We start from the raw sequence: 141,555 nt of genomic DNA, 5'->3' as shown, positions 1-141,555 counted from the left end.
GTGTTGACACTGTCTGCAGTGGTTATTCTTCCTTCGAGGGGGGGGGCCCACACCCAACAGTGCTCAGGGCTTACTTCTGTCTCTGAGTTCAGGGGTTACTCCTGGCTGTGCTCAGGGGACCATGTCAGGTTCCAGAGACCCAACCTAACTTGGACACGTGCAACGCAAACACCCTGTCCACTGTCCTATCTCTCCAGCCCCCAAAGTGATGATTCTTGCGTGGTGGAATAATGGTTAGTTTTTCTTGTCTTTGTACTTCTTTGGATACTTTTTTTTACATTTCTTTGTTTTGAATATATATTTCTTTAATATGTCTTTGTTTAATATGTCCACTTAGGATTCAGAAATGTAGCTGATTTAGTAGCAGATAGGGAGTCTGCCTTGCACGCAGCCAACATGGCCGACCCGAGTTCGATTCCTCCGCCCCTCTCGGAGAGCCCGGCAAGCTACTGAGAGTATTCGATATGCCAGACACAGTAACAACAAAGTCTCCAATGGAGAGCTTTTTAAAAATCTTGGACTGGATTGATAGTAACAAAGGTAGGGCTCTTGCCTTGCATGCAGTTGACCTGGGTTTAATCCCCAGCATTCTATATGGTCCCCTGTGCACCACCAGGAGTGAGTCCTAAGTGAAGATTCAGGAATAAACCCTGAGCATCACAAGATAGGGTCCAAAAACAAACAAGAAACCTTATCAACTGGAGCCAGAGACGAATGTACGGTGGTAAGGTGCTTGCCCTCCATATGGCTAACCCAGTTTTGATCCCTGGCACCCCATATGGTACCCCAACCACTGCCAGGAGTGATTTCTGCGTAACCCCTGGGCACTGTCAGGTGTAGCCCAAAAACAAATAATGAAAATTCTACCAACAGTATTGGTAAGCGAAGAGAAGGAGTAGAGTATCTCAGAGCTACAGTCGGAGTCCCACATACAGTGCAGAACTTTAAAGGACTAAGTGCAGGGCTGGAGTGATAGCACAGTGGGTAGGGCATTATTTGCCTTGCACACAGCTGACCCGGGTTCAATCCCCAGCATACCGTATGTTTCCCCCACCACCATCCCGAGCACCACCAGGAGTAATTTCTGAGTGCAGAGCCATGTGTGGCATGCCAAAGCTCAAATGCCTCCTGTCCAAAACAGCAGCACTGACAACATGTGGGTGGAGACACACACTCCAGGTCTCACACCCATAAGACTGTCATTCCACCACTAAACTCTCCCTCTTCAATTTTTTTTTATTAGTGAAACATCATGAGGTACAATTATAGACTTAAAAATTTTTGTGCTTGGGTTTTAGTTATACAATGATCAAGTACCCATCCCTCCACCAGTGCCCATCCTCCACCACCATGGGTCCCAGCATCCCTCCCCCCACCCCTCCACCCCACCCTGCCTCTGTGGCAGGGCATTCCCTTTTGTTCTCTCTCTCCTTTTGGGTGCTGTGGTTTGCAAAAGAGGAATTGAGTGGCAATCATGTTTGGTCTATAGTCTACTTTCAGCATGCTTCTGCCATCCTGGGAGGATCCTCCCAACACCCTTTATTTGGTGCTCCCTTCTCTATCTGAGCCTCCTTTTCCCCTACCACATGTGGCTGGCCTCCAAGTCATGGAGCAAAATTCCTGGTACTAATCTCGGCCACTCCTGGATATTAGTCTCTGATTTTGTTACTTTATGTTTCCCAGATGAATGCAATCTTTCTGTGTCCATCCTATTCTTTCTGACTCATTTCGCTTAACATGATACTTTCCATGTAGTACCACTTGTGTGTAAATTTCATGACTTCATCTTTTCTAACAGCTACATAGTACTCCACTATATAAATGTACCAGAGTTTCTTTAACCAGTCATCTGTTCTTGGGCACTCAGGTGTTTTCCAGATTCTGGTAAAGAGTGCTGCAATGAACAAACATGTGTAGATGTCACTTCGACTATACTTTTTTGCCTCTCTGGGATATATTCCCAGGAGTTCTCCCTCTTTAATTTAAGAATGATTTGTGGGGTCAGAGAGACAGTTCAGGGGTAAGGCGTGCCTTGCATACAGCTGACCTGGATTCAGTGTCCAGAGCCAAGCCCCCACCAGGAGAGAGACCTGAGCACCGAACCAAGAGTAATCCCTAAACTCAACTCAACCAGATGTGGCCTAATAACCAAAAACCAAATTAACAATAACAAAAAGAATTGTTTGCAATGTCTAATTTTACACTCTTTCTACAATAGGGAAACCTGAGTCATCCCAAGCCCTTTGAATTTCTTAGAAATACAAATACATGAAAGGTTCTCTAAATTTCCAGAATACTTGCAAGCCAGAAATAGCATTATCAACTTAAATTCTGTAAGACTCAGTAGGTTCACAATACATTTCGTGTGACTCAGATGCAACCTAGATTAATTCCTGAGTTTGAATCTACTACCCAGGAACATAATAGGTAGTATTCAGCATTCTTTAGAACAGCATTAAAACAACTGTGGTTACAGTTAACATTTAAGGATAGAAAAAAAAAAAGATGAAGAGGCGTGGCAGAATCTTGTGGCCCAAAATATGCCATGGTGGCATCGGAACTATTTTGAGCTAAAGACATTTAAGAAATAGCAGATGCAAGAAGGTCATTCTGACTCCCTCATTCCACTAAACACAGGAGTTAATTCTGCCACATGCTTTCTCCCTCCCATACCAGGAGAAGAGAAACCTCATCACCAGGACCAGGAGGTTGGAGGCCCAGAGAGATCTGTGTAAACAGGCCTTGCTACCACAATTTATCTCCTTTTATCCTCACAGACAGTTTGGTTGCTTGTTCACAATTGCGACTCTGTTCAACACAACCCATCAGCATGGCAGTTAGAATGACCCAGCCCAGTGCCCCGGGTGGTTTGCAATGCCAGGGGTCCATCCCCAGCCCTGTGCATGCTAGGATTGCACTTCAGCCCTTCGGAACAATCTCCCCAGTCTCACTACCAGCATGTTTAGATAGATGAAGAGGTTCATGAAGGCAAAAATGCCAAGAGCATGCAGAAGTCATAATATTATCCTCGCAGAGATGACCATTTTTATTTATTTATTTTTAAAAATATTTTTTATTAGTGAGTCACTGTGGGGTACAGGTACAGGCTTACGAACTTTCATGCTTGTGTTTTAGTCATATACAATTGAATACCCAACCCTCCACCAGTGCCCAGTTTCCACCACCAATGGTCCCAGCATCCCTCCCACCACCTCCACCCCATTCCTTCCACCCTACCCCATCTCTGTGGCAGGGCATTCCCTTTTTCTCTCTCTCTCTTTTTGGGTGTTGTGGCTTGCAATAGAGGTATTAAGTGGCCATCGTGTTTGGTCTATAGCCTACTTTCAGCCCGCATCTCCCATCCCGAGCAGGTCTTCCTAGCACCCTTTACTTAGTGGTCCCTTCTCTATCTGAGTCGCCTTTTCCCCCAGCATGTGAGGCCGGCTTCTAAGCTGTGGAGTGAGAGATGATCATTTTTAATCTTTCCTTCTATTTCTTCCTGGTTTTCACATAACCTATCTACCCAACATGTTATATGTAAATGTAATATGTAAAATAGATTTACACATCACAATATGTAAATATGTTTTAATATTTATATAAATACATTTATGTGTATATTGTAAAATGTATTATCATCTTTATATTAAAATGTGATCATCTTAGCCCGTATATACAGGTACACTTATATATGTATCTGTATATATGTGTATATATATATCTCTCTCTATATATACAGATACATATAGAGGTATGTATATAGATATGCATATATATGTGTATCTATATATATGAATTAATATATACATGGGCTGGAGCGATAGCACAGCGGTAGGGCATTTGCCTTACAAGCAGCCAACATGGCCAACCCGAGTTTGATTCCTCCGCCCCTCTCAGAGAGCCCGGCAAGCTACCAAGAGTATCTCGCCCGCATGGCAGAGCCTGGCAAGCTCCCCGTGACATATTTGATATGCCAAACACAGTAACAACAAGTGTCATGATGGAGACGTTACTGGGCCCACACGAGAAAATCGATGAACAATGGGAGGACCGTGAATATATACATATGTGAATATATACATATTTGTGAACTTATATATACCTATATAAGAATGTACATACATATAAATGATCCAACCCAGGGCCTCACACACTCATGGCTAGAGCTCTACTGCTGAACTACAGCCCTGGTCCTTCTCAGGGTTCTATAGTTTGATGGAAGGGTGATTGGGCCACACCCAAAGTGCTCAGGGCTTTCTCCTGGCTCTCAGGGCAGGGATCACTCCTGGTGGAGCTCAGGGGACCATGTGTGGGATTAAACTGAGATCAGTTGTATGCGAGGTAAGTATCCTAACCTCAGAGTATCTCTTAGCTCCTATAATTTTTAGCAGTACATATTTACAACCTTGCCGTGTTATCAAATACTCTTCTAAAATATTTTGAAATATATAAAAATATATTTAAATATATATAAAAATATATATATCGGGACTGGAGTGATAGCACAGCGGGTAGGGCGTTTGCCTTGCACGCGGCTGACCCGGGTTCAATTCCCAGCATCCCACATTGTCCCCCGGGCACCGTCAGGAGTCATTCCTGAGTCCAGAGCCAGGAGTAACCCCTGAGCATCGCCGGGTGTGACCCCCCCCCCCAAAAAAGCAATATATATATATATATATATAATATACATATATATCATTCTCCTTTTATTTAAATTTTTTCTCACTTTATTTAAATGCCATAGTTTACAAAGTTGTTCATGGTGATTTGTTACAACCTTCACTGTTCCAGCACCAACCCCACCACCACTGCTACCTTCCCTCCACCGTTGTCTCTATTTTCCCAACCACACCTCAAGCCTGGCACCCATAGCAGACCCACAGTAGTTTATTTTCTATGGCTTGTTACCACTAAATGGCTAATGAAAAGATAAAAGAATACTTCTGTAAAAGAAAATTTGGGGTCAGAGCAAGAGTATAGTGGGTAGGGTATTTGCCTTGCACATGGCTGACCAGGATTCAAGTTCAATCTTGGGCATCCCATGAGTGCCTCCAGGAGTAATTCCTGTGGGCAAAGCTAGGAATAACCCCTGAGCATCACCGACTGTGACCCAAAAAGTAAAAAGGTAAAAAAAGAAGAAGAGAGAGAAAAAAAGTAAAAGAAAAAAAATTTGTGAAAATTGTTTATCTCATCATGGGGACATTAAGTCTGCGTCTGAGAATTTACTAAACTTTTGTTGCTAATTAAGCCTCTTTGTTAATGTTTCTGTTCGTAGAGATTAGTTAGCATCTAAGTTACACTCCCATTCAATCTGGTGTGTTGTTACTATTGCAGAATTTGGAAATATCGCTCCAGAATATTTAACTGGGCAGAGAGCTTACATAGCAGTGCAATGGGACATTATTCTTAACACCTGTATAACATTTCAGTGTCCAACTTACATTTTTGCTGTTTCGGGCTTTGTTGTTATCAGTGACAAGAAGATGAACATTTTTCCAGTTCAGAAAGTTCTTTACTACTCCAACAACTCCTCCCTAAATTCCCTTAGCACTGTCCCTGCTCCCCAGCCAAAAGCAAAGGAAGCCTTGCTCTGAAGGTCTTTTGCTTTGGTTTCCACAAAGTCAGAAGGTGAACAATTGCAAACTACCTGGCTACACGCTCAAAATCAGAGAAAGGACGAATGAAAACTGAAAGCAACCGTTCAACATTAGGTATTTCTCCATGATGATTTAATGGAATAAACTGCTAAATAAATTATTTCGAAACTGGATCCATTATGCATTAACAATGCAGCTGAGCAAAAGCCCTTTGTCATGCATTTATTTATTTATACTTTTTTATTGAATCACTGTGAGGTAGACCCTTACAAAGCTGTTTATGATTAGATTTCAGTCATCCAGTGTTCCAACACCCAACCCTCCACCAGTGTACATTTCCCAGCACCAGTGTCCCCAGGTTCCGTCCCATTACCCCCATCCCCACCCCTGCCTGCCTCTATACCAAGCGGATTTTCTTCTCTCTCTCTCTCTCTCTCTCTCTCTCTCCCTTTCCCTCTCTCTTCCTCTCTCCTTCTCTCTCTCCCTCTCTCCCCTTCTCTCTCTCTTCCTCTCCCTCTCTCCCTCTTTCTCTTCCTCTCTCCCTTTCTCTCTCTCTTTCTCTCTCTCCCTCTCTCTCCCTCTCTCCCTCCCTTCCTCCCTCCCTCCCTTTGTCATGTACCACACCGGCCTCCCAACTTCTCTAAGAACAAGCAGAGACCACTGCAACCTTAACAATGCTCAATTCTGTAAGTATTGATACAGGTAAGTATTGATACAAGTACAATTGTATGCAACTTGATGCAACTCTCTGGTTTATTTTTTTAATAAACAGAAGGTGGATTTTCAGATAAACAAGTTGGTTTCTTGGGAAATGATATATTTCCTACCCCCCCCCCCAAAAAAAAACACCATCCCTGGTAACTGGTCTTAGATGCCTCTGGTCCTTTCAAAGTTCAAAGGCAAGCAGGTTCTGGGCAGATTCTGAGGGAGTTTCTGTTTGTTGTTCCTTCCTGCTGTGCTGCTTCTGCAAAGCAGTTCCTGTCAAAGGAAAGAGTATGAAAGAGTAATTACTTTTGTCTAACCCATTTATTCGTGTCAAGTAGTCTTGTCCCTTTAGGGCCACCGTCTCCGTTTGACAGTGGCAAGTGTGAGAGTCCCATGGGTCGCTGAGAATGACCTTTTTACACTGTCCTGGGGCTCTGGCACCCCTGCAGTGGCCTCTTGGGAACAGACATTTCTCAGTATATGGTCACAGGGGACAGGGAAACAGCCAGTCCTCACCGCACACAGGGGAAGCTCAGAAACTATTTGTCAAATGAACCAACGGATGAATGGGCTGTGGGCGGGAATGTTTTCCCACAATCTCAGATGTTCAAGAATTTTTCCTTTCTTTTTATCCTTCCAAATTGTTTTATCTAAACCTCCAGTTGGGTTGATGGAACGTTACATTTCAGGGATGACTGGGACATCCACAGCACCTCCACTTGCTCTCTTGTTCTAGAAAGATCTCAAAGCCTCAGGTGGTTGAGTACCCCCACCAGTGCCTCTGACCACACTAAGCCTATCACGTGCTTGTTCCCTTCAGACAGCTGCTTTTGTGTGTCTGTGCCACAGCAGGGGCAGGACTCTCCTGAGAAGACTAGGCGTGGGAGTGTCTGGGGTTCAGTACCCTCAGGATCCCCGCAGCAGACCAGGGGACCCGCTCCTCTGCCTTTCCCTACTCAGACTCTTCCATCTCTCCCCTAGATTTCTCTGTATTTTCCCAACGCAAAACAAAGGAAGCATTCATTCACTTGTAGATCTCTTGCTCTCTGCTCCGCAAAATCCAGAGTCAGCAGTTTTGAGTGATTTTTGCTAGAGCTAGAATCATGTTATGTCAGGGGTAACACTTTCACAAAGAAAATCCTCCTAGTAATTGGGCTGCTTTCGGGACTTATGCAAAAGCGTTTTGTGACACCTGGAGAAGGGAGAAGTGGAAATCTGTGGCCACCTAAGTAACCTCTATGTTTTGCTAATGAGTACAGCTACCAAAGATGCAGAGTTTAGCAGAGAGAGAGAGAGAGAGAGAGAGTAGGTGGGGTGAGTTTTTTTTCCTTGTTTATTATTTATTTTCTTGTTATTTCTCTCCCCCTTGGGATTGACTCTCTCCAAGGCAGAGAGGATCCATGTGCTCTCATTCTTGCAGCTTGCATTTGGCTTTGAGGACCTGGTGCATCCTCAGAGGCCTTTGTTGGAGGTGGGGGTTTGGGCTGTGCACCTGCATTTTTTGCAGTTTCTGACAAAGGAACTTCCTTTTGGAGTCAAAATGTTTTAACTGAAGTTATTTTCCACCGGAGGGAAATGTTTGGAAGCTCAGCCTTTGTTAGCCCAAAGTACATTGTTTTCATTGACAGGGATTGAAAGAGTAATTTCCTTTGGGAAATCTATGCCATTGAAACAAACTTTGATTTTGGAAGCAAATGTTTGGGCTTTAAAGATGGCATCCAACTTTCACAACTTCTCACAGCCCCAGTGTCTACTGTGGTGCTGGAAGTTTCTTCAGGCTTGAACAAGAGAACCTGCTTGGGCTGGTTGGACTCACATTAGAGGCAGTGTGGATGATGGTGAGGGCAAGCCCCTCACACCTGGGCCGCCCAGGGGGCTTCAATCTTTACCCAGTGTGTGAGGCTTCGGTCTTCAGTTAATTCTGTAACTGCTTCAAATCCCAGTTCCTACACATATAAAATGGTGGTGATGATAGTATTTACATATGATATATGAACATGAAAATTCATGTAATGAAATGCATTGAAAGGATCCAATAAGGGCCATGGTTTAATCCCTAGTATTGGACACATTTAAATTTCTTGGTGTTGATCTTTGTACTGAGACCATGTCGGATGTTAATAATTGGAGGAACCGGGGAAAGATACACAGGGATTTTGTACTCTTTCTCCAGGTACGTCTATGTGAGTCTAAAACTGTTACAGAGCCAGGAATGTGTCTCATGGAACAGGGCACTGGTATGTGTGAGACCCGGGTTTATTTCCAGCCCTGAGAACTACCAGCACCTAAACTTTCCAAAGCGGAAGTTAATAAAGAGGAAGCACGTTCGCCTGAGTCTTTGAGTAAGGGTGACCTGACAGGAGAATGCAGTTCTCCAAAGACAGGGAGGAGGACCCCAGTAAATATTTGTGGACTGAGTAAAAAAATGTTGAAATGGCTGAGGGGATGGGCTGGCAGGTGCCGAAGCAAAAACTGGCTATCCAGGGGGGCATTTGGAGGTAGAAAGATGATGAGAGGAGGTCTGGGCCCCAATTTTTCATAGAGCCTTCAATACACATACAAACACATACACACAAAAACACACACACAAACACACACACATGCACATACACACTTCACACCTACCCCTGTGCAGCATGGCCAAAAGGTTTGATTCCACTCCCTGGATTGATGGTATGTGGGACAATGCTTATGTGAGCGAACCAGGAAGATCATTCCTAATGGTATCAAAAGCAGCAAAGTTGGAGGTAACCACAAGAATGTGGGGCTGAACTAATGGCATGCAGGTCTGGGGTGGTTCGCTAAGTCAGGCCCGTCAGCAATTATGGCGAATAAAAACAGACCATTGCCAGGGTGTACGTCTTTACCTTGACCCTCTAAAGAGCCCCCGAGAGCTGGGCTGCAGTTAGCTAGAAGGCCAGGAGAAAAGCATGTGAATTTCCACATGCACATATGAACCCCATGGGAAAATGAAGACCTAAAAAGAAAATAGTTCCCTAATTACCCCCCACACCCACCCACAAAACAAACAAGGGCAATGGAAAAATGATGAAAATACAAGCAGGCTAGTTTTATTACGTGTTCATTACTATACTATTCATTTTCCTTCAGTTCCATGAATAATTAAGATATGAACAGTTCATGGGTCCGAGGCTCTGGGCTTCCTGTTTCTGTTGGAAAAGTTGACTCTGATTTTAGAGCAACAGAATTGTTTGACTTCTATTTCCTTCTTTTGGCCTATTTGAATTTTCTGAAACGTTTCCATCCTGAAGATTTATTCTTGTACTAAAATGGAAAACAATTTGAACACAGAAATTGATCCACATAAATAAACATCTCGTTTTGTGCAACGTCAACACATCAAGCACCGCCTCTCAGATAGTGTCCCCACTGGACACAATCCATCATCTGTGGTCCTGACCCACCAGAGGGAAACCAGCAAGACATTACTATGTTTTTAGAGCAGAGTAGCTCCTTGGCCTTACAAGTACCTGGGTCTACACTCCATCTCCTTTGCACATGAATGACATCACCAACCCATGTTGCTTTTATTTCTCCAGCAGTGGAAATGGGTTGCCATGTTCCCTCCACCCGACACTTGACATTTATTCTGACAAGCAGGGCTAGGTTTGGGAACAATGCACTCACCAGTCGACCCATTTCAGTTTCACTCACAGAACCCAGGAGGACCTTCCACGGGCGATCTTTGTCAACCTGTGAAATGTGTCAAGACTGAATCTTACAAAGTCGGTCACTCAAGCTGGATTTTCCATCTACATATTCACTTCGTAGTGTGTGTGTGTGTGTGTGTGTGTGTGTGTGTGTGTGTGTGTGTGTGTGTGTGTAATAAATGCTGAGTAAGCATCATTTCTCTGCAGGCACTGCTCTGGGAACAGCAGATGCTCTGTGGTCAATAACACAGATACCATCCCCATCTCAGCAGGAAAGGGGGATTCTGAATAAAAGTACTGAGAGCTTTGAAAGGACAAAAGCCATTGGATGCATTGAGGCGGGAGGAGCGCAAGGAGCTTGAATCCAATCTAAGGAGTCAAGGATCCAGCCTCCTAAAGGACTAAACATTTCAAACCAGACATCCAAGGTATTAAGCAAGAGATGGCTGAGTGGAGAAGGAAGAGGATCGGGAGGAAGGAGAGTGGACCAGGTAGATGGGCCTAGGATCCAAGGCTAAACTCTATGAGTCTCTGAGGAATGGAGGATGTCTCAACGGGGGGTGAGCCTGGCAGAAGATAAGGAGGAAAGAAGAAAGATATGAAGGATTATTTAAGTTCAGTTAACGTGCTGAACCTCCTGGTCCCTGCTCCTCTGGTGAGCCAGCAGTTTTAAGCAGAGGATGCTTTGCTGCTCTCTAGAAGCTGGGTTGCTTGAAACCCCAGTAGTGAGATACCAGCAATCTCTGGTGATGGGTGTCATGTAACCTAAAGCTTGATAAGATTTGAGCCTGCTTGGGTTAGGCAACCGAGAAAAAAATATATAGCTAAGCCCTAGGGTCTATGCTATATCTCTGCCCGTCCCAATCTTCAGCACGCTCCAACAAGTAAAACTTAAAATCAGGCAGAACTGGGTAGGGAAATAGGTAAGGAGGTAAGGTAAGACATACTCTTTGCATGTGGCAGACCCAGGTCAATCACTAATACCATACACGGTCCCCTGAGTACTGCCAGGAATCATTTTAAGTACAGAGACAGGAATAGCCCCTGAGCACCTGGGTGTGGCTGTTAAACAAAATTTAATTTAACTTAATTTAAAAATCAGGTGGTTTAGGAGAACCTAGATGCAGATATATATATGCAAATACCTATATTTGCTTTTGGGGTCATACCAGGCGATGCTCAGGGGTTACTCCTAGCTCTGCATTCAGGAATTATTCCTGGCAGTGCTCAGGGGAACATACGGGATGCCAGGGATCAAACCCGTGCCAAGATCAGCCATGTGCAAGGCAAATGCCCTACCCACTGTACAATCACTCCAGCCCCTTTAGATGCTATCTTAACTCCACAGATTGACCATCATGTTTCTTTTGAGGTATCTCCAGTACCTCTATTTTTTCCCCAAGATCATTTTCACTCTTCTTGGCTGTTAGATTTTTCTATACAAACTTTAGAGTCAGCTTGTCAATTTCCAGAAACTAAAATCTGCTGGTACTTGGACTGCGACTAATTCTAAAATCTCTGCTCTCTCTTCATCTACTAATGTGGCATAGCCCTGCATTTCCTGAGGTTTTCTTTAATTTCTTTAAATGATTTTTTTCAGTGTTTTGTTTGATGTATACCTAGTTATGTGACTTTTTTTTTTTGCTTTTTTTTTTTTGGCGTTGCACAGGGGTTACTTCTGGCTCATGCACTCAGGAATTACTCCTGGTGGTGCTCAGGGGACCATATGGGATGCTGGGAATCGAACCCGGGTCAGCCACGTGCAAGACAAACGCCCTACCTGCTGTGCTATCAATCTAGCCCCTATGTGGCGTTTTTAGGAACACTTATGTGATGCTATTGCATATGTGGTGCAACCAATGAGAAGACATAGAAAATTAATTAAGAGGCAAAACTATCTGGGGAAAGTATGCAAAATGGAAAACTTTCTACAGATCTGAACTATTCTTTCTCACAAACACCGTTCAGCACATGGATTTGCAAGCCGAGTCTGTGTGCCCGTAAGGCATATTTCCAGTTGCTCTTAATTAACCAGGATGCTGAGACTATACAACCACAACAGCCAAAAAGTGACATCAGAGGCCAAGAAGGGAAGGACTGTCCTGGAATAAACTCTCGAAGGGAAAATGAGTTTTCAGCTGGTGTCTGAATTTTATCCAAGAGCCACCAGATGGTCACAGGGGAAAGGAATCTCCAAAGACACATCATCCAACATATCTCAGGGACACCAGACTCTACCCCTCCACCGCCCCCATTGACGTATTATAGGTTTACAATATTATGAATTTTTAGGGTTCAACTTTCCGCCTCTTCATATATATAATAACCCTCCTACCACAAAAATTCCGGTGCCATCCCACCACCAAAAGAGTTCTTTCTTCATTTTTTCCACCCACCTCCCCTTCTGACCTCTGGTAACTGGTATAGTTTTTACCAAGTCTGGGAGTTTGTTATTGTTGCTCTTGTTTACCAGGATTGGGTTTCTTTTGTTTTAAATATTCATAATCCACAGATGAGTGAACCATCCAGTAATTATCTCTCACTTCCTTATTTGTTTCACTTAGCATTTGCTTTTTTATTTCACTTAGAATTAATTTCACCTTATTTATTTCACCCTCAAGACTCATCATTTTTGCCCCAAACAATACCATTTCATGTCTTTCAAAGGCAGAGTAAGCATTCTATTGTGTTTACACACGCCACACAAACTTTGCCCAAGGATCCGTGGATGAGCATTTAGGTTGATTCCTTTGTTGCTGTTGTGACTAACGCTGCAATGAACACAGAGGAGCAACTATCCTTTCAAATGATTGTTTCACGTCCTTATGCCCTGGGAATGGAATCACTATCATTGCTATTTCTACGGCTTTTTTATGTTTTTTAAGAATCTCCATCCTGCTTTCCACAGACGCTGCCTCAATTTACATTCCTGCCAACATCAGGTGGTGCTACCCCTGGTCCATGAGTTCAGTCCTTGAGCTCCTAAAAGAGATGTTGAAGATGAACTGGTAGCATCTCTCCATGGGAACCGAGCTACTTCAGCATCCCTTCTTCCCTCTCATCATCACAAGAATTCTCAACTGCAGACACAGGCCAGACCAGGCCTCCTCCCAAGAATAGTCCCTAGGAAGGCAGATGCCCTGGCTGTCAGCTGCCTGAGTCTGACTGAGAGGCTCACCCCCTCTTCAGGACCCAATTTCATCAGCACCCTTCTCACCTCCAAGTCCCGCCTGCCACAGGCACAGTCCTAGTTCTCATCTCCTTGACCAAGAAGGAAGGCTGTGGAATCTCAAGAGGTCTTCCGAAACACAAAACGAGAGGAAACCCTCATTGTTGTTCAGTCCCTCATCATTCCATCCCAGCATCTCACATTCTCCGATTTCCCCATCCAAGACGCCATACCTCTAGCCACTCAATAACATTGTGTGTGTATGTGTGGGGGGAGGGGGGGTGCACACCCAACATTACTCAGCGGTTACTCCTGGCTCTGCACTTAGGAATTATTCCTAACAGTGCTCGAAAGACCATATGAGATTTTGGATTTGAACCTGGGCCAACTAAGTGCAAGGCAAGCACCCTACCCACTGTACTATCTCTCCGGCCACCAGTTAGCATTTTAAGCATCCAGAAATGAACTGTATGTCAAAAGTTCCCTTTTGTAACTGACATAGAGGATGAGAGATGACTGTACCCTGAAGGGGGGCATATAGGGGCCCTCATTTCAGTCTATTAATCCACAGAGGATTGATCAGTTTTACAGCCACTGGCAAATTTATGTTAACCTTCATAATTATGGGTCTGCTCAACTTTTCCCGTTAGCACAGTGGGTAGGGCGTTTGCTTTGCATGTGGTCAACTCAGGTTCGATTCCTCCATCCCTCTCGGAGAGACTGGCAAGCTACCGAGAGTATCTCGCCCACATGGCAGAGCCTGGCAAGCTCCCTGTGGCGTATTCGATATGCCAAACACAGTAACAACAAGTCTCACAATGGAGATGTTACTGTTGTCCGCTTGAACAAATCAACGAACAACGGGAGGACAGTGGTACAGTGCGACTGCTATTTTTGACAACTTCCTGGTTTCCTCGTTAATTAAGAAACTGAGTAAATAAAATATTTAACTCAAACAAATGTGCATGAGAGCTGTACTTTGATGGCGATTCTCACAATAAAGTCCCCAACTAGCCACCGAATTTCCACGCCCTTGCTAGAGATACAAACTCGCAGACATCACCCAGAGCTGAGAGTCTAGGAGAGAGCGCAACACCTGGTGGTAGGAAACACCCCCATAGAACCCAGGACATGGCTTAAGGACATGGAGCACATGTAATTTATGCAGGAGCCCTAGGTTTGACCCCTGGTGTCATTCAGTCCCCCGAGCACTTCCAAGAGTGGCAGCAATCCCCAAACAAAGAAGCTCTCTCATTTGGCTGAGGCCTCTCCAGGTTGGAGAAGCCCCAGGATATTTGGGGCCAGTTTCTGAGCCAGCTTTGTTGCAAGAATTGCTGCAGTTTTTTTTACTTGGTTCCATTTTGATTTTGGTTTTGGGGGGACAGGGATCACTCCTGATGGTGTTCAGGGGACCACACGGGATGCTGGGAATGGAACCCACATCGGGCGTGTGCAAGGCAAGTGCTCTACCTGCTGTGCCATCTCCCCAGTTCTTTTCATTATTGTCATAATTTTTCAAAAAAGTAAAATGACAGCTCTCATTCCAATATAATATGAATCTGAGTTAAATATGATCTTTATTTACTTCTTAATTTATGAGACAACCGGAAAGCTGGGACAACCATAAGGACTGTGAGAGGGCGGGCCTCCCTCTCCTCCTCTGGGACTTCCATGTCCCACTCACTCGCAGTCCCTCCCTGCATCAGGGTCCCGGGCGGGCATGCACACAACATGGGCATCTGTTTCCTCGGGGGTCCTCGAGGGCCTGCCTGCACCTGCTGCCCCATGTCTGTGGGCGCTCACTCCCCAATGCTTCTGCAGGAAGGTGCCAGGCACTGTGCTCCCAGCAAGAAGGGAGGAGGACAGAGAAAGCCAGCTCAGAAGCCAGCCCCAAATAGCGTTTATTTAGTCTCTGCCTTCTGCAGTAATGGAGTGTTGTTTCGTGGCTGGCAGAGGCAAAACAGCTGACCATTATGTGCTGGGCAGGCTGCCCTGCTCACAGGAAGCCCTCCCTGATGGGCAAGCCCAGCTCTGCCTCACCATGGGGAGGAGCTGCCGGAAACGTCACCCCAGACCCTTACCCCAGATTCTTCTAACTCCCCCTACCCCTTTCCGCCCCTCCCCACACACACAGAGCTATCGCTGTCCCATAGCTCTCCCAGGGACACAAAGCCTGGGGTATGACCTGAGTGGACAGACACTGTGGGAGGCAGTGAGGTGGAGGGAGGACGGGCAAGGCCACTGTGTGGTTGCAGACCCTGACTCCTCCCACCTTCTAAAAAAGTCAGAATTGGTGGGGATGGGAGATGAGTGCTGAAAGTAGATAAAGGACCAAACATGGTACCCTCTCAGTATCTGTATTGCAAACCATAATGCCCAAAAGTAGAGAGAGATTATGGGGAATACTGTCTGCTATGGAGGCAGGGGGAGGGTGGAAAAAGGGGGGTATACTGGAAATATTGGTGGTGGGGAATGTGCAGTAGTAGAGGGATGGGTGTTTGATCATTGTGTGACTGTAACGCAAACATGAAAGCTTTGTAACTATATCTTATGGTGATGCAGTAAAATTTTTTAAAAAAGAAAACAAAACAAACAATAATTACAAATATTTTTTTTTAAAAAACCCAAAAAATAAATAAATAAGTCAGTACGATAAAGTACGATAAAGTTTAGCATTACTCTAACTACCTAAGAAGAAGAGAGAAAGAGAGACAGACAGACAAAGAGGGAGAGAGAAAGAAAGAAAGAAAGAAAGAAAGAAAGAAAGAAAGAAAGAAAGGAGGAAGAAAGAAAGAAAGAGAGAAAGAAAGAAAGAAAGAAAGAAAGAGAGAGAGAGAGAGGAAGGAAGGAAGGAAGGAAGGAAGGAAGGAAGGAAGGAAGGAAGGAAGGGAGGGAGGGAGGGAGGAAGGGAGGGAGAGAAAGAAAGAGAAAGAAGGAAAGAAGAGAGAAAGAAAGAAAGAAAGAAAGAAAGAAAGAAAGAAAGGGACAGAGAAAGAAAGAGAGAAAGAAAGAAAGAAAGAAAGAAAGAAAGAAAGAAAGAAAGAAAGAAAGAAAGAAAGGAAGGAAGAAAGAAAGAAAGGAAGGAAGGGAGAGAGAGAAAGAAAGGAAGGGAGAGAGAGAGAGAAAGAAAGAAAGAAAGAAAGAAAGAAAGAAAGAAAGAAAGAAAGAAAGAAGGAAGGAAGAAGGGAGGAAGGGAGGGAGGGAGGGAGGGAGGGAGGGAAAGAAAGAGAAAGAAGGAAAGAAGAGAGAAAGAAGAGAGAAAGAAAGAAAGAAAGAGGGAGAGAGAAAGAAAGAAAGAAAGAAAGAGAGAGAAAGAAAGAAAGAAAGAAAGAAAGAAAGAAAGAGGGAGGGAGGGAGGGAGGGAGGGAGGAAGGGAGGGAGGGAGGGAGGGAGGGAGGGAGGGAGGAGGAGAAGGAAAAGGAAAGGGAGGGAAGGAAAAGGAAGGAAAGGGGAGGGGAGGAAAGGGAAGGGGAAGGGAGGGGAGGAGAGAAAGAAAGGAAGATGCCTTTGAGTATAGTTCTTCCCCTCTCCCTGTCCCCAGGAGAATGGGGTGACAAGAACCCCTCTCTGGAGGGAAGCACTGTCTGGTCAGTGGTAGTTGAGGAAACAGGGTCTCCCACAAGCTGGAAAAAGAACAGGGACTGGAGCCCAAACACAGTCTGAGCTAAGAGGCCAGAAGAGCTGGTTTCAAAGGCCCCTCACGCCTAAGGGAGCCCAGCCTGCTCTGCACTCTACGGACCCCCATATCTCTGTGTGCCCCCTGCCACCATTTGCCTGTGCTACCGGCATATCACAGGACCAAAGAAGGGGTCTAACTGGAAAATCTAAGTAGACTCTCTGTCAGAAACCCCACACAGCCGACTTCCCCTCTTTCTTCAGCGCGACAATTCCTGTCTCGTCCACAGCTCCTCTTGGGCCCATGCTGCAGGCCACCTGAAAGCAACCCTCCTGGGGGTGCCTGTCTGGGGTCTGGCTCCTGGCACCTGGACTCTGCTAAGCTCCCTCCCATGTCGGGGCAGCCTCCCGCTCCCCCATATGTCACAGTGCATCTCTCTTCCTCCTCTGGCTCTTCCTAGTTTGAGCCTGTGTTGGGGCGCGGGGCTGACTCTGCCCGGAGCAGCGTACTGGTGGTCTCTTGGCTCAGCAGAGAGGGCACAAGTTCAGCTGCTCATTAGGGAGGACCAGGGACACCCTCGTTGAAAATTAGAATCCTGACCTGCCAAATTATGTGCAGAACGGCCTCAAATGCTCCACAGAGCACCTGCCCTGGGGGATGCTGGGGGCTTTACAGGGGCCTGTCGCCAGATACTGCCCAGAAGACCACGGTAACATCCATCATATCTCTGCCTTGCCTGAGCATCTTAGACTCTGGCCGTGCACATCGCAGGGGCCCAGAAACTGCATGCCAGGAAGTCTCTCTGGAAACCGAGTCTCGAAGAAGAAACACAGCCCACCTCATGGCCCAGGAGCCGGGCAATGTGTGCAGGATACAGCATCATCTTCAGGACTAACCACCACCAGTGCAGCCTCTGCTTCTTTATGTCCAGGTCTCGGGCCTTTGTGGTAGGCAGGGGGCGCGAGGAAGGACCTGGGTGCTCTCAGCCAAAGGCCAGCCAGAGAAAAGTCCGGGGTTGTGCCCGCTTCATAGAAAGGAGAAGGATGCTTGTCTGGGAGAGCAGGTTCTCCTGGAATCTGAGAGGCGCCATCCCCCAGTCCTCCTGCTGGACAGAGTCACATGTTGGGCCTTACTCACTCCACTGGCCAGAGACCAGCGCTGCTTGTCCCCAGCCAAGCTTCCAAGCGCTCGTCTCATCGATGCTAGGACAGGCATCAGGGAAAGGCACACTGGGCGCTGACATCTGGGAGTTCAAGGGCCAGTGTGGTCCCTGCTGTGTAATTGTGGGTTTTGTGTGTTTGTTTCTGGGCTCCACCCAGTGATGCTCAGGGCTTACTCCTGGCTCCGCGCTCAGGGATCACTCCTGAAGGGTTTGGGGGACCACATGGGGTGCTGGGTAATGAACCAGGGTTGGGTGCATAAGTGCCTTACCCGCTATACTCCATTTCCAGCCCCTGGCTGTGTAATCGCAAGCAAGCCCCCTTCCCTCTCGGGGCCTCAGTTTCCCACCTGTGAAATGAAACCCGAGGATGTTTCAGCTTCTTCCGGCTAGTCTATGCTCTTTCTATGGCTGGCTGGGGCCTTGGCTCTTGGCCAGAAGTGCTCAATGCCACACTAACAAGTCCACTTCCCTCCCTGTTGTGATGCTCTCTAGGCCACTGTCTCTTATTACTGTCTGAGGGGGTCCCCAGAGAGTGGCAGAGGATGAGACAGATAGCTCCCCTACTGTTCGAGGGCTTTGCAAGAGACAAAGTCAAGCCCATCTCAGCCCCTCAGCCTGGCCTGCCTGCGCAGGAAATAGGAGTCAGGACTCAGATTACAGAGATACACGGGGATGCAGACACTGACAGCCCAAACACTTCAGGCCAAGCTAGACAATGCTCATCCCAAGCAGGCACCTTAACTGCTCGGTGTACACAGGCAATCCTGCCTTTGGCTGCAAAGTCCCTGAATGAAAGGATTCTGAGCAGAGCCATAAAGTAAGAAGAAAAGTTCACGGCCCTCCCGTTGTTCATCGATTTGCTCGAGCGGGCCCAGTAACATCTCCATCATGAGACTTGTTGTTACTGTGTTTGGCATATCGAATACGTCACAGGTAGCTTGCCAGGCTCTGCCGTGTGGGCAAGATACTCTCGGTAGCTTGCCGGGCTCTCCGAGAGGGGCGGAAGAATCGAACTCGGGTCCGCCATGGTGGCCGCTTGTAAGGCAAATGCCCTACCGCTGTGCTATCGCTCCAGCCCAAGAAGGAAAGTTAGCCAGTCTTATAGTCCCTATCTCCCTTTTCCTCCAAGGAGAGGGAAGAGGGATGTCTGGGTCCCTTTGTCAAGGCCCCCAGCACCACTCATGAGCACAGCCCACAGCTGTGGGGTCATATCTGTTCTGGGACATCCATGAATGCACAAAGGACATCACTACTCTCTTTCAGCTACCCCATGCCCTAGCCTGGGAGGGACTTCAGGGCAGAAAGTGGACAGAACACGTACACGGGTAGGGATAGGATTACTGCTCTGTCAATCTGAGCAAAGTATGACCCTTCACCCCTTGGCATCTGTTTGCTCACCTGGTGTCAGCAAGGTGTCCATGAAGTGCCTGACCTCTGGGTGGTACTCGAAAAAGGAGGCAGGTTTTGCTTGTTTCTTTTCTTTTATCTTTTTGTGTGTTTGTTTGTTTGTTTGTATTTTTGGGATCACACCCAGCGGGTGCTCCTGGCTCTGTGCTCAGGAATTACTCCTGGAGGTGCTAAGGGGACTATATGGGATGCCAGGGATCAAACCCAGGTCAACCACGTGCTAGGCAAACACCCTACCTGCTGTACTATTGCTCTGCCCCAGAGGCAGTTTATGGCTAAATAGTTCAGCTTTGTGCAAAAAAAAAAAAATCATATAGATCATCTGAGAAAGAAGCAATGTAAAAACCCAAACCATGTTCGGCTCTTCTTTCAAAGCACCATGGGCTCCCTTGGGTTCAAGAGAAGTGTTGGAGTACAAAGAGCTTAGGTTTATCAGGTTACACCCATCACAGTGCTCCCGAGTCATTCCCATTACTTTGTCTATAACTACTTCTTTGTGCTCTCTTCCCCAACGAATTTGTAAGGTCTCATCCTTCTACGACACTGAACTTGTACTGTAAGTTAATATTGCCTTTCTCCTCTCCTTATGTCTTTTGAATAGTTTACTTTAATGCAATGTCCTTTTTGTGTAGATATAGGAAGACAGTATTATGCTTTGTAGCTTAGGATTTAATTGGCTTTGAATATTATTCACTCCTGGGCATCTGCTTTCTCAACTTAAGCCTCAGTTGCCCTCACTTCCTAGCACCCCAAAGGCAGGGTCCCGACGAGGGACTGGATGGAACCAGGGCAAGCCGGTAAGTTATATGCTACCCTGGCATCAAGATGGACTGGGCCAAGGTGCCACAATTCTTTTTTTTAAATGTTTTTAATACCTTTATTGCCATCCCATATTTTCAACCAAACATTGCATCTGCCCTTATTGTCCCCTCTGTTGTGAGGGCATCGCTGTCCTAACACATGAGCCAAGTCTTCATAATCCTTCCTCTAGTAATCAAATGCTTACAAGACAGCAGTATCCTACATCTCTCTGGAACTGATTTCTTGCCATTGAGTCTCCTTTTGTAAGTCCATTTCTTCATCAGACTAACACGGAAAATTTTAAGTGCTCTGCTGCAGCTTTCTCTTCTTCAGTCAGTGGTGATAGCTCCAAGTCTGGTTGCTTTTGTAATTCTTGTATCATGGTCATAGTTTTATTCAAAGTGGCACAAATGCGGCTCTTGGTCTCTTTCTGCTCAATTGCAACCGTTGACAAGCGTGCATGCAAAGTTTGGTATCGAGACTTTATCGCTGATAATTCCTTTAAGAGTGTAACTGGATTTTTCTTTCCTGAAGAATCAGGATGATTAAATCTTGATTTCATATTTCAGCTTTTACTGAATGCAATCCAGATCAGAATCAGCTTTCTGGAACATCAGCTCCAGCTTATCGACCTCCACCTCTATGTTGAATAGTTGACATTCCTCCGGTGCTATAGGTTAAGAGTTTGATCATAGGCAAATGCTGTCATGACCCAAAAGTAACGACGAGACTAGGACCCTGCTAGGAATAGGAAAGACTATCTGGCCTGGGCACTTTAGTCTGAGATTGAGATGGCCTTAGGAGAGCAATTCTATAAGTTTAAGGTATTTCTTACTGTGTCTATACAAAATGATTTATATTATGTATGCTTATATGTTTGTTGGCATTAAAAAAATGAGAGACTGTCTGAGTTCATCATGTCGACCAAGACCATCCATGGTAACTCACAGTTCCAGAAGGCAGAATCTAAACGTTGGACATGGGAGTCTCCCGGTGGACAATTCCACAATGAAATAGACCACATCATATTCAATCGATGGTTTTGCCTGACCGATGTCGCTGTTGTCCCAAAATTTCGAACGGGATCGGACCACCGTCTCCTTCGTGCAAAGTTCTACTTCACAGAGCGGGGAGAAAGGGCTGCAAAGTTCAAAAAGAGAACTCCCAGAACGACCACCAACTGGGAACTCTTTGGCACTATTGTGGCAACATGGGAAGATGCCATTGTTGACAACATTGACAAGGAATACGATCGACTGGTTCAGCACCTCCATGAATGTGCGAGGAATGCCAAGAGAGAGATCGCCACAAAAAAACGCCTGTCTTCGAAAACTCTTGAGCTAATTCGCCAGCGTGGTTTGGCGCATGCCTCAGGCAATCGCAAACTAACCTCCGAGCTCGCAAAGCAGTGCAGAGATGTGATCAAGGAAGACCTCAAAGAGAGAAGAGCAGAAGTACTGCTAGATGTGGCAGAAGCTGGGAAAAGTATTCGTAACGCCCGCCTGTCCTTCGCCAACTACAAGACCAAGATGACTGCCCTCCGACGTCCTGATGGATCCATCACATCCTCCAGAACGGCAATGGAGAAGATTATCCATGACTTCTACTCAAATCTCTTCGATAGCCATGTCCACTTGCCAACATACCAAATTCCACAGGATGGATATGTCGTTCCCAACGTTCTCCCTTCCGAAATCCGACACGCCATTTCGTCGGTAAAGAAACAAACAGCACCCAGCCCAGACAAGGTCAGACCTGAACACCTGAAGAACCTGCCGTCAGTACTCATCAATACACTGGCTCGGCTCTTCACTCGCTACCTGTCTGAATGCAAGGTTCCGTCCCAATGGAAAACCAGCAGGACCGTACTACTGTTCAAGAAGGGAGATATCCATGACATTGGCAACTATCGCCCGATCTGCCTATTGTCTGTCATCTACAAGTTGTTCACTCGAGTCATCCTAAATAGAATTGGCAGAACACTAGATGAAGGACAACCATGCGAGCAAGCCAGGTTCCGCAAAGGATTCAGCACCATCGACCATATCCACACGATAACCAAGCTCATTGAGGTTTCTCGGGAGTTCAAGATGCCGCTCTGTTTAACGTTCATTGATTTAAAGAAGGCCTTTGATTCTGTTGAGACGGAAGCGGCCATTGAAGCCCTAGCCAATCAGGGCATTCAAGCCCAATACATCAAGATCCTCCATGAGCTGTATTGCGGATTCACTACCAGGATCTCACCATTCTACAAAGAAGTGATCGTTGATGTCAAGAGAGGGGTTCGGCAGGGTGATACCATTTCACCGAAACTCTTCAGTGCCACCCTCGAGAACATCATGCGAAGACTGGAATGGGAAGGAATGGGAGTGAAGATAGATGGTCGGCAACTACACCACCTCTGCTTTGCTGATGACATTGTTTTAATAACACCAAACATCAGCCAAGTGGCACAAATGCTGGCCGACTTTGACCGTGAGTGTGGAAAGGTAGGACTACAGCTGAATCTTACGAAGACAATGTTTATGAGAAACAGCCTCGTTCCTGATGCCCCATTTGCTCTCAACGGAACGACCATCTCCGAATGCAACAGCTATGTGTACCTAGGTCGAGAAGTCAACATGACAAATGACCTGGCACCTGAACTGCGCAGGAGGAAGAGAGGGGCTTAGAACGCCTTTAAGAACGTAGAAGAAATAGCTAAGAGGACGAAGAGCCTCCGGCTCTGGGCACATCTCTTTGATTCCACTGTTCTTCCTGCATTAACATATGCCTCAGAGACCTGGGCCCTACGCAAACAGGATGAGAATGCTATTCAGGTCTCCCAAAGAAGAATAGAAAGAGCTATGCTTGGAATATCACATTTCACTCAAATGAGAGAAAGAATCCGGAGTTCCGACATCCGTCGACGATCAAGAATCAGGGACGCTGTCTCATTTGCCAAGGTGTCAAAAATCAGATGGGCTGGTCACGTAATGAGATTTAAAGACGACCGCTGGACTAGAGCTGTTACTGACTGGATTCCACGGGATGTCAAAAGACCGCGTGGCCGCCCACCTACCAGATGGTCAGACTTCTTCGTCAAGATCATGAACGATCGGTTTGAGGCTCTTAATGTTCCCAGAGCGAACAGATGCCATTGGGCTACACTAGCACGCGACAGGGACAAATGGAGACGTTACTGGCGCCTGCTCGAGCAAATCTACGACTAACGGGAAGTTAAGTGATTAAGTGATATGTTTGTTGGACAAGGAGAAGAGAAACACACCCAGGGTATTCTGTTCTAGGGTAGATTGATCTGCTAAGTGAGAATCTGTCCTTGAAGCAGCTTTCCCGTGTGTCCTGACTAGCTTGGATGAGACTGAACATTTCTCCCCTTCAAACTGCCTTCAGTAAATAATTTCTGTATATTGTAAGAGGCAGTCTCCCTTTTCTCTCAGTAATCTCAGGTGCTGGCCAGGCATGATCTTTGGAATGTAGATTCCAGGCTCTAGGCAGGCTAGTCTTTGGGATGCAAAGCTCAGGTACATGTCTTTGGGATGTAGATTCCAAGCTCTAGCAGACTGGTCTATGCAAATCCAAGTGCTTGTTGCTTGTGAAAGTGCTCGTGAAAGGTTTCAGTCTTGGTTTTGTATCTTCTTTCTGGAGGCCAAGATTACTGGCCTGCAGATATAAAGAAACAATGTATGTTTTGCTGCCTCACTGTTCTTTCTGTAACTCCTTTTGATGACATCACTGTATTGCGCCCTTTAGAGGTACCCAGATCTATATAAGGATATTTTCGGGGCTCTCTGGGTGAGCACGTGCTTGAGAGATCCTGGGGCCTCTATGACATACACTAATTCCATGTAATAAAGTGCTGCTAAGACCAACCAGCCTGGCCCTCGTTTCCTTCCTTCGCCTGACCATCGCCCTCGACCTCCCTGAAGTGGGGAAATGGCCTGAGACTACCAAACGCGGGCGGCGGGAGAGATAGGCCGCTGCTGTCCCTTTGCCCGTCCTTTTGTGTGTTTACACAGAGAAGAGGTCATATGTTCTCTGAGAATTCTGCAGGGAGGTGAGACGCTGAGTCTGGAAGAATTTGGATTGGTAGGCAGAACCCCCAAATGGAAAGCCATCAATCACACACTGATTCCTGTTATTGGGTTATCTGAGGAAGTCGTTTTTACCGTGTTGGACCGGATTTTAGTGGGTCTCAAGCACCAAAGCACTGTGGCTTCACTTAGGGAGTGTTCTCCAAGCACAGACGTGCCAGGCCCATCCAGTCCAATCTCCCGGGTTAGGCTGGTGTCCAGACTTTCCAGGGTTCCCTGGGGGCTTCTACTGTGTCTGTTGGAACAGATTTCCATCCCCCAAGCGAGGCGTCCTGGTGCCTCCAACAAAGCAGGATTCATAGCAGACACAGTACGTCTGTTGATGAAATGAACGAAGATTCTGACTTTTTGTTTGCATTTCCATATTCTCAATGTATGGGAGCAAAGAAGTGAGAGCGTTGAATTCCCAGGATATTTCTCTCTAACTTGATTTTCCCACTTAAACAACCAGCCACTGTGTTGGTTGGTCTCTGACTCTGATATGCTTGGGGGTTTCTTGACTAAGTGAGCTTAAGAGGGGCTCCCCACTAAGCTAACTTTCCTAAATCCCGTAACCTTTTTTTTTAATGATTGCTAATTTTTTCAATTTTTTTTCAATTTTTTTTTCAAATTTTTTTCAAATTTTTTCAATTTTTTTAAAATTTTTTTATTAGTGACTCACCATGAGGTACAGTTTACAAACTTTCGTGTTTGCTTTTCAGTCATACAATGATCATTTAACCATCCCTCCACCAGTGCCCATTATCCTCCATCAATGTTTCCAGTATCCCTCCCACCACTTCCACCCCATCCCCCACCACCCCACCCCACTTATGCGGCAGGGCATTCCCTTTTGTTCTCTCTCCTTTGGGGTGTGGTGGTTTGCAATAGAGGTATTGAGTGGCCATAGGTCTATAGTCTACTTTCAGCATCTTTAGACCCCATAACCCTTTACATCACTTGTCACTCTTGGTTTCTGACCCTGAAGAACACAAGCAAAGGGTTGCACAGGACTTTGTGGGGGTTACAGAAATTGAAAGCTCAGAGACCAAGCACTTTCAGGAACCCATTTACAGAACAGCTGGAGAAACACTGAGAACCTGCAGGGTTTTCTCCCTGGCAGGGTGTTCGACCCTCAGCCCGTCAGAAACAAATGCAGCCCTCACCTAAGGCACTGAATCTGCCCGCAAGGTCTAGGAATCTAGTGACTCCCTACTCACCGAGTGGACTGGAGTCAGGTGAGTCTAAAAGGCACAGCTGTACCATTTTAACACATTTCTTGGGTGGGCTTACTGTTCATGCCTTCTGGGTGCCTGATGAGTGGAGGTGGGGGTGGGGGAGAGGGGAGAGTGGGGACATGGGATCCCTAACAGGCACCACAGTCAGAAGTACTGTCACTTTCTTGTGGGGACACCTCGGTCTCCTGCTCTTAGAGGTCTGGGTTCCCCCCAAAGCATCCTCTTGCTCTTGGGCGTTGGGGGACAGAGATGAACCCTAAGCTCCAAGATCCAAGCCAAAGGGTGGAAGTGGGGTGGGGGAGGGGGAAGTTGTTGGATTGTAACCCGCAGAGTAGACACGGGAACTCCCAGATATCCAGGAATACTCTGCGCTCACCCTGTGTTGATTACCTGAACTGAGATTGGGGAAACCGAGGCCCAGGGAGGAAAGCAGTCTGTGGGAAAGCCCATAGAAATACAGAATCCGATCTAGAGACCGAGTCTTCCACGGCACTTCTTGTTTGCATCTATGCTCGGGAATCACTCCTGGCGGTGCTGAGTCAGGGATCATCTGGGGTGCTGGGGGGAGCAGGAAACCGGGTCGGCCGCATGCAAGGCAAGCGCCTCACCCCCTGTACTATCATCACTCGGGCGGGCCCCCTCGACCCAGGCTTCCAGCCCCTGCTTTTGCATCTGCCCGTGCGAAGGTGATCCCTCGCAAAGCCTGGAGCGCTGCGGGTCTCCCAGAAGGGAACCTCGGTGGCGTCGGCGCTCCGCGGCGCGCCGGGTGAACTTAACTTCCCCGCAGCAGGGAGGCGCCTGGGGACTGGGGGGAGGGGGCGGAACCCGGGGCGCAGGACCGGGCGGGGAGGCGCTGGCCCTTTAAGGGGGGGACGGGGCGCATGCGCGGGGCGGGCCGGAGCCGTGCCTGGTGGGCGGCGGGCCGGCAGGGGACTCGGCCGACGGCGGCCGGAGCATCGCGGAGCGTCGCGGAGCTGCGGCACGGACACCCCCGCGCGCGCGCGTCCACCCCCGGCGGCCACCGCGCCGCCGAGCATCCCGCGGTCGCGCCCGCGCTCATGCCGCAGCCGGGACGGGGCGGCGCCCCCGCGGCCGGGGACCCGCGGCCCGAGAGGGCTGGGCCGGCCGGGTGCGCGCCCTGCTCGGCCCGCTGAGCCGCGCCCGGGCCGGGGGGCGCGGGCCCGACCCCCTCCCCGCGCCCCGCCAGCTGCGCGTCCCGGCCCGCGCGCCCCGCTGGCCTCTCGCCGCTCCGAGCGCGCAGCTGTGCGCCGTGCGGGCGTTTTGTTTGGGGTTCTCTCCAAACCTGGGGTCTGGGAGAGAAAGGGGGGACCCCCCAGCCGGCGTGGGCATCCGTGCCTGGGCCTCATCTGCGGCCCAAGGTCCCGGCGGTCGGACCTCAGTTTCCCTCCGACTTTTCATCCCCGCCAGCCCGGGCTTCTGCGCATCATTGTTCTCCCTGTCAAACGGGAGGGGAGGAGGGGGTGCCTTTGTGAAGGCTGCCAAGTTGGGGTGTGTTCTCCCTCTCCCCTTTTTCTAACCGAACAAAGCCTCTAAGCCGGTCCCCATCACCCACCCAGCTCTGCCCCGCACTTCACCTAGCTGCTCTGATTTGATTTGATTTTTTGTTTTGTTTTTGTTTCTTATCGAGTAGTATTTTATTGTACAGGAGCCACGCCCTGGTTTCTTAAAGGAGCCTCGCACTGTTTGGCCATGTGTTATCTCCGCAGCTGGTGTGTGGGAGGCCTCCTGTGAGCCACCTATATTTTTGGTGCCTCCTGGCACGTCCCTCCCATCTGCCCGGTCCCCCCCGGCAAGGATTTGGGGATGCCAGGAGGGAAGAAGGTGGCCGCGGGTGGCAGCAGCAGCAGCAGCAGCAGCAGCGGTGGCGGCGGCGGCGCTGCCCCTGCCTCTGCCCCTTCCGCAGCCGCGGCCCCCTCTGGGCTCAGGCGTTTGGAAAGCGGTGAAGGAGCCTTGGCCCCGCGGGACGATGAGCCAGAGGAGGAAGGGGAAGAGGACCTGCGAGATGGAGGAGTCCCCTTCTTTGTCAACCGGGGTGGGCTGCCTGTGGACGAGGCCACCTGGGAAAGGATGTGGAAGCATGTGGCCAAGATCCACCCCGACGGAGAGAAGGTGGCCCAACGGATCCGCGGGGCCTCGGACCTGCCCAAGGTGAGGGGCTTGGGGGAGGACCCTGGGGCTGGGAGAGCAAAGCCACACTTAACTTGGGGCTCTAGATGGGCCCCAGGAGGTGAGATGGGAAAATGCTGGACCTACTTGCTAGGAAGGAGGTTTTCACGCCTGCCCTTGGGGCTGTTCTGGGACCCCCCCCCCATACTTAACGCCCTCTTTGCTGGAGGTCCTTTTCCTTCTCCTTTATAATGTTCCTGCTTCCGATCATTAGAGGGGGAAAAAAGTAATAAAGTAATTGTTGAATGACCACCCCCCTGAAAATTCAATTCCATGTCTTCTTCAGAGGACAGAGCAGATTAAGTAAGAAATTCCTTCATGTGGTCTTATTTGCAAAGCCAGAGAACTGAGGGCAGAGAGAGCGTCAGAATGGCTCGGGGCACGGGGCGTCAGATGTTGAGAAATATTTCCGTGCATTAGTTATCCCACTGCATTCTCCAGCGGCCTTGTAAAGTAAGTGCAACTTGGGGCTCCTTTTACCATGAGGATCAGGCACCCACCAGGACAACTCAAGGTCCTGTGTATGGACCGTTAGTGGCAGAGCGGGGACTCAGGTCTGACCTGGAGGTTTCCAAGTCCAAGTCTGCTTCGCTGGACACTAGATTTGGGACAGGGAGAGTTCTGCAGTGTTCCTGGGCAGCTCTGGAGCTCGTCTGTGATGACCGTCCCCTGCATATGGCCCCAAGGCCCAGTTTGCAGCTCATTCATCTTTGTCTTGCCAAATGCCTCCTATAAACACAGCACAGAGCAGGCACTTGTATGTGCTGAATGAAAGGGCACCGGGGCCCCGTGCAGGGAACATGGAGGAAAGACAAGCCTGATCTCTTTACCTTATGGTTGAGACCAAAGGAGGGTTCTCCAGGTCATGGGACCTGAGAACAGGCAGGAAAGCTGTGACCGGCAGGGAGGGCCCAGTGCACAGTGGTGCCTGCTCAGGTGAGGAGGAGGAGGCCAGGGAAGCCAGCAGGTATACCTGGTTTTGTTGTTGCTGTTTTTTTAGAGTTCTTAGAGCCTCCAGAACTTGTCTGTGGGGATGAGGGTGTTCGGCTGTTGATTAGCAGAGCAGCTGCTTATGTTTCCAGGTGGGTTTGAATTGCATTACTCTTGGTCCTAACAGAGAACTTACTTTATTGTGGGGTAGAGGTTTAGGGCCACACCCTGTGATGCTCAGGGGTTACTCCTGGCTCTGTGCTCAGGGATCACTCCTGGTAGGCTCAGGGGACCAAATCATACCACAGTACTATCACTTCACCCCTCACGTAGAACTTTAAAACTCTCCTGTGGTCAGGCCTTGTTCCCATTATTTATTCTTAAAGAACACTCTGCACCTCCTTGAGTTCATCTCTGGTCCTTCACTCGGGATAAATTCCCAGAAGAAAGTGTTGCCTCAGAGGCTCTGGACGTTAGTTGATTTTGGGGGCCCATGCTGGGAGCCCAGAGTTGGAGCAGTAGAGCCAGCCAGCCACAGGGCTGACCCCTCCCAGTGGGACCCCGCTTTTAGAACTGGCACTGAGGAGGTCATGCTATGGGGAGCCCAAGAGGGGCTCCCTGGGATGTCACATTGTTTTTCAAATACCACTTGAGATGAGGGGCCCTGGTGAGGACAGCCAGGCGCCAGGTGTGGAGGCAGGAGACTGTGCTGTTCTCTTCCGGGACCTGGGTTTTATAGTCTCTGGGTCTTGGCCATTGATGGGATTACACGGCGCCAGGGGCAGTTGGTGGGTGCCTACATACTGGAAGATGGGGGATCTGGGTGGAGGAGACCCAGTCTCAGTCCGAGCAAGCTTGGAGATCTAAGCCCCGGGTCCCGCACACCTGGGTTCCTCTGCCGGTTCCTTCGTGCATGAGGCTCGTCCGAACATACGGAGAGTGGTCTTAAGCATGGCTGTGGCTGGAACCAGAGGTCTTCAGCTGCCGGGGCTCTGCTTATTATCTAATTCTTACTCTGGAGAACCTGGCAGGCTGCCGAAAGTATCCTGCCCGCACAGCAGTCTGGCAAACTCCCCGTGGCGTATTCAATATGCCAAAAACCAGTAACAATGATGGGTCTCATTCTCCTGACCCTGAAAGAGCCTCAAATGTGGCACTTCATGAAATCTCAGGGCTAGGACGAAGGAGACGTTACTGGTGCCTGCTCGAGGCAATCAATGAACAACAGGATGACAGTGATACAGTGATACTTGAGATGAAGCAGAAAGCTGGGAGCATCCACATGGGAGAGTTTGCTTGCACGTCTTTTCAGAAAGTGAGAGGTGGGGAAGAGCCTCCCAGATCCTCTGTGACAACTGTTCTTCAGCGGGGAACCTCCACCACCCCAGTATGCAACCTTGCCAGCTGTGCATGCCCTGCCTCCCCCATCCATGCCCCTTCTGGGACCCCACAGTGTCGTGTGGTAGGAAAGAGAACTCTGGGGCCCCACCTGCAAGGCTCAAGTCATGCCTCTGCCATAGCAGAGGACTGGGCATGCATGGCATTTCCTGGGTTCTCAGTCTCCTCTGCTGTACAATGGGAATAATAATGATGCCCACTTAAGGAGTACCGCTGAGATGAGCAGGTGAGGAGACCCAGCGAACCAACACAGAATGAGAGTTAGCCCAGATCACCCACTCGTACTTTGGGAAAACCTCCTTCAAACTGGTTCTGGAGCGATAGCATAGCAGGTAGGGTGTTTGCCTTGCATACAGCCGACCCAGGTTCGATTCCCAGCATCCCATATCATCCCCTGAGCACCACCAGGAGTAATTCCTGAGTTCAGAGCCAGGAGTAACCCATAGTGCATCACCTAAAAAGGTGTGACCCAAAAAGCAAAAATAAACAAATAAATAAAGCTGATTCTTAACCTCCCCCTCCCCCTCCGCAGTCCCCTCCGAGCCTTATATCCTTCCTGTGACCTCCCTGTCCTACCGGCTGCCCCCTACTTTCATGCCCTGTCCTCCCGGCCATTTACACGATTGTCCCCTTGGACTTTCCCAGGCCCACAGGAGGCCTTCTGGCCCTGGCTGAGAAGCACTTCTTTACAAACCCAGGGCTGGTATGTGACAGTACCCACGTTTCCCAGAGGATCCCTGCTCCAGGAACACTGCCTCTCCTTCCTGAAGGCTCTCTCCTTGCACCAGAGACATCATTCAGTGCTGGACCATGTGCTTCGCATGCACCAGGGCCCAAGCTCAAATCCCAGCAACCATGGTACAGCCCTGAAGGCCCCTGATCACTGCTGGGATGGTCCTGGTGGTCCCCGGCATCCTGGGGCCGAAACAGCTCCCCATCATTTTTTCACTTTGAACCACCAGTAGTGTGGACTGAGTATTCGCAGGAGGGGCCCTCGACCCCCAAGCACTGCTTGGGAGATCCCCTCCACTCCTCCCCTCAAAAAAAAAAAACTCCCCTTGATGTTTCAAGCTGTCACTACCTTGAAGAGCTCAGTGGCCCACATCGGAAGCTATGCCATAGGGCCCCGGCCCCAAGCACCAGCAGAACCAGATCAACACTTCCTCTAGAAGGCAGACTGGCCAGGCTGACCCCTGTCCCGCCCCTCTCCAGGGCGCTGGTGGCTCAGTGGCCACAGAAAGCAGGCGGGGCCCCTTGCTGGGACCTGACCCTCCTCTAGGCCCCCATTTGTGGCATCCTGCTGGCACTAGAAGTCAGTTCTGTTATGGTGCCTGCTGGACAAGCCTGCAACAGGCCAGACCAGTGGTGGGGCTGAACAGTGGACAGTGAGCGGAGGCAGGACAGAGACAGCAGCCACTTCTGGGCTGGCCTGCTTCCTGCTTCCTGTCCACACGTGCCGCAAATTCCCCAGGCGTCTTCCTGCCTCCAAGGACTCAGGGAGCAAGAAGCCCCCTTGTCCTCAGGAAGATCTGCGCCCCACCCCTCCGTGGTGAAGAAGCATTTTCTGGCTTCTGGTTGGTGGGAGGTTGGGTGGGGGGTTGTCTGTGATGATGCAGGAGACTGGTCATTTGCAGTTCTTATCTGTGAGCGTGTGTGTGTGTATGTGTATGTGTGTGTGTGTGTGTGTGTGTGTGTGTGAGAGAGAGAGAGAGAGAGAGAGAGAACAGGAGGGTGGTGTCCACCAGCTGCAGAGGGAGTCTCAGAGCCACTGCATGGACATTCCAGCTCCACGCCCTGTGGTGGCCCAGAGGCCCTGCTTAGGAGTCTCTGGTCTCTTGAGAGTCCTGGAGACCCATTTCCTGTCCCTGAGCCAGCCTGGCTGTCTCTGCCTGGTTGGCAGGTACTAAGGCCCTTGTGGGGACCAGGGTTGGCACCCGTGAACACACATGGACTTCGGGGCTCAGTTCCCTCTGCTTAGGGTGTCTGGGAACTCACTGGACACCTGACATTTGGAGTGGGACACCCCCCCCAATCCTTCCCCACCCCCTACCGATTGCTAATGAACTGTGAAGTCATTTGTAATGCTCCTCTCACCCCCAACCGGAACCTTGACCCTGAGAGGCCAGGCCAGGATGGGGTGGGGGGGGGCAGCCACCTTCCCAGGGCTTTTATTTTTATCCCCTGGTGACAGTACCACCAGTATGGGGAAGGGGGTGTTGAGAAAGAGGAAGTGGCTTCTCCAGGCTTGAGCTGTCAGCGGCTGGTTAGGGACTTCCTGGCTGGCCGGAAGCTCATTCCATGCTGTGCCTCTGGCCGACTGACCTTTCCTCCCGCATCTGTGCCCGTTGGGGTCTGGAGATGCCTATCAGAGGCTATCTGACTGGGTCTGCAGCAACCCCTCCCCCTTGTACCCCATTTAGGAATGTCAGAGGTCACTGCTGTCCCTTCCCTTTTGAAGCCTGAGCACTGCAGATGCTGTTTTGTCTAAAATAGTGGGCCTGAGGGCTCAACTTCCGCACCCCAAGATGGTGTGTCTTATACCCTATTGGTCTCTGTGCTCTTGCTTAGCCCTTCCCTCACCCACACCCAGACCCAGGCTGGCTGGCACCCTCAGTTTATCAGCCTGTGTGGGGAGTGGGTGGGCGCCTCCATGAGAGATCTGGAACCACCTCCCCAGAGGGAGCTCAGCGGTTGGGCTGGGCCCCGAATTTCCGGCTCTTGTGCACAGAGGGTCCTGGTTCATCCTGTTCTCAGGCTTCTCAGCCTCGACAACCTCTTGCAGCCAGACTGCCCGATTTGTGCTCCCTGAGTCCTGGACTCCAGGTTTCTGAGTGACAGTCTGGGCTCCTGACTGAAGGACCAGCACCCCACAGCCCATGTGCTTGCAGCCCTGTGGGGACACCCTCTGCCACCCTCTCCCACTCCTGCCCTGCCTTTCTAGGCCACATTCCCGTGTAATGGTGGTCACACCGGTCCGGGGCAGTGGGTGGTGGGAAAGGGAGATGCTAAAGAAGAGCCAAGTCTCATGCCCCCCGTGAGTCCCTACAGGGTTAGAGCCACAGCAAGGCTGTCCTCACACATCCCCTGTGCTCTGGCCCCGACTGCCAACTTATTCCTCAACAATTCCGGTTAGGGTTAGAAGGTCTAGAAGGTCTTGGTCAGTGTGCTATGAGGGTACGAGACCCCTCCTTGTGAGGGTGTGGTCACCCCTTGTGGGGATGCCACCAGCCCAGGGTGGGGTCCTTTCAATTCTGACCCAGCACTCAACCAGAGTGAACCCCGAACGCGAGTGAGCAGAGCCCCAGCACTGCCGTTCTTCAGGAGACCTTATTTAAAATTCAAGTCAGCGGTGAATCAGCCTGTGTATTTTCGAGGTTCTCAGAGAACCTTGGCAAGGAGACCCAAGGCCAGCGTCCTCGCTGTGGAGGAGGCCTCCGGGGAGAGGGGTGGGCCTGGGAGCCAGGGGCTGGGGGGTGGCCGGGGTGGGGTGGGGGGTGGCTTCTCTGGGGGCTTATCTCGGACTGGGTATCCGGGTGCGCTGCTCTCCTATGACCTGCTCTCTCTCTGTCCCCAGGTCCCCATACCGAGTGTGCCTACATTCCAGCCCACGACGCCCATCCCTGAGCGCCTGGAGGCCGTGCAGCGCTACATCAGGGAGCTGCAGTATCCTGCCGCCCCATGGGTGCTGTCCAATGAGGCCAGCCCCCTCCAGCCTTCCTGCCTCGGGCCTCCTCCCCTGCACCCCTCTCCAACCCCACCGGGGAGGCTTCCTCTCACTACTCTCCATATGGCTTCCCCCAGGAGGGGCAGGGCCCAGAGGTGGCCTGTGGACAGCTGTTGCAGCCTCCCCTGGCCACCCACTGGGGCTGAGAGGCACCAGGGACTGGGAGGAAGGGGTGGGAGGGTGAAGACCGGGCACTGCCCCCTGCTCGCCCCCGCTTCCCTTCCTGGGCTCTGTTTCCGCCACTGGCAGAGGTGGGAGCCGGGCTAGACTTCCCCACAGCCGACCTGCTCAGGACCCAACAAGGGGCTTCTTCTTTTTTTTTTTTTCTTTTTGGGTCAGACCTGGCGATGTACAGGGGTTGGTTACTCCTGGCTTTGCACTCAGGAATTACTCCTGGTGGTGCTTAGGGGACTATATGGGATGCTGGGAATATCAAGCCCGGGTCAGCTGCTGTACTACTGCTCCAGCCCCAAGGCAGGGCTTCTCTGCCTTCCTCTGCAGCCAGTGAGCGGGGAGGCAGATGGCGGGAACACGAGAAGCCCAGGACTGCCAGCTTGGAGCAGGGGCATAGCGCTGAGCGGCCCAGAACGGGGACAGTGGAGCACAGAGGGAGACCAGCTCTTTCCATACCGGCCAGAGGTCTCATGCTGGGGGTACCAAAGGCAGCAGCTGGGAGAACAGTGCCCGATGTGGCGGTTTCTCCCCCAAGCCTGGAACCGGGTGTGAGGGGGGACAGCCAAATAGGGATTATTTCAGATCTAACCAGGAAGCCCTTAACTGGCCCCCAGGTACAATCACACAGGAACCCAGTTCTTTGAAATTAAGAAGAGCAGACCTCTGACGGGGTAAGTGTGGATGTTCCCTACCCCTGCCCGGGCTAGCAGTTACTTCCCCCTGGGGAGGGCGGGGTTCAAAAGCCCTGAGAGCCTTTGGAAGTTCACATGGTATGTTGGGACACTTGCCAGGAGAATGCCCCTCCCCTCAGGAATTTTACTGGGGGCCATCAAGGGGAACTCTGACAAAGAGGAACCACCCAGGTGCTTGAGAAGGGAACTCCAGGACATTTGCTCAGCAGAGCTCAGTCCCTTCCAGCACCCTTCTGTTGGTAGAGGACTGGTGGGGGGGAGGGGTGCGAGGGGTTTTCCCAGTGAGTAGGGAGCCTTGCTGGAGTGGCTTCCCCTTCTCTCGTTTCCTGCAGTCGCCTCTGGACTGTGGGGACCTGTGTATCATCCCCCTAGTGCCAGACTGGCCGTTCCTAGTCACTGATTGGTCCAGACTGAGCCAGCTGACCTGCTCACTTCCCATTCCATCACCAATCAGCACACCCTCCTATGTCCCCCAGTGCCGCCACTGGGTCAGGGTGGCTCTACCCTGCCCTTCCATGCCCCCTCTGCTGTGCCGGCGGTTACCTTGGGGCCCCTCTTGGGGCTTCCTGGAACTGTGCTGGAGACCCCCTGGCCCAAGGGCTCAGGGGAGTCTAGACACTGGGGCACCAACGCCAGCAGCTGGGCCAGTGAGGTGGGAGGAACCCAGGGCCCCTAGTCCCCCAGGTCAGGAGCAGGCTGGAGATCCTGGGCGGCTGGCCAATGTGGGGGAGCAGCTGCGGTCAGTGGCAAGCTCTTCTGAGAAGCCATGCCTGCGCTGAGGCAGCCTGGAGGCGCCGGCAGAGGGGAGAGATTAGGAGAGATCACGCCAGTGTCTGCCAGCAGGAGCTAGGGGAGGAGGAAGCGGAAGGAGTGGGGAGTGGGGGCTGGGCTGGGCGGGGGTGGGGGTGGGGGTGGGGGGTAAGGGGGATGGATATGGGAGGGAGGGTGCCCTCTGCTAAAGCGCTGTCCCCGTGGCCCTGCCTCCCTCCTGCAGGCTGATGGACCTGGCCAAGGAAATGACCAAAGAGGCCCTACCCATCAAATGCCTGGAAGCTGTGATCCTGGGAATGTATCCTGCAGATCTGGGGGAGGTAGCGGGCGGGACGGTAGGCTCGAGTGCCCAGGATGTCACCAGCAGTGTGCAGCCTCGGAGTCCAGGCCTGACAGTTCGACGCTGTGGGGGTTCAGACTCAAAGCCGGGGGCACGCTAGCCTGTGCTCCAGCGTCCCAGCTGTTTTCCCAGCCCCCGTTCCTGGGTCCCCCCTCCCTGCTGGCCCCCAGCCTGGTTGGCTGCATTTGGCTTTGTGCACTTGGCATTCTGGCTGGCGCTGGGTGGGCGCCTAGTGTGCTGCGGGGGGAGTTCCCTGAGGGGCCAGAGCACAGCTGTGCGCCTGGGGCCACACTTGGGCCTGAGTCCTCACGGTGTTTCCCAGAGCCAGAGCTGGTTTCCTGTCACCCGACTCTTCTGTGACGGGGTGAGAGTGAGTGCTGGGCCAGGAGGACTGGGGTGGCCCATGCCAGGGACGCCCCACAGGAGCCAAGGGGGCTATGCCCTCTGCAGCTAGAGCCTTGGGCAGAACCCCCGCCCCACTGACCCTGGCGTCCACCTTATCCTGAGTTTTGGGGGTCCCTGCAGCTGCCCATTCCAGTTGTCTGGCAAAAGAGCCTTGGGCAGCCCCCTCCACCTCTCCCTGAGTTTGGGGGTCCCTGCAGCTGCCTCACCCCAGTTGTCTGGCAATAAAGCCTTGAGTAGCCCCCTCCAGCTCTCCCAGAGTTTGGGGAGGTCCCTGCAGTCGCCTCACGCCAGCTGCCTGGAACTAAAGCCTAGGGAAGCCCCCATCTCTGGGCCCTGCCCCTCCCTGAGCTGGGGGGGTCTGTGCGTTGGCCTCACCCACCGTTTCCTTAGCTGCGCGCTGGGCAGTTACCTCACCAACAGCATGCCCACCCTGGAGCGCTTCCCCATCAGCTTCAAGACCTACTTCTCAGGGAACTACTTCCGCCACATCGTGCTGGGCGTGAACTTCGGGGGCCGCTACGGGGCCCTGGGCATGAGCCGGCGCGAGGACCTGATGTACAAGGCGCCGGCCTTCCGCACGCTCAGCGAGCTGGTGCTGGACTACGAGGCCGCCTACGGCCGCTGCTGGCACGTGCTCAAGAAGGTGAAGCTGGGCCAGTGCGTGTCGCACGACCCCCACAGCGTGGAGCAGATCGAGTGGAAGCACTCGGTGCTGGACGTGGAGCGGCTGGGCCGCGAGGACTTCCGCAAGGAGCTGGAGCGCCACGCCCGCGACATGCGGCTCAAGGTGCCAGACACCCTGCCCCAACTCCCCCTGCCTGCAACGCCTGCCCCCAAAGCCCCCTGTCCCAAGTCCCCCTCCTGGGAACGCCTGCTGCCCCCAGAACCCCTGCCCAGAACGCCTGCCCAAAAACGCCTTGCCTCAGCTCACCCTACCTGGACTGCCCCCAAAACGCCCCGCCCCAACTCCCTCTGCCGGGAGCACCCCCAAAACGCCCTGCCCCAACTCCCCCTGCCTGGAACGCCCCCAAAACGCCCTGCCCCAACTCCCCCTGCCAGAAACACCCGTCCTCCAACCCCCCAGACCTCCTCCTCAGAACGCCTGTCCCCAAAATGCCTAGTCTCCCCGCTGCCTGAAATGCCCCGCCGCCAAAAACCCCTGCCCCAAGTTCCCCTGCCCTTGCCCACCCCCAAAGCATCCTGCCCCTGCTAGAACACCTGCCCCCCAAAAAAACACCCTGCCCCACTCCTTGCCTGGAACGTCTCGCCCCCCCAAACACCCTGCCCCCATGAACGTCCCACCACCCCCCCAATTACCCCAGAACGCCCTGCCTCGCTGTCCAGAAAGCCTCGCCTCTGCCCGCCCCAACCTCCCAACCCCTTGGAGGGGGTTGAGACCAGCCCCTTGGGTGGGCAGAGGGAGCACCACGGCTGGGCCGGGCAGCCAGAGGAGGCTGAGTTTAGGTGGATCCCAGAGCCACCCTCAGAGGCCGAGGCCCATGTAGCCTGCAGCCTGCCTGGTGGCTCCCTCGGTATGATCCCTGCTCTGGGTCCCCTGCACACACAATTACGGGACTGGGTAGCAGTGGGGGTCGCAGCAGGAGGGAAAGGGGGCCTTTCTACTCAAGCAGGGAGCTCCAGCCTCAGCTCAGCTTGGCAGAATCCTGGCTTCTCCCGGGGGCCCTGCCAGACCCCCTGCCGGGGTGTTGAACAACCCCCCCCCCCACCTCCTGATGGCCCCATCCCGCAGCCAGGACTCTGGCCCTCCCCTCCCGGCAGCCTGGCGCCGCAGCCGGGACTTGGCGCTGGATGTGCTCTCAAGGCCAGCGCGCAGGTCTGGGGGTGGGGGTGCAGACTGTGCAGGGCGCCCGGAGATTCGCTTAGAGACAGCCTGACACAGGCACCAGGGTGCCCCACGCACATCTACGAGCGAGGGCAGCCCTGTGCCACGCCCTGGGGCAAGCAATAGGCTGCATCCAACCCTGCTGCTCCCCCTCACCCTGGTGCATCCTCCCCTGATGCACCAGGGTGATGCACCATGGCTCCACCCTGCCCAGTGTCTCTCTGCTGCCAGAGCACCGTCCTGTCTCCCTGGGGAGTTGGTGCCCAAGGTCCCCATCTTTGGTGCTGTCCTGAAGTGTGTGGCACTAAGGACTCCCCGTGTCACAGGTTCTTTTCTGCAGCTGCCCATGGGGCACCCCCTTGATTTGAAAGCCCAGCTCTGTGCCCTAGAAAGCATGACTCCGGGCCTTTGTTTCTTTCTTACTGGCCGGACGCTTAGCTGCTGGCAGGAGCCTGCTGGCCACTGCTGGAGCCCTGCCCGGCCGCCGCTCATCTGGCTGCCCGGAGGGGCAGTGGTCCTTCTCTTGAAGGTTCTTCCACTCTTTTACTCCGCCCGGGCAGGCCGTTCCCGCAGCCAACAAGGGCGTGCCAGACAGTCTGCCTAAGGACACCCCCTGCCCCAGCAGCCTTCGTCCCAGGGAAGTGGGTGAAGAAGAGCATGGCTGGAGGCCTCCTGGGGGTGGTGGGTGAAGGGGGAGCATCAGAGCTCATAGTTCCTGTAGGGCCGGAAGGGGGGGACCAGGAATACGTCTGCCATCGGCGTGCATGTCTGTAGAACATTGGCCAAAGGGCCTCAGGCTAGAGTACAGGGCAGCCCCATTGGTCCCCAGGACTGAGCTGCACTGGGCCAAAGATGGCCAAGACTGGGCCCACAGTCCTCCCAGAGCACTGCTTGAGAGACCCGAAAACACAGGTCTTTCATTTCTTCCTCCCCACCAAGATTGGCAAGGGGACCGGCCCTCCCTCCCCCACCAAGGACCGGAAGAAGGACGTTTCCTCCCCGCAACGGGCCCAGTCCAGCCCCCATCGTAGGAACAGCCGGAGTGAAAGGCGGTGAGGAATGGGGCGCAGGGGCGGTGGGGGAGGGCCAGGGTCAGGGTCGGGGGCCAGTGCTAGAGGGAGGCTGGGCTCTCTCCTCTCCTCTCCTCTATCCCTGTTTCCTCTCTGCCCTTTCCCTTCCCGTTTTCTCATTTGCCTCACTGGAGGGATGTGATTAGGGTGGGTGGGACCTGTCTGCTTATGCCCCCACTGAGCGGGCAGCCAGGCAGCCTCCCATCCCCAGGGAAGCAATACTCCCGAGGGCAGGAAGGAAGAGTGTGGTCCTGCCAGACAGCTGGTCCCCCCACCACCACCACCAGTTCCCCAGGAACAGGGGTGTGGGAGTGGGGTAGCTGGTGCTCTAGGTGCAGTGCTTGTCCTGCCTATCTGGCTTCTGCCTCTATCTAGATGGCAGAGGTGCCCATTAGCACCATTAGCATCATTAGTACCAGGCCAGCCCTGTCTCTGCCGTGTCCCGCCACACCTGTCTGGCTCTTGCGTGAAGCATCCGCCTCTCTGGTGACTCCAGGGGCCCCTGGACTCACTCTGAGACCCAGGAGGCCGCCCTCCCCCACCCCGGGACAGTCATAACCAGGGGTGAAGAGGGTGAAAGGTTGAACCACTTGCAGGGCTCCCCAAAACTCCCCGTCTCAGCACTACTGCTGCACTCGGGGTGGATGCCCTGCAGGATTAGGGGGGCACAGTGCTCCTGAGCTTGAGGGTCTTCTCAGGATCAGTCCTTGACCCCCTCTCTCCTCCCCACAGGCCGTCGGGTGAGAAGAAACCGGCTGAGCCCAAAGCCATGCCTGACCTCAACGGGTACCAGATCCGGGTGTGAGGCTTGGCCAAGTGCCCTGGCCTCACCCTGTCTGGGGAGCCGGGACCCACCAGCCAGAACCAGCCTCACCCGTGGGTGGGGAGGGGCCTCAGAGTCCAGCTCAGCTCCCCCCAAGCTGCTGCCCCCTCTCACTGAGCCAAGACCCCTAACTTTGGGCCCAGAGGCAGTATTTTCTTTGGAGCTTCTAACTTGAAGTTTAAGGTATTTAGGGGGAACTGAAAGCAGGCGAACCTGCCCAATGGCGGAAGGGCTCTGGAAATCCCAGTGCCGCAGCTGAGAGCTGGGGGCGCAGGTCCAGCCTGTCTGTGGGAACTACCGGCCCTACACGGGCTGTGCCGTGGGGGAACTGGGGGGTGGGGGACGGAAGTGTTGGTCCACTTCTGCCAGCTCTGGCGGAACCGACCCAGGGAACGGAAAGCAGGGTAGGAATCGTGGGGGAGGCCATGTGGGAGCAAGCACAGCCGAGAGAGGGCCCAGGAGAGGCCTTGTGCCCACACAGCCCCATACAGAACGCCCAGGGATGACTGCTAGGCAATGCTGACACTGCCCACAGGGGTGGGTGGACCTGGGGCCCGAGGGGACCACCATGGGGAACACTGCCCTCCCTGCCAGCAGCGCCCTGTGGAGGATATGAGCTTTGCATCAGGTGGGCACGCCCACGGGCAGTGAGCTGGTCTGGTGGGTTCAGGAACTCAGACTAGGGGAGGGGGTGAGACCCGTGGGGGCCCCCCCTGCTTCCCGCTGGGACACCCTGCAGGGGGTATGAGGGCCAGGCCACAAAGCTTCTGTCCTGGGGAGAGGGCTCTCTGAACAGCCTGTCTGGGTTTGGGGGGGTGGGGTGGGGCTCAGGGATGATCCGGTCAGTGACCTGTGTCGGGGACGAGTCACCCGTGTGCAGTGAGGGGCTAGGGGAAGGTTCTGGAAGCTCAGGCATCTGGGAGGTGTGGAAGGTGTGAGGCAGGGATGCCTGAGGGGCAGCAGGAAGTGGGGGTGGAAGTGCAGAGGGTGGGGGGAGTTTGGAGTCTGGCCGCTTGGGGATCGGAGAGCGCCCCACATCCCCCGTTCTGGGGGTCGTCAAGCAGAAACATCTGCTTGGTGGGAAGCGCTCCGGAGTCCCAGCTATAGAGGGCAGCTGGCTGCAGGGACTGCGAAGGTTTCTTTTGACAGGCAGTTCTGATTCGTGCAGGGGAAACTGCCAGTGAGCTGCAGAGGGGCGGAGTGCAGAGGAGGAGGCCAAGGTCAGCGGGGGTCAGGCTAGAGATGCAGAAGCAATAGAAGGTTTAGGCTTTGCCGCAGAGCCCATGGGGCGGGGCAGGGTCCTGGGCACCCAGGCCCCTCCCAGAATGACCATGGCTGAGCCCTGCCCACCATGCCCTGAGCAGAGAGTCCAGGGGCTGGAGGGTTTGGCGGGCGGGAGGGGCAGGCACAGTCCTCAGCCTGCAGGGCGCAGAGGGGGGTGAAGGAGGGCTGCCTTTCTGAGGGTCCCCAGGGAGGAGTACTGCTTGCCCGCGGCAGCTCTGGGCCTAGAGTCAGAGCAGTCCAAGGGACCCGTGACCCCTGGATGACCACCCCGTCCTTCAGGGAGTGGACCCGGCCGTTCCGGGTCCATGGTGGCTGGGTGCAGATGATGGCTCGAGTGTGAGGCAGTGACCACCCAGCCCTGAGGACCCCTGGGGAGGAGCCAGGAGTGGCGCCCAGAGCTGGGCCCGCGTGGGGGCTGGGGAAACACTGATCTCCCAGCCACCCCCCCTCCACTGCAGCCCTGGGGAGGAAGCCGTCCCCCCTCTCTGCTCCTCCCTGGGGCTCCACACCCCCTTCCCAGCCGAGACTCTGGGGGTGTGTTTAACTCTGTCCGTGGCAGCCTCCTCCCCTCCTGGGCTGAGCTCTCGGGTGGGCCGTACTCTGGGTAGAGGCTGGTGCCCAGAGCTCCCAGAAGGGGGCAGAGACAGGGACTGTGGGGCCCTAGGCACTGTCCCATGTCACCCCATCTCACTTCCTGGGCGGCCCAGGACAGTGTCTGCCTCACTCAGGGGAACGCCACCCTGACAACACCCCACGAGGACCCGCCTGGCCTGGGGGTGGGGCCTGAGGAAGGGCAGGGTCTCCCCAAAGCTTGGCCCTTGACACTTGGCACCAGGGTAGGCCCCCGGGAGACCATTCAGAGCTTCTCCCTTGAAGCCTCTGCTCTCACCTGTGGTCTCCCAAAGCCCCTCACCCAGCATGAAGCCGCCCTGTCCCGCCCGCACGTGACCCAAGGGTTCAGGGAAACAGGACGCACTTGAGATGGGTCACGTGATGTTCCTGTCCTGTTGAATTTGCCTTTGACCTCCTGCTCTGGGATGTCCTCTGACTCCAGCAGCCGTGGCCACAAGGCTCCTGTGTACCCCAGCGGCCCCGGAGGTAATGTGCTGGGTGGTGCATCCCAGCTGCGTTCTCTGCCAGAGTGAGTCTGGGGAACCCAGACCCCATTTGTTCCCGAGAGATGAGTGTGGATGTGGGTGGGCTGCAGGCCCTTCAGTATTGACCCTCTCCCCCTTTTCTTTCTGATCTGAGCAGCAGCTTGGGGGTGCTGGGCCCCGCCCCCCATGCTTCCTGTCTGCTCTTCCTCCCGCGCTCACCTGTCAGTATTGCGTCCACCTTTGTCTGCTTCCTGTTTTCACCTGGCCCTCAGTGAATAAACTCTCCCAGCAGCCCCATGTGGGCTGGAGGAACCCAGCCCTTGTGTCTCCTTTCTTTGGGAGCTGGGAACTGTGCGTCCGGTCGAGGGGAGGGCAGCCCCATCACAGCCCCTGCAGTCATGATGATGCTTCTGTCACCCACCACCCGACTCACCCTCCATCCCAAGGAGCTGCGCTCTCCAGCCCACTTTCAGTGAGCCCCTCTCCACACTGGCCTGTCCATCCCTGGATGCAGTCCCCAGGCCTGGTCCCCCCCACCCACCCCAGGGTGCAGGGGCTTGAGGGCATGATGTCTGGGAAAGGGGGCTTATTTCTGGAAACCCTGGATGCCCACAGAGACCTGAAGTTCCTTCTCATCAGGCGCGATGCTTGCTAAAGCCACAGCTTCCGACACGCCGCCCTCCCTCCTCTGCACGTCCCCCCCACCCACCACTGGACTTCTTCCCGCCTCTTCTAAGGTTCTGCTGCAGCTGGACAGGCCCAGCCAGACCCTTTAGAGCGCCTGCAACACCAGCCCTTCCCCGCTCTTCCCTGCTCTTTCTTCCCAAGCTGTGCCCTGAATGAAGGCAGAGCAGAGGCCGGGACGGGGAGGCTCGCTCTTGTTTCTGCTCCCAGCCAGTCGCTGCACAGCCCGTGCTCAGGGGTGGGGCGGGGGTAGACAGCAAGTGGGAGAAGTGAGAGCGTCCACTGGAACCACAGGCCTCTCTTACGTCACCAACAGAAGCGGTTCTACGGGTGCCTCTACAGCCAGCCCCTGACGATGACACGGGTCCACCCAGATGCCCGTAGCTTGGACCTTCACACGCAGATGCGGGGGGTATCCACACGTCCCACTCACTCCAAGTGCTTTAAGTGTAGGTTTCTTGGGTGGTCCTGCACTGCAGGTCCTAGACAAATAAGGGCTCACTGAGGGCCGTGGGGACCGAGTGCAGCTTCAGGGGACCCAGGCCTGTCATGCACAAGGCGCTGGGTTCCCTCCCGCAGCAGAGAAGTATTGTCTGTGTCACTCGTTTCAGGGCAATGCTGGGGTTGACCACCAAGCACGCCCTGGGTCCTGGGGGACCCCATTTCCGCTGCTCCATCTCCTTCGCTGACTTAGGCGTATGTCTCAGTGGGGCCCTTGGATGCAGGGGGCTCATCTCAGTGTCTTGAAGATGAGGAGGGTGGAGTTGGGCCTCCCCCTGTCTGATCACCACTCTGAGGGCAGGGAGGCCAAAGACCAAAGGCCAGGCCATATGGGGCCCTACTGCTCCTCACATAAGCTTGTGAGGGACCCATGTGAAGGCCAGCAGCTGGTGGACATGGGCCATCTCTGACCGATCTTGAAAGAACATGCACTCCCCTCCACCCTGCAGCCAGAATGGACACCTTCCAGAAATAAGTAGAGCCTATACTGCTCTCCATGGGAACCCCTGACTATGGAGGTGCAAGGACTGGGATGGGACAGAAGACCGGGTCCCCCAGCTTGTGACAGGAAGTTCTCCACCTCCTGACACCTGAGGGTGTACCAGATACCACCAGGCCAACTCTTGCCTGAAACTGCCGAGCTCCTGAGGGGAGAACGGAGCGGTGTGGACCTCAGGATGAGACTGGTCTCCCCCTTGGTGGACACGAGGAGAGGTAGGCCCTCGAATCTGGGGAGCAGTAGCCCACCGAAGTCCACCCTTTGGTCAGGATTTTCATGTGGGCAAGAACTGGGGTGAAAACCGAAGAGTTCAAAGCTTACGGCTGCTCAGGGCGCCCTTTCCGGGTGCCCCTCCTTGGCCTCGGCCTTGTGTCTGCTTTCCACACGCCCCCTCCTGCTCCTGGGGAGCTCCGGTGGCCAGACTCAAAGCAGAAAGCCCCCCACCCCCCATTCCTCTATGAATCCCCATTGTCTGACAGAAAGGGGACACCTGGGGGGCCACTACAAAGCTGTGTCAACTGTGAGCTAAAGTGCTGTGCAGAAGTGCAGAAGTGACTGGAGAGAAGTGATGGGGCGGGGGGCGGGGGGGAATCCTCAGGGCCAGGAAAGGAGGCTCTAAGGAGACACCTCACAGGAGGGGTTCAAGAATCTTTCCTACCCTGGAGCCAAGTATCCAGCCTGACTGGAGGCCCCCCATCCCTCCGGGCCCCATTCCCACCAATTCTACTCTAGAATTCTAGCCTCTCTTGCTTGCCAAGGCCCAGAAAACACAATTCTCTCCATCTGAAAATTCCTACCAGGGGAGATGATTTAATTTCTGTTCAACTTGGTGTATGAACTGAAAGGCATGGAAGGGTTGGCTTATCCCCGAATCATGAACTGACCACTCCAAGATGCCAGTATTTCGAGGTCCCAAACTCTCTGGTTTCTTCCCACTGGGTCCCAGCCCACGGAGGGTCAGTGTGCGTGCGTGTGTGCGTGCGTGCGTGCGTGCGTGTGTGTGTGTGTGTGTGTGTGTGTGAGAAGGGGAAGGGATTTCCAACAAAACCCAAAAGCAGGTTCTCAGAGTCTGAGAGATGATGGGTCTGTCAGGTGAGCTTTTTCCGGGTTGAACTCTGGGGCTTGGGGGACGCGTTGCCTGAGGAGCCCACAGGAAGACGGAACGTGCCAGCACAGTGAGGCCTGGAAGGAGGCGCAACCTTGCCAGCAACAGATGGCCCTGCTCAGCCCTGGCTCCAGACTGCACCAGAGATGATCAGAAATAGACACTTGGCAGGAGGCTCGCCAGATGCATCCTGCCGCCTGCGGCCGCCATCACTTCAGCAGAGAAAACACGCGTCTCTCCCACTTCCGGCACAGACCCTCCTGCTAGGCATTGCGGACTCCAGGAGGGCCTGGGGGTGGCAGATGGAATGAGGAGGAAAGCAGCCCGCAGAGCTCTTCTCTTGGCCGGGAGGGTACAGACAGGAGCTGCGACCCCCAGGAAGTCGGAGCAGGTGTCACTCAAGCCTGTTCCTCCCAGAATTCACACTCTGCCACTGGTCTAAGGCTCCGGGCCCCTCCCGCCCCGTGTCTGAAGCTCCTCCACCCACCCCATTCTCCATCAGGGCCTCGGGCTCCTAATAAAATCATCAGCAGATGGGGGGAAAGGTAAACCTTTATTTAGAAGAGAGTATTTAAATGGCCATGTCAAAACTCCCACTTCATTTCCCAAACAGAAACAAGTAACAAGGAAAAAAGATTGGCTCTCTCGCTCCTGCCCTCTGCTGTCCTCGGCTGGTTGTAAACTGCGTTTCCGAGAGAGAGAACAGCAGTGGGCCATCGTCCTATGAACCAACAGGGCACTGTCCTGAAACTGTCTCAGGAGGTGCCCGGGGGGGTGGGGAGAACAGTGAACAGTGGGGCCGTGGACAGACAGGCCTGGGGCTCAGACAGGCGCATGCCCCGTGCCCAGGAAACAGTGTTTAAAATTGACATGCATGGATCAGTTGCCCAGAACCTAGGCAGAAAAAGCTGATAACCGTGAATGCAGCAGCAGAATTCAGGCTGGGTCTGTGGCTTTCAAAGGAGAGAATATTCACCTCACTGCAGCCTTGCAGCCGGCCCTTCAGTCCCTTGGAAGCCTATAGTGGGGCAACTGTAAGTCAGGTCTTCTGAGGGCTGGTAGCTACCCTGAGTTAGGGGGAACAGGGGGAGGAGTGGCCCAGATACACCCCAGCAATGAGAGGTCGAGGCATGCAGGCGTGACACGGTGGACCAGGGGCCCCCCTGAATGGGCTACAGCCACCCCGTGCTAGGAGAGGGGGGTGCAGAGGCCTCGCTCAGCAGAGCCCATCCTCAGGCATTCCACACCCCCCGGCTTTCTGGGACCCCCAGTTCTGTTCAAGGCCACCTTTCTGCTGAGACGGTCTGGCCTGAGCGGAACATCAGGCTTTCCTGGAGAAAACGGGAGGGGGAGGGGAAGAAGCAGCAAAAAGTCCAACGGGGGCAGGAGAAAGGCACAGCAAACTCTTGGGGGTGAGAGGAGAGAAGACGAGGCCCCCCACCACTCGCTGCCCCACCCCAGCTCTGCAGGCTGTAGGTGGCCAGCTGGAAGGTTCTGCTTCCACTCTCTGGAAGGCCTCTAAGCTTTACACTGTTCCCTTCCACCCCTGACCCCCCCACCCGCTGAGTCCCACAGAGGACGGCTAAGTGGCCTCTCTGGGAAGTCTAGGAAAGGGACAAGGCTAGGGGAAGCCTGTGGGCCTTGCGGCGGGGCTCTGGGTGCTGGGTGAGAGGCTTGGAGGTCGGGGGGGCCGCTGAGGCAGGAGGCGGGTCCCCAGATCTGCTGCTCCCAACTGCGAAGCCCCCTGGGTCCCAGAGCCCAGACAATGACGACGACGTCCCGGCCGGCATGACACGCGCCTAGGAGAGAGGTTATGGAGAGGAGGGCCGGGCCCCCGTGGCCGCCGGCCAGCTGCAGACATCTCCTGGGCCACATGAGGAGGGCGGGCATGGCCACACAGGCTGGTCCCGGCCCAAGAGGACCCAGCCGGCCCCACACACCTCTCGTGTGAGCGGGTGCCTGGCAAGAGGGCGGGACCCCCCAGGGGGTCCAGGAGGCAGGGAGAAAGTCGGGTCAGAGGGTACCAAGAAACGGCCTGAAAGCAAATAACCAATGAGATCAATAGCTCCCACAACCCTGGTCATTAAAAATCAAGGGGGAGTGCTGGATACATGGAAGGAAGGGGGAAGCCCCCCTTCTGCCTCTCCCCGGGCCACCGAGTTAGGTGGCACAGGATAAGGAAGAGGTTGGGGCGGGGCAGGGACCACAGGCAGAGAACACGGACAGGCCCGGAGCAAATCTAAACCGGAGGGGGAAGGGAACAAGAGGAGGTGTGGGGGGTAGAAGGTGGGGGGGGGGACGTAAGTTTCTCGGCTCTAAGTCTCCAGAAGCGCAGGGGATTTCCAGTCTCTTGACTCGGTGAGCTCACTTCCCCCGGGAGCCCGTCATGGTGCCGTGACCTCCATTCCGAAGCTGGCCAGCAGGCAGAGGTGGTCAGAGGAGCAGAAGGGGTTGGGTAAACCATTGGCGGCCCAGAGTATCTCTTCGGAGAGGAGGGAGAGACGGCCGAGGAGCTTGAGCGTTCCGTCCTGGTAGAGGCTGTGGTCTGGGGAGCCGGGTGGGAGGGGATGAGAGGGCAGCCCCGCCCCCAGACCACGCTCTCAGCCACCCCACCACCCACGGAGGAACGGAGCAGGGCAGCTTCGAGGCCGTGGGGGCCAAGCAGAGAGCGTGTACCCAGGCCCAGCGGGCCAGCAGCATCTTCAAATTCCCCAAGAAAAGCTGCAAATTCAGGGTGTTTAGATAAAACTTCCATCTCACACAGAAGTGATCGGGTCATACACATTTTGAAAATGATTCTTTCAGGGGCCAGAGCGATAGTACAGCAGGGAGGGTGCTTGTCTTGCAGATGGCCGACCCAGGTTCGATTCCCAGCATCCCATATGGTCCCCCAAGCACCACCAGGAGGAATTCCTGAGTGCAGAGGCAGGAGTAACCCCTGTGCATTGCCGGGTGTGACCCAAAAAGCCAAAAAACAAAACAACAAACAAGCAAACATTCTTTCAAAAGGCCGGGGGTTGGAGACTGTGATGAGCAGGACAGGTGGGGGCAGGGACCAGCACCTGCGTGCTAACCACACCATCACTGACAGGTGCCCGCAAGCAGACTCCAGCACTCCCCAGCTCTGTGTTCGTCTCTACACAAAGGCACCCTAAGGTTACAGAGATAGCCAGGCAGGCACATGGCCCAAGAGAAGAGTGACACGGGGACCATGCAGAGGGGGGATGCAGTCGGCCCTGGTCTGGGTCAGGAGCTGCCGCCTGGCCATGGCTGAAACACCCAGCCTCGCTGACAATCAGGGACCCAACACCCACCCACCAGGCTTACCAGTTCTGTTCCCAGTCTCACAAGACTCAGCGGAGAAGAAGATGTAATCCACTGTTGTTCCAAGACCCAAGGGCATTGTGGTGACCTCTGGTCGGCCATGCTGGGGCAGGAAATGGGTATACACCGAGGTCAGGTGAAGGCAGTGCTGGATGGTGCCCACAGTCCTGGGGGAAAGAGGGCAGAGGTCAGGCAACACGCAGAAATGAGCCTCGTCCAAGCTCACTTCCTCGGCAAATTTGAAGTTGGGAGTTCTCTGCCATGGTTAGCAATGGATATTGTGGGACCAATATCTGGAAGTGTTGAGAGAAGGGGTAGGACCACACCCCATGGTGGCTGGTGGGCCACCAAGACTACTCCAGCCAGTGCCTGGAGGGCCAGGCGGTGTGTGTGTGGGGGGGGGGGGCACGGGGAAGAGTGCTCCCCACCCCGTCTGAAGTATTTTTAGAGGGTGATTCCAGATAACTCCATCTCAGCAAATCCCTCCAGCAGTAATAGGAGGCTGAGATTAGGCCAGAGACAGGTGCTCTGCACCCATCTTCTCTCCCCTTGCGGCCTGGAAAAGGATCCAGGGTCAGCACGCTCTGTGGGAGGCCGCATTCCCTGAGTTTCCTTGGGGATGTGAGCACTCATCATTGGCAAAGGCAAGCGGGTCACTCTTGCCTCCCCTGACCTGGTCATCAGTTCAGCACAGATCAAGGAAAGAGAGCATGAGATAAAGCATGCCGCAAACCAACCTCGGGTGCCCAGGGGCTGTCTCTCCTGCCTAAGCCGAGGTTGTCCCTCAGGCCCTAGGGAAAGGGAGATGCGTACCTGGGGAAGACGGGCTCAGGGTTGGACATGTCCTCCTCCAGGATGGACTCGGCCCAGCCAACAGGTCGCTCTGCAAAAGGCCCCAAAGGGAAGGGTTACCAACGCATAGACAGTGGCACAGGTGCAAACCTCACACCTCCGATTCCCCTCTGGTCCTGGATGGATTGCTCCGCAAGGGGGAAGGGAAGTAAACAGGTTAGGGCAAGGAAGAAAACCATGAAACAGAGTCAAAAATCTCCAATGGCCAGAGAGACAGAACAGCAAGATAGGGTGCTTGCAGGCAGCCAATCTAGGTGCAATCCCCAGCACTGCCTGCTCCCCCAGGAGTGGTCCCTGAGTACTGAGCCAGGAGTAAGTCCTGATGGCATTGCCCCCAAATCCAAACTAAACATGACATCCAATCCAATCCAAACCACACAATGACCAAAACAGTAACAAAAACCTTCTGGAAGACAGAGAACCCTGAAGACAGCTGATACTTCGTCAGACTGCTAGGCAAGCTTTCTTAAGGTTTAAATCCTATTCTGCGGAGGCACCACCATGCCAGGGCACCAAGAGCAAAAGGTCTGTGAGTCGTGTCTGGGGCCTGCAGGCTCCCTGCCACTCGCCCCTCTCTCTAGAGCGACCGATGCTACTCCAGTCTTATAGAGATTTCTCTCACATGCGTCCACTGTGTGTGTCTACGTATGTGTGTGCATACACACACACATAATGGTACACACCTACTGCTAAGGAAAAATACACACATGACCAACATCAGGAAAGAAATAGGAGAGACTGCTAGGATCCCACTGACCGTAGTGGGTGTTAGGTGCTGAACATTTGTGTCTAATCCAAAATATGTTGAAATCCGAATGCCAGTATGACGGGATCAAGAGGCGCAACTGGGAACTCTTGGAGTGAATTTGTGATGAGGGCAGAGCCCTTGTAAATGGAACCAGTGCTCAGGCAAAGGTGTCCAGAGCTTCCCAGAGCCCTCAGCACCGCAGGATCCCCGAGAGCCAGCCTCCAGAACTGAAGGGAAGTCACCACGGGTCCTCGGCCGCCAGGCAGATGAGGGGATCAACAAAACACACAAACCCTTAGACTGTCTGGGAAAAGAAGGGTCGGGTCAGTGAGATGGGGAATGACAGTGGAAATGTCACTGCCGCTCTGACAGGAAACTGCAAGTGGAGACGAATGAACTAGACAACAGGCAAACTGACACGGCCGTACAAAGACACACACCACAGAGATGAACTCAAGAAGATAGACAGACAGACACACAATTTGAACTGTCCTATAAGAAACAGAGATGGGGATCCAGGCACTAGAATATTCCAGCATAGACAAGCTCATGCCAGAGGGCTTCACTCGGGAATCCGGCTGAGCTTTTCAGGCAGGCTTGCCAGCCACTAGGAGAGACGAACTCTTGCTGTTTTGCTATGACACGGATGGAACTGGAGGGGTTTACAGTAAATAAATTAGCAGGAGAAAGACAAGCAACAAATAATGGCACGTCTATGAGGGACATAAAAAAAAAGAGAGCAAGGGAGGGGCAGTGTCCAGGGAAAACAAACCCTTGGAATCTGACAACAGAACTGAGGTCACCAAGGCAGGAGAGTGGCGTGACAGGGTCCAGTGATATGTGGGGAAGGACTATGGGTACTTTGGTAAGTGTGGTTAGAGAGTACTGCTTAAAACAAAAACATTTATACTCTTGCAAACCAATGATATCTCAATAAAAAATAAAAATCAAAGAAATAATGGAAGAAAGGAAGGCAGTGAGGGAATATGGAGGGAGGGAAGAAAAAAGGAAGGAAGAAAAAGTTAATTAAAAAAAGCTTTATGCACATTTCCAAAAAACAAGAGCACTTTTCCAACTCGAGCCATGATATATAAGTATTGCCTTGATATCAAAGCTAGCCAAAATAGTACAAGAAAAACTATGGACCAACATTTTTCTAGGACTGTAAATATAAAATTCTTCAATACTAGCAAGCCTTTAGGGTTGGGGACATAGTTCAGTGGAGGAAGCATTTGCCTTGCATGTGTGATGTCCTAGGTTCAATCACTAGCACTGCAAAAAAAAATATTAAATTCCAGCAAAATGTAAAATAATGATTAATAACGGTAATATTTATCTAAGGAATGTAAGGTTGGATTAACATCCGAAAATCATATTAATATTGAAGGACCAAAAAAATCACATGATGACATTAAAAAAGTACAGAAAAAATATGACAAGTTCTAACAGTTCCTCACAACAACAAGGAATAGGAGAAAACCCAACAACTAGGAATAGGGGAAAACCCAGTTAGCAAGAAAAAGTGAAGGACTGAAGACTTGGACCAGGGATGTACCTGAGAGAGCACTTGCCTTGCATGTGTGAGGTACTGGGTTTAAACCCTGGCAACACATACACATGGTACACACACACACACACACACACACACACACACACACACGGCCAGGGATGTAGCTCAGTGGTAGCATACAGGCGCTGCATGCATGACAATAAAAAAGACTGAACAAAACAAGGACATCGGCTCACCACTTCTATTCAACACTGTTCTAAACATTCTAGCAAGGACAAGAAAGTTTCTTCTAACGAGGAAGAAATAAAAGGCACTCAGATAGGAAGGAAAGGTATAATTTCTATTTACAAGATGACATGATCTTATATACAGTTTATCCAAAGAACTCCGCTAAATAACTAATGAGCTCAGTAAGACTGCAAGGGGGCCAGAGTAATAGTCCTGCAGGTAGGGCACTTGTCATGCACACTGTCAACCCAGTTTTGAATCCTAGCACCCCATACACCCAAACACCACCAGGAGTGATCCTGAGTGCAGAGCCAGGAGTAAGCCCTGAGCATCGCCAGGTGTGTAATATTTATAAATATTACCAGGTTGTCTAAAACAAGACAACCCCCCCCTACACACACACACACACACACACACACACACACACACAAACAAGCAAACAAGGATTGCAAAATACCCATAGCCCACAGCCAACACCATGTTAACAGCCCAGCTTCACGACTGATCTCAGAAGAGCTATCAAGCCAAGCTGACAAAACTCACAGGGACACAGGTCTTCGGGCTGAAAACTCTAGGGCCCCCTCAGGGGACGTCAGGGTCAGGCTGAAGCTCCAGCAGCTGTACCTGTACTCTGAAGCTACCTCTGTACTAACAGCCCAACTTCCCTGCTCCACAACAAAGCTCCAAAGAGAAGCCAAGCCAATGAAACTCCCAGACTTACACAGGTACGGGGGGTTGAAAACTCTGGGGCACCCTGAGAGAGGGAGGTGAACAGAAAACTGTCCCAGTTCTACAGATCCTGGGGGTCCTGGAGCACACAGTCTTATACACAGCTGGACTGTAGCACTGTCTTCCCATTGTTCATCGATTTGCTCAAGTGGGCACCAGTAATGTCTCCATTGTGAGACTTGTTACTGTGTTTGGCATATCGAATATGCCATGGGGAGCTTGCCAGGCTCTACCGTGCGAGCGGGATACTCTTGGTAGCTTGCCAGGCTCTCTGAGAGGGCAGAAGAATCAAACCCGGGTCAGCCACATAGCAAGGCAAACGCCCTACCCACTGTGCTATCGCTCTAGCCTATTACACAGCCTCAACCCCTCCAAATCCCACAATGACCGCCCAGTAGGAGCACAGCAAATTAGATGGGTGAATAGCAGAGACGCCCCCTAAGCTCAGAAAGCAAAACAGTAACACAGAAGGCTCAACCAGCAAGGAATAGCTCAGTGAGTCCTCAATGACTTTAATAACATCACTGTGAAATATAACTATTTTCACAAAACTTTTTTACTAGACTCATTTTTAATAATTTCACTTACCATTTTTTTTGTAATAAGCAATACCAAGCAAACAATTTTGTTCCTGCCAAGAGGGCAGGATTCGGGGTTGGGTGTGAAACAGGGGGCAATGGTGGAGAGGCGACACTGGAGGTGGGATTGATACCGGAAAAGCTGAATGCCTTGAAACAACTCTAATATGAACCACTTTATAAACCACAATGTTAAAATAACATTCTCTTAAAAAATGTTGCAAGATATAAAATCAATATATAAATATGTATTTCAATACTTGGGATGAGAAATCCAAAATTAAATTAAGAATAATAATAGCACCAAAAATAATTGAAATTATGAATTAATTTTAACACAAGAAATACAAGATACTGGAAACTACCACACATAGAATTAATTAAAGAGCTAGATAAATGGAAAGAAATTTCTGTGTGTCAGTCAAAAGATACTGTTATTATAATGGCAATACTTCTCAGTTGATTTACATATTTGTAGAGCCTACCAAAAGCCTATCTGGTTTTGTTTTGTTTTGTTTTGCTTTTGCAGAAACTGATACACTGATCCCAAAATACATGTGGACCTTTAATAGACAACATTACCAGGAAAAAGTTGCAGGACTTAGAATTACCTATTTAAACTTAGACAAAGCTAAAGAAATCAAGTTAAGTGTTACTGGCTTGACAATAGACCTAGATGAGTGAAGCAGAGCTGAGAACCCAAAACCCACACATTCCCACCAACTGATTTTTCACAAGGGAAGGGGTGAGCAGAAAATGTCTGCTAACAGATATAGGGCTCCTTTGAGATGATAAAATTGCTCTAAAATTAGATTGTGTGGGCAGGAGTGACAGCACAATGGGCAGGGCACTTGCCTTGCATGTGGCCAACCCAGGTTCAATCCCTGGCGTCCATTTATCCACATCCCCAAGCACCGCCAGGAGGAATTTCCAAGTGCAGAGCCAGGAATGACCCCTGAGCATCACCAGATTTGGCCCACCCCTCAAAATAAATTAGATTGTGGTGATGGCTGTCCAGATCTGAATAAGTCACAGAAGTATACCTTTATTTATTTCTGTTTTCATCTTTTTGTTTTGTTTGGAGCATACCCAGTGGTGCTTATTCCTGGCTTTGTTATCTGGGATCTACATACCTCCTGGACTGGGGGATCATAGGTGATGCTCTGAATCAAACCCTCGTCAGCTGCATATAAGGCAAGCACCCTACCCACTGTATTATCATTCCAGTCCAGGATTCTTTTCAAAATTTAGAATAAATAAGTTTTAATAAATGTCTCAACATCTATAGATTTCATAAATATATTAGCATACTAAGTCAATGACTTTCCAACATCAAGCTTTCCTTATTTTTGTAAACTCCATTTGGTCATGATCTATGACTCTTTTGGTGAGCTACTTACTCGTTTTTTTTCCCTGATCCTCTGTGTTTAAAATACTTTGCATCATGCTGTAGAGATAGTACAGTAGGTAAGGTGCCGCCTTACAGAGGCTAACCTGGTTCAAATCTCTGGCACTACCTAAGGTCATCCCTGAGCACACAGCACACACAGCACAGTCCTCCCACTGTTCATCGATTTGCTCGAGCAGGTGCAGTAACATCTCCATTGTGAGACTTGTTGTTACTTGTTGTTTGACAGATCGAATATGACATGGGTAGCTTGCCAGGCTTTGCCGTGTGGGCGAGATGCTCTCGGTAGCTTGCTGGGCTCTCCGAGAGGGGCGGAGGAATCGAACTCTGGTCGGCCTAGTCGGCCTCTTGCAAGGCAAAAACCCTACCCGCTGTGCTATCACTCCAGCCCCAGAGGCAGGAATAGCCCCTAAGCAAACAAACCAAAAAGGGTTTTTTCTTTTGTGTTAACATAGCCTAGGAAGAGATTCTTAAGTAGAGAATATGAGTGTGTTTTCTTTTTTCTGCAGTGAGAATTTTCACTAATCCTAACCCCTGGCTCCCCACCACCAATAGCGAGAATCTCTCCCTCCTACAATCAGTTTTAGTAAATTACATTTAAAAAAATGAATGTTTCCCATTTCAATTTGCACTCAGCCAGGTACAGGCCCCTTTATAATCCTATTATTTCTTCTGCATCCAGATTATTTATGCTCACTCTCCCCACCCTTAAACTAGTTAGCTAATCTGCTTAAAACGCTTACAGAATTGACAGCTGTTCCTCTGCTCAGACAACTAAACCTTCAATTTATTACAGTTCTATTTTTTCAGTTTTTAAGTAATTTTCACTTTTTTTCTTCTCTCTCTACTTTCAGTTTTATTCCTTTTTCTAATTTAAGTTGAGTGGTTTTCTTACGTCTACCTTTTTTGATCTATTAATATTTTATTTTAAATATTCTGTAAAATCATATGAAACGCTTACTAAATACTGCTTTTGCCATATCCCACAGATATATTGCTGTTTTCCCTATTATTATTTTCTACATATTCTATAACTTCAGTCTAAATCTCCCTTAGAGCTAAGAGTGGCTTAACATTTTTTAACTATAACCCAGAGAGACAGTTCATAGGACTGGGGTACATGGTCTGCATGCAAAAAGGCAGGATTTCACATCTAGCCTCTCCAGCCAGGATCAACCCTGCACTCAGCTGGAAGTAGGCCCTGAGTAGTTCCTAGTGTGGCCCCCCCAAAAGAAATTCTTTTAATGTTCAAATGACATTTGTTTTGTTCTTCATTAGGGGAGGGTGGGGAGGAGGGGCTTGGGGTCACACCCAGTGGTGCTCAAGGCTCACTCCTAGCTCTGCCTACAAGGTTCATGCCTCACAGGGCTCAGGGGACCAGATATGGTGCCAGAAATTAAATTCAGGTTGAATGCATACAAGGTAAGTAGGTAAGTGCCTCAGTTGCTGTGCTATCTTTTCAGTCCTGACATTGTTTTCTTCTTTGTTTTGAATTTCTAGGGCTGGAGGGATAGATAGCACAGTGGTAGGGCATTGCATGCAGCCAGCCCGGCCCGAGTCGGGTTTAATTCCTCCACCCCTACCAGAGAGCCTGGCAAGCTATCGAGAGTATGCCCACATGGCGACGTATTCAATATGCCAAACACAGTAACAACAAGTCTCAAAATGGACAAAATGGAGAACAAATCGATGAACAATGGGAGGACAGCGTTTGTTTGTTTGTTTGTTATGAATTTCTACTTTTTAATGCATGCGCAATTAAAGAAAGTCAACTATTTTCTATACCTATTGTTTAAATTTTATGGAAATCTTTCTGGTAGTCTAACATGGTCAATTCTTAAGATTTTCCTATGGATGCTTAAAAAGTATGTGTCCTTCATGTTCAGAGTTTGTACATATCAGACTTACTATACTACATGTTACTTATATCTTTTCCAGTCCCAGTTATCTTGTGTTCATCTGCTTTATGGCAAACTTAGATTAAAACCTTCTACCAGGCTACGGTATCAGAGATAAAAAGGCTCTTTCTTGCCTTGCACATGGGCCTGCCCCCATGTTCGTCCCCCAAGTTGCCCCCAGAATGATTCCTGAGCACAGAGGCAGGATCCCTAAGGTCATAGTAGGTGTAGCCCCAAAACAAAAACAAAATAAAAACCACCATCAACGAAACAAAACAAAATCTTCTACCACTGGGTCATTTCTGACCATCTCTCCTTGGTATATTCTGCAGTTTCACTTTGTGATTGGTGATGTGATAGTACATGGAACAAAAATATTAATAACACAAATTTTACCCACTCCAAAATGCCATAAAAATCACCGTGGCCAGCAGGCTACTGAAACTGGTTCTCTCCACGCGGCTTCTACCCACACAGCACTGGCTACACCAAGCACCACATTGGTAGTTACACAGGAGTCAAGTTTCCACCTGTTCCATGAGGCCACCTGGGCCAAAGCTGACCCTGTCTGCGCATCTGCATATCCTGGGCCCATGGCAGCACTGCAAGGCCCATGGCAGCACATGCAAGTCAGTTCTGCAAGTACTTGGGATGAGGGAGACAAATGTGTCATACATGGGTCAATGGAAAAGCCAGATGTAGAATTTCCCTGATCAGAAAGCTTTTAAGTCAGCCTTTGCTGTGTGGCCTCCTGGTCTGTTTAAAAAAAATAATGAGGTGGGGCAGGGTGATTGAGGGACAGACCAGGCAGTGCTCAGGGCTTACTCCTGGCTCTGCACTTAGGGATCACCACTCCTGGCAGTGCTCGGGAATTGAAATGGGGGTTCGGTGGGCGGCAGAAGTGGAGTGGACTTGTGCTAGGCAAGCGCTCTACCCACTGTACCACAGCACTGGTCAGTTTCTAAATGGCCATTCCCTAAATCATGCACTGGTCCAGGCAATCCAGGGCTTTGGAGCGCCTGCCCAAAGCATGTAATTACCAGTCCTAATCCCTGTGACCCATCCCCAGCACTGCAAGCAACTGGCGGCTGCACCCCAGGCCCATGTGTGCGAGCACGGCAGCTCAAAAGATGTGCCAACCCTCACCCCCCAGCAGAAGCATGGCTCCTGGGGAGCCATGAGCAACACTGTGTGAGCAAGGCTGTGGCCCAGGGGAGCGCCCCAAATGGAACTCGTGTGGGCCTCCGTGAGAGGGCGGCCTGAGGCAGAGCACGCATGTGCAAGCAGCACAGCTGAAGGAACGCTAACCCCTGGGAGCTTGTGGCCAAGTGTGTGACCCCCAACAGCAAACACTACAGCAAGAGACGGGATGCTGAGAACCAAACCCGGGTCACCCACACACAAGGCAAGCACCTTACCCACTGTACTCTCTCTCTCTCTCCCCAGTCCCTGTTTGTTTTTTTTTTAATCATGTTACCATTTTTTTTTTTTTGTATGGCACCTGTTTGTGGAGATGGTTTGTCCCTGGTAGCTGAAAGACCTGAAGCTCCCAGCGATCAGTGTAAAACCATCACGTCACCCTTTTAAGAACTGCCTCGGGGGGCCAGAGAGATGGTTCGGAGGGTAGGGGCACTTGCCTTACACACAGCCAACCTGAGTTTGATCCCCAGTACCGCGTATGGTCCCCCGATCCTTGCCAGGTGTAAGCCCTGAGCACATCCTGGTGTGGCCACCAAACAAAAAATAGAACAACTCGATCAGAAAGAAGAGCTCAGTAAATAGTAAATATTAATTAACAAGGAAGGACTTAAAATGGAGATCCCCTCCTTATAAATTCCTCCTTTCCGGAGGGCTCTGGGAGGTGGCGGGTCATGCTGGCTGTTCAGAATTCACCGGGGAGAGAGGGGTTAAGCCCCTCCCTCCGCAGGGCCAGCTTGATGATAAGGCACCCAGTCTCCTGTGCTAACTCGGGGCTTACCCAAAACTAGAGTCCCAGGGAAGGCGGCAGGCTTTGATGTTCCCACTTGGGTCAACGGACTCTGACCCTAGACTGAGATCTTTGCTCACATCTCAGGGATTCCTCTAGGGAAGAACTCATGATATGTGCTCCCTACACAGCAGGGACGTTTCCTCCCTGTGACCCAAGACGCCTGAGAACGGCGGCAGCTTTACGAGATTCCTCAGGAGCCTGTCCGGACCGGGGAGGGGTGACTGAGCTCCGCAACAGGATGAGGCGGACGGATGTGCTATATACACTTAACCTCGATTTAGAAAATCCTGCTCTTACTTTTCACTTCTGGTGAGTTGAATACTTGCCTCTTTCACAGTGTCTGCACTTAGGCAGTCACTGTCAGAGTGTATTTAAAGGTTCTTAGCTGAATATTATTCCATCGAAATATTTATTGTGTGTTTCAAACATTATCCCTGATATTTTCATTTTATTTTGTTTTGGTTTGGGGGAGGGCACACCTGGCTGTTTACTCAGGGATCACTCCTGGACGGCTTAGGGGGGAGCCACAGAGGATGCCGAGGATCAAACCCTGGGCGGCATGCACGCAAGTCATGCAGTACTCTCGCTGCACTGTCTGCTATCATATCACTCTGGTCCCTGGTATTTTTAATAACCTATATTTAATATGAAATTTCCTGTGGGATCCTGCCATGTTTAACTTTAGGATTTTGTAATTTTAAAAAGCTGAGCCACATCTTCCTGTCTGAGCTCGACTAATACAAGTGCTTATCACACTTCCTGGCACAGGCCCGTGCAGGACGGTCATCATCGTTATTGCCACTGCCAAAAATATAACTAGACCTTTACCTTTGCGATTGAAAACAAATCTGAGCCCGGGGGAGGTCTCTCCAAGAGCTGGGGCACACGTTTTGCATGTGGGAGCCCTAGGCTCAATCCCCAGCATCACGTGGCCATCCAATGCCACTGGGAACCACCTGAGCACACCAGGAGGAGCCCCAGAGCTCAGCTGTGTGGGTCCTCAAAACAGAATGAAAACTCTGAGCCACTGAAATGCTCACAGCTCTCTGCCAGATGCTTATTCCTGGCTCTGTGCTCAGGGTTCACTCCTGGCAGGAGGGGTCGAACCTGGGTCAGCCGCATGCAAGGCAAGCACCTTACCTGCTGTGCTAAAGCTCCCACCTGCAGAAGGCCAAATTCTGATCAAATTCCTACAACAACACAAACAAATGCATTGCTTCCCACTAGTCCTTTTACTATAGTTGTTTCCAATCATTGCTCGGTCATCTGTTTTTCCTGGTGGGCTTGGGGGTCCGGAGTCACATCCAACAACCCTCAGCCTGGCCGGCTATCTTAAGTCAGGCTTAAGTAGTTTCTTCAAGACAGCTTTGGGGCCAGGGAGAAGGCTCAAAGCGTTGCGGTGCAAGCTTTGTACGGGTTCGATTCCAGCCACCGCATGCTCCACCCAGCACTGCCTGGAGGGATTCCCTGAGCACAGAGCTGGGTGTATGTTGCCCAAGTACTGCCAGGTGTGGTGCCCAAAACAAGGGGCAAGAGAGAAAGAGAGGGGAGGGGGGAGGGGAAAGAGGGGAGGGAGAGAAGGAGGGGAGGAGAGGAAGAGAAGTCTGTTGTGTTTCTTGGGCCGAGCGAAAGCACAGTGGGAAGAGCACTTGCCTTGCATGTGGCAGACCCAGGTTTAATCCCGGGCACCACCTATATCCCCCCCCCCAAACCCTGCCAGGTGCAGAGCCACAAGTAAGCCCTGAGCTCTGCTGGGTGTGACCCCAAAACAAAACAAACCATGTCTTTCTATCCTGCTTCACTCCCACACTTGCCACATGGCTGTGGAGCACAGCCCGGGATGTGGTGCTCACACACATCCTGGCTCTTGCTGGGAGTCCAGGCCCTGGCTGCAGTTCTTCTTGGGGGCTGCTGTGTGCTCACACGGCACTTGTGGGGCCTCACTCCCAGCCAGTGCTCTCCCGTCATTTCCGGTTGCAGGTCTCCTCAGGGGTCACACACACACCGGGCTGTACTGTGCACATAGAACCCCAGACAGCAGGTTCCTCAAGGCCTCATGTGGCGTGTGCAGGTGGCACCGGGGATCAAACCCTCGCTCGGTTGACACTTTCAGCCAATAGGCCCTCCCCAGGCCCAGAGCATCAAACTCTTCTCTGGTGAAGGGTCCTCCCCAGCAGTGCTCTGGGGGTCCAGGGACTGCTCCTAGGTATACTCTAGCAATCAGGCTTAAAGTTTTCCATGTTAGAATCCGAGGATTTGGTGCTGGCTTGGTGCCCAGTGCTGCAGGCCACCAGGCCACCCAGGAGGATACCAGGGTCACACCTGGAGTTTCTGGGGATGTCATGCAGTGTTGGGGACCCACAGCTGTCTCCCCACCTCCAGGTATAAAATCCTTGAGTCAATATCTTCTTCCCTTGAAGACTTGCTCGAATGTCTTCTAGAGTTGGAATATTAAAAAGAAGTGTGGTTGGGGCTGTGGGGGGTAAAATCCAATGGTGCTTAGAGATTATTCCTGGCTTAGTGCCCAGGGATCACTCCTGGCAAAACACAGGGGACCAAACAGTGCCAAGGATAGACCCGGGGATGACCACATGCAAGGGAGGCTCTTTAACCCCTGGACCACCTCTCTGCACTCAATATGAAGAAGTCTGCAACCGACCCAATTATTTTCACCATTAAAAGCAGCTAAATCTTTGGCTCGACTACCCGAAGGAATATCCTGATTTCTATCCAGTCTATCTTACTGTTAAGTTCTCTTCATTCCTTTCTTTTTTGGGGGGATGGGGATGGGATTGGCAATATCTAGCGATGCTCCAGGGTTACTCCTTGCTCTGTACTCAGGAATCTCTCCTTGCAGTGCTCTGGGGACCACATGGGATATTGGGGATCAAACCTGGGTTGGTTGTGAATCCCCCTTCATTTCTCATCGAGATACCTAATATGCTCTTCATCCAAACATTTAGATCTTTTCATTTTGCAAAAATACTCCTCAAGCATATTTCTATTCCTTTTGTGCCATTATATTGGTTTTCCTTGTGCACTCAATGATACATTGAGTTTTCCTGTCTTCTGCTATTCTCCTCTTCTTGCTAATCCTTTTTATCTTTTTACTTACTTTAAAAAAAAAATTCCTGGCATCTGTCCCTTTTCTTGCTTTCAGCAGTGCTAGTCACTCATGCCACATCCAATTCTTTCTGTATCTTAATGATTTTTTTTTCACAATTTGACAATTATAAAAAGTTGTGTTTGTTTTGTTTTGTTTTACAATATTTTTTACAATTCCGTTTGCTGCAGTGCTGGTGGCCACCCTGTTTAGTTGCAGGGCTCCGTGGAGCTAGCACTCTGGGCTGTGAGACACACACTGGCACTTCAGTGCTCATGCATTTCAGCTGCAGTGTTCAGGCACCTTTGGGTTAAGCGACTTAGACAGGTATACACTTGGTGGCGGAGCTCATGGAGGGCTGACATTTCCGTTGCAGTTCTTATTCACACTCTTATGGTGCCAAGGTGACAAGTGGGGATTGCCCTTGACATATGGGGTGGTGCTGGGCATCAAACCCCAGGCCTTGTACCTGCAACACAGGCGCTGTACCTCTGAGACACCCCCGGGCCCCCATTTTATATGATGCTTTAAATTTTGTTTATTTCATGTTTTTTTTTCTTGAGTTCTTCAGTTTCCATATCATCTATTTTCCTTTGGGGTGGGGGGTGCAGGCGTTGGGCCACACCTGACTGAACTCAGGGGTGACTCCTGGCAGTGCTTGGGGGACCATATGGGATGCCGAGGATCAAACATAAGACACTTGCTAGGCAAGCATCCTACCCACTGTACTGTCTCTCTTGTTCCAAAAAAAAAAAAAAATTCTTTAATGCCTTTAATTTTTCCTGTTTCTTCTATTTTTTTTCCCTTTTAATATGTAAGTATAGCTCAGCTTTCAGTGAGCTTTTTGTTACTATCTCAGTAAGAGTTGAGCATATGTTCCAAGTAACAGGAATTTTTCATGACTCAATGTTGTATATAAAAATCCTTTCCTTTTTCCTTATTTGATTCTTTGGGAATCATGCTGGGAGCTGAATCTGGAACTGCCATTATGCAAAGCGTGCACTCCCGCCCTTTGAGCTGTCTCCCCAGTCATAGATGAACCCATTTCATCTACTTCCTTCCAGATGCCAGGCTGGAAGTATCTCCTCTCCCCTCCTCCCCTTGAGAGACAAACTGCTTCAGGCCAATGTGGCTTGAGGGGTGGGAAGGTGTCAGAGGAAGCCCTGCCACAATCCATGCAGCTAATCCTGTTGATAAATGAAGGGATTTATTTTGTGCTTTAGTTGTGCTCTTTCTCCTCTTGAAGAAAAGCAATCACGTCTTTTCTAAGATCCGGGAGCTCTCCAGCTGGCCCTGCCCTGCCCCCAGTGTGTCCTGGAGCCATGTCCCCCCATACGATTTGAGGCTGCAGACAGCCCTTCAACCTCCCATCTTCTTGTTTTCTGAAAGATGGGAGTCTGAGTTACTTTTTCCGCTCTCCATATTCCTTTTGCGAGATATCAAGGACAAGAAGGGGAGGATGTCAACAAGCACACTCACTTCCATTCAAAGGGGAAGTTCTTGAAAGAAGGAAGTTTATCACAGGGGCCAGAGTGACAGTACAGTGGTTAGGGCCTTACTTGCAAATGGCTGACCAGGTTCAATCCTCAGCATCCTATATGATCCCCAAGCACTGACAGGAGTGATTCCTAAGCACAGAGCCAAGAGTAACCCCTGAGCATCGCCAAGTTTGACCCCAAACCAAAAACAAACATCAAAAAAATAAGTTTATCATGACCAGCACAATAGTCAGCTGAGTAGATTCAATGCCCATCACGCAGATAGTCTCTCCTATCCATATGTATTCATATGTGCTGTACACATGCCTGTTAAAAGCAACTTGAGCCTCATAAAGTTAAATGCCTTACTATAAAACTTCTCCCATAGCACAGCGGGTAGGACATTTGCCTTGCATGTGGCCGACCCAGGTTCGATTCCTCTGTCCCTCTTGGAGAGCCCGCCAAGCTACCTAGAGTATCCTCCTGCATGGCAGAGCCTGGCAAGCTACCTATGGCGTATTCGATATGCCAAAAATACTAACAAATTTCACAATGGAGACATTACTGGTGCCCGCTAGGGCTCAATGAACAATGTGAGGACAGTGCTACAGTGCCTTACTAAAGAGTCAAAGCTGGTGAAAGCCCAGGCAGCCCGACTCCTGGTCCGTGTCCTCACCACTTCCATTCTGTACTTCCATGTATGTCTAAGGCCACTGACCTCCACTCACCTTCCTTCTTAGCATCCCTATTAGTATAAGCTGATCTCTAAGAATTATACCTAGAAAAGACTGAAAACCACATAACTGACCAATAGTAGGGGTGAGGAAGAAAGAAGCCCAAGGAAACAGACTTAGTTCCCGTTACCTGGCTTAGTATCTGTCACTCCTTCCATAAGAACCAGTCCTATAGGTCGCTGACAAGCAACGCTGCAGAAGCGGAAACGTAGCAGGAAGTCCCGGCCATATTTACGTCTCTCTGCAAACCAGGAAAAACCACACGGTGAAGGATGGGAACGGGAGCTGCATCTAAGACCTCCTTCATACCAAGGAGCTGCTAGTGGGGGACAAAGAGGAATTCTGTGGACAAAGCTCTGGTTTAAAGTTAACCCTTTCAGGAGGCCAGAGAGAGAATAAAACAGGTAGGGCACGGGTTCAATGCCCAGCATGCCTATGGTCCCCTCAGCACTGCCAGAAGTAATTCCTGAGCAGAGTGCCAGGAGTAACCCCTAGCACTGCTGCTGGGTGTGGCCCCAAAACCAAAATAAATAAAGTTATCTCTCTCAGGTGCCAAAGAGATAGAACAGTGGACAGATAAAACTCACCTTGCATGAGCCACCTTGCATCACACTTGATAGACCCAGGTTCTATGCCTGGTGCCCTATTTGATCCCCCAAGCACTGCCAGGAGTGATCCCTGAGTGCAGTCAGGAGTAAGTCCTGAATACCGCTAGGTGTGGCCCCAAAACAAAAAACAAAAAAATAATGTTGTCCTGTTTGGTGGGTGACCAAAACACAGAAAATTGCTAAGACTATTCAGGAGGTTGCCGGTGAGGTTCAGCTTTCTCCCAAATGGCTGTGGAGGTGCAGTGAGCCAAGAATGCGACACATGCTCACCTGATCTCTTGGGGTGACAGGTGGAAATATACTGACAGCAATCAGTGATCCCCAGGGAACTGGGCCACAGGGGGGCCTGCAGCTTCCTCTGGTAAAGCTGATGGGAGAAGTCTTCCTGCCCTGATACCTACAAGGAAAGACGGGATGAGTAGGAGGAAACCGAGATGGGAAAAGGAAAAGGCTTGTTTAGGGAAACATGGAAACAAATGTGTGTGTTCGCGCGCACGCGCGCACACACACACACACACACACACACACACCCCACATACAAAGGATAGGTAAGCCACATATACTTAAGGGAAGGCTCAACATAAATTAATTGAAAAAAATCACTTTATAAAATAACTCCACTGAAATATCTGTGATCAAGAAAGAGTGCAGGATGAGTGTAAGGCCTGAGCCACAGAGAACTGAAGTACAGGTACACACCGTCTCCTACACTTTACCTCATAAAAATCAACATTAATCCTCCTCAGGACCATCAGCTTTCAGGGGTTTTAATTGTAATGGGTATAGACTTTTCTTTGGACCATCTAGATCAGGGGTTGGGAAGTTTTTCTCTGCCAAGGGCTATCTGGAGCTTTATGTCACCCATGAGCCAGGCAGTGCAGACAGACAAGCCCAGGGCAGCAGATGAGAAACATCCTTGTCTGTCCCATCATGGGCCAGGACCAGACCACAGGACCTCAAGGGTTGGATGCTCCTCCCCCCAGTCTCCAATAATGGGTTGAAGATCAAGTCCAACTTCTTCTGCCCATTATCAGAGAAGCACAGGGTGAAACCAAATGGAAAGGCAGCAAAGTTTTGGCCGCCACTATACACTATATCTATGCTTTCATCCTTGGTCAGAGTCAACAAGTAGCCTGGGAACAAGTGACATAATCTGCACATCTCCAACAAAGGCATTAGATCCCACTTCTTTCATCTAACATCACCAAGTATTTGAATGCCTACTACGCGTGAGGGGCTGGAGTGATAGCACAGTGGGTAGGGCGTTTGCCTTGCATGCAGCCACCATGGTCAACCCGAGTTCGATTCCTCTGCCCCTCTTGGAGAGCCCGGCAAGCAACCAAGAGTATCTTGCCCTCACAGCAAAGCCTGGCAAGCTCCCCGTGATGTAATGTATTCGATATGCCAAACACAGTAACAAGTCTCACAATGTTACTGGGCCCACTCAAGCAAATTGATGAACAACGGGAGGACAGTGACAGTGACAGTGACTACGCGTGAGACACTATGCTAAGAGCTGAGCAGAGCAGCGAGGGACAGGATGTCTTTGCCCTTAGAGCTAGGTGTCAATTCCAACATGCCACTGAAGCCCAAAGGACCTGGTACGTAAGAGCCATTTGCTAGCTGGGCGCCTTCTAGCCAAGTCAGTTAATGCTCTGGGGTTCAATGTTCCCTACTGTAAAATGGTCTAGGAATAGCACATACAATTAAGAATCATGGTGATAATAATCCCTACCCATTACTGAGTGCTTCCTGAAAAGCAGAAACTGGGAAATGCTTTTTTTTTTGTTTGGGGGCCACATTCAGTGGTGCTCGGGGCTTACTCTTGGCTCTGCACTCAGGGATCACTCCTGCTGGTGCTCAGGAGACCAAATGGGATGCCGGAGATCATCAATCACAAGAAGGCAAGCATTCGGCCCACTGTACTATCTCTCCCCAGGAGATATTCAGATATCCAGGTACATATCCAGGTCTGTCACCAAACTGGAAAATATATCATTATTTCATTGAATCCACTAACAGAAGGAACCCTTTGAAGTGGTGCCATTGCTTCATGTGTACAAATGAGGCAAACGGGGCTTACAGAAGTAAAATGACTTGCCCGAGGTGGCAGAGCAGGGATTTGAACTTGGGACTGACTTGCTTCAAGATACATGCCCTGCACTGGTGGAGGGATGGGTATTTGATCGGGGTATGACCGAGATCCAAGCACAAAAATTTGTAAATCTACAACTGTACCTCATGTCGTTTCACTAATAAAAAAGAAAAAAAAAAGAAATAAACAATGTAATGAAAAAAAAAATGTAACCACACATTTGTATGGGTAATAGTGTTTGAAGAATAAAATTTCTGGCTACTATAAAAAAAAAAAAAAAAAAAAAAAAAGATACATGCCCTGAGTGACTTGTGCAAAGGCTGCCTGTCACATGGCACACACAGTCAGGAAGCACTGCAGCTCCCTGGGCATCCGACCATAGCCACTTTCTGGAAGGATGACGCCTGTCTCTGTACACGTGGCAACTAGGACATGACTGGCATCTGAATAACCTCATTACAACAAAAGCCCAGAGTGCTCAACAGTTGAGTTGCTCTGTGCCCTTTCTCCACTACGTCTCGCCAAAAGTTAAACAATAAGTTGGATCACTATGAGCAAAAACAAAGGAACCAGGAAGATTAAGTGACATAGAAAGAAATCAGCGCAAACTGAATGTCCATCAACAGGACTAAATACTCGGTGATAAAATCAAGCAATATCTCTGCAACATTATTCAGCAGGTTAAAGGAATGAGACAAGCCCAGGTATGCATTGTTAAGAGAGAAAAAAACAAAACATGGTCCAGAGAGATTGAACAGTGGGTAAGGCCAACCCGCATTTGATACCTGGCACCCCATATGGTCCCCTGAGTGCCACTAGTAGTGATCCCTGAGTTCAGGGCCAGAAGAAAACCGTCAGCACCACTGGTGTGGCCCCCAAACCCCAAAACAAATAAAACCTAACTATAAAATGAAACGCAGGGGCTGGAGCAATAGTACAGTGGGTAGGGCATTTGCCTTGCAAGTGGCTGGCCCAGGTTCGATTCCCAGCATCCCATAAGGTCCCCCAAGTACTGCCAGGAATAATTCCTGAGTGCAAAGCCAGGAGTAACCCCTGTGCATTGCCGGGTGTGATCCAAAAAGCAAAAATAAATAAATGAATGAAATGAAATGCATCAAAAGTGTCATCTCCTGGCAAATGGGCACATGGACTTGACACCAGCTGTTAGCCACCATCACATCTCAATACTGGAGGGCAGGAGCCCTGGGACTAGACCGCCTGTTCACAAATCCGAGTTCCACCCTATCTGCATAAGAGTCAGCAAATCACTCCACGTCACTGTGCCCCTGTTCCCTTACTTAGAAAATGAAAATGAATGACTTACTACATACAAAATGCTTAAGACAGCACTGAGCACGAGGCGAGTGCTTAATACACGTGCATCCTAACTGCAGCCATATAGGAACATGGATCACAAACACAGAAAACACATCCACAAGCCCAGAACCAAATATGCGACAGTCATCACTTGCTCTAAGATAAAAAAGGTAGGTCATAAAGGGGTTACCTATGAACCGAAAACAAGTGAATGGCAAAAAACTGGACAAATATCAAGGTGTTGGAGAGTCCCTAAATTCCAGATTTTGACACAAACCACTCAAGGCAGTCAAAGAAAGCACGAGGGAGCCAGAACTGGCATCCCCAGGCCAGTGCCACTGGAACAGCATCTGGGCTGCACCCAAACCTCCCAAGCCCTCAGTGGCCCTCCCCACTGCACCTTCCAGGCCGGCATCCCATGGTACTGGAGCTCTCCATCCCTGATGAAGTTGTAGAGTGGCGAGTCGGGGACAGAGTTCAGGTCCCCACACAAGATGATGGGGCAGTGGCTGCCGTCTGACAACCTGGCCACCTTGTCGACTTCGGCCAAGAGAATGGCCATCTGAGCCAGCTTGACGTCGCCCCGGCGAGGGTTGTACAGGACGTGGGTGTTTGCCACACACAGCGGGGCCACCGAGACCTGTCCCAGGCCTTCTGGGACAAGTGGCTGCAGCAGCAAGACTAAGCCCACGTTGTCCCGATTGAGGAGCTCCAAGCCCGGCCGGAAGTACTCCACAGGGCTGGCGCAGAGCAGGCGGAATCTCGTGGGCTTGTAGCAGACAGCACAGCCGTCTGTCTTACACCCGGTCCTCCTCTTATAGAAACAGGTAAAGCCTGCAAGGAACACCCCAGCAAGGAGATGCATCAGAGCGCAAAGCCTGAATCCCTCCAGCCGGCGCCAGTGGACAAGGGTGAGGGTCTGGGAACTACTCCTGCCCGCAATACAGGAATTCCTTGCCCTGGCCAGAGGTCTGAGTGGGAAGGAGGGACAGACGGGTATGAAGCAGCGCAACTCCAGAGGAGAAGCATGGAGTCTAGCAGCCGGCAAGGTCCAACCTCTGCTCCTTTGTAGCTTTGAATCCTTGAGAAAGTCATGCCAATTTTCAAGACCTCAGTTCCCTCAGCTGTGAAATGGGGATAACCCTGGGCATCACACCGTTGGCTGCTTTAAGGACTAAGTGGCCCTATGTCGGAACTGCCTTCAAGGCTGCAGAACGCGACTTCCTTTCCCGCCCATGGAAAAAAGATGCTAGCTTGAGAGACTGGCATTTTCCTAAAATGACAGGGAAGTCAGCACCCTCAGGAGTCGTGGGGAGAGAAGCTGGCGGCAGCACGGGAACAGCATTACCCATCATGCGCAGAGAAGGTTCCAGCTGCTCCCAGTAGTGATCTTCCTGGACTTCCTGGAGACACAGGATCTGGGGAAAGGACAGAGACACTTTACTCCGGGGCTGCTAGAATGCAGGCTGCCCACCCCGACTCTGGGCAGGCACTGGGCCCAGGTGGCAAAAGCCCTGTGGCTTTCAGGCAGGGTCCCGTGGGAAATGATTCTGTCCAGACAGCCGCCAGCAGCACACACGGGCCCAGCCTTGGCTGAGAGAAACCAGCAACGTGAACGGCGCCTGCCTGTGCCTTGGCTGCCCCGGGGCCCCTTCCCCTCAGAAAGGGCCCAGGAAGTACACACTGAGGAGGGCTTTTCAGCCTCTGCCCCCCACCCCCAAACACCAGGGTGCACCAGGCAGGCACCCTCCAGCCCCAGGGAAGAACTCCCATCCCGGGGGCAGCCGTGAGCAGCATGCAAAGGACACGTTCCCCCCTTTTCCACTCACATCGGGGTCCCAGTGCTGGAATTCCTGCATGAGGTTTGCAAAGCGGTAGTTCCAGTTTAGGATGTCCGGGTGGCAGTGCATATACAGCTCTGAGCTCTGCTGCATCAGGTCCTGGGCCAGGATGTTATAGGACATGAGCGTGAACTGGAACTGAGGGCCATCCCCTGCCTCCAGGCCCTGGGCATCTGGCTGAGTGGAGAAATCCTCCCATTCTCGCCACAGGATTTCTGCAAGGGCGGTGGGAAGAGGCACAATGTACGTTTTCCAGAGACAGCTACCACTTCCTCTCCTAACTCAGCGTTCACAGCACCTTACCTGAAGCTTCTTTTTTCTTGTCCTCCCTGTCACCTGGACCTTCCTCAGTGGCGATATTAGCAGTACTTTGGAGCATGTCCCAAGACTAGTAGCACTGTAGCACTGTCATCCCGTTGTTCATCAATTTGCTCGACCGGGCACCAGTAACATCTCCATTGTGAGACTTGTTGTTACTGTTTTTGGCATATTGAACATGCCATGGGGAGCTTGCCAGGCTCTGTCGTACAGGCAGGATGCTCTCGGTAGCTTGCCGGGCTCTCCAAGAGGGATGAAGGAATCGAACCCAGGTCGGCCGCATGCAAGACAAACACCCTACCCACTGTGCTATCACTCCAGCCCCCCCCCAAGACTAGTAAATTGCATATAAAATCTGGGACTTTCTCAGCCTGACAAACTCACCACTGCGTCCCCAGTATCTAGCACAGTTCCCGGGACCTATTACATGCTCAACAAATATTTATAGGCCCACCAGTTTTCACTTGAAATGAACCCTTGGTTCCCTGGGGAACCACTCAGATGAATGGGCTTCACAGTCAGCTGAGGTTAAAGACGTTTCTAGAGCAATTTCTTTCAATTGTGGGTTTTCTCTGACCTCCACGCCTGGGGGAGCTTGTGGAAAGTATGTGTCCCCATTGTCCCGAGAGCATGGGAGTGTGTTAGTGGCTTTCAGACTGACTTGAGTCGCAGAGCTCATTCTCCCAGTTAATGGAAGAAGCCCAGGTAGTAAAGCATGAAAGCAGAAGAAGGTGGGAGAGCTCCCTCCTGCCCCCGGGAAGTCCACAGGTCCCCTCCCGAGAAACAACAGCAAAGACGATAAGAACGACAGTTAGTGGTTATGGGAGAAACACATGGCTGTGGGCCTGAGGGCAGGTCCTGCTCTCTCTGTGGCTCTTTTCTTCCCCCCCCCCCCCCCCCCCCCCCCCCCGCTTTTTGGGTCACACCCAGCAATGCACAGGGGTTACTCCTGGCTCATGCACTCCGGAATTACTCCTGGCAGTATTCGGTGGACCATATGGGATGCTGGGAATCTAACCCGGGCCAGCCGCATGCAAGGCAAACGCCCTACCCACTGTGCTATCACTTCAAACCCTCTATGTCGCTCTTATCTACATGTAAGTCCACACAGGCCAAGGTGAGGTGATGTCTAAGTGACACCACAAGACATTCCGAAAAGGAGAACACAAGAGGCAGAGGATGCGTCCCTCCCCCACATCCCCCAGCCGACCCCCAGAATGACTTTAGCTCTGCTCTGCAACCGCCCCGCCCTGCAAACCACTGGCTGCCACAGCTCCCTCCGCCGGCTGCAGACTCACCGTGATATGGGATTTCCATTGGGGGAGGCTGTAACTGCCCCAGGCCCTCAAAGGGCCAGATGGGAGCCTCTTCTTGGGGGAGAGGCTCGGCTGTCATGTTCCAGGCCACCACGGCAGGGTCCTCTTCCCACTGCTCTGCGGCCAGGGCACCCATAGGGAGGACAGCACAGTCTGCATACTGGGGGGCCGCCTGCATGGGCACCGCGGCCCACATCGGGCCCTCCACTTCCGGAACGGGGTCCTCTCCTAGCCCCTCGGGGAAAGGCTCCTCCAGGTTCTCAGCTGCCCGCAGGTCGCTCAGCTGCCTACTGGGCCACTTGTCCTCTGAAGCAGCATCCTGTTCTCCCGGATTATCCATCAGGAGGGCCAGGCTGCTCTGGGCGAGGCCCTTATCCTCAAGGGGCCCCTCGTTCACTGTTGAAGGTACCTGGCTTGACCCCTCTTCTCGCCACTGCTGCAGCAGGCCCTCACACTCCTCCTGGTCAGGGCCCCGAGGGGCCATGGCAAAGTCGCCCTCTACCTGGGGGGACGCGCTCTTCGCCAGGAGGGCATTTTTTCGACACGTGAAGAAAGCATCTGAGAAGAAAGGCAAAACACCAGGTTATAAGAGGATCACAGCGCTCGGCCCCTAATTCTAACCAGAACCTCCAGTGCATGTAGAGCAAGAATCACTGCCACCTTTCGTGGTAACGTACTGGCCCAGAACCAGACTGGGTTGTTTGTCTGGAGCACCATAACCAGAGCAAAGTCTTACCATGTGCCAACACTGTGCTACAGGCTTGACAAGTGCTGGCTGATTGCTAAGACAGGAATCTGATGAATATTCTGTGCCTAGATGTAGGAACTACAGGGACAGAGATAAGCACATGATCACACCACCCCATCTATCTAGAGGGGAAGACTCCTCTCACACATCAGCTCTAAGTCCCATGTCACATTGGAACCAGGACTGGGGGTTGGCGACTTCAGACCATGTCAGAGGAGGCACCCTCTTAACTACAAAACAGGAGAAAGGGAAGTTTGAACTCGCTAACTCCAAGAGTTTTTTCTAGTTTTATCAATCTAACTTCCAAAAGCATTCCAAGGGACCTGGGAGATAGTACAGCAGGCTAGGGCATGTGCCTTGCCTGTGGTCGACCCGGGTTCGGTCCCTGGCTCTATATATAGTTCCCTGAGCCTGTCAGAAGTGATCCCTAGGTGCAGAGCCAAGGAATAAGCCCTGAACACAGCCAGGTGTGGTCCCAAAACAAACAAAAAAAAGTTTTGTTTTTTTTTTTTTAGACTAAGACTAAGTTCTCATGGAAAGAAAAAAGGATGCCTCAAAAGCTATCCAGCATGCTTCTTTGCAAAGGCCCTTGGTCCTCTTTTCAAAGCTATTTATTCTGCTCATAAATCTTCACTACTTCATTATCAGCTTTCCTATTCCCTAACACATCAGAAGCTGCAAATCGGAAGGTGCCAACTGACAGCAAGAGACAGCAGTCATCTCTCCACTAGAGCAGCCACAAATGACAGCCCACAGGCAACCAAGCAGGGAGGGGGGACCCTAAAATTAGAGTCCTCGCACTTGAAGCACAGTATTTTGGAGCAAACACCCAAACTATATCACTTGTCCTATGGACAAGTGATATACACCATAATGACCTCAATCCTCAAAGATTTATCAGCTCAAATGAGAGGCAAAAAATAAAAAAAAAAAAACCCAAAACTCTTCAGATCACTTTGTTAGTATGTCAGAAGAGGTTTTTTTTTTTTAATCCCACTAAACTAGTCTTTTGAGGGGGTGGTTGTGAATTTTGCCCCCAGGCATATGGGCTTTATCTGGGACTGTGGTTGTCACAAGTGTGGGGACACTGCTGGCCCCTAGTGGTGAGCGCCTAAGAACAGCCCAGGACAGCCCCATAAGGAAAGATCCGCAGCTGAAAGTCAGCAGGGCTGAGACCTGCAAACCGTCTGAAGCCTGGTCTGCGCACACCTGGGGGCAAAGGAGTTAGAGTTGATACTTGTTAGAGGTCGCTACATTTCCATTTTGTAGGTTTTGGTGGGGTGGCCTTTCAGGAGCAGAATTCTTTTATTAAAGAAAAAAATAAGGGAACGTCCCTGTGCAGCCAAACACAAAGCTAGTATTTGTGTCCGCCTGAAAGGTGGGTGGAAGGGGGTCTTCCTCTGATCATCCCCCTCCATCTCTGGGTGGCAGTGGGCTGAGGAAACGGCTGGGCTAGATATTGTCACCAAAGGCTGCCATCTGGGGCACTGGAAACGCTCCAGCCGTGGAGGCCACACAATTCAAGACATCTGCTTCCCCTCCGATTTTTCATTTCCTAACCCCAACAGAGTGGGACGCCCACTTTATTGGAGGAAAGGGCAGGCACTGCACTGTGCAGAACCCAACCTGGGCACACATAGGGAGCACAGGCGCCTTTCAACGAAGCTGTGTCTGTTAAATAATACAATTAAAATCAGAAAAAGAAAAAAGAAAAGAAAATCATAAAATAATTAAATTTTTTTTTTAATTTAGGGGCTGGAGTGATAGCACAGCGGGTAGGGCGTTTGCCTTGCACGAGACCGACCCGGGTTCAATTCCAGCATCCCATATGATTCCCCAAGCACCGCCAGGAGTAATTCCTGAGTGCAGAGCCAGGAGTAACCCCTGTGCCTCGCCGGGTATGACCCAAAAAGAAAAAAAAAATTAAAAAAAGATGCGCCGATGACGGCCAAAGACAGAGCGAGGGAAAAACACTGCGTGTCGGTGGGGGGGGGGGGGGCCGACTCCTAACAAAGTACCTCTCTCTCTCTAGGTGCTTGCCCCCTCTTCGTCTTGGGAGTTTTGTGGGGTCGCAGCGGCTTCCCAACGAGCAGGGCGGGCGGGGGCGGGGGGCAGGGGGAGGGCAAGAGCGGCTGGGCACGGCCTGGGGGCCACCCGGAGCCCCTGCTCGGCGGGGAAAGGCGCCGAGAGGCGGCTACAGGGCGTGTGCAGCCCCCCCGGGGCTCCCGTCCGTCAGTCCCCGGACCCCCGGGGCATCCACCGGGACCCGCAAGGGGGCCAGTGCTCTCCCCGGCCGGGCCGATGACTCAGCGGGGGCCCCAGGCGCTCTCGGCACCCCCGGGCCCGGTGCCCGGTTCCGCCCGCCGCCACCGCGGGCCCCAACAGGCCGCGGCTGGAAGAGGGGCTGCCCACGAGGGTCGCCGGCCCCGGCCCCGGCCGCGAGGGATCAAGAACGGGCACCGCGGGGCTGCCTCCCCGCACTCGGGCACTGGCCGGGCCGAGAGGACGAGGGTCGTGCGCCCGACGCGCCGCCCGAGGCCCCTGGGGCCCCGCCTAGGCCGGACGGGGCCTGGCACCCGCCTGCCAGGACGCGGGGCCGGTACCTGAGAGGGCGCGGAAGAGGCGCGCGGCCGGCAGCAGCAGGTAACACAGGCACGACGCGATCATGGCCGGCCGCCCCGCCCCGCGCCCGCAGCCGCCTCGCCGCCCGCCCCGCTGCCCGCTGTCCAGTTGCCCCGCTGCCCTCAGCTCCGCCCCGCCCCGGCTCGCCCCGCCCCTCCCCGGGATAGCCCCGCCCCGTCCTGGGATCGCCCCGCCCGGCTTGCCCTCAGCTCCGCCCCACCCAGGTTCGCCCCGCCCCTCCCCGGGATAGCCCCGCCCCGCCCGGACTCGCCCCGCCCCTCCCGGCTGCCCTCAGTCTCACCCGGGATCGCCCCGCCCCGGACACGCCCCTGCCCGCCCACCTCACGTGGCCAGCGCGGCGCTTCAACACAACTTTATTAAGATCTCCGGTCCTCGCTGGCGCCCGCCTGAGCGTGGAGGCCGGTTCCCTTGGCAACCCGCCCGGCCTACCTAGCTCCCCGCCGCAGTCTGAGCGCCCGATTTGAAATTGAGCTCCTCTCTGAGGCACTGTAGTGCATCTCAGTCCTGAGAGGTCCACCTTGCATCCCTCCCGGTGTTCTCACTTGTGTCTGGTCACACACACACACACACACACACACACACACACACACACACATATACACACACACACACACTCCGTTTCTAGGTCCCAAGTTGTGTCCACAACTTGCTTCCTGTTCCAAAGGGGCCCCTTTTCCCTTCAGTACCCAGTGTCTGAGCTGTGCAATTTCCAATTTGTGGTTGGAGCCTCGGCTGTTCCTGGAAGCCCTCTGGGGAGTCACCCGATCCAGGACCAGCTGGATACATCATAACACTGAAAGCCTGCAAGGAGGAAGGAGAAGAGAGTCAGTGGGGGGTGCTGTCCTTTCAGCTCTAGAGGCAGTGTAAGCTTAAAATGAAGCACGTGCTAAACTGAAGGTAAAGAAGCCTCTAAGAAATCAGCACCCAAACATTAGTTCTACCAAAGCCACCCTGAAGCCAGGCCCACTCCTTTGACATGGCTTAAATAACCTTCCTTGCACCGTCCTTCCATTTTGTCCCAAGTTACCCAGAAGTCCAAGTTCCAAATCAAATACTAAATTGAACTGATCTAGAAACTATGTTTACCAATTTTTGAACTGATGACTCCCTTTCCTCTTGAGAAATGTCTTCAAAAGACATTCCTGCACCCTCTTCCCAGAGTTCTGACTTAACAGTCTGGGATGGGGCTCTTGGATATTCACCAGGTCCTTCTGGAGTCTGGCTCAGAACTCTGCTGAAGGTCAGCCTCAGTTTGGGCTGTTCGGGTCACAAGGGTTGGGCAAAGTATGGCAGTCACTAATGTCTTGTTCTTTCAGAGAACTTTCCTGAGACAAGTTCACCCAGATTGCCTGGTCATCCTCTTTTTTGTTTCCTGATGAACCAGATTAGAAAGTAATGAGCAACATTGAGCTGAGTTCCTGGCTCTGGCATTTCCTTACCACAGAACCCGTCAGATAACCTGATCTTGATTCCTCAGAGTGCCAGACCCAAGCTTCACCGTTGACAATTATATTTTTAGAACTGAGCCAACTCTGGGATGTTCCTAATGGATGGTCTTCTTCCACTATCCCTGGCTTCTTCAAGCTACTACTGTGTGCTAAAGAAGTCGTAGCTACAGAATCAAAGGAAGGGGGTTGGCCAGAATTACCACCTCAGGCTTCCCCAAAGCAAAATTACAAGTATCATCCGCAGCCTCCTCACGTCACAACTATTCCAAGAAGAGAGAACGTATGGGTGTCTCAATTCATTCCAACTGTTGATAACAAGCACAGGCAATGGGAAACATCCGGGTCTACCATGGGGGGGTGGGGGACAAGCAGAAGGTTTTGCAATACTTTGAGACATTCAAAATGCTCTCTCAAGGAAAATTTTCTATGTGTAGAAAATGTGGTCCCTTGAAGATTCAGATTTGATTTATACCAACAGGTATGTGTGGAAGTTTGATAGTGTGTGCCTTGGTTGTGTTGGCTGAACACGTCAGTTTTCAGGCTATTGGCATGCTTCCTGCAGGACTGCAGAGGCAACTGACCAAGGTTAGAGCAGCACTGCCCAAGGGAAATAAATTGTGAACTACTTGTTTATTCATTTAATTGTTTTCTAGTAGCCCCACACCAAAAAAAGCATTTAAAAGCAGGTTAAATTGAATAATGCTTTGGCCCCGCAGAAACAAGAATTTTTATATTTTAACATGTCATTGATGTTTAGAAGGCCATCTGCGTGTCTATCTCTAAAATCCTGTGTGTGTGTTACACGGACAATACATCTCAATTCAAAGTTTCAAGGGCTCAAGTTATAAGGGGCTGATAGCTATTATATCGAACGTGTATGTCTGGAGAACACAAACAGCCTCTCAGACGGGATAAGCTGAGAGAGTTTCTAGCTTCAAGTTTTATGATCACCTGAGCTGCCTGCCCATCTTGTAAACTGGCTCTTCTAAGGTTAATCTTTCCTATGGGATGTTCAAAATTCCTGACTGAATAGTGTCGGTATGTTCCCGCTGGTCTGGGTTGATTCTTTTCATTTGTTCACTGATTCACACATTCATGTGTGAGATTTATCATGCTTTCGTCAGTGTTAACCTATCCTCACTTTTACTTTTTTTTTTTTGACCCCCTCTGACTTTCCAGGAAGACTCTGGCCCTGGACTCACAGACTTCCCTACTTCAAGTCCCCTCTGCCCTTACAATGTGCCAAAGCCCACCACACTTTCATTGTCACCACCTATTGATTCCATTACACCATACTTCACACACACACACACACACACACACACACACACACACATTTACATACTTTGTGTCATTACCAGGTACCTCCCTGGCATCTCATATAGTCTTCTGTACTTGGCCAAGAGTAACTCCTGAGTGTGGAGTCAGGAGTAACCTCTGAGCAACACCAGGTAGCACTGCACTGTCCATTGTTCATCGATTTGCTCGAGCGGGAACCAGTAACGTCTCCATTGTGAGACTTGTTGTTACTGTTTTTGACATATTGAATATACCATGGAGAGCTTGCCAGGCTCTGCCGTGTGGGTGGGATACTCTTGGTAGCGTGCCGGGCTCTCTGAGAGGGACAGAGGAATAGAACCCAGGTCGGCCACATACAAGGCAAATGCCCTACCCGCTGTGCTATCGCTCCTGAGCATCACCAGGTACAGTCCGAAAAGTCAAAAATAAATAAATAATAAAAATTATAGCCCTGGTCTTCTTTCTTTGGTTGTTCTTCCTAAATCTTTCTTCAGGATGTGGTTTCTGCCAACTTTCCTTGATTCTTTTTCTCACCATTCTTTCCTATGGAGAACTCAGACCTTCAGTAGTCATTTAATAGCTAATAAATACAATGACAAACTTTGACAAACTTTTTCTTGAAGGAGGGAATACTTTTTACTTTATCATGAGTCTAGCAATGGCTCAAAGTTATCATTGTAGCAATTGAGTAGCCAGAGGTAATACCTAAATAAAGGATTACAATTGTGTTTCAGAAAAACTTCAAGGGATGCTAAAGTTAGTGAGGTCAGAGAGAACGTAAAGAGGTTAACGTATTTGCCTTGCAAGCACTCAACCCCTGTTCAATCCCCGGCACTGTATATAGTCCCCTAAGCATTTCCAGGAGTGAACCCTGATCACAGAGCCAAGATAAAGTGATAAACATCTAGGCTTTCAGGCTTTTAAATAAATAAAAGTCTTAAATAAATAAAAGGTTTTTATTTTTTAAAAACTTCTCATACAAAATAGAAGCTTAAATAAATTTAAAAGCTTTCACGCAAATAAAAATTGAGTAGTGTGCAAAAACATTTAAGCAGATACAGGACACTTGCATAATCTTTAAAAATCTCCTATACAAATATAGATTAAATAAGGAGAAAAGAATGGCTTGACAGCTGGCAGAGGTGAAACCTGGCAGAGGCCGCACTGACTACACTGACCCTGTAACACAGATCAGCTTCATGGGCCCCTAAGAAAGGTGCCTCCAAAACCCTGCCCACCAGGATAGAATATCAGATGACCCCCAAATCAGAGACAATTTCCAAAAATACCTGACTAGTACTTTTTATGAAAGTATGAAAGATTAAGATGGACTTAGGAAATGATACCAGCCAGAAGAGAACTAGAGACAAAAAAGCAAGACCAAAAGAAGAGAGAGAGAACAAAAGGGAATGCTCCTGCCACAGAGGCGAGGGGAGGGGGGAATGAGGGTGGTGGTGGGAGGGATACTGGGATCATTGGTGATGGAGAATGGGCACCGGTGGAGGGATGGGTACTCGATCATTGTATGACTGAAACATAAGCACAAAAGTTTGTAAGTCTGTAACTGTACCTCACAGTGATACATTAAATAATAATAATAATAAAATAGTTTTGAAAAAGATATACAGGGGTTAAGGGAGCCTGCCTGGTACATGACCAACACATGTTCAACCCCCAGTATCATATATGATTCTCTGAGCAACTCGAGGCTGATCCTGAGCAGAGAGCAAGGAGTAAGCCCTGAGCACTGCCAGGTGTGTCCCAGATCCTCTCCCCCAAATAATAATAATAATAATAATAATAATGATGATGATGATGGTGATGGTTACCATTATAAAGAAAATATCTGATTATACAATATTCTTGTTCAAAAATCTTCTGTGTAGAGTTAGAAAGATAGACAATGGATAAGACATTTTCCTTGCACACAGCCTACTTGGGTTTGATCCCCAGCATCCCATATGGTCCCCAGAGCACCACCAAGAATGATTCCTGAGTACAGACCCAGGAGTAACCCCTGAGCATTGCCAGGCATGACCCCAAAACCAAAAAAAATTGTTTTCTGTGTCTTCTAGCTGAGTTTGAATCTATTCCTGAAACTATCTGATGTTTGTAGTTTCCCGTCCTTATTCCTCTGTGAACCCTTTACTCCCCACCCCCCAAAACTCATCTTGAAGTCTCCTACCTTCCTTCACTTATCTTCTGGGAAATGCTTTTCCTCCAAACTCAACTTGTCTAGAGCCCACGAATGCTCCGCAGCTTGAAGAAACTTCTAGCTCTTTCTTGAATTCCCAGGGAATCTCTCTCACAACCCTTTTAAGTTTCCAGTACTGCCCCAGCCCCCAGGCAAGGGGTGTCTCTACTCAATAAAAATTTGGAGTATCTTCCTTTCAATCACTAAGTCATCCATCATTCCTGAGATCATATGGTGCTGTTCAGAAGACCCTTAGGTACCTGCATTCTATTTCCCGGTCCTCATTTCTACCCTTAAGAACACTTTCTTGTCCTCCACACTAGGTGGGGTTGACCAGATATCTGAAGGGTCTTCAAGACTCAGCCCTACTACAAGGAGAATACAAAGAAATTACCATTTCCCTAACCTTTTTGGTGTTTATTTTGAGAAACCATATGAGATAAGACCATTAGAATGATGATTAAGAGGGACTCAATTTGTTTATATGCTTAGGAGTTCTGCCAAAAGTATTTACCCAGGATTCCCCCTAACCTCGGGACAATCTGGTTTATGAACCAGTAATATATTAACCAGCTAATATCCTACATTCCTCGAAAGGGATATCTTACTCCTGTTTTACTCATGGCTACATTCCCAACCCATCCTATTGTCTTATGCATTGTAGATGCTCCGTGTTTGTCAACATGAGTGTTGAATGAGCAGCATTTCTGACTTACATATTCCCTTTGAATCAAGGTTCTATGTTCTCCCTATACACATTCCTAGATCTGCATCCTTCTTCTGTGGGCCACAGCAGAATGTTCATGTCCCAAAGCCCTTCAAACACTGACCTGACAGTTGATGTGCCGAAAGCTTATCAGGAAGGAATAAACACGCCTCCAGATTCCCTTGACAGTAAATTGCAAGTGAACTTCAACTTCGAGACATGTGAAAACAGCCCAGCGTGGAAACGATGGTTAAGTGGTTCCAAGTTAGGCCGCACGGTAGTTTGAAATGAACAATGTTTTGGCTGCAACAAGTTGTAGAGATAGAGCATATGTTTGTCGTGCTTTGATTTTGATCTTCTGCTCCAAGGTTGAGGATATTCTCCCAAAAGGACAAGAAAAAAAGAAAGAACTGGGTAGAAAAAAACGTGTTCACCCATCACTGAAATACGTTGTACCCGAAGCACAAACACCTTGAGAGAAGAACATGGTGATGGTTCTTCACAATCACCTGATTAAAGAGCTGGGGTGTGGTCCTGCCTCCCAGGGAAATACAACAAACACTGAGAGGCCGCCCACAACACCTGAGCACTCACAGACAAGCCTGGGCTTGGCCTCAGTGAACATAGGAGAAAAGATGACTGCCCGAGCCACCAAGAGGGTGTTGCCAAGTCCGCTCAGGTGGATCACAATGACTGCATGAGGTCATGGAATGTTGGAGATGAAATGAAAGTGACTCCTAAGTCACAAAGTCGCGGGCTGACGGGCATCCTTTTGACAGGGCTCCCAAGAATACATTAGTATGTCACTTCCCTCCATGAGCCCAGGAAGTAGTGACCTCTCCCAGGCAGAGTTGGGGTCAAATTCATGCTCGCCCAGTTCCCACCAAAGCCTACTCTCTCCAGGGCTTGCTGGAACGTAAGAATAGCTACAGCCTGCCCACCCTGGGATTTGTCTGTATGAAGGCAGGTGCACCAAACATAAGACAGGTGAATAGGCAAGTGTACTTCTTAAAGAAACAACAAAAAGGTGGCAAGAACCTGGCAGCAACCCCTGAGAAGGCCCTGGCACCATGGACAGTAACGAATCTCTTGAGTCTGTCACAAAAGGTGAAAAGGCATCTCATTTCTCACCACTCAGGCCCTCTGTCTCAGTATGACACCCAGCAGTCACATCACTCCCAAAGCCCCCTTCCCTCCTTACCTGGGACCCTCTAGAAGTAGGAGGCTGTGTTACATTGACCTGACCTCAGGGCTGGCCAAAGTGGAGATGGTTCAGGGCAGAGCTTCTGCGGAACTGGCCTATGCTAGTTCTAGGTGTCTTTTTCCATTTTGTGAGTCGGTTGATGTCATGTTAGTGTTTTCCATTTTGTGAGTCTGTTAGTCTTTTCCGTTTTGTGAGTCGGTTGATGTCACGTTAGTGTTTTGAAGCCAGATAGGTTGAGAATATTTATGACCCATAAATTGTCTAGCATGACAAATCAGGTTTGGTTTGGTTTCTGGGGAACCTATTCAATGTTTCCCAGTGTTCCACTGCCTGGGTGGAATTCTAAAACATTTTGGTGAAACGTAAACTCAGAAAGTCTGCATGCTTTGATCAGGTTTAGCTTCTAGAAGTCCTCTGAGTGCCTGTCTACTGCTACTTTCACCCCTGCTCATATGGGCCTTGCCTTCCAGACTGGGAAATAAATGCTGGGAATAGGATCTAGGATAAGACTAAGAAAAAAGCAGACCCATGTGGACACAGTGGGAATTCTACTATCTTAAGAGCTGGGAGGGGGGCTGGAGCAATAGCACAGCGGGTAGGGTGTTTGCCTTGCATGCAGCCGACCCAGGTTCGATTCCCAGCATCCCATATGGTCCCCCGAGCACCGCCAGGAGTAATTCCTGAGTGTATGAGCCAGGAATAACCCCTGTGCATCGCCGGGTGTGACCCAAAGAAGAAAAAAAAAAGAGCTGGGAGGTAAAAACTTGAGACCCCTAGCCAAAGGTTCAGCCCACCCAAAGAGCAAGTTGGCAATGTTCTGATGGCATCAGGTGGCGGAACGTGTCTACTCCAAACCAGGATGTCCTGCTGATATGGGCAGACTAGCTCTGGACCTTTGGGTGAGGCTCTGGGGAGCACAGAACTGAACTCAGATTAGCCCAGCACTGGACCCAGAGACAGAAAAATTAAATCTAGTATGTGCAAGGCCTGGTGGAAAGAAAATGAAGAACATGGATATTCTGGGGCTGGAGCGATAGCACAGCGGGTAGGGCGTTTGCTTGCACGTGGCCGACCCGGGTTCGATTCCCAGAATCGCATATGGTCCCTTGAGCACCATCAGGAGTAACTCCTGAGTGCAGAGCCAGGAGTAACCCCTGTGCATTACTGGATGTGACCCAAAAAGCAAAAAAAAAAAAAAAAAGAACAGGGATATTCATTCATTCAGAGCCATCAGTTCTGATGCAAGAGAAATTTTTGTGGGGCTAAGGAGATATTCAATGGGTAGAGCTCTTGCTTTGCATGCAGCTGATTGGGGTTTGATCCCCGGAACCCAATATGTCCCCCCCAGTCCTACCAGGAGTGATTCCTGAGCACAGAGCGATGAGTCAGCTCTGAGTACTGCCATATGCAGCTTAAAAACAACACCCACCCCTCCACAAAAAAATAAGGGAAATTTTTGCAAGTCCTTCCTTTCCATGCTTATTGACAAATATTGGATTGGGAAGAAGAGAAGCTAGAGCCAATGCTCAGCGGCAGGGCTGTCCCTCCAGTGCCGGAGTCTGCTCTAACTGAACAGCTGCCCATGTCATCCGCCTTGCTTCTGGCCACACCTCCCCCACCCAAACATCCTCTGTGCCAGCCAATAAGGAAACCAGAGTATCCACACACATCCTGAATCCAGAAGAACAACAGAACCTGCACTCCCTTAAGCCAATAGAAAGGAAAAGAGTAGTAAGGTGGGGGAGAGGGGCTGGAGAGATAGTACATCAGGTAAGGCGTCTCATCCGGGCTTCCATCCACAGCATCCCATATGGTCCTCTGAGCACTGCCAGGAGGGCCAGGAGTAACTTCTGAACATCGTTGGGTATGGGCCAAAAAACAAAATAAAACAAAAAAACAAAGCGAAAAGAAAAGGTGTAGTAAGCAAGACTCGTCTCTCTCTCTCTCTCTCTCTCTCTCTCTCTCTCTCTCTCTCTCTCTCTCTCTCTGGCTCCAAACAGTGAAGCAGGAGTGCAGGGAGTATTGGGTGAGGGAGGGATGGGATGAAGGGTCTAGCACAAGATCCCACTGCCTATTCATGGGAGGGGGGCTTGGAGAATGGAGCACGTGTGCGCGCACACACACACACACATACACGGGTCTAGACACAGCAACAGATCTGCAGCACCCTGAGAGACGGAGGCTGCAGCCAGGATCTGGGGTGCAGAAGAAAAGAGCAGAGGCAGAAAGCAAGGGGTTGTGGGGGGGGCGCGTGTAGGGGGTTCCTCCCTGGGAGAGGCCAGTGGGGGTCAGCCGTCAGAAAGATGACTCTTTGTTTGCAGAGGACACCGAATCCTTGCCGAGGCCACAGAGCAGCGATGAGACCCTATACTGCGAGGCCGAAGCCACGGTGGTCGTGGATAAGGAGAAGACGGCTCAGGAGAATCCAGAAACAGACCTGGAGCTGGAAGGTAGGCAGGGCAGCTGGGGTGTGTGGCGCTCTCTGCAGAGAAAGGAGTAGAAGCATCTGTGTGCTGCTTGGCTCCTGGGCGCGGCTGGGGGCGGGCCCTCAGGACCGGCCTGCTGACCAGTGGCAGCTGTGCTCCCGAGCCTCCTGGCTTCCTTGTGAACAGAGAGAAAACTGCAGGGAGGGGCCGGGGGGATAGTACGGCAGGTTAAGGCACTTGCCTTGCCTGGGATCGACCTGAGTTCCATCCCTGCCACCCCTTCTGTCCCGCCAGGTGTGATCCCTGAGGACCACTGGGTGTGGTCCAAAAAGGAAAGGAGAGGAAATTGTAGGGAGAAATGAGGACGTTCGCTTCTCTGAGTGTGGCCCCAGGCGGCTTCTTGTGTGGACTTTGTGGTAGCCCCTGGAGGTCTGCTTTATTAGCTTGCCGTCTCTTCCAAAGGAGAAATGCTGGCTTTGGAGGTTGGGGGGAGCTTGTGTGAACTGCCGCAGCCCATGGGGAACTAGCAAGCACGCTGATTCCCCGCCCGATCCCCTGCCCTCTGACCCCCCTTCTGCATTCCATATCTAGGGACCAATGGTATCTAGGCCCGTCTCGCACCCTGAGTGTTTTCCCTGCTCATGCGACTGCTCTTGCTGGCCCCTTCTTCAGGTTTTCCCTCTCCAGAAGTGTTCCCAGGACTGGGGGGAGCAGCTAAGGGAGGAGGGGGTAGGGTAATTACCTGGTTATTGGAAACAGCAGGTGCCCCTCCCTCCCACTTCCCCCCAGGAGGGAAGGACGCAGAGGAACATAGGAAGGGGCCCAGGGGCTGGCTCAATGGCTATAAGCATGTCTTGCGAGCATGAGACCCTGAGTTCGGTCCCCGGTGCCCCCCATCTGCATAGAGCGTGATCCCAGGGGCTGCTGTGGAGCGTGTAGGTTCCAGCACACAGGCAGATGTGTGCAAGCGCCACCAGTAGAGAAGTGTGCAGGCCCCGGTGAGCAGCAGCACGAGAGATAGCCGCAAGGCTAGCTGGGAGGAAGGCCCAGGTGAGCACCACAGTGACGCCGGAAAAGCACTGCAGCCAGGTATGAGAGCACTGCAAGCAAGCGCGTATCCACAACGGAAGGGAAGGTGGGAGGAGAAGGGGCTGATCCCACCTGATGGCCAGCCCCGCTGCCCAGTCCGCCAGCCCAGTAGTGATTGCATGCGTTTCCTGCAGCTGGGAGGCAGAGAGGCAGAAAGCTGTTCTGTTCCTCTGGGCTCCTCTGTGTCCTCAGTTCATAAATGCTCCCATCAAGGTAGCACCCAACTTCCCTCTCCACACGGAGACCTGACTCTCTCTCTCTGCCTCTGTCTCTCTGTCTGTCTCTCTGTCTGTCTGTCTCTCTCTCTCTGTGTCTGTCTGTCTGTCTGTCTGTCTGTCTCTCTCTCTCTCTCTCTCACACACACACACACACACACACACACACACACACACACCAGCTCTCATCAAGGTCAGCATCCAACTTCCCTCTCCACATGGAGACATGGCTCTCTGTCTCTTTGTCTCTGTTTCTCTGCTTCTGTCTCTCTGTCTGTCTCTGTCTGTCTGTCTCTGTCTCTCTTTCTCTCTCACACACACACCAGCTCCCATCAACATCCAACTTTACTCTGCACTCTCCGTCCGCATGAATGCCCTGTCTCTGTTTCTGTCTGTCTGTCTGTCTGTCTGTCTGTCTCTCTCTCTCTCTCTCTGTTTCTATCTCTTCCGCCCACCTTCCCTGAAACACACACACACACACACAACACACACGCGCGCACACACACACACACACACACACACATTCTAACTTCACCTCCAGGTCACCACTCACATTGATTTCAACAGGGGCTGGAGCGATAGCACAGCGGTAGGGCGTTTGCCTTGCACGCAGCCAACATGGCCAACCCGAGTTCGATTTCAACAGTGGATTTTTTTTCCCTAGGAGGGTCTGGCGACAGAACACAGTCCCATTGCTCCCCGCCACCCACCTCCCCAGTGCTGATGCCATTTTGGCAAGTGACTAAAACCTCTGTGAATAGGGCCAGAGAACATCCTCAGCAGAGCTGGAGCCAGACTCCAAGCCATGGTGGAGCCTGGGCGACCGTGAGCCCCTCCTGACTGGGTCTGGCTCCGCCAGCCTGTGATGGGGCAGGATCGCAGGTCCAGGCTCCTGCTCCCGGCACAGGGACAGAAGGGCGCTCCCAGGCCAGAATAGGGCTGGCGGGGCTCCAGGCCAGACTAGGAAACCAGCCCCACGGGAACTGCCAGCTGCAGGGGAGACCAGGGAGATAATCGCGCGCCACCCCCATGCCTCAGTTTCTGCCCACACAGGCTGTGGCCTGGGCGGCTGAGCCCTGGGGCCTGGGAAGACCGGGCTCCTGCTTCACCCCTCCACTGCCCACAGTGCTCTCCCCCGCACAGAGCTGCCACGGTCTGCCCTGACACGGGCGGGCTCCAGGGGCTGGCAGCCAGAGACAAACACAGGCACAGAGCTTGGTTGGCCTCAGGAATCCCTGCCATGTCGTGCCAGGAGTGGACACGGTGATGGGGCAGCCAGACAGTGCCAGGCCCTCAGCCAGGACAGTCGAGAGTCTGGGCATTAAGGCCCCAAGTCAGGGCTGGAGGGATAGGACAATGGTTAGGGTGTTTGCCTTGCACACAGCCACCCTGGGTTTGATCCCCACGTGGACTTCTGAGCACTGCCAGGAGCGGTCCCTGAGAGCAGAGCCCAGAGTGAGCCCTGAGTGCCACCGAGTATGGCCCCCAAAGCCAAAACTAAGTGAATAAAAGGCCCCCAAAAAGTGCACCTGAGGAAACAAATGCCTCAGCCCTGATATGCTGGTGCCCCTGAGAAAAGCCGAGAGGGACAGCGCTGCTTTGTTGCTGACAGAGTAGGGACCACAGTCCTTGCTGCCAGTGGGTGTGCAGAGTGTGGGAGGGAGGCCCAGCAAATGCAGGTTTGTGCCGCTCGCTGAGACTCGGGGGTCAGCCCTGGGAGAAGCCAACTCTCACTTAGTTCTCCTCTAACTCCTTGAAGTAGGGATTTAGGGCCCTTCAAGTAGGGATTTGGGGGTGGGGAACCCATAAGCCACTGCCATGATGCTCAGTCTGTAGTTTGGGTGCACCAGGGATGCACCAGGTAGTGTTAACGGGGATTGAGGGGGAGGAGACTGTGCAGAGCTAGGGATTGAACTTGGGGTCTTGTGCATACCACAAAGAGCTCTCTCCCAGCCCTACCCATGTTTTAAGAACAGAATCTGAAGTGAAGACGCACACCCCCATAAATGGACCTGTCCGTATGCAGCCAACCTTTCCAAGCTGGACTGGGTGGGCTTTTTAATTTTTTGTTTGTTTGTTTGGGGGGGTCACACCCAGCCATCCTCAGGGCTTACTCCTGACTCTGCACTGAGGGATCACTCCTGGGGGGTACTCCAGGGACTGTATGGGGTGCAAGGATTGAACCCAGGTTGGCTGCGTGCAAGGCAAGTACCCTCCCTGCCATACTATTGATTCAGCCCCGTGGGCCTTTTTTTCATTCCTGATGGCCAGGGATGGGATGCAGCCAAGCAGGGACCTTCTTGCTGCTTGTCCCTGGAAAAGTTCCAACCTGAAATCAGCTCAAGAGAGAGTTAGGGTCCCCCTGCCCTCCACTGGCTGACTTCCTGCCCTCTCTAGAGTACAAATCAACAAATCACAAATCATCCTGTTATTCGTCGATTGCCTCGAGCAGGCCCCAGTAACGTCTCCTTCATCCTAGTCCTGAGATTATATTCAAGGCTCTTTAGGAGAATGAGACCCATCATTGTTACTGGTATTTGGCATATTGGGTACGCCACGGGGAGTTTGCCAGACTCTGCCCTGTGGGCAGGCTACATTCGGTAGCCTGCCAGTTTGTCCAAAGTAGGAATAAGATGTCAAAATAAGATGTCGCGCGGCCGCGAATGCTTTCTAGAGCACACACTCCCAAAAGACAGATTCTGAGGTGGGGGAGAGGGAGGCTCGCTAGTCAGAGGGGGGGAGGGGAGGAGGGCCGGGGTAGGACACCCCCCTCCCACATCCTCCCGTCTCTATCTTTCTCTGCAGACACGGAGAAATTCTTCACCACTGGGCAGAAGGAGCTGTACCTGGAGGCCTGCAAACTGGTGGGCGTTGCTCCTGTCTCCCGCTTCCTGCGCACCATGGACGAGACTGTGGTGAACCTCAACCACCACGGGCTGGGGCCCAAGGGGATCAAGGCGATCGCCATCACCCTGGTGGTGAGCATGGGGGCAGGGGCTAGGGGGCGGGGGCTGGGGGACAGGGGCTCATGCTGGGGTGGAGGGTAGGAGAGCTCTCTGCACCCCAGAGAATCTTGAACTGCAACCGGATGCTCACCCCCACCCCCACCCTGTCCTAGGTTCTGCTTGGCTGCCCTAGGGGGTCACCCCAGAGGCCAGGGGTCCCCACTAGCTCCTGGGAGGCTGCTGGGGCCCAGGTCTCGGGCATCTGAGCACTTTTCCTGTGGGCAGGTCTGGGCACTCGTGAGGACCAGGTCAGGATGGCAACTGGGTTCCACTGCCAAGCTGACCTCTGCCTTAAATGGGGGGGGGGGGGGGTCCTGCTTTACTGTTCCACTCAAGGGCCTGCTTCTGTAGAGTGGGCCATGTTTTCTTTCTTACAGAAGAATGCACTGTCAGTCTGTCTGTCTATTTCTCCTCTCTCTTTCTTTCTTTTTTTTTTTCTTTTTGGGTCACACCTGGCGATGCTCAGGGATTACTCCTGGATTTGCACTCAGGAATTACTCCTGGCGGTGCTCAGGGGACCATATGGGATGCTGAGAATCGAACCTGGGTCGGCCGCGTGCAAGCAAATGCCCTACACACTGTGCTATCACTCCAGCCCCTCTCCTCTTTCTACACGCTGTGCTATCACTCCAGCGCCTCTCCTCTTCCTTTTGGTTCTGGGACCACATCCGGCAGTGCTCGGGGATCACTTTTGGCAGAGCTTGAAGGGTCATATATGGTGCCAAGGATTGATTGAACTAGGGTCTGCCAAGTGCAAGGCAAGCCCTATACTATCTCTGTCTGTCTGTCTGTCTGTCTGTCTATCTGTGTGTGTGTGTGTGTGTGTGTGTGTGTGTGTCTGTCTGTCTGTCTGTCTGTCTGTCTCCCAGCTTGGCATGAGTGAACTTGGACTTCACCTTGAAATTCATCACCCCTTTACATAACTACAATCAATTGCCTATGAAACAAACTTCCTTCACAGGAAAAAAAAAAAAAAGACCCACACTATTTCAAACCCAAACAGGCCTGCCCGATACCGCCGGCAGCCCATTCACTTAGGGGCCATCACAAACCAGTTCAGCATCAAAAGGGAAAAGCCCTCACTCATTCATAGACGCAGGACAACCTTTGCATGTAGCCCAGGCCCATTCCAAAGCCACCTGCTGGCCAGGTGAGACTATGCTGCCTTCGGGGGTGTAGGGGAAGGAGGGAAGGGCAACAGGAACCAGCTGTGCTGACAGCAAAACGGCTGATGAATGAAGTGTCAGGAGTGCCCCTTTACCTCGGGAGTGTGGTGGGGGAAAGGCGGATCATGACGAGGCTCTCTCGGGGCTGGCCCCCTCGATCCTCAGCAGCGGTGGCTGGGTTGAGGGGGCTCTGTCCTGGGTTTCTCTGGAGCTCTCTCTCCCTGGACCGCTGGGCTGACGTGCCACTTGACTGGGCATGCGCGTCTCTGCTCTGTCCTTTCACTTTGCACGTGTGGCGGTTCCCCTGCTCGTCTCAGGTGCTCCCTGATAAGTGGGATCATATTTCATTCTTCCGGGGAGTCTCTGCCACAGCACCTAGCCCGGGGCCCTGTTCTGAGCGAGGCACCGCCCTTGGCAGCTGGGCTGTTCTCTGTTCGCCCCATTTTGCCAGCAGTCCACACAGAAGGGGACATAGACCCTCCCCCACCCCGAGAGTGAGCGTGGGTGGAGTTGGTCATGGGGCTCTTAAGGAGTCCCCAGGAAGGCTCTGGGGGTGGGAGGGGATTATATCACTTCCTGTGGCCTGGCTCTGCTGACATAACGGCAGGGAGACCGACTGGGCCACGTCACCAGCCTCTGAGCATGACTGAAAAGTGCCCACCCCAGGTTGCTGAGCCTGGGTCATGTCATGAAGGGGGAGAGGACGCCCACACAGCACTGGCTTGAGCCAATGCTCATTCTCTCTCATTCCTGCCCTACCAACTGCTTCCCTCAACTGCCTGACATGCATTGAAAATGCTCAGATTGGGGTGGAGAGATATTACAGCTGGTAGGGTGCTTGCCTTGCATGCAGCTGACCCAGGTTCGATCCCTGGCAACCCATAATTTCCCCCCAATCCTTTCAGGAGTGAGTCCTGAGTGCAGAGCGAGAATAAACCCTGAATACTGAGACTGGAACAATAGCACAGCAGGTAGGGCATTTGCCTTGCACACGGCCGACCCGGGTTCGATTCCCAGCATCCCGTATGGTCCTCTGAGCACTGCCAGAAGTGATTCCTGAGTGCAAAGTCAGGAGTAACCCCCGTGCGTCGCCAGGTGTGACCCAAAAAGCAAAACACAAACAAAAGCAACTCTGAACACCAGTCGGTGTGGCCTAAAACAAGGAAGGAAGGAAGGAAGGAAGGAAGGAAGGAAAGAAGGAAGGAAGGAAGGAAGGAAGGAAGGAAGGAAGGAAGGAAGGAAGGGAGGGAGGGAGGGAGGGAAGAAGGAAGGGAGGGAGGGAAGAAGGAAGGGAGGGAGGGAAGAAGGAAGGGAGGGAGGGAGGGAGAACAGGGATAATTAAGTTCCAGTGAGAGCTACCCCACCCCTTAGACCCCAAGTCATTTCCTTGGCCTTCCCCCAGGAGGATACACACAGGAAGATGCAGTTTGTCCTACAAGGTTCTTAAGGAGTTAAGTCCAGCCGCTTCCAACCCTCCTTGAGAAGTCTAGCCAAGAGCTTTCTTCCAATGCCAGGGCTAGATGACAGAAGGCACAGGAAAAGTTTCTTAAAGCCTTGCTTCAATGCCCTCCTTAATTGGGTTAATCTTTGTCTATGCCCTCTTAACTAGTTCTAGTCGGCTCAGTACCTCCCTGGGCCTCTTACTTTTCCTGACTTTAATGTTTTCACATCCCTCTTATAAATCCCCCTCCCCAGTCCTTTTGGGTAAAGATGTCCACAATGGGGTCAGAGAGATGGGGCGGGGAGGGGGGGTAGTGTTTAAAGTGCTTCCCTTGCATGCAATCAAGCCCAGTGGGATTCCAGCACTGCCTGTGGTCCCTGGAGCACTGCCAGAGGGCACTCCTGAGCATAGAACCAGGTATAGCCCTTGAGCACCACCAAGTGTGACCCCAAATCACCCACCCCACCACTCAAAACACAGACACACAAAGAGCAAAAGAAGTGCCAGGTCCTGGTATAGCTGGGTGGGCTGGCTTCTCCCATTCCCACTTCCAGAAGGGCTGTTCTCAGCCACGGTGGGAGTGTTCAGGAAAGTGCACTGTCACTGTCACTGTCCTCCCATTGTTCATCGATTTTCTCGAGCGGGCCCAGTAACATCTCCATCGTGAGACTTTTTCTTGTTACTGTGTTTGGCATATCGAATATGTCACGGGTAGCTTGCCAGGCTTTGCCATGCGGGCAAGATACTCTCGGTAGCTTGCCGGGCTCTAGAGAAGAGTGGAGGAATTGAACTCAGGTCAGCCATGTTGGCTGTGTGCAAGGCAAACGCCCTAGCCGCTGTGCTATCGCTCCAGCCCAGGAAAGTGCACAACTTTCGGAAAGGGGCCAGGGGACCAGGAACTGAGGTCACCCACCATCTGTCTTTCTCCTCCCACTCCGCCCCCCCCACCATGGCGACTGAAGTCCAACACAACTGTGACCACGCTGGAGGTGGCAGACAATTTCATCACAGAGAAGGGCACGAGGTACCTGATGGAGATGCTGCAGGAGAACTACTACCTACAGGAGCTGGTACCTCCCCCCCACCCCCGCCGCTGCCACCCCCCCCACACACACACTCTCACAGCCTAGCCCACATTAGCCCCCACTGCTCCCCAGGGCAGCTTCTCAGCAAGCTCCCTGTGGCCCTCAGGGAAACCTGGGGAACCATTTCTGACTGGGCCTGAGCAGTCCCCTCAGTGGGGCTGAAACTCCCTTCCACAGAGTTGCCTTGAACTGCGTGTTTTCAACAAAATAAAGACATGGGATCATTTCCTGAAGGACGGTGTCTGTGGTTAGAGAAAGGTGATAGTTATACGACCATGTGAATGTATTTCTGTGCACTTAAAAATGGTTAAGGAGGGGCTGGAGCAATAGTACAGCGGGTGGGGCATTTGCCTTGCACGCGGCCAACCTGGGTTCGATTCCAAGCATCCCATATGGTCCCCTGAGCATTGCCAGGAGTAATTACTGAGTGCAGAGCCAGAAGTAACCCCTGTGCATTGCCAGGTATGACCCAAAAAGCCAAAAAAAAAGGGTTAAGGAAGGGCTAGAATCATAGTACAGTGGATAGGACATTTGCCTTGCATGCAGCTGACCTGGGCCCAACACCTCAACAGCAAATATGGTCACTGGAGCACCGCCAGGAGTGATTTCTGAGTGCAGAGCCAGGAGTAACCCCTGAGCACTGCTAGCTGTGTCCTTCCACCAAAAAAAAAAAAAAAAAGTAAAGAAAGATAAAAGGTGAAAGTGGCAAATACTGTATGATGTCTATTTTACCACAATTTAAACAATTAAAGAGGGTGCAGGAGAGACAGTGCAGCAGGTAGGGTGCCTTCACACCTGCATTGCCAATCCCCGTTCCATCTCTGCCATCACATATGGTCCCCCTGGGCTCTAGGAGGGGTCAGCCTGGAGCACAGAGTCAGCAATAAGCCCAAGATCTGCTGGATGTGAACCTCCAACAAACAGAAGGCCGTTGGTATATAGTCTCTCTCCCCACATGAAGGGACTATGTCCGTGTTTGTTCCCACTTCTTCCTTCCTTCCATTGCGACTCATCCATCGGTGAAGAGAATTGGCAATGACTTTGTCCAAAACTCATTTTCCAGTTGTTTGATGACAGAGTACCCAAAGAACGCTGTGTTGAGCTAACTCCAATCCCTCTCCTCAGTGCTCCCTGGCCCTCCTCCCTGCCTCCCTCAGGGCAGGCCTAAGGATGTCTCTCTCTCTCTCTCTCTCTCTCTCTCTCTCTCACACACACACACACACACACACACACACACCAGCAAGATGTGAGATCTTGCCCTGTGAGATCTTGCCAAACTCAAGTGCTCTCTCTCTCCCTCTCCCTCTCCCTCCCCCCTCTCTGTCTCTCTGTCTCTGTCATTCTCTCCCTCTCTCTCTCTCCCTCTCCCTCTCCCTCTCCCTCCCCCCTCTCTGTCTCTCTGTCTCTGTCATTCTCTCCCTCTCTCTCTCTCCCTCTCCCTCTCCCTCTCCCTCCCCCCTCTCTGTCTCTCTGTCTCTGTCATTCTCTCCCTCTCTCTCTCTCTCTCTCTCTCCTCTCTGTCTCTCCCTCTTCTTCTCTCTCTCTCCTTCTCTCTCTCTCTCTCTCTCTCTCTCTCTCTCTCTCTCTCTCGCTGCACCCAGTGATGCTCAGGGGTTACTCCTGGCTCTGCACTCAGGAATTACTCCTAGCGTGCTCAGAGGACCATATGAGATGCCGGGGACCGAACCTGGGTCAGCCTCTTGCAAGGCAAGCACCCTCTCTGCTGTACTATCACTCCAACCCTCAAGTGCTTTCTTGCCTTTTAGAATATTTCCGAAAACGAACTCGGTTTGGAGGGAGCCAGAATCATCTCAGACTTCCTTCAGAAAAATTCCTCTTCCATCTCCAAACTCGAGCTTTCAGGTGGGCTGGTGGGCAGAGGGAGCAGCCGTGGGGAAGGAGGAGAGGTGAGGGTAGGAGCCTGGAGAACAGGTCAGGCAGCAGCATGCCTGAGGGCTGAAGGGACCTAGTGGCGGCAGGGAGTGAAATGGGGTCAGGTGCTGCACCATCTCCCCGCCCTTGGGTATCTTTTTATTTTTTTTCTTTTGAACTTAGATTTCTATTGCTTTTATGCCTAGTCTATTCTTGGGTCATAAGCTTTTGCTTCTTCAGTTTCTTCTGTGATATTTTTTTCTTCTGTGCCATCTTCCCTCCAGGTAAAAATAAGGAACGTTTCACAGATTCGTATTTCATCCTTGCTCAGGAGCCAGGCTAACCTCTGCATCATTCTAGTTTTAGGACATGTGATGCTAAAGTGAGCACTGTGTCCCTACTCTTTAATTCATGTTTTGTTTGTTTGGGGGCCACACCTGGGTTACTGCTGACTTTGTACTCAGAAATTACCCCTGGCGGTGCTCAAGGAATCACATGAAATGTCGGGGATCGAACCCAGGTCAGCCGTGTGCAAGGCAAATGCCCTCCCCACTGTTGTACTATCTTTCCATTCCCCCCTTTCATTAATTTTTTATTTCTCTCACAGAAAAAGAGGGAAAGGAAAATCTAGTACCCCTAGACCTACCCTCTCTTTGACTTGGGGTTTGAATTTGTATTAAACTCCCTGTCTGCTAATTCAATTCAAATTCAAAGTCCCAAGTGTTTATTCCTGAGTTCAGGGAACTAACACTTTCATCACTTTTCTGTTAGTTGCCCAAATCCAGGAACTAATCTGAAAGTGTCCAGGGCTAGGAATGCCCCGGGGTGGGAGGAAGGGGGCAGGTGGCACTACAAAATCAGAACACACAACACAGGAGCGCCTTTCACCTGGCTCTGGGCTGCTTGGTCACCCAGGGGTAAAGCTGCAACAAAGTTGGGCTCCCAGTTCAAACTGGCAAAACAAGAGAGAGAAGCGTTAAGAAAGCTGTTGGCAGTGGCCTCTACGAACTTGAGAAAACAAGACCTGTCAGTTGGAGGCTGACCTGAACGGCTCTGTGCAACTGTTCCCCAAACCTCTGCAGACCTCCATGAATTGACTGGAACGTAGGCAGCAGAGTATCTTGTGCTTAAGTATAATCTAAACCGACTACGATAAACATAAAAAAAAAAAAGCCAACAAAGCACTGCTTTACAAAACTAACTTCCCCCATGTAAAACTTCTAGAAATAAAAAGGCATATAAATAATAAAAGACTCAGCAGAGAAATTCAACAGCAAATCAAAGACATTTGGGGGCTGGAGCTATAGTACAGCGGGTAGGGCATTTGCCTTGCACGCGGCCGACCTGGGTTCGACACCCAGCATCCCATATGGTCCCCCCAAGAATTACCCGCCAGGGGTAATTCCTGAGTGCAGAGCCAGGAGTAACCCCTGAGCATCGCCAGATGTGACACAAAAAGAGAAAAAAGAAAAAAAAGACATGTTAAGAAAATTAGCAGCCAGGAAAATAGGTATTTTCTCTCTCTCTGCAGTATTACAAGATAGAGTTATAGAGAATAGAAAAGATAAAAGAGGACCAGAGCCATAGGACAGTGGGTAGATGCTTGCCTGACTCATAGTCAACCTAATCCCCAGCACCACATACAGTCCCCTGAGCCTGCCAGGAGTAATCTCTGAGCGCAGAACTAGGAGTAAGCCCTGAGCACTGTCAGCTGGCTTTGAAGTGTAGCAGACTTCCTTCACATCCCCTCCTGTCCCAGCCTGGCTTCACAGATGTGACTTTGCAGTGTTCGTAATAACTGCAGACTCCAAGCACGAAGCTATGGAGGGGTGCTGCCAGTGGACGCACGAACTTCGGGGCACCAACTCCTGCAATTTCCTGGCCAGTTGTGGAGCAGAGCAAAGAGAATGGATGGCACAAGGGAGTCGGCAGTGCTTGGGGGCCCATATGGGATGCCAGGAATTGAACCAGTGTCAACCGCGTGCAAAGCAAACGCTCTACCCACTGTCGCTATCACTCCAGCCCTGAGGGAGGCTCTTTTTCACCTGTTTTCCTCTGCATCTGTCTATTTGCTGAAAGAACCCACCACCTTTTCGATGCCTATTATCCCAAAGGACAGAAACTGGCAAGGGTGGGCTGTGGGGGTTGGGGGGTAGAGGCACCCCTGCTTGGAGAACCAGCTAATGCCGCCTTTCCTGCAGGAAACCACCTCGAGGACAAAGCCGCAGAGCTGCTCTGCCAAGCCCTGTCGGTAAGAAGTGAGGGCTGGGTGCAGACTAGCAGCACGAAGAGTTAGGGGACTCTGAGGGCTGGTACAGGGAAACCGGGAATACAGACCACTTCCATGGCAGCAAGTGGAGAGGCTGCAGCCTTGAGAAGAGTCACAGCAGGGGCTGGAGCGATAGCACAGAGGGTAGGGCGTTTGCCTTGCACGTGGCTGGCCCGGGTTCAATTCCCAGCATCCCATATGCCCCCCCTGAGTACCACCAGGAGTGATTCCTGAGTGCAGAGCCAGGAGTAACCCCTGAGCATCGCCAGGTGTGACCCAAAAAGCAAAAAACAAAAAAATAAGAGTCACAGCAAACGGTCTAGGGGTCCACATGGGCGAGTCCCTGTGGGACAGGCTGACTGCACAGCTGTCGGGGATGGAAGACACCCAGGCCTCCTCAGTTTGGGTGGTGGGGAGGCCTGGAGGCAGGGATTCCTGGCAGAGGAGAGACATTCACCATCCCACAGGAGACCTCAGTGACCTCTTTGCAACTGTTTCTTTCTCTAGTACAATTACCAGATTAAGGTGTTGGATCTCAGCCACAACAAATTCGCTGATAAGGCAGGGGAGGAGCTGGGAGTGATGCTGGGTGAGTCTCCCATGGGGGGAGCGGAGGGCCCTCCCAGGGGCGGGATGAGGACCTTGGCTCCTTAGAGTCACATCTCCCCATCTTCATCGTCTGGACGTTATGATTGTCAAAGTGCCGTAGACATCCCATGAAAGGGAGTTGATAGGATGCCTTTACCTGATGGATGGGCATGAAAGAAAGCAAGTGATAGATCCAACAAAGAAACTGACCACTGACTCCCGGGGTGACGGAAGCCTGGCGCATGGTGCTTGCATCACGATCACGATCACGACCACCCTGTTGTTCGTCGATTGCCTCGAGCAGGTGCCAGTAACGTCTTCTTCGTCCTAGCCCTGAGATTTTTTTTTTTTAAAGTGCCATATTCAAGGCTTTTTCAGGGTTAGGAGAATGAGACCCATCATTGTTACTGGTATTTGGCATATTGGGTATACCACGGGGAGTTTGCCAGACTCTGCCGTGTGGGCATGTTACATTTGGTGCTTGCATGGTGTGCAGAAATTGTCACAAAAAGGATCCCGCGATCAAGAGTGATAGCATAGCGGGTAGAGTATTTGCCTTGCACACGGCTGACCTGGGTTCAATTCCCAGCATCCCATATGGTCCCCTGAGCACCGCAAGCAGTAATTTCTGAGTGCATGAATCAGGAGTAACCCCTGTTCAATGCTGGGTGTGACCCAAAAAGCAAAAAAAAGGGGAAAAAAAGGATTCCACTATCTGACCCTAAATTTGAAACTCACCTATATGAAAAAGCATCATGGACCCTGTTGAAAGACAATCCATAGACAGGAATAGATATTTGCAGCATGTGTAGAATACAGAAGAGGGATGTTCAGAAGAGTGATTCAACAGCCGAGGGATCAGTTATGCCATAATGGTTCCTCCCACAGGACACTGCTGCAGTTATGTGGACAAAGGAAACCAAATGCCCAAAATGTTTTAGTCACTAGGGGACAAAAATGCAAAGCAAAACAACAACAAACATCCCCCTTGTCATCTACCCAAACTGCAAGATTTTCAACTCAGAGAACATAGAGGACAGCTAATGCCCGGGGAGAAATGAGAGCACTGAGAAGCTGCTAGGCAGAGGCACTTTGGAGAGCAATATGACGCGATTTAGTACAACTGAGAAAGTACAATCCCCCCACGATCCGTCTCTCCACCGACGCTCTCGCACAAAGAGACTGTCAGGAGCTTCATTGCAAACTGTTATGACAGAGAAAGGAAGCGAGAACGCAAATGCTTCTCCCGGGAGTGAATGAATAGAGGGGAAGACTCCCTCGTGGAGAGGCACAGGGAACTCATTTAACTGGGACGATGAGAGAAAGCCCCCTCCCGATAGATGATTTTCTCCTGGAGCCTGAGGATCAGAGGAGAAACAGGCTTGGGAGCTCTGCGATCACAGACGGACAGGAAGAACGGGCTCGCCCTACACCCCACTCCCTGGGCTGCTGTTCCCAGTCCTCATGCCGTGTGGGGTCTCTGTGTCTGCTGCAGAGAGTCCCCTGCAGCCCCACACAGATGGAGGCTCATGAGTGGGGCAATCGTGGGCTTATTGGGTTTGCAGCCTGAATCCTGGGGGCCAGGCTCCATGAAGAGAGTCACACCTGCAGCAAAGGTCAGCTGGCAGGTTTAGAAGCATCGCTGTACCTGGATGTGGAAGGTGGGCTGGAGGAAGGGAGACCAGCACGGGGTCGTCGGAGCCAGTGGGAATGGGAGCCAGGGCCGAGTGGTCAGGAGCTGAGTGCAGGAGGCTCTGGGCACACGTTGGAGGGAAAGACACAAGGACTGGTTGGTGTAAAGAATCAGGGCAGGAGAGTGCAGTGGGTAGGGCACTTGCTCGCACCCAACCAACGTGGAATCACTCCTCAGCCTTGCATATGGTCCCCCAAGCCCCACTCGGAGTGATCCCTGAGCACAGAGCCAGGAGTAAGCCCTGAGCACAGCTGGATGTGACACTGAACAAACAAACAGAAGCACAAGAAGACAGACTCATGATAGTCTTTTTTTCTTTTCTTTTTTGGATCACACCTGGCGATACTCAGGGATTACTCCTGGCTCTGCACTCAGGAATTACTCCTGGCAGTGCTCGGAGGACCATATGGGATGCTGGGAGTTGAACCCAGGTTGGCTGCGTGCAAGGCAAACGCCCTACCCACTGTGCTATTGCTCCAGCCCCGACTCATGATAGTTTTATTTGGTTCTGGTTGGAGGTGGTGCCTTTTACTAAGGTGGGAAAATTCAGGGGTTACTGGTATCAGGGGCAGGGACTCAGGGTCATACTTTCTATGTGGGAGGGTGAAGGCATAACACAGTGGGTAGGGTGATCACCTTGTATGCAGCGGACCTGGGTTCAATCCCTGGCAGGTTCCCCCAGCCCACCAAGAATGATCCCTGAATCAAGAGCCAGGAGGAAGCCCTGAGCACTGCCAGGTGTGACTGCTCCCAAAAGGGCCTATAAGACTTGACGGGGCTGGAGTGAAAGCACAGCAGGTAGGGCATTTGCCTTGCACTCAGCCGACCCAGGTTCGAGTCCCAGCATCTCATATGGTTCCCCAAGCACCGCCAGGAGTAACTCCTGAGTGCAGAGCCAGGAGTAACCCCTGTGCATCGTGAGGTATGACCCAAAAAGCAAAAAAAGAGAAAGACTTGAGATGTCCACCCCTCAGGGTGGGACAGTAGGTAGACCCAGGCTCATGGAGAAATCATACAGGAGGGAGCAGAGACAGAGTTGAGCGACGGTCCTCGTGCCAACCCCTGCATCCCGCAGCAGTTTTAGGTGTAGTTGAGAAAAAAAGATCAGTGAGTTGAAAAATTCTTTTATAAGAACATTCTAGTAAGAATAAAATACTTAACCTATTATTCGTTTAAAGCTACTCAACGTGATGTGACTGCTCTGTGACAGGCGTCATGCTAGGCAGTTGACAGCCTCAGAAAAACCTTGCATGAGATAAACCACAACACCCAAAAGGAGAGAGAGAACAAAAGGGAATGCCCTGCCACAGAGGGAGGGTGAGATGGGGGGGATGGGGGGTGGGAGGGATACTGGGATCCGTGGTGGTGGAAAATGGGCACTGGTGGAGGGATGGGTATTTGATCATTGTATAATTGGCGCATGCCTCAGGCAACCGCAAGCTAATGCCCGAGCTCGCAAAGCAGTGCAGAGATGCGATCAAGGAAGACCTCAAAGAGAGAAGAGCAGAAGTACTGCTAGATGCGGCAGAAGCCAGGAAAAGTATTCGTAACGCCCGCCTGTCCTTCGCCAACTACAAGATGACTACCCTCCGACGTCCTGATGGATCCATCACATCCTCCAGAACGGCAATGGAGAAGATTATCCATGACTTCTACTCAAATCTCTTCGATAGCCATGTCCACTTGCCGACATACCAAATTCCACAGGATGGATATGTCGTTCCCAACGTTCTCCCTTCCGAAATCCAACACGCCATTTCGTCGGTAAAAAAACAAACAGCACCCGGCCCAGACAAGGTCAGACCTGAACACCTGAAGAACCTGCCGTCAGTACTCAGCAATACACTGGCTCGGCTCTTCACTCGCTACCTGTCTGAATGCAAGATTCTGTCCCAATGGAAAACCAGCAGGACCGTACTACTGTTCAAGAAGGGAGACATCCATGACATTGGCAACTATCACCCGATCCGCCTATTGTCTGTCATCTACAAGTTGTTCACTCGAGTCATCCTAAATAGGATTGGCAGAACACTAGATGAAGGACAACCATGCGAGCAAGCCGGGTTCCGCAAAGGATTCAGCACCATCGACCATATCCACACGATAACCAAGCTCATTGAGGTTTCTCGGGAGTTCAAGATGCCGCTCTGTCTAAAGTTCATTGATTTAAAGAAGGCCTTTGATTCTGTTGAGACAGAAGCGGTCATTGAAGCCCTAGCCAATCAGGGCATTCAAGCCCAATACATCAGGATCCTCCGTGAGCTGTATTGCGGATTCACTACCAGGATCTCACCATTCTACAAAGAAGTGATCGTTGATGTCAAGAGAGGGGTGCGGCAGGGTGATACCATTTCACCGAAACTCTTCAGTGCCACCCTCGAGAACATCATGCGACGACTGGAATGGGAAGGAATGAGAGTGAAGATAGATGGTCGGCAACTACACCACCTCCGTTTTGCTGATGACATTGTTTTAATAACACCAAACATCAGCCAAGCGGCACAAATGCTGGCCGACTTTGACCATGAGTGTGGAAAGGTAGGACTACAGCTGAATCTCACGAAGACAGTGTTTATGAGAAACAGCCTCATTCCTGACGCCCCATTTGCTCTCAACGGAACAACCATCTCCGAATGCAACAGCTATGTGTACCTAGGTCGAGAGGTCAACATGACAAATTACCTGGCACCCGAGCTGCGCAGGAGGAAGAGAGCGGCTTGGAATGCCTTCAAGAACGTCGAAGAAATAGCTAAGAGGACGAAGAACCTCCGGCTCCGGGCACATCTCTTTGATTCCACTGTTCTTCCTGCATTAACATATGCCTCAGAGACCTGGGCCCTACACAAACAAGATGAGAACGCTATTCAGGTCTCCCAAAGAAGAATAGAAAGAGCTATGCTTGGAATATCACGTTTCACTCAAATGAGAGAAAGAATCCGGAGTTCTGACATCCGTCGACGATCAAGAATCAGGGACGCTGTCTCATTTGCCAAGGTGTCGAAAATCAGATGGGCTGGTCACGTAATGAGATTTAAAGACGACCGCTGGACTAGAGCTGTTACCGACTGGATTCCACGGGATGTCAAAAGACTGCGTGGCCGCCCACCTACCAGATGGTCAGACTTCTTCGTCAAGATCATGAACGATCGGTTTGAGGCCCTTCATGTTCCCGGAGCGAACAGATGCCATTGGGCTACACTAGCACGTGACAGGGACAAATGGAGACGTTACTGGCGCCCGCTCGAGCAAATCGACGACTAATGGGAAGTTAAGTGATTAAGTGATTGATAATTGAAACCCAAGCACAAAAATGTGTAAGTCTACAACTGTACCTCATGGTGTTTCACTAGTAAAAATTAAAAAAAAAAAAAACCTTGCATGGGGGCTGGAGCAATAGCACAGCGGGGAAGGCGTTTGCCTTCCACGCGGCCAACCCGGGTTCGATTCCCAGCATCCCGCATGGTCCCCTGAGCACCGCCAGGGGTGATTCCTGAGTGCAGAGCCAGGAGTAACCCCTGTGCATTGCCAGGTGTGATCCAAAAAGCAAAAAAAAAACAAAAACAAAACAAAAAAAACCTTGCATGGGCTTATATCTCCCTTTCAAAGGCAAGAAAAGAGAAGTGTGTGGTGTGGGGGGGGGGATATATAGGCAGCCCTGAGCGTCAGTGAGTGAGTGGCGAGAGGCAGTTGGGGACCTTTAAGGAATGTGGGGTGTGAGGAGAGCAAGTAGAGAGGCTGAGCAGCTGCCTGCAGCTGGACTCACCCGCAACCTGGACGGGCACTGCATAAATCACAGAGAACATGCCGGGTGCATGCTCGGCTCTGCCTGTCTACTGGGGGCTCTCCTTCCCCAGACCCTTGGCCTTCTGCTGGCTCCAGGGGACTGGCCTTCTGGACTCTGGGGGTCACTGAGCTGCTCCCTCCCTTCCCCAGGCCTCAACATAGGACTCAAGTCGCTGGACCTGAGCTGGAATCACATCCACTCCCAAGGAGCCGTGGCCCTGTGCAGTGGTCTCCGGGTAAGGGGCTCTCCGGGGTGTGTGTGGAGCCCATGTGAGGACAGGCTCCACCTTCCGACTCATGTTTTGAACCTCTTTCTCATGGTCTGGGATGGGGGGGGTGGTCCTGGGGTCCCCTTGGTGCTCTTCATGCGATAGGTCGGTCTCTCCCGACAGTTCCTTTCCTGGAAATCCTGCCCAGGTAAGTTCGTCCTTCGGGGCCCAGGTGGCACCCCTGAGGGTGCTTCAAGAGGGCAATTGAGTTAGGAGCTGGCAGATTGCCTGAACCCCAAAGGAAGGCATCTCAAGAGCGAGAGGCCCCAAACCCAGTTAAATTCATGAAGGTCTGGGGGTCCAGGGAGGTCTGGCCCATCTCTCCTCACAGCCCCCCCAGAACCCAGTGGGGAGCAGGCGGGGGCAGGGTATGTGGGCCCTGAGCAGGCCCTCTGCTCTGACCCTGCTCTCTTCTCCCCTTTCCCGGAGACGAACGTGACCCTGGAGAAGCTGTATCTCTCCATGAATGGCTTTAGGAATGAGGGGGCTTTGGCTCTCGGGGATATCCTCAAAGTCAACAGCTGCCTCACCCATCTGGATATTAGCAGCAACGACATCAGCAATGACGGAGTGAGCAAAATCAGCCGAGGACTGGAGGTCAACGAGAGCCTCAAAATTCTGAATGTAAGGGTGGGAGCTAGAGAGATAGTACAGTGGGTAAGGCATTTACCTTGCACTTGGCCTACCTGGGTTCGATCCCTGGCATCCCATATGGTCCCCTAGCACTGCCAAGAGCGATTTCTGAGTGCAGAGCCAGGAGTAAGCCCTGAGCATCACCTGGTATGACCCAAAAAGCCAAAAAAATAAATAAATAAAAGAATGTAAGGGCGTTCCTTCCAGTAGGAATGGAGGAATGGACCAATGTGTGTGTGTGTGTGTGTGTGTGTGTGTGAGAGAGAGAGAGAGAGAGAGAGAGAGAGAGAGCAAGAGAAAGAGAGAGGGGGGGAGAGAAACAGAGAAAGTGTGTGTGTGTGTGTGTGTCCCTGCATGTGTCAGTGTGTCTATACATTTGTCTGTGTCCACATATGTGTGCATATGTGTGTGCACCTGGGAATCCTACATGTCTATGCACCTGTGTGTATCCATGGATGTGCATGCATGTTCCCTTCACCCATGTGGGAATACCTGTGATTCATGTATCTTTGTCTGCACACACCCTGTGTGCAGGCATGTGTGTCACATCTGTCAAGGCGGAAGCAGTGGGGTGATGGGCTGGATATTGCTGGAGAAAATCTCCTGGAATCTTCTCATGCTCCACAGGCACATCCTTTCCCCCACTGTCTCCCTACAGCAAACCCCACCTCACCCTCCCTTGGGCTCTGGTAGTTGTCTCCTAACCGCCTTCCATCCTCTCACTGGGGTCTTTCCCAGGCTCTTCTTCCCGATTGCTCTCTGAACAAAACCCTGACTTTGGCTCTCTGCCTACTCCCCTGCTGCTAAGACCCCACCCCCCTCCGTCTGGGCTTCCCTAGCCTCTGTCCACCCTGTGCCCTCCCTGCTCCCAGACTCCGCTCCCCTCCCCTGCCCTTTATTTAAACACCATGGTTTACAGTCATTCGCTATCCCAAAACCAATCCCTCCACCACTGTCTCCATTTTCCCCACCCCCCGCCCCAAGCCTGCCCCCGTAGCAGGCCCACAATAACTCATTTTATATTGCTCATTCCCACTAAGTAGCTAACAGAATGATCAACGAATATTTCTGTAGAAGAAAATGTGTGAAAATTGTTTTCTCTCACCATGGGGACAGTAAGTCCTTTTCTTAAGGGGGTTTACTAAGCTGTTGTTGCATGGTAAAAGCCTTCTGTGTTCATGTTTTTGTTAATCGAGATTGGTTGGCTAATAAAGGGTGTTGGGAGGATCCTCCCAGGATGGGAGATGCATACTGAAAGTAGACTATCGACCAAACATGATTGCCACTCAATGTCTCTTTTGCAAACCACAGCACCTAAAAGGAGAGAGAGAACAAAAGGGAACGCCCTGCCACAGAGGTGGGGTGGGATGGGGGAATGGGGGAATGGAAAGATGAGGGGGTCGGAGGGATATTGGGATCACTGATGGTGGAGAATGGGCACTGGTGGAGGGATGGGTACTCAATCATTGTATAACTAAAACTCAAGCAAAAAAATTTGTAAGTCTACAACTGTACCTCATGGTGTTTCACTAATAAAAATTTTTAAAAAAAGATTGGTTGGCTGTTACATTCCCATCCAATCTGGTGTGCTGCTACTGGGAGGTCGGTGTTGTAGAGTTTGGAGATGTCACAGCTGCATGCTCCAGAAAATCCAGAATATTCAGCTGGGCAGTCTGGCCCAAGGCATGGTGGCTGCTTTGAGGTGTGGGAGCAACTGCCTTGGCTTTGTTTGGGAGGGAGCTAGCCTGCCCCGCTCCAAGATTGCCCCAGAAGTCTCAGCTGGGAACAGTTGTCTAAGAGATTTCTGTGGCTAGTTGATATCTTTTGAGATTTATTTATGAGTCGCTGGGAGATGAGCTTACGTGGTGGAGGCAGTGGGACATGGGCCCCAGGTCCATCTTTCTTACCAGCAGTGTCTTTCACTGCTGCGTCCTGGCCCCCTGTTCCCTTCCACCCTTGATGGGCCCTGTCTCAGGGCACAACTCGACAGCAAAGCTGTAGGAACCCCCAGAGTTCTGACATCCCTCGTGAGGAAAGGTCAGAGTTTCTGTGGATGGATGGATGGATGGATGGATGGATGGATGGATGGATGGATGAATGAATGGAAGGATGGATGGATGGATGGATGGATGGATGGGTGAATGGATGGATGGATGGATGGATTAATGGATAAGAAGTGAGATGGACAGATGGTTGGGCAAATGGATAGATGGATGTTGAGCAGTAAGATGAAAAGACATTGGGTGGATGGATATCCAATGGCTGGCTAGGCAGTTCATCGATGGATATATGCATGGAACACTGAGCAATGGAATGGACAGGTGATTGAGTGGGCTGATGGAGAGATGAATGACTAGTGAGTGGGGCAGAGGTTGGACAGTGAGGTTGGCAGATGGTTTGGTAAATGGATGTATAGATGCATGGATGGATGAGTGGATGGATGAATAGGAGGGTCAGTGTTTGGGCAGTGAGAGAATAAGAATGGGTTGATGGATGGATAGATGGAAGGATGGTTTAGAAGTCATATGAACAGGTGATTTGGTAGGTGGATGGATGAGTAGAAAGGTGGAAAGTTGGATGGATGATGGGACTAACAGACAGGTACATGTGGAAGGAAACACCAGCTGTGCTCTGAGCTGACCTCCCCATCCCCATTTCATCCTCCTCCCACAGCTCTTCCTGAACCCTCTAAACCTGGAAGGGGCTCTTTTACTCATCATGGCCATCAAAAGGAACACCAAGTCCGTGATGGAGGAGGTTAACATTTCCGTGAGTTAATGACAATGGCTGCGTGCTGGCTTGTACCCTTGTGGGAGCCAGTCACCACGGGCCTCTGTGTGGGCAGTTGCCAACTGCTGTGTTCGCTCAGGCCCTCCTGCATGTGCTCCTTGAAAATTGCTCCTTTGCGAGTACAGCTTTGCCCTCCCTTTTGTTAGGGGCAACATTTGGTCCTCAGTGTGGGCTCACGAACCCTGTCCCCAGCAACCCCAACTCTGAGCACCCTAGCCTGAGCCTGGGAGCAGAGCGGGAAACCAAGGCAAGCAGTCCCCCCGCCCCCAAACAATTCACCTACCATCAGCTCTGCTGGGGGTGCTGCTCCCAGAATGATGCCAGAACCACAGGTGAGTCAGGGAATTAAGTATGTGCAAATTTGAATTCCCCTCTCCCCATTTTTTTGTTTTTTTGTTTTTTGGTTTTGTTTTGTATCTTTGGGGCTACCCATGGCAGTGCTGGGGCTTAGTCCTGGCTCGGTGCTCAGGGATCTCTCCTCAAAGTTCTGGAGGAACAGACACAGTGCTGGGGATCACACCTGGGTCAGCCTTGTGAAAAGCAAGCAACTTACTCCCCGGGCTAATCTCCCCTGCCCGAAAACTGGGATAGATCTCAGGTGCCCTGACCTCTGCTCAGAGCAGTGTCTGACGGTCAAAGCTTCCTGCTGCAGTTTGCTTGTCTCAGCTGGAGGCGGGCACCCCTGAGCCCAGCAGCCCACCCTCCCTCCCTTCTTCTCTCCCTTTCACCCAAAGTGATTTCCTAGCCATGGGATCCTCCTTGGAGAGTGGGGAGAGGAGCGTTTGTGTCCTAGTGGGTGTCAGAGCACAGTACCATCAACCGGGTGGCTTCGACGAGAGGAATAGCTGTCCTCACGGCTCTCGAAGTCAGGAGTGAGTTCACACACAGGTGTGGGCAGGCTGGTCCTTCCCAGGTGGTAAAGGCAGCTGTGCCAGAGCATCTCCAAACCTTGGCTTCAGTCACATGCGCCAGCTCCCCAGTGCGTGTCTGTTCCCATGTGTCCCTTTCTCATAAACACACCAGGACCCACCCCAGGACCTCATTGTCACTGCGTCAGCTGCAAAGACCCTGTTTGCAAGTAGGGTCGCATTCACAGGGACCCGGAATACGAACTTCAGCAGCTTTTCTTTCTTTCTTTTTTTTCCCTCTATTTTCATAGAAGGAGACTAAACAGAGAGGTTAGGTCAGTTGTCCGGGACCACATAGTAAGTGAGAAGCACAGTATAGTCAAGACTCGCACCCCACCCCAGACTGCCACAGGGCAGCAGTGACCCAGTTCCTTTTATTTATATTTTATATTTGTGTTTTATTTTAGACATTGTGGCTTACAATACTGTTAATGGTGAGATATAAAGTAACATAGTAAGGGAATAGCGAAAGAAAGAATCCTCTTTAATACTTCCTCTTGGTTTGGGGACCACACCCGGTGATGCTCAGGGGTTACTCCTGGCTCTGCACTCAGAAATTACTCCGGGCGGTGCTCGGGGGACTGTATGGGATGTGGGGAATTGAATTCAAGTCTGCTTCATGCAAGGCAAGCACCCTATTTGCTGTGCTATTGCTCCAAACCCTTTTCTGTTTTAATAGCACCCAATAGAATCCACTCTTAGACTTTCTGCCTTTGCAGTGTTAGCAGGGATGAACTCTGGAATGAGATACTTCTGATATTTAAGCTTGAAGTACCTATAAACCTCAGCTATTGGGAAATATGACAGCATACCTGTGCTTTTCTTCACTCTGTCTTCCATGGTCCCTCTCTGTCATGGATTGCTCTTTTTCTTTTTTTGGGGGGGGGGGCACACCCAGCAATGTTCAGGGGCTCTTTCCAACTGTGCTCTGGAGACCATGTGTGACTTCCAAGTCCAGGATGGAACCCAGACCTTGAGCAGGCGAAACATGCTCTCCTTCTGTTGGGCGCTCTCTCCACCCCAGGCCCCTCTGCCTGGTATGTGCTCTCTGACTCTCTCTCATTCTCACTCTCTCCCTCTCTCTCTCTCACTCATTCACTCTCTTGCTCTTACTCACTTTTTCTCGCACTCTCTCTCATCCTCTCTCCCTCCTTCTCTCTGTCTGTCTCTGTCTCTCTGTCTCTGTCTCTGTCTCTCTCTCTCTCTCAGAGGCTGTGTCCTCACCCCCGCCCTACAGCTCTCTCCTTGATCCCTGGGTGCTGCCTTAACCCTCACATCACTCTGCCTCAATCAGCCATAGATCCCAACGGGGGGGATTGGGTTTGGCCCTTGCAGGATGAACTAGAAGGCATGAGTCCTAGCAAGCCTGAGTGTATCTGAGGGACACCAGCAAGGGTGCTGTTAGGGAATGTAGCTCAGTAGGAAATCACATGTCTCATACACATGAGGCCCTGGGTTCAATCCCTAACACCACGCACACAAAAAGAAAACTTGATGTTGTGGTTGTTGTTATCATTTACTATTATTATTATTATTATTATTTTGGTTTTTAGGGTCATACCTGGCAGTGCTCAGAAATTACTCCTGGCCCTGCACTTAGGAATTACTCCTGGGGGTGCTTGGCAGGCTGGGGATCAACCCCAGATCAGCCACATACCAGGCAAATGCCCTACCCACTGTGCTATTGCTCTGACCGCAGCATGATGTTATTGATACCCTAGAAGGCATATAATCCCCGGAGATCAGTGTCAATAGGACTAACGGGGGTGGCAGAGAGGTAACATACTGTCCTTGTGTGTAGCTGACCTGGGTGTGATACTCCACGCCCCCTAAGGCTCCCGAAGACCCTCTGGGTGATCCATGAACAGAGCCAGGAGTCAGCCCTGAGCAGTTATACTGTTCCTCCACTTTGCCCACAAGGCTCTCATCACTCTCAATGATGTTGGCATTTCTTGGTTGGCAGATGTTTCTAGAACTTTCTCCAGAAGGCGAGAGTTAAGAACTTAGTTCCTTAAGCATGGCTCTTAGTCTTTGAAAAGGTGAGAGATGAGAATCGGATAGAATGGATCAAAGCCCTGTTCACAGGACACAGGCTCTCTCCTGAGGCCTCAGCCTGGCTTCTGAGGAGGCTTCCAAAGAGGGTCCCCGTATGCTCTGTGCCAGGGCAGGGGGTGGGCCATGAGGATCCTCTCCCTGAGCAGCTGCTGAAAACCCAGCACCGGTGTCAGACCCGGACCTGTCACCCTGGCCCCTTGCTAGCCTCCTCCGTCACTGCAGACCTCTACCAGGCTGAGAAAATCTCACAGGAACCACAGAGTCAGATCCCGCCCCTGCAGACCTGAAACCGTGACTTACCCACCCTGCCAGTGGGTGGCGCTGCAGAGGCGCCGGGAAAGACAATGGGCTCTCAGGTTGATCCTCTGGCCTGGGTAGCCACGGCTGTCCCCTCATGAACACCCCCTCTCCTCCTGACACAGAACGTGCTGGTGTCCGAGCAGTTCACCAAGATCTTGGAAGGCGTGTACGCCGTGCACCCACAGCTGGACGTGTTCTACAAGAGCGTGCAAGGCCAGAGCGCCAAGAAGACGGTGTCCGAATGGAAAAACTGCATAAAGATGATCCAGGTGAGCCCCCCGCCCCTCCAAAAGATGGTCTTTGGCCCCAAATCAGCTTCCCAGTTTCCCTCTTCCAGCAGCGTCTGCACAGCCCTCTAACAGGGACATCACAGACCAGGAATGTTCTAGACTTCTAGAACATTCTAGACAGTGCTGCTGATGAGCAGAGGAAGGAAGGGGAAGGCAGAGTTGAAGTGGGAAGGATTCTCCCAGCTGGGTCCTCCAAGCATGGCTGTCACACCACAGGGTAGCCACCAAAGGGCCCTGTGCCTCAGTTTTGCTGCCTGTAAAATGGTCATAAATTGGGCTGGAACCATAGCACAGCAAGTAGGGCATTTGCCTTGCATGCAGCCTACCCAGGTTTGATTCCCAGCATCCCATATGGTTCCCCGAGCACTGCCAGGAGTAGTTTCTGAGTGCATGAGCCAGGAGTAACCCCTGTGCATTGCTGGGTGTGACCCAAAAAGCAAAAAAAGGAAAAAATAAAAGGTCATAAATAAGCACCTGCCCCAGGAGGGTTGTCATGAATGTCATGAAGAGCTTTGTTTTGTTTTTTGTTCTGGAGGCACTTAAGGGTTACTTTAGCATGCTCAGGGGTGACTCCCCACAGGCCTCTCAGCGGCTTCCCAAACGCATTCAGCAAACCTCATCTGGGGGTGCAATATCTAGCTTTCACCTTCTGCATTATGGAGAGATGCTCTTTGAGGGGTGGGTGGGGGTAGAGGGTTCCCCGGGGGTTCCGGTCATGGCACTCAGGATCAGTTGCAGCACCGAGCGGAAAGCCGCTTTGGATGTGTTGGTTAAGGGTCAGGTGGGCTCTGCTGGCACCAGCTCTGTCCTGCCCAGGTGGGCCGGGTTAGTGACCATCAGGCCCGCTGGCCCTCACCCTACAACTCTGAAACGGGGCCTCCCTTTGCTGGGGGCTGGAGGTCACAGAGTTCTTACAGACATTACAAAGTCTAATGTTTCCTCTGGTGTCTCTGGCTTCTGCAGAAATATGCGGATCAAAACAAAATCTCCATCACCGATTTTTTCGTGCACCTGAACCCCAAGGGAACCCTCAAGATGCCCACAGGCGAGTTCCGGAAAGCTCTGGTACAGGTACGCTGTGTGTGGGTGGGTGCATGTACCTGTGTAAGTGAGCACATGGCGGGGAAGAGGGGCGGTGAATGAGGGCATGTGTGTGCATTAGTGTGTGCATTGATGTGAGCACGTGTGATGTTTGTAGAAGTGTTCTCATACAGTTCTTGCGACTGTATGAGTATGTGCACGTATGCCTGTGAGCACGTGAGAGTGCATGTACAAGTGTCTGTGCTTCTGAGAGCACATGTGTGTAGCGTGTGCACACCTAAGTGTGACTATGGACACAAATGTGTGTTTCCATGTGAGCACATGAGTGTGCGTGCGTGTGCATGCATGTGAGTAGAGTGTGTGTAGCACATTGAGTGTGCACAAGCATGTATGCACGTGAACAGAGTGTGCACAAGTATGTGTGTCCATGAGCCTAGTGTGTGTGAATGCATGTGTTTGCACGTGAGAAGAGTGTACATGAATGCATGCGAGCACACAAATGTGCATGAGTGTTATCATATGAGCACGTGAGTGTGTGTGTGTTTGTGTGCATGTGAGCATAATGTGCATTGGACACACGTGAGCACACGAGTGTGGGTAAGTGCCGTCACATGTGCACGAGTGTGCATGAGAGTATATGCATGTGAGTACACGAGTTTGCATGAGGGTGTATGCACGGGAGGATGCGTATGCAGACGCGTGAGGGTGTGAGCACGCATGTGTGCGTGAATGCATGTCTGTGGGAGGCAGGAGAGGGACTGAGCCCAGCGCTCCCTCACCCCGACTCTCATTCGGCCTCTGCAGCAGAAGAATGTCTCTTTCACCCGGTACCACATCAGGGAGCTGATCAAGGAGCTCGAGGACCAGACAGGCATGGTGGATTTCAGGTCAGCTGGGCCCCACGGCCTCACCCAGGCCCCTGGACGTCACCTGCCTAACTTGGCCCATGCTAGAGCACCTGGGCTGATCAGGCCCCGGCCCAGCCCCTGCCAAGTCTAGTCCACAGCTGAGAGATGACGCAGGGACCTCCATTAGGTCCTGGCACATGTGGGGCTGTGTGCAGGTGCCTTGGAGGGCTGGAGAGAAGGTCCCAATTGGGGGTGGTGGGGGTCAGGCACACGGACTTGGATAAGAGGCCGAGGGACCCAAAGGGGGCCCATGTGGGGTGTTGGCGAAAGTGAGTCACTTGCCTCTGCTGTGATCCTGGCCGGACTCCTGGGCGAGATGGGGAAGGACAGGGCTCAGGGCCATGAAGGTGGTCGGCACCCCCGCACCTCGCACCAGGCCCCGGGCTCTGCCCATCAGGCACAGGGTTTGCATGGGCCTGATCGCGGAGCCATGGGCACCCCCAGGTTGTCATCAGGACGGTGAGCCTTTAGAGGGGATAAGTGCTCAGAGCCCATCAAGGGCAACGCAAGCGGTTCTGGGACCCCCCACCCCCTTCGCTGTGCAGCTGTCAGCCCCTTTGGTCCTGGCGCAGCTCCACGTTCTCCCTAAAGAGAGGAGGGACATGACATGCCATTCCCATACCCCTGCCTGGCCTCCTGCTGTGGGCAGGCGGGCGGTGCCTACAGCAGCCCGGGAGATCCCATCCGGAAACTGCGAAGCTCTGGCGTTGCAGAGAAGGCTGCCTGGGTACCAACGCAGGGATCCGGGTGGGCACCAGTGGGCTGTTCTCCTTGCAGCTCTGGGAGGGTCCCCTCAGGAGCACTGTGGCACGTGGTTCCTCCTGCCACCCCCGCTGTGAGCACTGGCTCCTGGCATGCTCCGAGTCCACCCACGTCAGCAGGGAGACAGAGCAACCAACCGTGAAGAGTTGGGGCCTGTCCCAGAGCTTCCTCAAGCCCCTGAGATCAATCTGTGCTTGGGCTGAGGCGGGTGGCTTGGCTATTGTCCAGAGCTCGGGGCCAGTGGAGTACTGGTAACAGCTCCGCTCCTGTAGATCCCTGGGCAAGCTAGCTTAAAAAAAAAAAAAAATTCCTCCGTGCCTCAGTTTCCCCTTCTGGATCTTAGGGATAATAATAATAGTAATAACAGTCAGCTCTGGTAAAGTGCTTCAAACACTGCCTGGCAGGCGGTGGGCTCAGAAGACACTGTTTATCAGCTGTGTTGTCCATGCATGACCCAAGTCCAGATGGTTTCTGACTGTCCATGCTGCTGTGTCCTCCATGCTCATCTTTAGTCTTTTGCTGTTTTTTTTCTTGGGGGCTGATCCCATCTGCCAGTGGACAACTCCTGGCTCTGCATTAAGGAATCAGCTCTGGCAGTGCTTGAGGGTCCAAGTGGAATACTGGGGATCCAACCTGGGTCAGCTTGGTGTGAGGCGGCCACCCTACCTGCTGTACCATCACGCCAGCCCATCTTTAGTCTTTTTTGTTTTGTTTTGTTTTGTTTTGTTTGGGGGCCACACCTGGAAGTGCTCAGGGGTTGCTCCTGGCTCTGCACTCAGGAATTACTCCTGGCAGGCTCAGGGGACCATATGGGATGCTATGCATTGGCCACAGGCAAAGCAAATGTCCTACCCACTGTGCTATCTCTCTGGCCCCCACCATCAGTCTTTTTAATTCAGCCTTTTGACCATGTGTGGTACTATATGCTCCGTTTCTCTGGTGGTCTGAGCCCGTTGCTACTCTGAATGACGGCCTCACCACATCTTCCTGTGTGTAGCGTCTGTACACACATGTCTCTAAAGCCAGACCCCTGGAACAGGCCAGAGCAGGGGACACGCCAGTTTCTGACACATCCTAAAATTTTAATTGAAGGGCTAGTGAGTCCAGTAAGCAGGGTGCTTCCCTAGGCCAACCCAGATTCCATCCCTGATGCCCCATGTGATTCTCCAAGCACCGCCAGGAGGGATCCCTGAGAGCAGAGCCCTGAGCACTGCTGGGTATGCTCTGTTCAATCAACTGCCAGTTTCTGACTGATGGTGTCCAGTGCTGGGCTCTCCCCCAGTCTGACCGTCACCAAGGCGACGGAAGGGCTCATACTTGGGGTCCGGGTTGGGGGTGAGTCTACCCTTACTTCTGACATGTAGCCACTGGGCTGCCTGGACGCTCAACCTTGTCCCTGACCTCCCGCACAGCATCATCTCGAGGGAGAAGTTGTGGCAACTGCCTGCTCTGGAAGAACGCGCCCAGGCCCGAGGAGCCTCTGCGGGCCCAGCGGCCCCAGGCACTGGCGAAGCCTCTGCTGAACACTGATGGGCAGACACCATGGCCAAAGCAGCAGCATTGAATAAAACCGGACTTGGACTGCCTCAGGCTGCTGGTGCTCGAGTTTGGGCTGTGTGTGGAGTTGCTGCAGGTTCTGGTGACGGCGGCGGTGGGGGTGTTCTCAGCAGCCTCAAGAATCTTGGAGATGGTGGGGCTGGAGTGATGATAGCACAGCAGGTAGGGCGTTTGCCTTGCATGCAGGCGACCCAAGTTCGATTCCCGGTGTCCCATATGGTCCCCTGAGCAGCGCCAGGAGTAATTCCTGAGTGCAGAGCCAGAAGTAACCCCTGTGTATAGCTAGGTGTGACCCAAAAAAAGAAAAAAAAGAAAAAGAAAGAAAAAAGAATCTTGGAGATGGTAACTGTGTGTTCCTAGGTTTGGTCCCCAGTACCATACACACACACACACACACACACACCCCGAACTGAGGGCAGGGAATCCGGGGGACACTGAGGAAGGTAGGAGGACTGCTAAGTGCTAGGTGAGGTCTGTGAAAAATCATAGTGGGTCATTCTAACTGAGTCCGGGAGAGGCGTGGCCAGCTTTGGGGAGGGGCAGGCAGGGGCAAGGATGCTCAGGGAAAGAGGGGACCAAGGTCTTTAGAACCAGCATCTGAGCATAGAAGGACTGCACTCATTTGTGGAGTATAAAATAACATAACATGAGACTGACACCCAAGGACAGTAAATACACGGGCCAGGAAGATTGCCCCATAGCTGGGAGCCTGCCTCGTGAGCGGAGGGGAGAAGGCAGCTGGAATAGAGAAGGGATCACTAAGAAAATAATGATTGGAGGAATCGATCAGGATGGGAGATATGTGCTGAAAGTAGGTAATGGACCAAACATGATAACCTCTCAGTATCTGTATTGCAAATCATAATGCCCAAAAGTAGAGAGAGAGTATGGGGAATATTGTCTGCCATGGAGGCAGGGGGAGGGTGGGAAAGGGGGATATACCGGAGATATTGGTGGTAGGGAATGTGCACTGGTGGAGGGTTGGGTGTTTGATCATTGTGTGATTGTAACCCAAACATGAAAGCTTGTAACTATATCTCACGGTGATTCGATAAAATTAAAAAATAAAAAAGAAATAGCATCTGAAATCAGGGCAAGCCCGAGACTCTGGGCCTTGGCGTGTCCCATTACTGCCTGAACCTTCTCAGCACCTTCCATGGCAAGGAACAGCTCTGGGCTGTGTTGTTCTGCGTTTTGGGAAGAAAAGACCTGTGCCCGGGGCAGGGGGCTAGGAAGGACCACCCACTCCTCAGGGCGGCCAGCACTGCAGTTGGTGCTCAGTAAGCCCTGTGGCCAGAACAAATATGGGAACCTGGTGGTTGCTTGGGGGAAGGACACTGGGAATTTAGGGGTGGGGGGGCTGCAAGAACCCAGCCCTGGAACACCCGTAGGCACGCCAGCCCTGGGGCTTCACTTGGCTTCTCCACCAGGACTGGTGGGCTCAGCCTCTGCACTTCTGGGTCCCAACGACCCTGTGTAACCAGGTAGACCCCTCCATGCCCTGCCTCTCCCCCATTCCCTCCCTGATCAAGGCCTCAGACCCACTGAGACCCTCAGAACCCTCAGTTCCCACTGAGGGTGCTCAGTCAAACTCGGAGTGATGGGAAGGAAGAAATGCAGCAAGTGGCCGGTGGGGAGGGGGGCAAGGGGGTGTCTGGGCCACACGGAGTGGAGCTGGGGGATCATTCATGAGGACCATATATGGTGCTGGGGGTTGAACCCCAGTCAGCTGCATACAACTCTCACCCTCTGTGTTCTCTCTCCGGCCTAACCCAGCCTTCCTTGGGTTTTGTTTTGGTTTGGTCTGGGGGGTCACACTAAGTGGTCCACAGGGCCTACTCCCAGCTCTGTGCTCAGGGGACTCTGTGGCACTGGGGACCAAGTCCCAGCTTCCTACACACAGAGTGTGAGCTCCAGCCTGTTGCTCTTTCTCCCTGGCCCTTTTTTTGGGGGAGTGGCGAGGGAACTATGTCTCTTGAACCTATTTGGTTTTTGCAATTTTTATACATTTTATTTTCATAAAGTAGTTGCACAATAGTTTATTACAGTTAATATTCAAACACCCTCCCCACCAGTGAGCATCTTCCCACCACAATAAGAGAGAAGTGTGTGAAGGTTGTTGTATTTCATTCTGGAGCAAATTAAGCCCATATATAAGAGAATACAAGCAAGTATGTTAAAGCCAAACAAATGTGTGTTACTTTAGTTACATTATTGGGCTAGAGTATAAAGGTCACGCGGCCACATTCACAACTGCGCACTTCAGAAAATACTACATCACTCTCTTCTGGGAGTTTTATTTTATAGTTTCTGGATCATGGCCATTGATGAGATTACATGACGCTGGGGACAGTTTGTGGATGTGACTGCCACGCTCCTGGAAAACTGGGTGGAGGAGGCCCAGCCCCAATCCAAGCAGGCTTGGAGGTCTCTTGAGCCTATTTTAAACCATAAAGTTTTCCATCAAGCCCCCAGACTTGACATTACTGGCCACCCCAGACACATGGGTGTCTCCGTCTAACCCAAGGGTCCTGGGACTGCACAGTGTCAGAATGTGTAAGGGCTGGTGGTTTTGTTTATTTTCTTTTGTTAGGTTTTTTGACCACACCCAGCGGTGCTCAGGACTCACTCCTGCCTCCGCATTCAGCAATCATGCCTGGTCAGGCTCGGGGATTGGGATGCAGGAGATCAAACCCGGGTTGGCTGCGTGCAAGGTAAGTGCCCTATCCGCTGTGCTCCCGTTTTTCCCCTGGGCTGATGGTTTTGGATCTTTCAAAACAGCAACTGTACAGTGATAGTACAGTGAGTAGGGCATTTGCCTTTCATGTGGTCTACCCAGGTTCAATCCTCAGCATCCCATATAGTCAGTCGCCCGAGCACTGCCAGGAGTAATTCCTAAGTGCAGGAGTAACCCCGAGCATCGCTGCGTGTGACCCCCCCCCCAAAAAAAAAGCAACGTTTGGGGCTGGAGCGATAGCAGATCGGGTAGGGCATTTGCCTTGAACGCAGCTGACCTGGGTTTAATTCCCAGCATCCCATATGGTCCCCTGAGCACAGCCAGGAGTAATTCCTGAGTGCATGGGCCAGGAGTAACCCCTGTGCATCGTCGGGTGTGACCCAAAAAGGAAAAAAACAGACAAACAAACAAAGAAAAAAAAGCAATGTTTTTATTCTTTGTTTTTTCTTTTTGCGCCACACCCGATGATGCACAGGGCTTACTCCTGGTTCATGCACTCAGGAATGACTCCTGGCGGTGCTCAGGGGACCATATGGGATGCTGGGAATTGAACCCGGGTTGGCCACGTGCAAGGCAAACGCCCTACCCGCTGTGCTATCGCTCCAGCCCGTATTCTACTCTTTTATTCTTTACTCATCCTTTGCTTCAGTTGAACTTTTTCTTCTTTTGGCCTAAGCCAATTTGGAGAAAATGATGATGATGATGGAAAGATAAAGCCAAAAATCCCCCCCACCACCACCACCATCCACACATGCACACATATACGCACCCTCTCTGACTTGCCAGGCTACCTACCCCTGGACCTTCTCAGCTCCAAGTTAGTGAAGGTCACTGCAGCCCGGCGCCTCCCCGAGGTGGAACAATTCCTCCGTGCGGCCACTAGGTGTCAGGCCTGCTCCAGAAGTGCACGCCTAGACCGCTCGCCCAACCTTAGGGTTTCCCAAATACCCGCCACGCCCCTTCGCATCTCTCGAAGGCCCCCTGAGGGAGCAGCTGTCTGGCACCGCGGGGGTGGGGGGGGGGGGGGGAAATAGGCTCAATGTCCTTACTGGCAGTCAAGGTTTCTACTGACCACGAGCCCACTTGATAGGTGGCAGAAAATCAGGCTCCTGGGAAATGAATAGTCAGCCCATGCCCCAGTCCCGCTAAGCAGATCCCCAAGCAGAGGGTCTCACACCCCGCTCCCTCTCCTCCTATGAGCCCTGTCGCAGCGCGGCAAATCGGGGGCTCAAAACCAGGTGGCGCCAGGAAGAGAATATTAGATCAGAGAGGGCGCAGAGGTGCCCTAAGAGTCCAGCACAAGGTACGCGGGTTCAGTGACCGCAAACTCCAGGCCTCAAGGGATAGAGCATGGGCCGATCCCTCTCATCCCCTGTCCCCAAGGGACCCTGGAGGTCGCGCCCACAAACTGCCTCCGGGTGCTACTTAAGCTCCTTAATGGCTAAGATCCAGAGACACGCAAAGGAATCTCCAAACCAAGCAGCTCCCTGCAGAGATTTCTCCACACCCTAGTTATCTAAAATTTTAGAATTTCTGGAGCACACAGCTGCTCTTATCCTATTCATAATGAACAATACAAATGAGAGTATAGGGGAGATTGTCTGCCATAGAGGCTGGGGGAGGGGTGGAAGGGTGGGGGATACTGGGGACCTTGGTGATGGAAAATGTGCACTGGTGGAGGGTTGGATGATCGATCTTTGTGTGACTGAAACTCAAACAGGAAAGCTTTGTAACTGTATCTCACAGTGATTCAATAAAAGAAAAAAAAATTAAATAAAATTAACATTCTGAATAAAAAAAAAGGTAATGTGGAGTTCATGCCAAATTCAGTCAGCTTAATCAATAGCTGAATAAATAGCAGTACTCTTACATTTAAAAAAAAAAAATTTAAGTCCAGCACAGCCAGGGAGAGTCAACCCCTTCTTCCACACCCAGCCCCATCTGAATTGGGAACTTATGTTTATTTATTAGTTTGAGACTGCACCTGGTGGTACTCAGGGCTGACTCCTGGCTCTGTGCTCAGGAATCACTCCTGGAAGTGCTCAAGGGATAGTATGTGGGACCAGAAATTGAATCTGAATTGGCCATGTGTAAGGCAAGTAGTACTATCAATGCAGCCCTGGTTTCCTTTCTTTGGTTTGGTTTTGGTTTTGGTTTTGGTTTTGGTTTTGGTTTTGGTTTTGGGGCCACATATGGCAGCACTCAGAGCTTACTCCTGGCTCTAGCTCAGAGACTGCTCCTGGCAGAGCTCAGACCAATGGTGCCAGGAATCCAACCAGGGAAGGGTGTGTGCAGAGCAAGTGCCTACAGCCCTGTACTAGCTCTCCAGCCCCTAGCCCTGTTGTTCTGTCTGGACCACATCCAACAATGCTCAGGGGTTACTCTCAGATCAGTGCTCAGGGAAGCAGGAGTTTCTGGGATCAAATCTGGGCCTCAAACCTATGCAGATACAAGATCTACACAACATCTCTCCAGCCCAGAAAGTAACTCAGCCCCTCACTCAGCCCTGGGACCATCTCTCCAGCCTGGGAGGTAACTCTTTGCATCTTCACCCAGATCCAGTGTGGTGTGGCTTCATGTTATCCCATTTTATTTTTTATTACCCCATTTTAGAGCTGAGAAAGTAGAATCAGGAGAAACTGAGCCCTCCACCACCTTTCCTTTGCTGCTATGGCTGTTGCAGTGACCTGGGGTCACACACACTTGGTTGTGATGCTCACCAGGGTCTGGTGAGTGTCCTGGTCTGTGTCCACTGCCCCTTTTAATTATGGTGCTCACTATAATATGAAGGTCACACTCTTTTTGTTTTTGTTTGTTTCATTTTGGGGATCATAGTGGGAGGTGCTGAGGAGTTACTCCTGGCTCAGCACTCAGGAATTATTCCTGGTGGTGCTCAGGAAACCATATGGGATGCCAGGGATTGAACCTGGGCATGTAAGGTGAGTGCCCTCCCCGCTGTGCTATTCCCCCTAGAGGTCATGCTTTTTCACTGCAATACTTGAACTTCCCTTGTTGCTGTGCACCAGATGTCCCAGACTCACCAGGACTGTCCTGGCACATGTGCGTGGCCCTGGGGCTCGGACTCATGGCCGCATGCTTGCGAGGCAGCTTGAGCTTTTAGCCTGGCCAAGTTCACCTGCTAGTATGTGATCACATGACTCTGGCTCCCCCTCCTCCGGGGCCTCCCCCACTGTCCCGCCTCTCTCTGTTGCCACCCAGCCACGGTTCTACCAACAGAATGAGGTGTTCGCTTCTGCCCTCTCTTGCTGCCATCTTGCTTCACAGCAAGCCAGGCTGGGCAGGCAGGCAGTGGGCAGGAGACAAAAGAAAAGAGCAGATAATGTAGTAGCAGGGCTGAATTCTCAAAGCTGGGGTGGGCTCAGCCCTCCCTCGCCCCCTGTCCTGCTCAGAAGTCACATTGCGTGAGTCAGGCATGGGAGGAGAGAAATGTGGAATTTCTCTGTGGCCACAACCAAAACGTGGAGAAACACAGGAATCCTGGCCTCACCGGTGCCCCCAAGTTTTGTGACCTTGCGCGTGTCCTTGGTCCTCCTGGAATCTCCATTCCCTGCTCTGTCCACAGAGATGATCCATTTTGGCATCTCCTGTCCCATGGGGCTGTGTGAAGATGTTAAGAAGTCAGATGTGACCATGCTGCTGGACCCTCTGCCTGGCTATTTCACTCGAGGCACCCCAGAGGGGGGCAGGTGAGACCTCTCCTCGCCCCAAGGGACTCTGCCCTGGCAGCCAAAAACCTCCAGAACCCAACCGCCGCCCTGCTCACGGCCACTCTCCACATGCTCAGGCCGAGCCTCCTCCAGAAGTGAATGTATTTCTGGACCACGCAGCCACAAATGTAACCACATGACCACTCATACCTCACACCACCCATATTCCAAAATGCACCACATTTGATGGGGTTTAAGTAGGAGGCAACCAATCCCAAGATAATAATCCTGAATAATAACCAATCCCAGGAAAAGAATCCTGGATAATAACCAATCCCAGGATAAGAATTTCAGGAGGGAAATATTTTTTTACAGATATATACATACACACACACACACACACACACACACACATACATATATGGGGTTGGAGTGATAGCACAGCGGGTAGGGCGTTTGCCTTACACACTGCCAACCGGGCTGACCTGGGTTCGATTGCTCCGCCCCTCTCAGAGAGCCCAGCAAGCTACCAAGAGTATCTCGCTCACACGGCAAAGCCTGGCAAGCTACCCATGATGTATTCGATATGCCAAACACAGTAACAACAAGTCTCACAGTGTCTCATTACTGGGCCCACTCGAGCAAATCGATGAACAACAGGAGGACAGTATAGATAGATAGATAGATAGATAGATAGATAGATAGATAGATATAGATATGTAGATATATATTTAAAAGCACACAAGGCTCAATCTTTAACAACATGTTAGTGATTTTTTTTATGGAAGGGCTTAATAGCCCCTGGGTAAAATACAACAATCTTTACCTCTTTTCTCTAAGAAAACTTCTATGGATCATTTTCAGTGGTTTATTCATAACAAACAATACAAAATAAATTATTTCGGTTCTGCTTTGGAGCAGGGGTTGGGATTCAAGATGGAAACATCCAAAATATGGTGGTGGGAAGGTGTAATGGGAGTAGGATTGGTATTCAAACACTAAATGTAATCAAATATTGTGAACTACTTTATAAGGTAAAGACCCTCCCGTTGATCATCGATTTGCTCGAGCGGGCCCAGTAACGTCTCCATTGGAGACTTTGTTGTTACTGTGTCTGGCATATCGAATACGTCACGGGGAGCTTGCCAGGCTCTGCCGTGTGGGCGAGATACTCTCGGTAGCTTGCCGGGCTCTCCGAGAGGGGCAGAGGAATCGAACTCGGGTCAGCCATGTTGGCTGCGTGCAAGGCAAATGCCCTACCGCTGTGCTATCACTACTTTATAAAATAAAAAAAGTAATAAAAAAAAACAAAACAAAACAAAAAATAAGTCATACTGTGAAACAACCCCACCCCATCCTGGAGTGGTACACATTAAGTGCTTAATAGCAGTAGGACTGCTGAAAAGGAGGGGTTCAGGGCCATCGAGGCACACGACGGACCTACAGAGCAGGCGGGGACTTTAAAACACCCTTATGTGGCTGCAGAGATAGTACAGTGGTCAAGCGCTTGCTGTGTCTACAGCCAACCCAGCTGCCCAGCACTGAATGCAGTGCCAGGAAAGATCCCCAAGGCCAGAACCAGGGGTGGTCCCTGAGCACAGTCAGGTATGGCCCCTAAACCAAAAGGAGATAAAATAGTCAGGGGCCATAGCATTAGCACAGCAGGTAAGGTGCTTACCCTGCACATGGCTCACCTGGGTTCCATCACTGGCATCCCATACGGTCCCTTAAGTACCACCAGGAGTGATCCCAGAGCACACAGCCAGGAGTTGACCCCTGAGCATCACCTGGTATAGCCCCCAAACAAAACAAAAACAAAAAACAGCAACCGAAAAAGGGAAATAATCAGACACCGGTGCTGCACCGGCCTGTGATAGAAACAGAATCTTTTTTTTTCCCGGGGGGTGGGGGTAGTGCAGGGTTGGAATATGGGGTGCAGGGCATGGGCCACACCAAGAAGTGCTCAGGGCTTAGTCCTTCATTCCTGGTGCTGCTCTTTGCCTGGGGGACCGCATGAGATACAGGGAACTTGATCAGGATCGTGTTGCCAGGCAAGCACCTTAGCTCTGCACCGTCTCTCAGGCCAGAGGCTGGCTGCAGAACATTTGGAGCGATAGCACAGCGGTAGGGCATTTGCCTTGCACGCAGCCAACGTGGCCGACCCGAGTTCAATTCCTCCGCCCCTCTCGGAGAGCCCGGCAAGCTACTGAGAGTATCTCGCCCGCACGGCAGAGCCTGGCAAGCTCCCCGTGACGTATTCGATATGCCAGACACAGTAACAACAAAGTCTCCAATGGAGACGTTACTGGGCCTGCTCGAGCAAATCGATGATCAACGGGAGGGCCTTTACCTTTACCTTTACCTTACCGCCAGGTGTGAGCCCCACCCCTGCCCCCTGACACCTCTTTCGAGATGCAACTGGGGCCCTGGCCAGTGCCTGCACCACACATGTGCTGGGGACTAGACTCAAGAGCTGCCGTCCCCAAGGCCCAGGAAGCCCAGAGCACTTAGCCCTTGCTGCAGTGCCTGCAGCTTTGCAGCTGGGATGGGGTCTAGGAGCAGGGGGGAGGGGTGGGTGTTCCTGGGCCCCTACGTGCATGCTCCAAGGCACCAGATCCTCCTTGCCAATGCAGGGGTGGGAGGGGCAGGATTTAGACAAGAAAAAGACAATGACTGGCAGGGCTGCAGACCAGTAGCCTTGAGTGATAGGACTAGGATGGGAAGTTTGTGCTCAGGAAACTGACAACCCCAGAGGACGGAAAATAGTCCTGGAGTGGGTGGGATCATGGTGGCTTTTAAGATGGGATGATGGGGAAGGCATTTGCCTTGCACATGGCGGCCGACTCGGGTTCGATTCCCGGCATCCCATATGGTCCCCTGAGCACCGCCAGGAGTGATTTCTGAGTGCATGAGCCAGGAGCAACCCCTGATTCATTGCCGAGTGTGACCTCCAAACAATGGGATGGTGGGGACACCTTTGCACCTTCTTTGCCACACTTTCAGGCTTGGTCACTAGCTGAGGACCCTCCGCCCTCACTCCAGAGGAGACCCCCAGCGCTTGCTCTCTCTTACCAGCAGAGGGCGCCCCGGCCCCACGATTTCTCCAGCTGTTAAATTTGGTTACCGTTGAAGAACTGGCCCCCAGCTGGCTCCGGACATCAAATTCTTGTCAGGTGTTTCCCTTCAGCGGCCTTCAACGACCAGGGTCAGGGGGAACCTGAGGAAGAAAGCAGTGAGCCTGGGGTAGATTCCGGCTCTGTGGGACCTGAGCTGGGTGCCCACATTTGGGAATATTCAAGTGCTAAATAGTTCTTGGTTTTGGTTGTTGAGCCACACCCAGTAGTGACCAGAAATTATTCTAGGTTCAGTGCTCCGGAGACCATGCAGTGCTGGGGTCACACCTGGGGCTCCCGGGGGACAGAGTGATAGTCCATTGGGTGGGGCACTCGCCTTGCATGCAGCCAATCCAGGTTCAATCCCCGGCTTCCCATAGGCTCCCCCGAGCACAGAGCCAGGAGTCAGCCCTGAATACTGCCAGGAGTGGCCCCAAAATAAAACAAAAACCTAAACCTGGGGCTCCCAGGCAAAGAATGTGCTCCTTCCCTGTGAGCTGTCTCCCTGGCCCCATCACTCCGGTGATTAAACCAGATCCTCATGAGCTCTGCCACCATGCCACATCTCCAGCCCAGAACCCTTTTTTTTTTTTTTTTTTTTGCTTCTTGGGTCACACCTGGCGATGCTCAGGGGTTACTCCTGGCTCTGCACTCAGGAGTTACTCCTGGCGGTGCGCAGGGGACCTTATGGGGATACTGGGAATCGAACCCGGGTCAGCCGCGTGCAAGGTAAACGCCCTATCCGCTGTGCTATCTCTCCAAGCCCGAACCCTCCTTTTTAAAAAGGCATATGTGTACCAAAGCAACGTGAGGCTTAGGGGCGCAACGTCTGTTTGGAATGAGAAGGAAACCCAGCCTGAACACATCTCTTGCTTGCTTGTCTCTGTGTCTCTTTGCTGGCTTTTTGCTCTTGGGAGGAGCCCATTTCTCTCTTAATCATTTACTTCCCCCTTTCTCTCTCCCCCTCACATCTTTCTAAGTTAGTTTCAATCAAAACTATCTTGCTCAAGACCAGAGAGATAGTACAGCAGGTAAGGTTTTTGCCTTGCACATAGCCGACCCGGTTTTGATCCCCAACATCCCATATGGTTCCTCAAGTCCTACCAAGCGTAATTCCTGAGCACGGAGCCTGGAGTAACACCTGAACATCTCTAGGTGTGGCCCCAAAATAAAACAAAAATAAACTACCTTGTTACACACACGCATACACACACACACACACACACACACACACACACACACACGGTCACCTTTTGTATTTGCTTGTTTGGGGCCCAGACCTGGCCATGCTCAGGGGCCACTCTTGGCTACAGAGCTCAAGGGGCACTGTGGCCCCCAGCTCACGTGACCGCTCCACCCCGGGATCAAGCCCAGACCTGTGTCTGTGTCTGCAACATGATGCAGAGTCACTTGAGCTAACTCCCTGGCAACTGGAAACACTTTTTGCTTTGTTTCACCTGGGGGCCACACCCAGCGATGTTCAGGGATCACTCCTGATGTGGGTAGGGGGAGACCGTGTGCGGTGCTGGGAATGGAGCCCACCAAGGCAAGAGCCTGTACTGTCTCTCCAACCCCAGGATGCATTTTTGAAAAACGAATGGAGGCATAAGCACTAAATCCCTCTCCCCTCCAGGACCTTAGAGGGGGCAGACCCTACTGCCTGTCTCCCCTCAAGAGCCCCCCAACACCCTGCTCCCCCCCCCCAGCCATCAGCACCTTTTTCATGCACAGAGCACTTTGCTTCCTGAGCCAGGGTGCAAGGAGACGCAGGGGGAGGTGAGACGGAGCCGTGGGAAGTGGCCCAAGGCCCTTCTCGGAAACCAGGCCCAGGCCAGCCTGTGCCCAGGGCCGGGCAGACCTAACTCCACATGGGGCCATCTCTGAAGCCAGGAAAGGAGCTGGGAGACGAATCCTCCCCATTCAAAGGCAGCTGTGGGTGAGTCCTCTTCACCCAGGCGGGAAGTGTGCGGCCAACCAAGCTGGATGAGAGGAAGAGGGCAGCCAAGGCTTCTCCTGCAAGGAAGGGGGCCCGGGAGGGTGGGACCCTTTCTAAGCTAGTCCCAGCTCCCCTCCCCACCATGACTGCGGGGTGACAGGCAGGGCAGAGAGTAACCAAGAGGCAGAAGGTATTCGCCTATGGCTGATGGGGTTGATTCCCTGGGGTTCATATGGACCCCTGACCAGGAATGGCCCCAGAGCACGGAGCCAGGAGGAAGCCTTGAGCACCACCTGGTGTGGCCTTCCCACCACCCCCAACATAAATAAATAAAAGAAGGAAAGCAGTGATAAAGGGTGATGGAAACAGGTGGGAGTGTGGCACTCTGAAGGTGAGGTCTCAAGTTAAGGCATGCAGGCACGTCCATGCAGACAGGTGTCTCTCCAACCCCAGGACGCATACAGACATACAGGTGCACACAGGCATACAGGTGTACACAGGTATACAGGCACATACAGCCAAACTGGTGCATACAGGCATATAGACGCATACAGGTTCATACAGTCATATAGGTACATAAGGGTACAGAGGTGCATACAGGCATACACATTTATACAGGCATACAGGTGGACATAGGCATACAGTCACAAACAGGCATACAGGCACACACAGGTGTACAGGCTCCTACAGTCAGACAGGCAAATACAGGCTCATATAGGCATACAAGCACACACAGGAATACAGGCGCACCCAGACATACAGGCTCATACAGTCAGGAGAGCACATGCAGGCATATGGGTACATACAGGCATACAGCACATACTGACATAACAGCATACAGACGTACCCAGGCACACTGGAGCAGACAGGCTTATACTAAATGGGCATATACAGGCACACACACAGGCACACCCGTTTCGGGCACAGACAGACCACACAGCAGGTTTCCCTGGCCCACGCAGGCTCTCCCTGCGTGGGGACACACAGCCCAGCGTGTACTGGGACCTGAGCTGACCTTCACGGGGATTTAGGAAAGGTCATCTGCCCCCAGATAACCTCAGGTGGGCACTGCCTTCATCTGACCCCAAATCTACACCCAGTATAGGGGATCAGTCTTTAGTTCCATGCCCCCAGGTTTGACCGTGGGGGTGCGGGAGCTTCCTGCAGCTAGAGCCCAGAGCCCAGGGCCAGGGCAGTCTCCAGAAGACCTGGAGAGCTTTTGGGAAGAAGAAGAAGGTGGAGGAAGCGATGAAGGTGGGTCCTGAGGAAACAGCCTTTGGAGACTTGTCCCAAGCAGCCAAACAATGTGACAAGGGTCACTGGCGCCCCTGTAGACAGGAGAAACTGCCACACACCCGAGGCTCAGAAAGAGGAGGGAGGGGATGCGGCTCTCATCAGCTTGGAGGAGGTGAGGAGATTATGGCTCCCTCTCAACTCAGGAGGTGAGGGGACATGGCTCTCACCTGGCTCAGGAGGGGAGGGCACATCGACTCTCACCCACCTCAGGAGGTGAGGGGACAAAGGCTCTCACCCACCTCAGGAGGGGAGGAGACACTGGCTCTCACCTGGCTCAGGAGGTAAGGGGATACCAGCTCTCACTCAGCTTAGGAGGTGAGGGGACACCAACTCTACCCGGCTCAGGAGGTGAGGCTATATCGGCTCTCACCCACCTCAGGAGGTAAGGGGACGCCAGCTCTCACCTGGCTTAGGAGGTGAGGAGACACGGACTCTCACCCACCTCAGGAGGTGAGGGGACAGGGACTCTCAACCAACTCAGAAGGGGAGGGAACACCGACTCTCACCCACCTCAGGAGGTGAGGGGACGCCAGCTCTCACTCGGCTCAGGAGGTGAGGGGACGTTGACTCTCACTCACCTCAGAAGGGGAGGGGACGCCGGCTCTCATCTGGCTCAGAAGGTGAGGAGACACGGACTCTCACCCACCTCAAGAGGTGAGGGGACACGGACTCTCAACCACCTCAGAAGGGGAGGGGACACCGACTCTCACCCACCTCAGGAGGTGAGGGGACACTGGTTCTCACCCACCTCAGGAGGGGAGGGGATATGAACCCTCACCCACCTCAGGAGGTGAGGGGACGCTGGTTCTCACCCACCTCAGGAGGGGAGGGGACATAGACTCTCACCCACCTCAGGAGGAGAGGGGACACGGACTCTCACCCACCTCAGGAGGAGAGGGAACACCGACTCTCACCCACCTCAGGAGGTGAGGGAACACCGACTCTCACCCACCTCAGGAGGTGAGGGGACGCTGGTTCTCTCCCACCTCAGGAGGGGAGGGGACACTGACTCTCACCCGGCTCAGGAGGTGAGGCTATATCAGCTCTCACCCAGCTCAGGAGATGAGGAGACGCTGACTCTCACCCGGCTCAGGAGGTGAGGGGACACAGACTCTCACCCACCTCAGGAGGAGAGGGGACACCAGCTCTCACCTGGCTCAGGAGGTGAGGAGACACTGACTCTCACCCACCTCAGGAGGTGAGGGGATGCCGACTCTCACCCATGGCAGGTCTGGGTTCTGTAAGGTTGAGCACCGAGCACAGAGAGTCCGGCAATCAAATGGCTGGTTACATAAATGATGTTTACTTACAGAATACTGGGCGCTCGCTGACATTTCCTGGTAGAGGAATATGTAATGATCTGGAAAGATATATAGTTGGTGGGGGCTATTATTAAATGGCACGTGAAAATGAATTGTGAAAAATATCTACGTGAAATAAAACACAGAGGTTTACTTTCCACGGGGGGGGGGGGGGGGGGAGGCGGGGGGGGGGGCTTCTCCTGACACCCGGGGCGGGCGGGTCCAAGCTGCCTCATGGTCTGTTTCTCCGGACAGGGTTCCCTCCAGACAAGCCCTGGCAAAAGCAACCAAGTGAGGCTTATTTTGGCTTTCTGAGGGGAGCGGGTCCTGGGAGGGGCGAGGGTTGGGACCGTGGCCCCGAAGGGGGTGGGAGCAGTCCTTTTTAAAGGGAGCAGCGGGCAGCAGGGAGGGGCCTGGCCCAGCTCTATCTGCTCCCAAAACTCAGTGGTACCCTCCAGACAGTGTAGGAGGGGCAGCGGGTAGGGGTGGGGAGAACAGGGCTGTACAGGGTCAATCCTGGGGGCGTGCGGAGCCGCTGGGGGGAGGTGCTTCGACGTTGGCATGTGTGCCAAGTCTTTGTTTGGGGAGAAGGTGTTCTTGCTTCAAAATCACAAGCGTGGCATTCTGCGATCAGCCATCCAGAACTGTTATTCTCACCCCCCGGAGACCCAGCAATGCTCCTTTGAAGGCTTGGTTTTAAATAGTGTGTGATCACTTAACAATCTGAGAGTAAATTTGGTTGCTAGTGGAAACTACCAGCAGATAGAATGTTTTTAAATCAGTTTAATACCCTATGCATTATCAAGAACAGGTGTGTATGGAAAAGAACATCTATTTCCATGCCGAAAGGTTCAGCCTAGAGGACATTTGAAAAACAGCCGAGGGGCTGGAGCGATAGCACAGCCGGTAGGGCGTTTGCCTTGCACGCAGGCAACCCGGGTTCAATCCCCAGCATCCCATATGGTCCCCTGAGCACCGCCAGGAGTGATTCCTGAGTACAAAGCCAGGAGTCACCCCTGAGCATTGCCGGGTGTGACCCAAAAAGAAAAGAAAAAAAAAAAAAACAAAGCCAGACTATAGTACAGCCAGCAGGGCGTTTTCCTTGCATGTAGCCAACCCTGGGCTCAATCCCTGGCATCCCCTATGGACCCTGAGCACTGCCACTGCCAAGAGTAGTTTCTGAGTGCAGAGCCAGAGTAACCCCTGGGCATCACCAGGTTTGGCCCCAATAGAAAAAAAATAATAATAACAACCTCCACCTCCCCTCGCCCCAAGTTCCTCCAAGCACACACAGTCCCCTGGGGTCTGAGAACACCAGTTTCACTCCTACTTTCTGGCAAGGGATTCCGAGCTTTCTGTGAGTTCACACTGCTCTGAACTCAAATGCACCAAAACCCTCCAACCTGCACAGTGCTTCCAGGTAAGTTATCTCCTTAGCCCCATTTTACAGATGAGAACCAGAGTCCCAGAGAGGTTGAATTACTCACCCCACGTTGCACAGCCTAAAGTGCAGGAGACGGGGACTGGAGCAGTAGCACAGTGGGTAGGGCGTTTGCCTTGCACGCGGCCGACCCGGGTTCGATTCCCAGCATCCCATATGGTCCCCCAAGCACCGCCAGGAGTGATTCCTGAGTGCAAAGCCAAGAGAAACCCCTGAGCATAGCCGGGTGTGACCCAAAAAGCAAAAAAATAAGGAAATAAAAATAAAGTGCAGGAGACATGCCACCTTGGCAATGGGCTTCCCTTTGGGGAGGGGGCTTGGCCCGAGTGCACCTCCTGGGGGTCTGAGCCAGTGGTCTTCCTCAACCTCAGAACAGTGGGGTGATGGGCTGTCAGCTCTTGGCTGTAGGGTTATTCTGGGGTTGTCCCTCCATCCCTGATTCCTATACTCTGAGACCCAGGACATCCCCTGGCTCCCACCCCCATTGGTGACAAGGTGTCTCCACATGGGCCGGGGAGATAGTCCAGGGGCTTTACATGTGGCTGGACACCAGCTCCATCCATGAACCCACACATGTCCTCCTGAGCACAACTCAGGGTAAGCCCTGAGCACTTATAGGTGTGGTCCCATCCCCAGAAGAAAAACTAAGATGTCTCCACACACTGTCAGAGGGCCCTGGGGAGGTGAAGGGATTGAGTCTGAGGTCCAAGACAAGGTGTCGTTGGAACCAGGCACACAGTGCAGGTAGAGCTAGAGGGGCTGGACAGATGGTCCAGTGGGCAGGGCGCTGGCCTGGTGCATGGCTAATCCCCTGCACCCCATATGGTCCCTGAGCCCCACCAGGAGTGATCCCTGAGCACAGAGCCAGGAGGAAACCCTGAGCATCACCAGGTGCTGCCCCAGCACAAACAAACGAAAAGCAGAATTCCTGGGGCTGGAGTGATAGCACAGCGGGTAGGGCGTTTGCCTTGCATGTGGACGACCCAGGTTAGAGTCCCAGCATCCCATGTGGTCCCCTGAGCACCGCCAGGAGTAATTCCTGAGTGCATGAGCCAGGAGTAACCCCTGAGCATCGCAGGGTGTCCCTCCCCCCCAAAAAAGCAGAATTCCTGGAGCTAAGAAAGCCAGGGTGAAGGGCAAGGTTGTGGCAGGAAGTGGGTCGAGACGCCATGGCCCAGTGCCCCGTGAAGGGAGAGCCGGGCTCTGGTGCCCAGGGAGACACTTTCTCCTTCAGTTGCTCTCCAGGGAGTGCCCGATCCAGGTGACACCCCCCCCCTAAACACTTCAGCGGGCTCCATACCCTCAAGGTGTCAATGTGGCTTCCAGACCCCCAGGGAAGTCACCCAGGCTGCACCCAGAGGCTGGTCTTTTGCTGGTCTTTGGCTCTTCACTCACTCCTGGCTAGCCCCAGCCATGGGACACGCAGCCTCCGGTCCTCTCCTGAGCCTCAGCAGGCAGCCGAGAACCCCAAGAGCAGTGGGAGAGGCAGCCCCCTGCCCCAGGCCCTTGCCCCACACCTCCCAGCTCTCCTCTGTGCCTCTCCAGGGAGGCCAGCCCCCGGCCACCCTGCAGCTCTTGGCTGCTGTAAGTGGAGCCTGAGCCAGGAGTGATGTCACACCTCTGCAGAGGGGAGCAAGCGAGGGCGACTTTGAGCAACGGCCTTACCTTGGCCGGGCACTGAATCGGCCAGGAGGGAGGAGGGGAGGTTTCAGTGCACTTGATGAGCTGGAACACCAGTTTTTGCAGGTTTTCTGATTTGGAGAGAACACGGTCTCCTGGACATGGCCTCCCCCCCGCCCCGTCCCTTGGAGACTGTGGCCGTGGCTGGGGGTTTTTGCTGGCCCCCCCTCCAGCCCTGTTCCCCCGCCTTTTGCTTCCCCAGTAGCCAGTGTCTGAGGTCTACACACACACACACACACACACACACACACACACACACACACACACACACACACACACCGATGTTGACTGGTTCATTAATGGACATTCTCCTGAATGTACCACTGACACGTCTTTCCTGGGTTGCGAAAGACGGGACCGCCGTTTCCAAGAATGTAGCAGGCTAGGAAAATGAGACTCTGAGCACAAGGCAAAACCCAGCTCAGATGTGGGGGAGACAGAGCAGCAGCCGGAGCACGGCTCGGAGACGGTAGGAAGCTCCAAGCTGGAACCACACAGCTTCCAGAGCACCAGTGGGTGTGACCCCGAAAGAGCCCAGCCCAAAGCAGCGCTGATACTCTGTATCAGAGCAATGCTCAGCTTAAGCTCAGGCATTAAGCACCTGATGATGCAGCAGAACACGGAGGGCCACAGAGATACAGTCCAACAGTCAGGTGCTTGCCTTTGAACACAGCCCACCCAGGTCGGGTCCCAGCACCCCCGATGGTCCCCCAACCGCTACTGGGAACGATCTCTGAGCCAAGGGTAAGCCCTGAGCACAGCAGACCGTGAACCCCCCTCTCCCCTCAAATAAAACAAAACCAAAACTGCAGGAAGGTGATAGGTATCCTTCTGCAGGATAATTCTCTCTTTCTGGAGGCTGTTTTAATCTGAGTGCCTGTAACTTCCCACAGAACCCCCCCCCCAATAGAGCCCGAGGGGGGGCCAGGCTCCTGCAGGCAGAGCCCCAGGCCACAAAAGCCTGATTCTCCTCCGACACTTTGTGCTTTACTGGTCCCTGAGGGGCTTTCCGTAACTGACCCAGGACCCGAGTCCATTCTGCAAGCTCAAATCCCAGCGGTCTGTAATGGGACATCCTGGGCCCCCCCAGACCCTGAGGGAAAGGCAGCCGGGGGGTCACCTGCACCGCCCGCAGGCACGCACAGCCCTCTGCTAACTCCTGCAGGCAAGGAGACGGGATGCAGGGGTGCTCATCCAAGTGCTCACCTACATGTGCTGGGCAGCGTTCCACTCTGCTCTACTCTGATGCTGAACAGCCTCCTCCCAGCCTCACCTGAGTGCGGCCGCCCAGAGACCACGTGACCTCAATGATGACTGAGGTGTGTGACCGTATTGAGGGGGAATTAAGGCTAAATGAGGACATGTGGGGGAGGGGGGAGGTTGTTGGGGTCCAAATGAATCAGTTTGGTTTTCTTGCAGGAGGAAAAGAGACATCTGTGTCTCTGTCTCTCCCCCCTCTCCCCCCACACACACACCCTGCAAGAACATACATGAAGGAAGGCCGTGGAGGCAAGTGGCAGGAAGCCACCAGACGCACCCCAGGAAGAGGGCCTTGGGGCTAGAGCGATAACACAGCCAATAGGGTGCTTGCCTTGCACTGGACCAGCCAGGTTTAATCCCCAGCACCCCCTCTGGTCCCCTGAGCCCCACCAGGAGGAGTTCCTGAACACCACTGGCCTGAGTTTGGGTCGAACACAGTGATGAGCGCAGATGCGTGTGAGGGGTCCCAGAAGGCCAGTGGCTGTGGCCTGTAGGGCAGTGCCTGGGTCCCTCCGTGCGCTGTGAGTGGTGGATAAAACCGCTCAGCCCCTCCACTTCCCTCTCGGGGTCTAGCGCTGGTGGGCATGTGCTGCCCCCATACAAACCGTGTGACTGGCCCCCAGCGGACCCCCATCCGTGGTCCTTGTGGTCAGGGGGTGTTGTCACCCAGGCTCACAGCCTCACAGGTTCCTCTTGACTCTGAAGAGGACAGTACAATCTGCTGGGTCCCCGGTGTGTCCTGGGGTCTGAACCTGAGGCCTCCTGCAGGCCCCCTAGACCCTTGTGGAAGCCCCATGTAACCCACTGTCCAGGTGCCCAGCTGATACACCCCGTGGGGCTTCCTCCCAAAGCCCTCTTTTGGTGGGGCCCAGAATGCTTCCCTACAGAGACTCACCTGGTACTGGGGACCCGAGGGAGGGGGAGGCGGGGCTTTCAAGAAGGGACTGAGACAGAAACCCAGAATCTTTCTCCTACCCTATCATACACACACACACACGCGTGCACACACACACACATGCAGGCACGCACATGCACATGCACTCACATGCACGTGCACACACTCACATACATGCACACACGCGCACACACGCACATAGACACACAGACACACACACAAGAACACGCATACACACAAACACACACACACAAGAAACACGCATACACGCAAACACATGCACACAAATAAACACACGTATGTGTGCATGCACACACACACATACACACCCAAGCACACTGCACTGTATGACAGGAGTATATGTGTGTATGCACACACATACACTGTATGACAGAAGTGTATGTGTGCATGCACACACACATACACACACAAGCACACTGTACTGTAGACAGCTAGTTGAGGAGGGTTCTCTCTCGCTTCCTTGTGTTAGCACCTAATGCCCGCCAGGTGGCGCTGTGGAGCCGGCGGGATGAAGGTGCAGGTGGAAGGGTTTTCCCCGGTACCCACGCGCGGACCTGGGACGAAAACAGAGGGAGGCAGCCGGGGAGGAGGGAGATGGCCAGCAGCACCGTGAGGAGACACAGGGCATGATCTGTGAGCCGGGATGCCAACGGTCCCCAAAGGCCAGAAAACGGTGAGGGCAGGGTAGAAGGTGGCCCTGCTCTCGGCTTCACATCCCAGCAAGGCACTGGGTAGGGCTGGGGGGCACTCTTGCACCTCCCCACACCCCGTTTCAGGAGCTCAATTCTGCTTCCTGGGTCACGGAAGGAGGTCCATGGGCTGTGTTGGCAGTGCTCACAGGGACAGGGGTGTCCAGCCACGCCAGTCGTACAGCACTGAGAGTTTCAGAGGAGCCATTTCCCACCAAAGCCAATGCCCAAGGTCCCTCACGCTGCCTTCCTCCCCATCCTCCAGGGGCGATGGTCACTCACCCTTGCTAGGAGTCCACGCTGCATGCCTGGGAGGGCCTGGCAGGAAGATACAAACGGGCACTCCTCCCTATCCCTCCCCCACCCCACAGAGCCTGGCATGGCTGGTCTCCATTGGCCTTGGGAGAGATGGTCCCTTGAGGAGGAAGCAGGGGGCCCTTCCAGGCCTGGGTGTCACCTGCCAGCTCCAAGACTTTCTGGCTCCGGCAGCCACCCTGAGGCCTCCAACCAGTGCTCCCCTGGAGAGGAAGGGCAGAGAGTGACTCAAAGCCCCATGTGAGATGGAAAAGGAGGATGTGGGTGGGCGGGCCTTCGAGCGCCCCGGGTGAGGAGCCGGCTTGGAGAAGGCCCTGTGGGGTCTGGTCTGGGAGAAGCAGCTCCCAGAGAGAATCACGGGGATTCCAGTCAACACAAAGTCCTCACCGAGGTCAGGGAAGGTCAGTGCTAGAACACCAGACTTGCAAGCCTGAGACCCCGAAGCCCCCACGCCCAGCACCCTTCCATGCCAGAGCCCAATCTCAGGGGTTCTGTTTGGGGCTCCCAGCACCAAAGCAAAGTGAATTTCCACTAGACTAGGGCAATGGAACAGCAAGGAGGGCGTTTGCCTGCCACGCGACTGACCCAGTTCAATCCCCGGAATCCCATAGGGTCCCCCAAGGACCACCAGGAGAGATTCCTGAGCGCAGAGCCAGGAGTAACCCCTGGTGGGGCCCAAAAACAAACCAAAAAAAGCATGAGATTTCCAGCCCACGGCAACAAAGGGTGCAAGCCCTGCTCACTGCATGAACAGCCACAACAAAGGGATGGGAGGGGAAGATTCCAGGAGTTTTAGTTACCCAGCAGCTTTTCCATTCCTTTGTACTCAGGGGCTACTCTTGGTTCGGTGCTCAGGAGTGACCCCTGGTGGTGCTTGGGGGGAACCATCCCTGGTGTCAGGGTTCAAATGAGGGTAGACTGGCATGCAAGGCAAGCGACTTACCCACTGCACTATCTCTCTGGCCCCCCGCGTCATTCCTTTATCCATCAATGCACGATCCAAACCCAAGTTTCCCCTGGGCCAGGCCTAGAAGGGAGTCATGGGCACACAGTCAAGCCTCTAGGGGATCCCAGACACATGAGCAGCATGACACACGCATGTGCAAGTCAGGTCACAAAGCCTGCTGACCAGTGCACGTGCGGGAGAGACCTGATGACCACGTGGTTCACAGTGGTCCCTCAACCCACCACCCATGCGCAGAACTTGGCATCCCGAGCCCTGGGGTCATCTGGGATACGGTGCCAGGCTTTGTACCCCTAGCGTGTGTGGGTATGCACAGATATGCATGTGTGTGGCCAGCCAATGCACGCCACAGTCCATGCAGCCTTGTATGTGGGGACCCTGGAGACAGGTGTGGCTGGGGATTAGGGGTGAGATAGCAGCAGAGAACTGAGGGCTTCCAAAGGCTACTCACCTTCCGGAATTCTGGAAGGAGTGAGGACAAAGATGGAGGTCAGAGCTGGCCACCATGGGTCACTTAGCCATGACAAGGTCCTAGATGGGTCAGGAGGCTTGCCTTGGCCATGTGGCATTAGTGTCCCTCCTATACACACACACACACACACACACACACACACACACACCATCCTGGGCTCCCCTGAGCCGACCTGGAGCATGGCAACCAGCGGGCGTGACTGCAGGGGAGCAGAGGAAGAACCAGGCTCTGGAGACAGACTCCCAGCAGGAATCCGGCCCCAGAACTCACCAGAAGCTTCTTAACTTCTCTGCTCCTCGGTTTCTCTGTCTGGAAAACAGAGATGCCTCTCTTGCAGGACTCTCGCGAGGATCAGCCGCGTCCACAGATGCAGCCTGCTTAGAAAGCTGCCTGGCAGGTGGGGAAATGAAAGGCTTTTGCCTCTTTCTTCCCAGGTCAAAATGCAGGCTCGGAGCTTCTCTGTCTGCTAGGCCAGCAGCCGCCTGCAAGCCTGATCCTGCCAGGGCCGGCCGCTGGGCCCCAGAGCACAGCGTTCTACACTTCTCTGGCCCTAGGGACTCCCCTAGCGACTCCCAAAGGCCACCTGCAGGACACCAGGCAAGGTTCCAGCCCCTCCTGGTGGAAACATGCAGACAACAGACCGGTGGTTGGGTGTCTGCGTGGCCCCATGGCTGGGGTGAGGGTCTGGGTGAGCATGTGACCTCTGACTCATGTGACCTGAACGGGTTGGCTGGCTCCCCTAACTGCTCTGCTGAGCGCCCCCCTGCCTGGGGAACACAGACTCCCGCTGATGTCAGAGCAGCATGCAGACTCTCTCTAGTGGAAGGGTGCCACCGTCTGGAGCCCACAGTCTCTTGGCGCCCCATACAGCATTGTCTCTTGGTGCAGCTTATTTTTAATTTTTATTTAATTATTTTTTTGCCAAATTCTAAAAAGACTTTATTGGAGAGAAGAGACTGTTTTTATTTTGGTCCGTCGCTCTCTTCCTCCCTTCCCTACCCCGCGGCAAGGCATGTCTAAGCCAGCAGGAGCTGGGAAACTTCCTGCCTTGTCCTCACTTCAGGAACCTGGGCCCAGAGCACAGACAAAGCTCTGGCTGGTAGCTGAGTGAAACCGAACCGGGCCCCAAGAAGGAAAAAACTGGCTCCCCGCCCCTCCCAGACTCTGGGTACTAGGCCTTGCCTAGCAACCCCTCACCCCCAAGCCCAGCCAGGCTAGCCCCCAAGGCAGGTCCATTTAAAGAGGCTTGAACTTGAACCTGCCTGCCACAGAGCGGGGCGGGGCTCCGGCTTCAAGCTGGCACAGGGCTGCCTGCCCCTCTCCGCCCTTTCAAGAACCCGTGACAAACAACCTTGCCGGGTGCCCAAGAAGCTCCTGCCAAGTGCCTGCCAAGCCCTGTCACAGTGAAACCCTGGCAGACTCAGCAAGGCGTCCAATTTCAGCCTCGCGGGAGGGGAGACCGAGGCAGCGGGGAGCGCCCAGCCCAGCCTTGATCAAGGTCACACGGAGAGTTGGCGTCAGAACAGACCTTTCCCCAAGGCCATTCAAGCCTGAGAAAGCCCACACCTTCTCAGGGCCTGGCGGGGAAGAGGTGGGGGGGGGGGGGGGGTCACTCTGCAGCAAAAACAGGACTAAAATTGTTGGGGGGGGGGGAGGTAGGGAGGGAACACATGGCTTCAGGGCACCAGGTCCAGACTGGGAATCCGGCTGCAAAGGACCCCAAATCCCAGCTGAGCGGCTGGAACCAGCAGACATCCAAAACCCAGGCGGGCAGAGGGAGTGGGGAGATTAGATCATTCCAGCAGAATGAAGGAAACCGAGAGAGAGAGAGAGAGAGAGAGAGAGAGAGAGAGAGAGAGAGAGAGAGAGAGAGAGAGAGAGAGAGAGAGAGAAAAGGAGGGAGGGAGGGAGGGAGGCAGCACCAGGCCAAGAATGTTTCAAGGCAACCTGAACACTCCCCGGGAAAGCAGGCTGGGACATTGGCTGTCTCCTGCCCACTGGCAGGGTGCAGAGAGAGCTGGCAGGTCACTGCGTGAAGGGAAGCGAGTGGGCCCCTCCCCAGGCATATACACACGTGTGTGCGTGTCTGTGTGTTGGTGCATGTGCCTGCACACAGCTTGTGTCCCCGAGGTGGGCCATGAGGGTGCTGGGAAGAGCCAGCACACACACACACACACACACACAGACACACACACACACACACATGCATGTGGAGGTATGCGGGCCGGGCACGCGCGCCCACAGGAGTGCCTGCGTGTGTTTGCATGCAGCCTACAAACATGTTTTCGCCGAGCTCCTGGAGAAGCAATCAGTCATCTCGGAAGAATCTTAGCAACAGTCATCCCGGGAAAGGCGGCTGCCAGCTGGAGCCGCCGTGAGTCAGCAGAGGGGCAGGGGGGAGGCACTCACCCGCCGCGCCGCGCCCCCCTCTTCCCCGCCCGGCTGCCGTGACGGGGTCACTGCTTTGGCACCGCCGGCCCAGAACACATTCCTGGAACCGGCCAGCTCAGCTCAGTTCGGGGCGGGCCGTTGGCTGAAGGGTTTTCCCTCCCCCCCCACTCTCTCCCCCACCCCATCCCCCAACACCGCCCTTTTTATTTTTCCTTCTTGCTGCAAAACCCAAACAGCACATTCACGAGGTCGGGAGCTGTCGCCAAATGGCAGCGCCGCGGTGGAGGGGTGGGGACACCGGACCCAAGCCGGCCAGCGGGCAGCTCCAGCCGGACACGGAGAGGGCCCCGCTGGGGGCTGCCGAGGGACGACAAGGCAGGGCCCCTGCCTGGGACTGTCTGCCAGGGGGATTCCATCAAAGGGACCCACTATGCCACCACGGCTTGTCTCTGTCCCACCCCTGTACCAGCCTGGGGGGGGATTGGACAGAGTGGCCAGTGGGACGGGCACCGTGATTAATCACGGCTCCCGGGCCCAAGAGTGAGTTCACTAGGTACCCCATACAACCTGCGGAGGGGAGGGGGTCTCCCTTAAGAGATGAAGATGGGGGACCAGAGGGGACGGGGTGCAGGCACACAGTTCTACACAGTGCAGAGATGGACCTGGGCTGAGGGCGGCACCTACAGAGAGGCGAGGAGCTGAAATTATATATATATATATATATATATATATATATATATATATATATATAAAACCAAGCTGGGTTCTGCCAGCCCATCCCCTGGTGGACCCACCCCCGGAGGACACGCCATCCACAGCCGGAGCGCCGGTGGCCAAGGCAGGGCCCCTGAGCCCGGTCCCCCGGCCTCGACCTCGTTACTGCAGGCAGGAAATGAATACACGCTAAATGAGTTTGAAAATGCCAGGAGGCAGTGTTTACCCCCGGCCCCCTCCCCCTGGCAAGGTCCGCGTATAGTTACAGTTTAATCTTGGAAACGCCAGACAGCTGTTCCGGTTGCTAGGCAACCGGCCACATTATGCAGATGCCAGAGGCCTCAAATGTCTGCCGGAAATTACAGATCATGTCGGAGGAGCAGAGGGGCCTTCTCGCGGCTGGGGACGCGCAGCGGGAGACCCCGGGGAGGGGGAGGGCGGCGGCACGCGGGGCCCCCACCCTGCCCGGGGCTCCCCCTGCACTAACGCCTCCCCTCCTCTGCCCAGAGGCTCCCACCCCTCATCCGGCCTCCTGGCTTTGATGCTGTCCAGCTCTGGTCCACCCACTGCAGCTTGTCTCTGGGCCTCTTGGGTCCTCGTCCCTCCTGGAGCTAGGGGAGGGGCCGACCCCGCCCTAGACACCCCCAACACACACACACACACACACACACACACACACACACACACACACACACCTCCCTCACCTGGGGCTGGAATGGACCAGTTCTACCTGCCCAGCCTCACTGACACACGCACTCACTAGCACCCGCCCCCCCCAAGCAAGGGCCATTGCCATGGTAACCGCAGGCCACGGGGTCCCTGTGGTGGAGACTGCTGCCATCTGGGAAGGGGCGGGCAGAGGAGGGAAGCCCTTTCCCAGCTCCCTGCCACGGTGATGCTGATTGAAGATGGAGGAAGCCCGGCCTGGCTCCAGGAGGCACCAAGGGTGCTGGGCATCGCCCTGACCCCAGGCAGTGCCAGCACGGATCTGGGTGCAGAGTGGGTCCTGGCACCTGCTGTCTCTCTCTGCAGCCCAAGGGCACCCCCAGCTCCCCGCTGCAGTGGGCGACCTTGATTTCTGCAGCCAGGAGGCCGTGTGTGCACTGGACCGTGGACACAAGCGGGGGAGAGTATGAGCGGGTATTTACCCTCGGCCAGGAGAGTCCACCTGGGCAGTGGTGGAGGTGCTTTCCTGGGCCCAGGCCTTCCTCCCTGCAGGGGACGCCACCCTCAGACGGCCTCAGCTGAGCTCCACCCCGGGCCTCCCTGCAGTGACCTGGATGTCAGGTGGGGAAATCGAGGCACACGGAGCCCTGCTCAGGCCTGAGGAGGATCACGGGGCCCAGAGCTCCTACCTTACAGGCTTTGGGTTACAATCTCCACACCTGAGTGAGAGACCCTGGCAATCTTCTCTAGGCCTCACAAAACGGGCCACCCCCCTCCACCCCCAGATGCCACCACTAAATAATTTTGTGTGAGCACCACGGCCAGGAGTAGCACAGACAACCGCTTGTGTAGACATGAGTCATGGGTCACCAAAGCATCCTCCTCGGCCAGGAAGGGACCAGGATACACCAGGACAGTGGGCCGGGCACCGAGCTGACACACAGCCAACCCAGATCTGGGCCCACTACCCCCCCTATGGTCCCCCAGCCTGGCCAGGAGTGAGCCCCAAGTCCCGGCAACAACAAACAGATGCGTAAGTAAATCCCCAAACCCACACAGGCTCTTCCTCTGCTCATACTGTCCTAGAGTGAGGGGGGCGGACCCTGCCCTCTATGTTTACCGGACACTGTGTCCCCCAAGACCTGCACTCTGTTCTGGGCAGCGGGAGCCAGAGCTGGACCCCGGGAAGGGAGGTGCTACGCCAGGGAGGGGGGTCCCCATTCTCTTCCTTCCCTGGAGGTAGAGTAGAGCCTGTCTCCCCAACCCACCCCCATCCCCACCCCTGGATGGGTGTGGTTTCTTCCCAGGGTTCCAGAGGAAGTCAGTCTTGCCTCTTTGGAAGGTTCTAGAAAGGTTTCCCAGGACAGTGCTCCGGGGAGAGTCATGGAGGCAGTGACTGGCTTCTGAGATCTAGGGGGGTGAAGGGGGGGGGAGGTGGGAACTTCACAGGGGACAGGGAAAGCGTGCAGGCCCCAGTCCAGGGGTGCCCGGTGGAGCTCAGTGCTCCCCCCCCCCCCCCCCCGCCCTCCGTGCAAACTGCTGAGCCAGCCAGGATGGGGCGGGCGGGAGCACTGCAGACTGAGTCAGGCCGGCCCAGGTTCATTCAGCAGCTCACGGGCCTTCCCGGAGCTGGCGGCTCCCTCTGCCTCTTTGTTCCTTTCTCTGCTCTGGCCTCGGCCGCCCTCCTTCCCTTCCCTTCCCTTCCCTTCCCTTCCCTTCCCTTCCCTTCCCTTCCCTTCCCTTCCCTTCCCTTCCCTTCCCTTCCCTTCCCTTCCCCCTCCTCGCTCCCACATTCACTCTCTCCCTCCTCTCTCCCTTTCTCCCACCTACCTCGCTTCCCTCCCCCTTTCATCCTTCCCAGGAAGCTGATTTCTTGCTTTCTCATCCTTTCTTCTCTCCTGGGCGCTCAGAGTCACACTCGCCGCCTCCCCTCCCCCCGGCCGTCCTTCCCTCCGCTCTCCTGCCGCACTTCTCCTCCCCTCTCCTCGCCTCCTCTGCTTCTCTCCCCTCCCCCTCTCTCCCTCTCCTCCCCGCGCCTCTCTCTCTCTCTCTCTCTCTCTCTCTCTCGCTCACTCTCTCACGTGCTCTCTCTCTCTCTCTCTCTCTCTCGCTCGCTCACTCTCTCACGCTCTCTCTCTCTCTCTCTCTCTCTCTCTCTCTCTCTCTCTCGCTCTCTCGCTCTCTCTCCTGAAAGGAGACACTTCCATCCCCAAATTCCCGGCCCCGGACAAAGCCCAGGCAGGCAAGGTCATCCCCGATTCCTCCCTAGCCCTGGTCTGGGAGGTTGAGGGGGCAGAGCCCAAGGTCAGAGCCACGCAGAAAAGCAGCGGTTTGATTTTACAGGTCCCACATGCCCACCGAAGGTCTGATGGGGGGGATGGGGGTGTTTCCTCGAGGGCTTCCCTCACCCCCACAGAACTGAGTCCCTGCTCAGCACCCCCTGGCTGCTCTCTGCCAGGTGTGGGCACGCAGACCCTGGGAATGACATCAGAATAACATCTGCCTCAAGTTGTGTGTGTGGGGGGGGGTGGGGGGTAGGGGGGAGGGCTAGAGGGGAGAGGTGTGGAC

General features: G+C 52.5%; 3 protein-coding genes and 1 non-coding gene across 4 annotated transcripts; 2 read left to right on the top strand and 2 right to left on the bottom strand.

Moving 5' to 3' along the window:
• Positions 1 to 26,347: 26,347 nt before the first annotated feature.
• On the top strand, positions 26,348 to 40,002 carry VASH1 (vasohibin 1). Its single transcript, XM_056133633.1, has 7 exons — positions 26,348 to 27,608; positions 33,529 to 33,617; positions 34,467 to 34,523; positions 35,539 to 35,613; positions 36,466 to 36,847; positions 38,843 to 38,955; positions 39,706 to 40,002. Exons 1-7 carry the CDS (start codon positions 27,264 to 27,266, stop codon positions 39,776 to 39,778), a joined length of 1,134 nt encoding a protein of 377 aa, XP_055989608.1. The 5' UTR covers positions 26,348 to 27,263; the 3' UTR covers positions 39,779 to 40,002.
• A 7,321-nt stretch (positions 40,003 to 47,323) lies between these two features.
• On the bottom strand, positions 47,324 to 74,511 carry ANGEL1 (angel homolog 1). Its single transcript, XM_056133624.1, has 10 exons — positions 74,393 to 74,511; positions 71,024 to 71,599; positions 69,396 to 69,622; positions 68,915 to 68,984; positions 67,967 to 68,400; positions 64,425 to 64,551; positions 63,677 to 63,787; positions 49,104 to 49,173; positions 48,294 to 48,457; positions 47,324 to 47,511 (listed from the first exon to the last, which is right to left on the bottom strand). The coding sequence occupies exons 1-10, from the start codon at positions 74,454 to 74,456 to the stop codon at positions 47,351 to 47,353; spliced, it is 2,004 nt and encodes a 667-aa protein (XP_055989599.1). The 5' UTR covers positions 74,457 to 74,511; the 3' UTR covers positions 47,324 to 47,350.
• A 6,638-nt stretch (positions 74,512 to 81,149) lies between these two features.
• Positions 81,150 to 113,435, top strand: LRRC74A (leucine rich repeat containing 74A). The gene is made up of 15 exons (XM_056133336.1): positions 81,150 to 81,186; positions 83,605 to 83,733; positions 87,819 to 87,991; positions 91,588 to 91,695; positions 93,477 to 93,573; positions 95,784 to 95,833; positions 96,359 to 96,440; positions 102,066 to 102,151; positions 102,614 to 102,808; positions 105,491 to 105,586; positions 108,993 to 109,139; positions 110,124 to 110,231; positions 111,006 to 111,088; positions 113,154 to 113,206; positions 113,284 to 113,435. Exons 1-15 carry the CDS (start codon positions 81,150 to 81,152, stop codon positions 113,433 to 113,435), a joined length of 1,596 nt encoding a protein of 531 aa, XP_055989311.1.
• Positions 93,869 to 93,972, bottom strand: LOC130042187 (U6 spliceosomal RNA). Its single transcript, XR_008795156.1, has one exon. It is a non-coding gene; the product is annotated as a U6 spliceosomal RNA (small nuclear RNA).
• Positions 113,436 to 141,555: the final 28,120 nt, after the last annotated feature.

This window comes from Sorex fumeus, unplaced genomic scaffold (assembly GCF_029834395.1).
Source record: "Sorex fumeus unplaced genomic scaffold, SorFum_2.1 ptg000098l, whole genome shotgun sequence".
NCBI classification, from domain to species: Eukaryota; Metazoa; Chordata; class Mammalia; order Eulipotyphla; family Soricidae; genus Sorex; species Sorex fumeus.
This window is presented reverse-complemented; position numbering and strand designations above follow the sequence as displayed.

What these genes read in the sequence shown, in the direction of transcription:
- VASH1 (XM_056133633.1), top strand. Translation starts at nt 27,264, where the DNA reads ATGCCAGGAGGGAAGAAGGTGGCCGCGGGTGGCAGCAGCAGCAGCAGC. An exon ending in GAAGCTGTGATCCTGGGAAT is followed by an intron (nt 35,614 to 36,465) that starts GTATCCTGCAGA and finishes CGCGCTGGGCAG; the next exon opens with TTACCTCACCAACAGCATGC. An exon ending in AACAGCCGGAGTGAAAGGCG is followed by an intron (nt 38,956 to 39,705) that starts GTGAGGAATGGG and finishes TCCTCCCCACAG; the next exon opens with GCCGTCGGGTGAGAAGAAAC.
- ANGEL1 (XM_056133624.1), bottom strand. Translation starts at nt 74,456, where the DNA reads ATGATCGCGTCGTGCCTGTGTTACCTGCTGCTGCCGGCCGCGCGCCTC. An exon ending in ATGGGATGCCGGCCTGGAAG is followed by an intron (nt 64,552 to 67,966) that starts GTGCAGTGGGGA and finishes CTTTCCTTGTAG; the next exon opens with GTATCAGGGCAGGAAGACTT. An exon ending in CTGTCACCCCAAGAGATCAG is followed by an intron (nt 63,788 to 64,424) that starts GTGAGCATGTGT and finishes CCTGGTTTGCAG; the next exon opens with AGAGACGTAAATATGGCCGG.
- LRRC74A (XM_056133336.1), top strand. Translation starts at nt 81,150, where the DNA reads ATGGACAGTAACGAATCTCTTGAGTCTGTCACAAAAG. An exon ending in TCTTGAGTCTGTCACAAAAG is followed by an intron (nt 81,187 to 83,604) that starts GTGAAAAGGCAT and finishes CTTTGTTTGCAG; the next exon opens with AGGACACCGAATCCTTGCCG. An exon ending in GGAGCTGGGAGTGATGCTGG is followed by an intron (nt 96,441 to 102,065) that starts GTGAGTCTCCCA and finishes TCCCTTCCCCAG; the next exon opens with GCCTCAACATAGGACTCAAG.